Source organism: Dryobates pubescens, unplaced genomic scaffold (genome assembly GCF_014839835.1).
Source record: "Dryobates pubescens isolate bDryPub1 unplaced genomic scaffold, bDryPub1.pri scaffold_61_arrow_ctg1, whole genome shotgun sequence".
Classification (NCBI taxonomy): Eukaryota; Metazoa; Chordata; class Aves; order Piciformes; family Picidae; genus Dryobates; species Dryobates pubescens.
The window spans coordinates 36,108-172,291 of NW_026530780.1; the positions used below are offsets into that span (position 1 = coordinate 36,108).

A 136,184-nucleotide genomic window follows, 5' to 3' on the forward strand; every position below is an offset into this window, starting at 1 on the left:
TGTTGTTGGGGTGAGGCATTGTTTGCATAGGCAGTGCATGGTGTGATAAAGGGCAGCAAAGTTGTTGGAAGGATCTACAGAACAGTGAGGAGCAGGTGAGGGACCTGGGGGTGTTTAGTGTGGAGAAGAGGAGGCTGAAAGGAAACCTCATTGCTCTCTGCAGCTCCCTGAAAGGAGGTTGGTGGGGGTGGGGGTTGTCTCTTCTCCCTAGTCTCAGGTGATAGAATGAGAGGAAATGGCCTGAAATTGTGCCAGGGAAGGGTTAGGGTGGAAGAAAAATTTCTTTGCTGCAGGAGTGGAACAGACTGCCCAGGAAGGTGGTGGAGTCCCTGGTGGTGTTCAAGAAACACATGGCCATGGCACTTTGGGATATGGTTTAATGGCCTTGGTGGTATTGGGTCATGGTGGGACTTAGTGATCTGGAACAATTTGTACCAGGGCAGAAGGGACAGATGAGCAAAGAGATGATTTTCTTCTCCATTGTTGGAGAGGACTGAGCTTTCACCAGAGGTTTGAGAGAGTAATTCTAGGAAACCACATCTGCTCATTTTTTCTTGTATTGCCACTTCAATTTATAGGGTTTCAAGGGCAGATATTAGGCTGGTGTCCTCCTTACCGCTTCCTCTGAATCTTAAGTACCATTGACATTGTTCATTGTGGGTTTTGTGTCCTTGGAGGCTGTGGTGGGTAGCAGACCACCATGTTGTGTTCTAGCACAGCTGGAGTCTCAAACCCTACATATCTACTCATCACCCTTGCAAGCAGAAAATGTGCTTAGTCTCTTCTGAATGTGGAAAATGTTTTGAGAGGACTTGTTTCCTTTATTAGTTTAGGGATAGGTGTGTAGTGGTTTGAGCCTTAACTGGAGTTTAAGAGCTCAGATGGTAGCAAGAAATCAAGAAAACTCCTCCTCCCACCCCCAAAGAGACTGGAGGTGAATCTGCCAAAGAACAACCTGGAGTCGGTGTGGAAGTAGGAGAAGGCAATTTGTTATCAATATATAGAGAGAGCAGTACCAGGGAGGGGTTCCAGGGGTGAGGATGAATAGGAGAATACACAAAAGCAAATGTGGATGGCCTTGTACCTCCCTCGGTGTGTGTGGATTTCAGTCCTTTAGGGAAGCCTGGGTGCAGCAGGGAGAAGCCCAGGCCTGGCCACATGGCAGAGCCGGGAGGCCAGCAGTGACTGCTGGTCCTTTCCAACAGCAAGGCAGGAGCCAAGAGGCAGATGGCCACCATGGCCTCCCCTTTATAGTCTTGCTGGACAGGAAGGGGGAGAGGAACAGAGCAACTCAGACCTGGAGGACCCCTCCTTCTGGGGCGAGGAAGCCAAGTCCAGCTGGATCAGGTTTCTTTTGTCCCCGGGGGGAAGCAGGGCTCTCACAACCCTCCCCCCCAGATGGGTGTAGCCCAGCACAAGGTGACAAGCCCTGAAGTGTCCCCAGCATAAGAAGGACAGGGAACTGTGGGATCGAATCCAGAGGAGGCCACGAAGATGATCCAAGGGCTGGAGCAGCTCTGCTGTGAGCACAGGCTGAGGGAGCTGGGGCTGTGCAGCCTGGAGAAGACTCTGGGGGGATCTTAGAGCTGCCTGCCAGGACCTGAAGGGATCCTGCAGGAAGGCTGCAGAGGGACTTTTCCTGAGGGTGTCTGGAGACAGGACAAGGGAGAATGGTTTGAAGGTGAGGCAGAGCAGGGTTAGACTGGAGCTGAGGAAGAAGTTCTTCAGTAAGAGGGTGGTGAGACTCTGGAACAGGCTGCCCAGAGGTAGGTTGCCCAGAGGGGGTGTTCAAGGCCAGGCTGGATGAGGCCTTGAGCAGCTGAGTCTACTTGAGAGGTGTCCCTGCCCATGGTAGGGAGGTTGGAGCAGATAAGCTCTGAGGTCCCTTCCAACCTGAGCTACTCTAAGTGTCCAGTAGCTATGAGCTGCACAAGACTTTCAAGGAGGAACAAAAATACACATACCTGTGCTGAGTGGTGGAGAGCAAAGGTGGGAATGGGCTGTACTGAAGTGGATTCACTTTCTTGTTCTAGGTAAAATTGTCGATGGGCTGTTGGTCATGAGAAAAATTGAAGTAAGTTGAATTTGCCTCTTTGTCTGTGAATGTCCATGTCAGAAAGTTGTGTAGAGGATTAACCTGAGTTGTTCTGTTCTTTTCCACTGTCTGGTTCCAGGATACCAGGGAATAGCAGTGTTGATAACTTCTTAAGGGTTGTCCTCATTCTAGACTAGCAGGCAATCTGTGGAGGCCAAGGCTGTCAGACTGATCCAGCAGTGCTGCACTCTGGTGGTTGCTGGTTAGTCTCTGAGTGGGGATTGTGGGTTTTTGGCTTTACTTGTAATGCTTTGCATTTGTTCAGGGAGCTGAATTGAAAAAACTGTTCCATCAGCAACTTAGACCAGAGTGTGAAGCAGATCACTTCTGTGCCACTCCCTGGGATTTTGCAGCTAATGCTAAATCATCAGTTCTGTGATCAGCATGTTCAACAAGAAAAAGTAACCTCATCTTCTGATGGCCTTCCAGAAGCTAAAGAAAACCATGCTCAGGAGTGGTGTGTGGTACCACCATTGAGAGTGGGTGTCACAGCAGGATAATGAGTAGATTTAGCAGGTAACAGTGAGTTCTAGACAGACAAGATGGGCAGCACAAGACCCTCTGAATCTAGATAGTGGGGCAAACACAGAGCCTACAACTGTGAGGTTGAAAAAACTTCCCCCACAAGGAACTGTACAGCATGGTACAACCCATGTGGTGGTAGCCCTCTTGGCCAGAAGCACTGGTGGAAGGGTTGTGGTGCACCTGCTTTGTGCATCACTGCAGAAAAGGGCCAGTTAAAGGAAACCAGAGGCTCAGGAGAAAGGAACCTAGGGCAGCAGAATGAGATTCAGAAGGAGGGTTGCTCTATGACTGCCCTGTTTGCAGATTCCCCTTTGGGCAGGGGCTGATATGAAAAATGGGGACAGTCTCTTGAGCAGAGCTTGCTGTGACAGGACAAGGGGTGATGACTTGATACTAAAAGAGGCAGATTCAGACTGGAGAGAAGGGAGACATTTGGTATACTGAGGGTGGTGAGATGCTGACACAGGTTGCCCAGAGAGGTGGGAGATGCCCCATCCCTAGAACTATTCCTGGTCTAGTTGGACAGGGCTCTGAGCAGCCTGCGTTGGTTGAAAATGTCCTCTGAGTGTGCACTGCAGTGGGGTTGGATTAGATGACCTTTAAATGTCCTTTCCAACCAAAACCATTCTGTGATTCTATCATTCTGTACAAATGCAAGTTTGCTTTGCATGTGGAGCTGTGATTGTTAGCTTTAAAGATTTAAGCCAGAGCAGCCTCAAGTGGTGTGATGCCTGTGCTCTATCTTGAGGAGCTCTCCAGTTTTTGTTCTGTTCCTTCCCTTCCATCCAAAGGATTAGAATCTGGTCTGTATCCCAAACCTCTGCACACAGACACTTCTCTGCCAAAAGTGTGACAGTGCTTCTGTGCTACTCAGCTGTGTCAGGGTTTCCCTGTTGCTGCTGTTGCACAGACACCTCTTCTCCAGCCTGCAAGCACCTGTCACTCCCAGGATTTGCTGTGGTTTTTTATAAGGTTTACCATTAGATATTTGTTTGTCTCCAGAATGTGCCTACAGGTCCAAATAACAAACCCAAGCTGCCAGTTGTGATCTCTCAGTGTGGGGAAATGTAAAGCAGAGATTGGTAAGTCTTAGTCTTCACAAGCACCCAGTGCCATCTCCTTACTTCTCTCTTGACTCATTTTCACATTCACTTGAGCCTGCAGAGAGCTGACTCAGCTCAGTGAGACACCAGAACGTGCTTCTGTAACAGCATTAGGATTTTGCCACCTCACATCCCTGAACTGGCTTCCCTCTGAGCTGCAGAAACATGAAAGGCAGTGCTTGAGGGGTCAGATTTTGCAGGTGCAGGCAAGGGGAAGGTGGGGTTGTGGGAGCTGTGCCTTGAGTGGGGCTAGGCTGCCAGGGAGGTGCAGCAGGGATCCAGCTGGTGTTGCCGAGGCAGTCTGGGGGGTGGGAAGCTTCGCTTTGCCCTGTTGGTTGGTGAGCTCTGGTCAGTACAGAAAGCAGAGCATCTGTGTGTGAGGCAGGTAGAGATCAAGAAGGGACAAGGAGGGAGGGAGGACTTGAGCTTGCTTGCTTAGTACAGCTGCAGGACTGCCACCACTGAAGGGCCAAGAAGCTGCCATGTTACGTGGTCTGAGACAACAAGCACTGTGCTCATCTGAAGGAGGAGGTTTCCAGAGCTTGCTGTTGTTCAGGCTCTATTTTGGTTAAAGCAATGGTCTCAGGGCAGAGCTCAGGCTAACATGCAGTGTTCCCTCTCCATTTGCCTGCCCACTTCACTGTAAAAATACAAACATTTAAACAAATCTGTTGAGATTTCAGTGTGTCAGACTGCAGCCTGTCAGAAGTCTGCTGTATTGGCCTTTTTGGGTGCAGGCACAAAACCAATTCCCCACAGCTTTTGATCTTTCATTAAATAGTGTCCAAAGACATCTGGAATTGCCCACAAAGCTGTCTTCCCCACTTCCATAAGAAAGTCTTTCATATCTGCAGTGCAAACTCCTGTCTGATGAAGTGACAACAGGAAACTGAATCATTGCTTGATTTCCCTGGTGCTTCTGGTAGCATTTATAAGCTTTTGAAGGTAGGGTCAACTTTTTGAACAGGCTTTCTTGCACATGGGCTGTGCTGATGGGTCAGGTTGTGCTCAGGCCTAGACTTGATATTTGGAAAACACAAGTCTGGCCAACATCTAACTTGAGACTGGAAGCTTTTCATTGCTAGTTACAAGGCGAGTGCCACCTTGCTTACTTCCCAGGCAGGTCTGAGGAGCTGCCTTTCTGCACTCTTCTGGCGAGATCCTTTGAAGCCAGCCAGGAGAAACAGGCACTCTTGGTTTGACCTTTGTAGGTAGATGCATCCTGTCATGGAGACCCAGGAGGGCTCCTAAGTTCTGCTCAGAATGAAGGTGAGCATGCAGCAATCACACTGCCTTGAACCACGCTGTAGCAGCACCCAGGTCACTGCAGAGCCTTGCTGTTGTATGATGAGTTGCAAATGTCTGTTCAGCACTTTGGACCTCTTTCTTCTCTGTTTCAGTGTTCCTTCACCAGTGGTTAGGCCTCTGCTGGCCCCATGCAGTTCCAGCTCCAGCCAGTTCTCCCACTGTCCCAGTCCTCCCTGCAGGCCACATCTCCACTCTTGACATTCTCCTGAAATGATTTAATAGCTGACATTTGTCTTTTGGGGTCTCTGGTTTTAAATGTAAATAAAGAGTTTTGTTACATCTGTGTGCAGCATGCATCAGGTCCTGTGCTTGGGAGCAGGTTGCTCTTCAGGTGAGGATGGCTGGAGCATTCCCAGCAAGGTGCATCAGCCCCAGCTGGTTCTATAGGGAACATTTTCTGAGCTTAGTGTTGAGGGGTACTGCTGCTAGGCCTTTGCAGAATGGGAAAGAAGGGGTGAAGGGAGCATGGCAGGGCTGTGTTCCATCAGCTCTTTTACTCAAGGCTGTCTGACAGGTTCCTGGCATCTCATAAGCTTAGGAAGTGTGGTTTAGATGAGTGGACAGTGAGGTGGAATGAGAACTGGCTCACCATCAGAGCTCAGAGAGCTGTCACCAGCAGTGCAGTTTAGTTGGAGGCCTGTAGCTCATGGTTTTCTCCAAGGGTCAGTCAGTACAGGGTCCAGTCTTGTTCATTATATTCATCAGTGACCTGGATGAAGGAACAGAGTACATGCTCAGCCAGTTTGCTGATGAGACAGAACTGGGAGGGGTGGCACCCCTCAGGCTGTGCTGCCATCCAGTGAGGCCTGGACAGGCTGAAGAGCTGGGCAGAGGAACCTCATGGAGTTCAACAAGGGCCAGTGCAGGATCCTGCACCTGGGGAGGAACAAACCCTGCACCAGTACAGGTGAGGAGGGACCTGCTGAGAAGGAGCTCCAAAGAGAAGGGCCTGGGACTGCTGGTGGACAAGTTCACCATGAGCCAGCAATGTGCCCTCATGCCTCAAGAAGGCCTATGGCATCCTGGGGTACATTCAGAAGAGTGTGGCCAGCAGGTCAAGGGAGGTTCTCCATCCCCTCTCCTCTGCCCTGGTGAGGCCACAGCTGAAGACCTGGGTCCAGTTCTGGGCTCCCCAGTTGAAGATAGAAAAAATTATTGGAAGAGAGTCTAGTGGAGTCTATGAAGATGCTGAGTGGCCTGGAGCATCTCTATGAGGAGGAAAGGCTGAGGGACCTGAGACTGCTGAGCAGTCCTGAGACTGCTGCAGGTTCTGCAGTGACTGCAGAAGAGCAGCCCCAGAGGGGATCTGATCAATACTTGCCAATATCTAAAGGGCAGGTGTCAAGAGAATGGGGCCAGACTTGAGTGGTGCAAAGGTCAAAAAACCCAGGAGGTTCCATCAGACCCAGAGGAAGAACACCTTTGCTGTGAGGGTGCCAGTGCCCTGGAGCAGGCTGCCCAGAGAGGCTGTGGAGTCTCCTTCTCTGGAGAGATTCTAAACCCTCCTGGATGTGATCCTGGGCAGCCTGCTGTGGGTGACCCTGCTTTAGCAGGTGGTTGGGCTGGATGATCCCCAGAGGTCCCTTCCAACCATGGTGGTTTTGTGACCTTGGGAGTCTCCAGAACCTTTCTGTAGTCAGCCTTAGAGAATCACAAGAAATCAGCATGGCACAGACTTCCATCCCCATAAGTCTGCTGGACTCTGAAGTGAGTTAGTTGTAAACAAGCATTTGTAAAACCCTCCCTAGCACATCCTGGCACGAGGCTGTTACAGGAATTTACCTGGGGGTCAGGGATGTGAGCTAGGCTTTGGGCTGGGAAGCAGAGAATAGCTGTGCTGTAGGTGAATTCAGGGCTCCTCATTCTGCATGATTACAAAGAACACAGCCAAGGCTGCAGGCTGGTGGAAAAACTCCTCTCCCAGAACTGAGTTACAAGCTCAGCTGCCTGCTGGGGACAAGACAGCCCCCTCCTAGGGGCTGGGCTACAGTGTGGGGTTTCTCATTTGGCAGATTAAGCATAAAGGAGTTGGGACAAATTCTGTTGTGTCACCTGCATGCCTTTCCATCACTTACATTCCATCACTGCTTGGGCATCAGGAGTGCCTTGTGTGGGGCTGTCTCCAGGAAGTGAAGTCCATGCACTTAATTTGTGCTTTACCCAGTGCTGGGCAGCAAGCACTGATGTGCTGGAGGACCAGCCCCACAGGCATGCTTTGGTGTGCTTGTTTATCTCATGTGACCAAAGTCCTTGAAGTCTGGTCTCCATTCCTGGGATTGTAGAGCTGTTGAGGACACTCATGCTCACTTCTCTCCGGCCCAAGGCATCTCACCTTGTACCTGCAGAACACCAAATGATGAAAGACACACAAAGCACACACCACCAGCCCTTTCCTTTCCAGCCCCAGAAAGACTTTGCAGAAGGCTCTTCCCTGTGAGATGAAGGTTGAAGATTCCCAATAGAGAGCTAAAAACTGGACTCGGATGGCTGCTGTCAGAGATGACCAAAACCAGAGAAACTCAGATGCTGGTCCTGCTCAGGAAGTGTGCCGAGATGATCCTTCCTGTGGAGTATAGGCAGGAGCTTGGCTCTGTGCAGCTCACATTGCTGTGCCTGCTGGCTGCAGAGCTGGGCTTTAGAGTTCTGGCTGTGGGTACCCAAATTCACCACCTGTCTTCAACAGGGAATCCAGCTCCTCTCTGGGTCCAGGCTCAGCAGTACTTCCTCAGCCTGATGTACTCACGTTCCTGCAACCAGCTTGTCACCCTGCCTGCAAAGCAGGGGTCACAGAGCTTCCCCAAATTAATTAACAGCAGCCAATCCCTTACAGCCTTCCTGAAAGTTGTTCCCATGGTTAATTATATCTGGCTATGTTGCTCTTTGATGCTGAGTGTGCACAGTTTCAGCTTTCCAGCTGCACCCTTCAGTTATGCTGTCTGTAACAAGTCCTCTTAATTCATTTGAGGATGAGATTAGCTTCTGTGCCCTGCAGTGTTGTGTCATCATCTTCCCCCTCCAAACAACTGCCATGGTGAGTAGGCATCAGGGGGCCCACATTTTCTTCTGTAGGTGCATGGCCCTGACATCCTCAAAGGCTTCACCATTGAGATTTGAAGTTTTCTGCCCATCTTTCTCCCTCTAGGGTCCCTCGTGGTAGATTCCCTATTTGCCACTATAGTTTAACATCACCTTTTCAATGGACATGCTAAGCATTATGCAGTTTTGCTATCATTGTAGTTTCAAGGTCACAGTGCTATTGTGGATCCCTTGTGGAATTGTGTTACTGTTTTAAAGCTCTCTCCTTCATTAGCCAAGTTGCAGATCTCAAGGAGGAGTTACCAAGAGAGAGTGGCAAGGCCTGTGTCCATAACCCGAATTGTGGTCAGCTGACCCTGGCCCCATCCAGGACTTTCACCTGGCTGTGGTATAAGGGGGGAGACCAGGTTCCTGCCTTTTGTCTTTCACACTAACATAGGGTAGGGCTAGTACCAAGGGGATATGCTACCCCAAAGAGGGTGGAGTGATGGGTCAGCTACCAGAGACCTTGGTGGTTGTTGGTGACCTTTCCTTCCTCTTATGTAGGAGGAATGACCTAGCTGAGGGTAGGGCTCCATACTTTTTAAGTGCCCAAGAGAAATAACATGGTGGACATGAACACTGGATTTCCCTTGGCCCTTCTGTCTGGGGAATCCAGCAGAGATCATTTGGATTGATGGAAGACATGGAGGTAAAGAGTAGGCGAAAGGTCATCATTAGAAAAGACTTCCCTCAAGATGAAGAACAGAGCAGTGACACTTTCCTGACTGCCTGGGGTTGCGGGGGGGAGCAGGGCTCAGGGAGTTGCCTCACACTCTCTCCATCCTTCTGGCAGAGAAGCTATGCTGAGAAGGAAAGATGGCAAGGCAAGAAGGCTAATTAAAGACAAGACTTTGAAGAGACCTCACACCCAGGTCTGCAGCCTGCATTGCCCATGCAGTGCACCTGCACCATGGAAGCCCGTCATCGTGTCGCAGTTGTGTAGGTGCAGCCCAGACCTCTTTCCCCTCCTCACCAGGAGGCACAGGGCTCAGGACCTCTGCCTACCCTGGGCTGGGAGTAAGACGAGGCTGAGCTGCTCCCCAGGAGGGGTCAGACTGGGCCACCGGCAGCCGCGGAGGGAGTTAGGCCAGCTCCCCAGGAAGTTCAAGGCAGTGTTTTAATTGCTGGTTATGGCGTTGGAACCGAGTCCTCCGAGTCTCCAGCTCCGTCATTCCCCACCCTTCATTAACGCTTCGTGAAGCGCTTGAGCTGCCCCCCTCCCCTCTCCCCGTGTTTTTAAAGGGAGGGGGAAAGCTGGCGGGGCGGTCGTTGTGTCGACTGCCGGTAACGACAGGTAACGGAGCAGCCGCTGCCACATGGCCCCGCGCATTTCCCCGGCCAGGCCCGTTGGGGGTGGGAACGGCGGCGGCGGCCAACCAGAGCGTGGGGGCGGAGACTTCGGAGAGACCGGTGAGAAAAGCGAGCCTGGCAGCGGCGGCCGGAGTAGCCAATGGGCGCGCGTGACTGCGGAGAGACAGGTGCCACCACCAATAGAAGCCCGATAGGGGGCGGTGGCCGCGCGGTGAAAAGCCAATGGGCTCTCCAGGCGTTTAACGGGCGGTTCGGGAGGCGAATAGCGTAGCTCGCGGGCGGGGCGCGCGGGGTGGCTAGCCGGTGCGGGCCGCCATTGTGGCCAGTTCGATCGGTATCAGGAGCGGAGAGCGGAGCTCAGCGAGCCCGGAACAGGGAGCAGCCCCCCCACGGCCGGCCTCAGTCACCATCACACCGCGGGAGGCGGCGCAAACAGCCAGTCACCACCACCGTCCGCACCGAACAGCCGCCGCCATGAGCAGCGAGGCCGAGACCCAGCCGCCCGCCGCCCCCGTCCCCGCGGCGGCCCCCGCCGCCCCCGCCGACTCTAAGCCTAACGGCGGCACCGGGAACGGGAGCAGCGGCTTGGCCTCGGCGGCGCCTCCCGCCGGCGGGGACAAGAAGGTCATCGGTGAGGGGAAGGGCGGGGGCCGGGCTGCGGGAATCGGGGCGGGGGGGAACGTCCGTGGCGGTTGGGAGGCCTCGGCGGCGGTGCGAGACCCCCCACCTCCTCCAAGCGCCATCGCGGAGGGGCGGCGCGAGCTCCCCCTCACTGAGGGGCGGCGCGCGCTACCTCCCGCCGGCGCGCGCCCCCTCGCTCGCGGCCATTGGGCGCTCTCCGCCGCCTCTTCCTCCTCCCGCGCGCGCCGCCGGGCCCCGCGTGTCGGCGGATGGGGGCGGGGCGGCTCAAAATGTCCGCCACGCGGGGCCTTTGTGTGCGCCGCCCCGCCACGTGCCGCACTGACGCCGCCGCCTCTCGCCCCTCTCCTCAGCAACGAAGGTTTTGGGAACAGTGAAATGGTTCAACGTGAGGAACGGTTACGGCTTCATCAACAGGTGAGGGCCCAGGGGGCGCCGGGGAGCGGGCGCAGGGGGAAGACGTTTGCTCGGGCCCTGCAGGCCTGGGGCCCGACGCAGAGCACGCTGCTGGGTGACGCGGGCTGCTGCGGGGCTTGAGGGCAGCAGGGACTTGGTGACACTTGGCAGGATATGCCGGTGTGTCCTGCCTCTGTCTCAGGAGGTCTCTTCCCGTTGTTTTGTTATTTGGTTGTCTTTTAGTGCTTGAGTCTTGGCGAAAGCCCTGCTCGCCTGATGGCTCTTTTGCGATGCCATACTTGCTACGTGATTTTTTTTTTTATGATGGCTTGAGTTTTGGGGTTGGATCGGTTGTTTGGTGTTTTTTTTTTTTAATCTCTTAAGGTTGTAAAAGTCTGCTGGCTGTTAGTGCACAAAGTATTTGTTTAAACTCCTGCGTGACGTTCAGTCACATCAGTGCAAGCAAAAATGGCTGTGAGCACTTGGTAATTACAAGCACACTCTCCTGAGGAAGCCCTGAAGGTATGGGGAACAGAGCAAAATTCACGTTTATACAGCGCACATTGAGTGTACAAAGGAGTCTCGAGAAGTACGTGCCTAAAAGATTCTTTTTATGGCAGTATTTCAAGGGAGAAAACACTTAAATGTTTGTGGAAACATCTTAAAGTTGGCCTATCAGTAAAGCTGTCCAGAGGTGGACAAGTCCTGGAGTTGTGCTGCAAACCAGTCTGGCAAAATGGATCATTGGGGTGCTTGTTAGTTCTGGAGGGCCTCTCCACAGGTTGCTTTGCAGAGGCCATAATCCAAAGCACTTTGCTCTTTACCTGCCTTGTACCTCACCCACAGTTTTCGAATTTGACTGATGAACCTCTCTTAAGGGAAGCAAGTGTAGACACTGGTGCTTCTAGTGGGGTTTTTATTTCATTTTAAATACTACTGCTTGTTAAAGACCATGTTACCTTAAAACCCAATGTTAAGGGTATGCCAAGCTTCTTAATTGGTTTTGTGCCAGCAGCTTTTAAGAACTTGACTCTGAGTCTGCAGTTTGCATTCTTTGTGCAGAATTGAGTGTTCAGTGTTGTGTAGTTGAGGTATGCTGTTAAGCTTTAGCTTTGCTGACTTTTGTAAAGGCATATAAAATCATGGGCCAGGAACTCTGCCTCCAGGGAAGGCTTTTTTTCCCCACTTCCTTTGCTAGTGGAAGTGCTCACTAGTGTGAGTCAAGGGAGGAAGCGACAGCAGCTAGTTAAGACATCCAATGGCTTTCCCAGCCATTCATTTGGCAGCTGCTTAATCCCTGAGGTTGCCATTTTTAATGAGAAACCCAGGATGATCTCGTCTTATCAGGAGATTAGAGCCACAGCCTGAGAGCCAAACTGGAGGACATTTCCTGAACTCTGGAATTGCTCTGGCTTGCTGTGAGGGAGACTTCACTGGAGCTCCTGCCCTTGGTTGTCTTTGCTTCAGCCAGGACTGTCTACAGCTAAAAATAGTTTGGGAATGAAAATGTAGTTTTGGTGTAGTTGCATGTTAACTTCAAGTGTTTCCTGTGGATTTTTAATGTTTGAAGGGCATTTCTGGTCTGAAATGCTGGATTGGAATTTGAGTGTCTGTCAGCTGTGTTTTGGAGTTATCAAAACAACAAATGAATGTGCAGGCTGATGACTTAGTCCTTGCCATAACTGCAGCCACACATTGATACCTGGCTTTGCCTTTAGTGCCCTGCTGGGCTGAACACTGGTGTTTCCTTAGTGTGTGCTTGTCTTCCTAGTAGTTTGTATTTTTATGATTTAGGTAGCTGAGGGGACAGATTTAGTGCACAAATGAGCTAAATGGCTTGTTAGGCCTTCAGAGCAGGGCTTTCTTTTGTAGCATTTCAAGTTTTCTTTGAGAAAATCATCACTTCCTGTTACTCTATCCAAGTGGCTGCACTCTTGATGCTTCTAGCTGTGCTTTTGCTGGAAAGCAGTGTCCAGACCATGTGGCAGGTGCTGAGGTTTAAAATCAACTAATGTATTTTTTTAATGAACTGTGTGTACCCCTTGAGCTCTGTGACAGTCAGTTGTTGATCTGAAACCCCATTGTCCTCTTCAATGGAAACCACATTTTCAGAAGGACTTTAGAACCAAGCATCTGATGATGTGAAGATGTTGGGCAGGAGTGCAGAGCATCTACACTTGCCACACATAGGCATTGTCCCTTCCTATCGCCATTTGTCAGAGTGAAGGAAGGTGCTGAGCACCTGTACCGAAACCTGTTAGTGCTAAGAGAGAGCCAAGAAGAATATTTTGGCTGAAGCTGTGCAGGGGCTTCTGGGTGCCTCACTGCGGAGCTTTGGAGGTAAGCAGCCTGGCGCTGATCAGCGTCGTTCTGCTTTGTGCTCTTTTGACTGCCTTTCTCCAGTAACCTCAGAGGCCTGTAGGCCTCAATTCCGTGAGGAAACGAGGTGCCTTGTTTCCACTGGTGCTGCCCCACAGAATCGCCATGGCTTGGATTAAGCTTTTGGCAAAGTCTTAGTTATTCTCGTGTTTTAAAGCCAGTGGTAAGGAAAACCTGGCTTTGTCTTCAAAGGAAAAAGTAGTTCTTTATTGTGTTACACATAGCTTTAAGTGTTCAAGTTCTGAGCCCATTTTCACACAGCCTTCCTTTGCAGTGTTTTTTAACCAGCCATTCTAAGAAATAAAAGTCACTTTATTACTGTTCAGAGTAAGGAAGCACTGCAGCAAGAATCACTGGACCTAGTGCAAGCTTCAAGGGATGACTTTGTTGTGAGTGGACAGCTTGGACACAGTTTCAGCTGTACCTTGTAATTGCAGAACAGAAACTTTGCTGACTTAAGTTGGTGCCGTATTGTGGCTGCAGCATGGTGTTGTGGAAGCTATATCATGTGGAGGGATGCTTTTGGATCTCTGTAGGTACAGGCCTGAGCTGTTTTATGTTTGTTGTGAGGAGGTAGACCCAAATCCTTTACAGTATCACTAAGGTTGGAAGAGACCTCAAAGATCGAGTCCAAGCTGTCACCACAGACCGCATGACTAGACCATGGCACCAGGTGCCACGTCCAATCCCCTCTTGAACACCTCCAGGGATGGTGACTCCACCACCTCCCTGAGCAGCACATTCCAATGACAAATGACTCTCTTGGTGAAGAACTTTCTCCTCACCTCGAGCCTAAACTTCCCCTGGCACAGCTTGTGCTGTACTCAAAATTACAGCGTGACTAAGCTGCCTTCAGTGGTCAGCTGGTGGTGTTGCTCCCTAAATGAAGACAACATCAAGGGTGAGAAGGTGTCTCTCTGGAGAGGTCACACAAGTGCCTGTTTTAGAGGTTTCCATAGCTGGTCTCCCACAGGAAATGCTACTAGGAATGATTGACTAGGCACTATCAGGTGTTTGATCTTCAAATGTAGATGTGAAAGAGAGGAGTGTGTGAGCAGCTGTTGCATGAAACTTCTGGACTCCTCTGTGCTCTGAACCTTGTGAGTGCTAACTCCTTACTTAAATAGTTAAGTCAGGGACTAGCTGAGAGTGGGTTGAGGGGGCTGATGCTTAGAGCTTGACAGATCTATGTTTTGACCCCACTCCAAAGAACTGATTTTATTAATTTACTGTGAATTTCACACATGAATTTAAATTTTCCATTGTCTTGCAGGAATGATACCAAGGAAGATGTGTTTGTCCATCAGGTAAGATTTCCCTGAAACTGAAGGTTAACACCTCTGAAACTTAATGTGCACGACCTGTGTAATGAGGATTGAAGCTGTGGAAGAGCCTTGTGTTCTCTAGAGCTGTTACTTGGACACAAACAACTGTTTCTCTCTACTGAGTTGCAACCTGCTTGTGGTGAGGGGTTGTATATCCTGGGGTATCTGTGAGGACATAGATATGATGAGTTGGGTGGGCTGGTGCTGATGTCTGCACGTATGCTCAGCTGGCTTGGAGATGCCTGCTGGAAGTCCAATTAAGCTGCTTGGTGGATTTGTGTAGTTGTTAAATGGAAATAAAGTGAAATGAGAAGCTTGCAGCAGGGGGAGAAATTACTTCTAACAGGGATGCAATGTCAGTGAAGGTTTTTTAGGCAAAACCTACATAATCTGTTGCTTAAGGCTTTCAGTGACAGTCTGCAAACACTTGAATAGGCATCTTGTCCATGTAACAGGTATGTGGACCTAGCTGTCAGGGACAATGGCATGGCTCTGGGAGCCAGCCCAGGGTGAGGCTGGGCCCTATTTCATGGGGCAGGTTGGCCTTAGCCCACACCTTTGACTTGCCAGCCTGTGGTCAGCAGCTTCCATGTCTCCTGTTGTGAAGCAACCCGCAAGGGGCTGCTTCACATTTTGGAGCCAATGCATTGTTTTGTTTCAAGTGAGGAGTATTCTGCTGGAAAAAATAACCCCTGGAAAGTGCTTTGACTTGAGTTTGACTTTGCCAGCTCTGTTCCTTGCTTGTGCCACGTCTGAGTTACCTGTAGGAGCACTTGTTTAGAAAAGGTTGTTAGTGATGGGCAGTGGAGAAAGGCCAAGTGACTCCACTGTGTGTGTCTGAGGCAATAATACATGACCTGAGCTAATGGTCAGACTGGACAGGTAAACGCTGTCTGTGTTTCTAACAGCAGAGTTTGGCAGTGATTTGTTTAATAGTTTTCACAATAAAACCAGTTTTAGGAGTCTAATCTGAAAGAAATCAGCTTGCTTTAGGAGTTACAGCTGTGTGTACTTTTTGCCATCCTCAACATCAAGCTCTCAGGAAGAGCTGTTGGACTCAGCTGCTGTTGTACAGGCTGAGATTCAGCTGAGATTTTGTTCAATTCAGATTCTGTTACTGGTATTCTATAAAATTGTTACACTTGCTTTACTGTTCAGTTGCAGTGTTTGGTAAGCAGAAAGTGGCTGAGTAGGAATTCAGCTCTCAAAAATACGGTCCACTGCTGAAGAGCAGAGAACATGCACTGCTTTCTGGTGATGTCCTTTTAACATGCAGATACAGAGGCTTGTCTGGTGCTGACACCCTGGGAGGTGATCTTTTGGTGTACAGTACACAGCTGAAGTGTGTCTGTGGTTCATTGGTCAATACTGTGGCCAAAGTGGTGGTGTTGGAAGCCTCAGAGGCAGAAATGTTAAATTTATTGCCCTGGCTGTATCTGTGTAGCTTGGGCTGTATCGGGTATGCTGGGTGTGTGGTTGGAAAGAGGGTTCTGTATCAGCACTTCAGAGGAACAGACAACTGCTGTGGGGGTGTTCAGTGCCAAATTGGTCGGCCGTGCTGTGGCCAGGCTGCGTGGCAGGGGTAGGTTGGTGGGTTGTGCCCAAACTACTTTATCAGCTTGCAAACAGTGTTCACAGATGTTTCCACTCAAAGCTGGTGCACATTTCAGATGGGCCAGGACTCCAGTAAGCAGGTACATTTTATGGCTTCCTGGCTTTTCACAGAGGTTTAATTGCTTTTTCAGGAGTCTAGGTCTTCCTCCTCGTAAGATAATAAATACTCAAGTTCCTTAATGCTTTTTAAAAGAAAAAGTCTTCAGTTATGCTAGGTGGTATTCTCATGCTGTGCCTGGAACTAATTCTGCAATTCTCTGTTGTTAGACTGCCATAAAGAAGAACAACCCCAGGAAGTACCTCCGCAGTGTAGGAGATGGCGAGACGGTGGAGTTTGATGTGGTTGAGGGAGAAAAGGTGAGGATGTCTCTGGGGGGCTGGGCTGTGCACGGAGCTGGGGCTGCAGGGTCTGCTGCCATGCCTGTGGTTTGAGTTGATGCCTACTGACAGCTATGGGGATGAATGGTTCTCCATTGCTTTGCAGTGTGCATGTACATGGTGACTGGGTGTTCGGCCCTGTTCTGCTGTAACTGTTTGGTGCTGTGCAGGGCGCGGAGGCAGCCAACGTTACAGGTCCTGGTGGAGTCCCAGTGCAAGGCAGCAAATACGCAGCAGACCGTAACCATTACAGACGATACCCGCGTCGCAGGGGTCCTCCACGCAACTACCAGCAGAACTATCAGAACAGTGAGAGTGGGGAAAAGAACGAAGGAGCAGAGAACATACCAGAAGGCCAAGCCCAGCAACGCCGTCCCTACCGCAGGCGGCGGTACCCACCTTACTATATGCGTAGGCCCTACGGGCGTCGACCACAATATTCCAACCCTCCCGTACAGGGAGAGATAGTGGAGGTAAGGTCTGCTTCAGCTGGCTGGCTGAGGAGCAGGGTGATGGGATGCAAGTTTTTGTAGCTACTTGGGATGGTTTAGGTAAGGTTTTACAGTAGGACAAAACAGCAGAGTGGATGTTGATAAACTGAAGGTCTTAATGTTACAGCTTTGAAAAAGGGAAAATGTTTGAATTTGTGTTGACTTCTCTGTGATTAACTGGCAAAACACATTGTGCCTTGTGTGTACCTGCTTCTGTGCACTGAGAGCACTGCCCACCTTCTACACCTGGAACTTCACCCACCCACCCCCATGTTCCTCCCAACTTGATGAGGTGTGTGGGGCATTTGTGGGCTTCTGCATGTGGTAGAGATAGTTTGTTGCCTTGTGTCTTCCAGGGTGCTGACAACCAGGGTGCAGGAGAACAAGGCAGACCAGTCAGGCAGAACATGTATCGAGGTTATAGACCACGGTTTCGCAGGTATGCTGCAGATCAGCTCTGTCTTTGTAAAACCTTGCCTTGTAGCAGCAGAGACAGAACATGGCGCTGGTCAGATGCTGCACTGTTAAAGCCTAGTTTGACTTTCAGGGGTCCTCCTCGTCAGAGACAGCCTAGGGAGGATGGGAACGAAGAAGATAAAGAGAATCAAGGGGATGAGACCCAAAGTCAGCAGCCACCTCAACGTCGGTACCGCCGTAACTTCAACTACCGACGCAGACGCCCAGAGAACCCTAAACCACAAGATGGCAAAGAGACGAAGGCAGCCGAACCAGCAGCTGAGAACACGTCCGCTCCCGAGGCCGAGCAGGGCGGGGCTGAGTAAACGCCGGCTTTACCATCGACCATCCTCCGGGTGCGTGCCCCGCCTGGCTGCTCCCTGTCCTGCACACGCTGGGGGCGCTCCTCGCTCCTGTGCTCACAGCACCGGTGGCACTCAGGGGCAGGCCTGTGCAGCTGAGCTGTGCAGGTGCTGATGGATTGGGACTGCAGGCTTTCTTGTTGCTGATGGAGTCTCTGTGTAGAGCACTGCTCATCTGAAAAGCAGTCAAGGCTCACAGCAGTCTGTGTTTACCCAGAAACGGTCGTTCCAGTGGTGCTGGTGTGGTGACGAGAGCAGCCAGGAGAAACAGGTCCTGTGGTTGTAGTTGGCTCTGTGAGCACCTGAGCTTTGAGTGCTCGGTCCTGAAGAGAAAGTGAGCAGCATTGAGACCTTTGGTGTTCACCCCTAGAAAGCTGATACAGAATTTGCAGGAGCCTATCAGTTTTTATCTAGCAAGTTTTTATTTAAACAAAGTACTGGAAGCAGTGGCAGAGATGGTTCTTTGCATGCAGTATCTTGGGTACCAGGGGCTGGAGTGTTGTGGTGCTGGTTGTAGCTGCCGCTTAGGGGGATGGTGTGAAGGGCAGTGTGAAAACCCTGCTTTTGTTGGGGGGTGGACTGGCTGTGACACAGCCTGTGTCTGGTGCTGTCTTCTGATGGCTAGTTTTGATCATCTGGGAGTGTTTTCACTGCCAGGACTCACTTGTTCTGCACTTTTCCTGGCCACCCCCCTTTTCTGTCCTTCCTCTCTCTGTGTCTCCACAACAGCATTCCTATACCATTCCTTGTGTCCTACTCATCCCTCATTGCCTGGAGGGCAGGCATACAGAAGGAAGCCATTAGGCTGTGGTGGTGATGTTAATGGAATGAGCAGGGAGCTGGGCATGGAGAGTTATCTTGGTGTGGGCAGTGGCCACAGACCTCCCCAAGCTGTGAGGATTCAATTCTTGGCTTGGGTGCTGCTGGATTTCTGGTGCAGGTGAATTACTTGATACCTCTCCAGGCTGCAGTGTCTTCTGTGTGCTGGATGCCAACCTTAGGTGTATCCTTAGTGGTTCACAACCACTGGGTGAATTGCTAATGCCATGGGCTTGAGGATGGCACTGTGTTGTCACTTGGTTGCTCTGTCTTGTCTGTTGATGGTATTGGAGAGGGATAAATTGTAGTTTCTGTGGTCTGGGCAGTGATGTTCCAAGGGCACACTGTGCTAGGCACAGGTAGAAATCTGCTCTGCAGCTGCCTTCTCAAGGTCTTCAGTTCTTGTGCCCAGCCAGGGCTGGCCTGGAATTCCCCTCTGCATCTGCAGAGCTTTGTGTACCCACAGAGCCTGTCAGAGCAGCACATCACATCACAGGCATCAGGGTTTGGAGGTGGGGGGGCTTGTGTTGAATTCGATGTCTTCTCTTTCTGGATGACTTTGCACTTCTGTGTTGATGGTGGCAGTTCTGGTCACAGATGGTAGGAGTCTGGTGGGCCGATTCGAGGTTGGTGTCAATCCAAGGTTGGTGTTCCTGGGTGTGTAGGAGAGGCAGAATTCCCCAGTGGGAAGTGGTGACTGCAGACAGTCAGGTTCCCCTCTCACACCTGCCTGATCATCCTTTGTTTTTTCCTTTTTTCAGTTTAGTCATCAAAGAAAAGACATAAGAAATGAAGAAGAAAACGAAATTCCAGCAATAAGAAATGAACAAAAGAATTGGAACTGAAGACCTTAAGTGCTTGCTTTTTGCTGTTGACCAGATTACTAGAACTCTCTGCATTGTCTATGCAGCATGGGGTTTTTATTATTTTTACCTAAAGAAGTCTCCTTTTGGAAACGATAAACACGTTTTTTAAAAGTCTGTTTTTTCTCAATATACCTTTAAAGGTTTTTAAATTGTTTCATATCTGGTCAAGTTGAGATTTTTAAGAACCTCATTTTTAATTTGTATGAAATATACACCTGATTTTTTCAAGTCAAACTGCAAGCATCTCTTATTAAAGGTCTTAAGGAGTTAACTTTGTGTGCTTGGTTGTTTTGAACCCACTTGTGTGTGGAAGGGGTTAATTCTAAAGGGCAGTGGCTGCTGTATTTCTGGCTGCAGGCTGTTGGGGGACTGACTGCAGCTGGGGTCAGTCTGGGCTCTCACAGGGGGAAGAGGGGGAGGTGCTGTTGTCCATCCAGTGCCTTCCCAAGAGCTCTGCTCAAACGTGTCCCCACAGGGATAGGGCCTCACAAACCTGAATGATGTGAGTGGGCTTGGGAAAAAAACAACCAGACCACATCCAACTCCCAGCCTGGCCACTGGCAGTGTGCTGAGATGCTTGGAACACAGCTGCAATGTCTTAGCAAGGGAGTGGCTGCAGAACTTCCTGGGGGTGTTGCTCCTGATGTGTGGGAAGGGGAGCTAGGGGTTGGGGGGAGCAGAAACCCTGGGAAATGCAGGTTCCCACCTGGGCTTGAACATGAGAGCAGCCTGGTGGCAGCCTTGGTTGTGCACAGGACTGGTTCAACCACCTCTGCAGGGCCACTCTGCTTCCAGACAGGTGTGGGAGAACCTGGAGCCTTCATGTGGTGAGAGGCTCCTTGTGTTCCTGCAGTGACCAGCCACAGCGCCTGCTGTCACACTAGGGGTGAAGGAACACAGAGCTGCACCTCACAGCAAAGCCAGTGAGAGCCAGTGGAGCTGCTCCACCAGCATCTGAGCTGTTTCCTCACCCCTGCTGGCACAGCCAGCAGCCCCCCAGTCTGTTGTGCTATGCTCTCCCAGCACCATTTACCAGTAAGAAGAGCACAGGTGAGTGGGACATGGTTTGGCAGCTTGTGAGAGCTTTCCTGCATGCAAGCTTTCTGTGCTTGTGTGGTGCAAATGCTACTTCTGTTCTGCCTTGTGCTCCAGTGGCAGCCTAGCAGCCACTGGACACACTGTGGGCTGGGGTTTGCTCACTGAAAACCTTGCATACTCCTGTCTGCCCATCCTCCAGGTGGCTCCATCCTTTGGACCACTGACAGCAAACCTCTGGTCCTGCAGCTTTAGTGATCAGAGTTCTTCATTATTTGGGTCCCTGGGGAAAAGTACTGGCCTTCCACACTTGGTAGTAATTTACTAAATGAGCCAGTGCTGATGACAGTGACAGGCTTGCTCCTGTGCTTCAGGACAGAGCAGCTGGCCAGGGCTGTTTCTGTATCGCACCCAAAGCAGGGAGCTGAGATTCGCTTCCATTCAGCTTCACTACAAATGATGCTCCTAGCCTTGCTTGGGGATGGATGGCTTGGGAGGACCCTACAGCTCCTCTGCTGTGTGTAGGTGTCTTGGATCCTGCCTAGGCTACCAAAGTGTTGCCCTGAGTCTCCTGCACCTTTTGTAGGATTGCACAATATTAGAGGTTGGAAGGGAAATGAAATCCAACCCCTCTGCCACAGCAGATTCACCTGGGGCAGGCCATACAGAAACACATCCAGGTGGGCTTTGAAAGTCCCCAGAGAAAGAGACTTGCTTCCAGGATCTGCTTGGGCCAGGGGCTTTGTCTGCTGCCTTTTGGTGCCACAAACCTCATTTTGGGGAGCTTCCCTGCAGGGGTGTGGTTTCTGCCTTTGGGTGAGAAGCAAGAGGTGAGTACAAGCAGTATGCAGTCGGTGCCTGCCGGCGGTGAGCCTGGACCCTGCTTTGTTTTCCTAATGGTTTGCAAGGTGAAAAATAATTCCCTTGGAAAACAGAGCTCCTGGGCTGTGTAGGCTGAAAACCCCAGCTTTGCAGGCAGAGCATCTCCATGCCTCACCTCCATGTGCTCAACCTACGTTGCTGCAGCGTTCTTCTGCCGATGCCTCCATGAGGCCATTAGTGAGTGTTGCAGGTTTCCCAGGCCCGCCTCCTGCTGCCGGGCTGCTGAGCTGGGGGGGGGTTCCGGCCGGGCCGCTGTGTGTGGCCAGGGCTGCCGGGCACGTGGAGTCAGTGTTGCTCCAGAAATCCTTTCTGTGAAACCCCTCCCATGTCAGAGACACTCCTTTGTCCTCAGTGTCCCAACAGCTTCCCCAGGGCACTTGGGGTGTCTTCAAGCAACACTTTTTCTGAAACCTGGCTCTAAGTGGGGGAAAAACACCCTCTGTGGGTGACTTCTGCAGCCCCTTAGCTTTTCTGCAGCCACTGATACTACAGCTGACACAGATCCCAGTTCAGGTAGTAGTGCTTTAATGGGGCCAGGCAGGGTGGAGAGAGTATCCAGCAGCAGGGCTGACTGTGGGGGGTGCTGCTGCCCGTCACACACGCGAGTCCATGGCGTACATCTGGCTGGTGGCTGTTCGGCCCTGGGGCTGTGCAAGCCTCTGGGGTTGCCATTGGCTGCTGGGATCTGCCAGAAAAGAGTTGGGGGTGTGCTGTGCCTGGCAGAGCAGGGGGGTTTGGGGGGTGCCACAGCAAGGGAACTCTGCAGGAGAGATGAACTCAGCCAGCCAGCACTATGGGGTTGACTTCCACCAGTGGGATCGGGCATCAGGGGTGGAGATGATGTCTGGTGAGGCATCACCTGCCCTGTGTCCCTGATGGTGGGGCCAGATTTTCACCAGTGTATTGTTAACAGCCACTGGCTCAGGCTTTGGCTGGTCACAGTGATACAGCTCCAACATGGCTACTGCTCTGAGTAGATATCAACGCTACTTCCAGGACCTCAGGGTCCCAAATTTCTATGCCACCTCCATGCCCTTAAAGGCCTTAGGGAGACATTACTCAGCCCAGTCCTGCCTAGTATGACCCAGCCTTCCCTGCCAAGGAGCAGAGGCCAGACACACAGGAGTTTCCTTGATCAAGCTGGACCCTCTGAGCTGGTTCTTCACCCCATGTACATTCTTGCAGGGCAAAAGTCTACTTAAGGTGGGATGGGGTGGGACAGGACAGACTGACCTGTACAGGAATGGAGGCAGCAAGTGAGCAGGATGGAAGCCACAAAGCAGCCTGTCGAGCCAGCCATCCCCAGCCAGCACGACCACCCAAAGTCATAATGGACGCCCAGGAATATGTTGCGTGACACCAGCATGGCCCTCTCCACATAGACATCTACTGCGTACCACACAGAGCCCACAAGACCCAGGACACCTAAGGAGGAATGAGGCTGGTTAAGAAAGAGCCACACAAGCCCTCCCAAGCTCCCCAAGATCCATCTGGGGATGCCCCTAGCTGCTGGCATTCCCCCCAGTCCCTATCAAACATGAACTCCCCCAGCCACGCACTGCCAAAGCCAAGGATGACACCAGCCCCATAGCACATCTTCAGTTTGAAACAAGGATCTTCCTTGAGGAACTTGATGCAGTCAAGCCCAAGAAGCAAGGTGACCAAAGCCAGGCCAGCCAGGAGGTCAGCTGTGATCAGCAAGGTCCGTGTCACCACAATCTTCACTAGGCAGAGAGGGGGGAAAAAAACAACAGGCTGAGGAATGGTCAGAGGAACTGGTCTCCCTGCTTCAGACTGCTGCTTGTGTGCTTGCTCACCATGGCTGCAGGAGATACCTACATTGAGACCCACCAACTCCATGCTTGCCACATGCCATATGCAAAGTGCTCCAGGACTTCACAAGCCTGCTTTTAGCCCACCTCAAGAAACCAAGCAGCTTAAGGTGCAGAAGTCAGCACACGTGGCATAGTCAGACCTTGCACAGACTGAGCAGAAGATGCTGCTGTCCATACTGGTTTTTTTTCTTCCAAGTTGTGCTGCTGGTGCTTTGAACAGCATGGAAAATCAGAGAGCTGGTGTGGGTCACACTACCTTGGAAAGCCTTTTCCCCAAAGCAGTCCCACTGAATGCACACTGGCACTTGGTTCCTTTCTCCCCAGCCCAAATCTGGCTTGTCCCATGTCATCACCTTATACAAGAGTTCTGTGCAGTGCCTGATGTGCCCTGTGCAGACCAGGACAAATATCTATGCCATGCTGTGACTCTGTAGGCTGAGGACTCAAGTCCTTGGCTGGTGGGAATGGTCCTCACCCCTGCATGCAGCATTGGTGGGGTTGCAAATCCCACCATGCAATGGGAGACAGAAGCTGCACCTGGGCACAGCTTCATGGTCTGTCTCCTGCTTGGCAGAGAAGGCTGAGCCATGGGTTGTTGAGCCATGCCAATGGGGGCAGGAGACCAAGAGAAGCCTGACCTGCATTGCTAACTACTGTGATGAGGATCATCTTGAAAAGCAAAGAGGGAAATTCAGCTATGAACTTCAAGAAATGCCTCTAGGCCATGCCAGCTCACCTGGATGGTCAGCCAGGATGGAGTCATACTGGTCACAGGTCCTTACCCCATCTTGCATGTTGGTGACACACTCCCTCCAAAGCCCCCGGCATTTGTGACTTACCTGGAAGCAGGAGAAAGGCAGGCAGGCAAAAAGCACCAAACCCCACCCCAGTTCCCCAGGAATACCCCAGCAGAGCAAATCTTCAGACTCTCCTCACTGCAGCTGGACATGTCCCTATGACTCTCTGCCCCAATTACATGAAGGATCTGGAGGTACTGGAAGGTGTCCAGAGAAGGGCCATGAGGATGAGCAGAGGGCTGGAGCTGCTCTGCTGTGAGGACAGACTGAGAGTTGGGGTTGTGCAGGCTGGAGAGAAGGCTCCCAGGAGACCTTCTTGTGGCCTTCCAGGTTCTGCAGGGGGCTCCAGGAAAGCTGGGGAGGGACTTTTGAGGGTGTCAGGGAGGGATAGGACTGGGGGGGGATGGAGCAGAACTAGAAATGAGTAGATTCAGATTGGATGTGAGGAAGAAGTTCTTCACCATGAGGGTGGTGAGACTGGCACAGGTTGCCCAGGGAGGTGGTGGAAGCCTCATCCCTGGAGGTGTTTAAGGCCAGGCTGGATGTGGCTGTGAGCAGCCTGCTTTGGTGTGAGGTGTCCCTGCCCATGGCAGGGGGGTTGGAACTGGAGGAACCAATTGAGGTCTGTTCTAACCCTGACAATTCTACTCACACCTTGCTCTCTGTCTCCTTCTGCTTCAGCACTTCTCACTCTTCCTAATCCTCCAGCTCAGGTAGAAAGCAGTGGATTTGTCCCATCATGTTCCCTTTCCAAGCCCATGGAGACATGGTGCAACCCCACGGATGTTGAGGCACACACCTCGCTCCCAGCTCCTAACCTTGAAGTTGCTCTGCTCACCTCCAAGCTGTCATCAGCGTTCACCATCCAGCAGTCGGTGCATGTGGCAAGGAGCAGGAAGAGGGCTGAGAGGAGAGCAAGACTGAAAGCCATCATCTGCAAGGCTGCACTCATGGGGTAACCTGCAAGGGCACAGAGACATCCTCCCACCTCAGCTCTGGCCACTTCCCAGATCCCTGACTCACAATGGACAAAGTGCAACCTTGGCCAGAGTGTCCCCTGGATCACTGTGAGTCATCTGGGCTCCATCTCATGGTCCTTATGCTGCCCAAATGCTCTGATACCCTTAGGCAAGGTTGGTGCACCAGGTTTGCCTGCAGACAAAGCCTATAGAATTCTTTGAGTAGAGGTGTGGGGCTCCTCTCTCACAAACAGACCATTGCTGTTGTTGAGCCAGTTACCATCCCACCTCAGAGCAGTGGACATCCTATCTCCGAAACCTGGACATGAAGGTCTCTTTGCTGTGGTTTCCAACCCAAGATGCTAAATATTTTACCAACTGCTGTGACAGCCCTCAGGGCAGAGGGGGTTTCCATAGTGGGTTAATTGATGGGACTGGGTGGGTCTCTGAGGTGCAGGGGTTAATTATTGTAGGGTCCTGACTCTTCACCATCACTGTGTTTGTGACCTTGAGCCAGATGCTTCCTGACATATGGCATGACACAGACTTCCCTGTGGGGTTGTGGTCCCCATATTCAGTGTGCAGCACCTCCCACCACATACCCTCTAGGGATGTTGCTGGGAGCAGAGCTACCACTCACCCCACTTCTGAGCATTTCCATCAGCTTTACTCATCACAGAATCCTGGAGTGGCTCAGGTTGGATAAGACCTCAGAGCTCATCTGCTCCGTCCTCCCCACCATGCACAAGGACACCTCTCAACCAGACTCAGCTGCTCAAGGCCTCACCCAATCTGGCCTTGAACGCCCCCACAGAGGAGGCAGTCACAGCCTCCCTGAGCAGAGTCTCACCACCTTCCTACTTACTTAAGAACTCAGCTCCAGTCTAAACCTGCTCTCCCTCAGCTTCAAACCATTCCCCCTAGTCCTCTCACACACCCACATGCAAAGTCCCTCTGCAGCCTGTAGGATCCCTTCAGGTATTGGCAGGCAGCTCTGAGGTCCCCCTGGAGCCTTTTCTTCTCCAGGCTGAACACCCCCAGCTGCCTCAGCCTGTCCCCATAGCAGAGCTGCTCCAGTGTACTCAGGGCAGCTTACTAGCAGCACAGTATTGCAGTATATTAGAGGTTGGAAGGGACCTCAGGTCCCTCAGGTCCAACTCCCCTGCCAAAGCAGGATCACTTAGGGTAGTCCACACAGGAATGCATCCTGGTAGGTTTTGAAAGGCTCTATAGAAGGAGACTCCACAGCCTCTTTGGGCAGCCTGCTCCAGGGCTCCAGCACCCTCACTGTAAAGAAGTTTCTCCTCATGTTGAGGTGAAATCTTCTATGTTAAAGTTTGAACCTATTGTTATTTGTCTTACTACTGTGCACCACTGAGAAGAGCTTGGCCCCCTCCACTTGACACCCACCCCTTAGATATTTATACACATTGATGGGATCTCCTCTCAGTCTTCTCTTCTCCAGACTAAACAGCCCCAGGGCTCTCAGTCTCTGCTCACAGGGGAGATGCTCAAGTCCCCTAATCATCCTCATGGCTCCTTGTTGGATTCTCTCCAGCAGTTCTCTGTCTGTCTTGAACTGGGGAGCCCAAAACTGGACACTATTCCAGGTGTGGTCTCACCAGTGCAAAGTAGAGAGGTAGAAGAACTTCCCTGGACCTGCTGGAGACACCCTTCTTGCTGCACCCCAGGATCCCATTGGCTCTCTTGGCCCCCAGGGCACATTGCTGTCCCATGCAGAACTTACTGCCCACCAGCACTTCAAGGTCTTTCTCTGTGGAGCTGCTTTCCAGCAGGGCAGCCTCTAACCTGTCCTGGTGCCTGCTGTTATTCCTCCCCAGATGCAGGACCCTGCACTTGTCCTTATTAAGTGTCATGAGGATTGCCTGCACCCAGGTCTCAGCCTGTCCAGGTCTGGTTGGGTGGCAGCACAGCCTGAGGGGTTTCAGCCACCCTCCAGTTTTGTATCTTCAGCCAACTTGCTGAGGGTGCTCTCTATCCCCTTGGCCAGGTCATTGATAAAGATACTGAGCAAAACTGGACCCAGTACTGACCCCTGGGGAACACCACTGGCCACAGCCCTCCAAGTTGATTCTGGCCCACTGATGATGACCCTTTGAACTCTCTTGTTGAGCCACCTCACTGACCAGCTGCCCGTGCCACATCTCCTGAGCTTTCCAGCAGCCTCTTCAACCCAACTTACAACCTTTGTGAATCTCCTGAGCTAACTCTCCATAACTTTGGAGCACTAGCCCGTGGCTGTTTTGGAGCCTTTGAAGAAAATCTCTTTGGGCATTTGAGTTACATGAGAAGGAACAAAACCCAACCAACCAACCAACCAAAAAAAGCCATAAAGAAAGCAGCCCTCAGCCCCCATTCAAAGCAGATCTGGATCCCACCAGGGATCAAAAGGGGCTTGGGGGGGGAGGCAGAATTACCTTCACCACAGACTCATCCTTGCTGGGCTGGGAAGATGGCAAAAGTCTTTGTCACCAGTGACTGGAGCTGGAGATATGGCTCTTGAAGACTTTCAAATACTGATGGGATTTGATCCTGACCCACCCGATGGAGCTGGGGAATGCAACACCAGCCAGGGCCTGTGCTGGGGTATTTAAGGTTTTTCCAAGGCATGTCAGATGGGCTTTGTTCTCCACAGCCTGATGGGCATCCCTGTGGTTACAACGGTAATGCGCTGGAAATGGAGCCTCTCCAAAAACACCACGTGGGGAAAGCTGTGGGAGCCTGCTGGGAACGCTCCCCAGCTGGGCGACTCTGCGTCCTGGGGAAATATCCCAGCTTGTTTCATTAGACCTTTTAATTGCTGCCTAGGAGTGAGTGGCATAAGATATGTCGGGTCCCCATATAACTGAGTCAGAAGGGTGGAAGTGGCTAGAGAAAGAAGTTAAAATGAGAGGAGCATCCTTAAAACCCTTTGGCCAGGCAGCCAATAATTAACACTTTTTTTATTGCCATGATGTGGAAAACAAGAGATAATGATTGCAGTGCTTCAGATAACCTGTCAGCCTCTGAGGGCATTTTTGTGACCCTGGAACCTGGTATGCCATCTGCCTAGCACTTGGTGCTGCCCTAAAAACTTCAGGTTTGTTGCCTGATCCCCTACTGTTTAGGAAAAAAAACTACTTTTGCTCTCTCTGTCTCACAGACCCTGCTGTCCGTGCACCCTGTGAGCATCCCCAGCACCAGCCGGGCCCCATCCTCTCCTGGAACCACAGAATCATCAATCAATCAAAGGGGTTGCAGGGGACCTTTAAAGGTCCCTAGCTGTCTAGTCCAACTCCCCTGCAGCTAGCAGGGACATCTGCCACTAGAGCAGATTGCTCAGAGCCCCAGACAAACTCACCTGCAGTGGTTCCAGGGGTAGGGCATCTCCCACCTCTTTGGGCAGCCTGGGCCAGGCTCTCACCTGTGTCAAACATTTCTCGCTTCTCTCCAGTCTGAATCTCCCTCTTTTAGTTCCCTTGTTGTCCTGTCACAACAGGCCCTGCTGAAAAGTCTGTCCCCAGTTTTCTACACAGCCCCTTGAAGCACTGAAAGGCCACCAGAAGGTCTCCCTGGAGCCTTCTCTCCAGGCTGACCAAGCCCAACTCTCCCAGCCTGGCCTCACAGCAGAGGGCTTCAGCCCTGCCAGCATTGCTGTGGCCTTCTCTAACCTGCTCCACCAGGTCCCTGTCTGTGCTGAGGACTCCAGAGCTGCCCCAGCACTACAGGGTGGGGTGTCTCAGCAGAGTGCATCAGAGGCAGAATCCCCTCCCTGCCCCTGCTGACCACAATTCCCATGGATTTCCATTCCATTAATTATATTTCAGAGATACACTTGGGGGTGGGAGGTGGGGGGGAGGGGTGGTGGTGTGTTCAGGTTTGTTTTGGTTGAGTTCTTTCCTTGATAATCCTGCACAGCACTGAGCTGTGGGGGTTCTTGGCAGTGCACTGAGCGCTTGGCAAATCCTTAAGGTTCAACGCCACGCGGGGCCATGGGTGCCTGATGGGTGCAGTTGCTGCAGCATGAGTTTGGGTTATCTCCTTTTCACAGATTCACAGATTAAGAGTGTGCCAGACTGGAAGGGACCCTCCAAGGTCATCTTGTCCAACCCCCTGCAGTCAGCAGGGGCATCTCCAGCTAGAGCAGGCTGCCCAGGGCCACATCAAGTCTGACCTCAAATGTCTCCAGGGATAGGGCCTCAGCCACATCTCTGGACAACCTGGTCCGGTATTTCACCACCCTCATGGTGCAGAACTCCCTCCTGATGTCCAACTTAAACCTGCCCTGCTCCAGTTTCAAGCCATTGCCCCTTGGCCTATCCCCACCAGCCCTTCTGAACAGTCCCTCCCCAGCCTTCCTGAAGCCCCCTTCAGATACTGAAATACAGCAGGCTACAGCCTTCTCGCCTCCAGGCTGAACAGCTCCAAATCCCTCAGCCTGTCCCCATAGCAGAGGTTCTCCAGCCCTCTTTGTGGCAGATCATCTTTGTGGCCCCAGCCAGACCCTCTCCATCAGGTCCATGTTCTTGTGTTGGGGATCCCGTGGCTGGACACAGCACTGCAGGTGAGGTGGAGAGGACTCTGGATGCTGGTGAAGCAGGGTAACAAACAAGAATGAAGATAAATGAATAAACCATCGAAATCCTGGGGCTCAGTGCTGGGGCCAGACCTGTTTAACACCTTTATCAGTGACCTGGACAAGGGAACTGAGTGCACCCCTAGTAAGTTTGCAGACAACACAGGGCTTGGTGGGATGTTGATCTGCTAGAGGGCTGGAGGCTCTACAGAGTGATCTGGCCAGGCTGGATTGATGCACCAGGGCCAATTGTATGACATTTGGTAAGGCCAAGTGGTGGCATTTCACCCTTGGGAAGAGCCCTGTGAAGGGATCAAGTGGTAGCTGCAAGCAGGAGATGTTGGGTCCAACCCTGCTGCATGGGACACCCAAGCTTTTCCAGGGGTTTCACCTTAAACTGAGGGATTTTTAAGGCTGCATCCACTCTTTTGAGAGTGACACATGAGATGAGACTCAAGACATTGATCTCACACCTGCCCAGAGGTAGCTCAGCAAGGGTGAGAAACTCCTGTGGGCACCAGCTGCCGGAAGTGCTGAGACCCAGCAAAGGAGCAGTTTGTGGGTACTGGAAGGGGGAGAACAAAGAGATGGTTTTGGAGCAATGCCAACGATTGGAAATATTTTAATCCCACTGAGTCACAATTTTTAGTACAAATAACTGACCCAAAAATGCATTTAGCCTCCCCCAGACCCATTCTCCTGCCCATGCCCATAGAAAAGTTAATGTCATTTCCTATTATATGCCTTCTGGGCAGTGCCGTGGTGTGAAACGCCTTGGGGCTGATTTTTTTGCTGTTACAGAGCAGGAGTTTCCTTCCCAATCCTCACTGCAGCAGCTTTGGGGGTGTTTGGGGAGGGGAACCCCATCAGCTGGGTGCAGGCACCCGAGCACCCAATGGGCTAGGAGCTCGGCTCTCCCCTGACAGCTGAAGACAGTTTGAGAGGGGGTCTGCGATTTAAAAGAGAAAGAGGCTGTTAGTGCCCCCGGGCAGAGAGACATCAACCCCCGGCTGGAAGTGCCCCCGCCAGCACAACAGGGCCCACGGCAGCGCTGTGGGCATGAAATAGCACAGAGGAAAACAAAGGAAACTAGAGAAAAATAAAGCAAAATAAAATAGCAGAAAGTAAAACAGAGGTGGAAAAAACCCAAAATAGAGAGGGGGAACCAAATAAAATAGAGGAAGATAAGTAAAGTAAAATAAAATATAGTAAAATAAAGGAAAACAGGAATAGCAGAGCAATTTGAAATCAAATTGAGTGAAATCAAATTGCAAAAGTCAGCTCCTGCAGCTAACAGGAATTTGGAAACAACAACAACAGCAAACAACAACCAACATTAAAACCCCCACGAGCAGTTTGCCTTGTTCCCATGCTTGGGGCAGGTTAGGCAGGGCAGATGGAGGTCCGGGGGGCTCATGGGCTTGGGGGATTTGCAGCTGGAAGCAGAGCTCCGGCCCGAGCAGAGCCGGCAGTGGCGGTGCAGGCGAGGTACGAGGAGGTGGAGGCAATGAGCATGTCCACAGCTGCAGTCTCCAGTGCCTGCTCCTGGCAGTTTGGACGCGGCAGGGATGCAGCAGAGCTCACGGGTCAGTCCCTCTGTACCCGAACAAACTATGCTGGGCAGCAGAACCAAAACAACCCCTGCTCTGCGTGCACAGCCCTGTTTTTCCTGCTTTAATTTGACCGCTTTCTTTTGCAGCTTAACGAGGCCACAAACTTGTGCCAGGTGAGAACTAAGCCCAGGGCAGGTTTTAGCTCAGCTGGAGCGACCAGGCTTAAATAAAGAATTAAAAACAATGTTTAAAATAAAGAGGGATTTGAAAAACACCTGGCTTTTGGCAAGCACTGAGGCAGGGCCCAAAGAAACCTCCCTCTGCCCAAACCAGGGCACGGGGACACTCAAGTTGGGCTGGGTCAGGTGGAGGTGGGCAGCAGCTTCATCCCAGGCAAACCGAGTGCTGGCTTGGCACCCCAAAACGGGGGGTGGGGAGGGGGTGTCCCAGTACAAAGCGCTGCTGTGAGGCACCCCCCTGCAGGACCAGCAGCGTGGGCAGTGGCAGCACCAGGTTGCTCTGCTGGTGGACATGGTCCAGCCACCCACGCCCTGGACATCCCAGGGGAGGCCAGCATGCCCTGCTAGAGGCAGCATGGCAGAGATGTATATGGGAGCTGTGACCCCCAAAACCCCCTCCCTGTTTTGGATGGTGCTGCATAGGGTGCTGAAATATGGAAGATGAGGAGAAGGACAAGAAAGGTATCATGGACCATCTAGGGACCAGGCAGGGTGGGAGTGCCAGGGTCTTGCCTGGTTTTGAGAGGGGAGGGAGGCACTTGCTGGCAGGAGAGAGGGGTTGGGGATTAGACGTACTCCCGAGCCGTGGAAGGCTGCGACTGCCGATAGTACTGCTGGCCTTGGCGGGCCTTGGCGGGACAGGAGCAGCACAGGAGAGACCCCCCGAGCATGGTGAGGCTGGCAGCACCCCAGCCAATGAAGAGAGCTGAGCCAAACTCATACCTAAGGCAAGAGAGAGAAGGGAGCATCAGGATGAGGGTGCAGAAAAGACAGAAGACCAAAGAATGCTTCAAGACTTCAATAATGCCACAAGTTGGATGTTGTCTCCTTTTCTCTCCAGCCATCCTCACCTTTCACATTGGTTAGAGCCAGCTACTATGGTTCACAGAATCCTATCAGGGTGAGGGTTGGAAGGGAGCTCTGGAGATCAGTCAGTCCAACCACCTGCTAAAGCAGTGGCATGCACAGCATATTGCTCAGGATCACATCCAGGTGGATTTGGAATCTCTCCAGACAAGGAGACTCCACAACCTCTCTGGGCAGCCTGCTCCAGCACCCTCACACCAAAGAAATTCCACCTCATCTTCAGATGGAACCTTCTGGGTTCCAGTTTGTGCCTGTTGCCTTTTGTCCTGTCACTGGGCACCAGTGAAAAGAGTCTGGCCCCATCCTCTTGCCTCCCACAGGTCCTTTAGCACTTGCTGAGCATTGAACAGATCCCCTCTGGGGCTGCTCTTCTGCAGGGCTAACAGCCCCAGGGCTCTCAGCCTTTCCTCCCCATAGAGATGCTCCAGGCCTCTCAGCAGCTTTGCAGCCTCTGCTGGATTCTCTCCAACAGTTCCCTATCACCCTTTAGAGAAGGAACCCATACTGGACCTGGGATTCCATATGTGGCTTCACCAGGGGAGAGAGGAAGGAGAACCTCCCAAACCTGCTGGTCACACTCTTCTTAATGCACCCCAGGAGAACATTTGCCTTTTTGGCCATGGGGTCACATTGCTGGCTCATGCTGAACTTCTTGTCATCCCAGATCCTTCCAGAGCTGCTTCCCAGCAGATCACCCCTTACCTGTGCTGGCAGAGGGTGGTTGTCCCTTCCCATGTGCAGAACCCTACAGTTGCCCTTGGTGAACCTCATAAGGCTTCCTCTGCCCACCTCTCTCCAGTTTTTCTGTGTTTTAATCCTCCCTTGGGCTGAAATTCTGTATGAGTGCTCTTACTCTGACCCTCTGTAAAGTCAGGGTGGCACCAACTACAGCTTTACCACCAGGGACATGGCATGTGTGAGGCTGAAGAGATCCCACCCCATGTGGCACATCTGCCTAAGACCCCACATTGCCAAAACCTGCAAGGGACAAGATGAGGTTTGGACAAAGAGCATCGCATGAGCTGGGCTCTCACCTGGCGTTGATGGGGACGCTGCTCTCTCTGAAGAACTCGTAGGTCACCTGTGTTGCATACAAGGACACTGCAGCCAGCGTGCACAGACCTGCTCACAGAATCACAGAAGAGGATAGGTTGGAAGGGACCCTTAAAGGTCGTCTAAGCCAACCTCCTTGCAGTAAGCAGGGACATCCTCAGCTAAACATCAAATGCTGAACATGACCACCACCAGCCATCACCAAAGCTCTCCCCTTGCTCCATCAAACAGCTTTTAGAAGGCATTTGAGATTTTACACATCAGAGAGACACCTGGAGCTGCCTTACCAGAGAGAACAAAGAGGACACCTCCAGCAACAGCAATGCGGCTCTTGGTAACAGGATCCTCTTCACCTACTTTGGTGCATTTCATGCCCACCACGCTCACGATGATGCCAAAGAAGCCCAGCAGGAGAGAAATCACCATGAGAGCCCGGGAAGTCTGGATGTGAACTGCAAGGGGTGGGGAGAAAAGCTGCTCACCAGCTTGTGCCAGTCTCTGAAAACAAGGTCACCTCGTCCCACGCTGGGGACCAACCTGTCCTTAACCCTGTCCTTACTGCACAGCTCCTGTGTCACCCCTTCCCCATATGGTGGAGACACCTCCATTCCAGGCATTACCCCAAGGCCTTCCCTGACCTTTCTCTCTGCCACACTCATCCTCACACTGATTTCCTGGGCTGGGAAACACCTCACCCACAAGGTCCTCAAAAGCCACAAGAGTGATGCAGAGTCTGGTGCTTGTGATGGCCTCATGGAACAGTCAGTCCCCAAACCTGGAGCTTGAAACCCCAGGGGTAGGAGCAATGGGGCTCAAACCCATGAGGAAAAGAGGGGCTCAGACACAGAGTGGGATAGGGGCCAAGGGGCGGCTCAGAGCTACGGGGTGGAGGGGGAAGCCTTGTACCCACAATTATGGCTTAGATCAGTGGAGGGGAAAAGGGGGCTTAGACCCTTTTGAGGGGGTTCAAGCACATTAGATTGGCTCAGACCCATGGCTGAGGGGGGTCTCTGACCTGCTGGGGGCTCAGACTACTGAAGGGCAGGGAGGTTCAGACCCATGGGGGCATTCAGACGTGTGGAGTACACAGGCCTGTTGTGGGGGATTCAGAACCTGTTGCAAGGCTCAGAACCACAGGAGTGGGGGGTCAAATTCATAGAGCAGCTCATACACATATGAAGGGGGGGTGAAAACCATAGGAGGGGCTCAGACCCATGGGGAGTGTTCAGACTCTTATGAAGGGACAGTCAAACCCATATAGAGGGGCTCCAAGCAATATGGAGGGGTGTGTTTCATCCCCACAGAGGGGCTTAGACCTCCAGGGACTCAGACCCACAGGAGGGGCTCAGCCCCATAGCATAGATTTTCAAACCCTGGGAGAAACTCAAATCTAAGCAGGGGCGATCAAACCCGTAAGAGGAGCTCAGCCCCTTACGGGGTGTGGGGGGCTGTCAAACCCGCAGTGGGGCTCTGCCCTGCCGGGGCAAAGGGCAGCTCGGACGCCCCGGGGAGCCCGGACGCCAGCCGGGGCAGCGCTGACCCGCGGGAGCAGCGGGACCCCGTCCGTACCCACCGTCGAGAGAGAGAAGCGAGTCGTGCAGGCGGCACTGGACCTGCCCGGTGCTCTGCGCGGCGCAGCTCATCCACAGCCCCTCGTGCAGCCCCACGGCCGTGATGATCGCGTCCCCCGCGTACGAGCTCTGCCGCCACTGCGGCAAGGCGGCCGCCGCCAGCGCCGCCACCCAGCCGCCCAGCGCCGCCAGGTACCCGGCCAGCTCCCGTGCCCCGCCGCCCATAGCCGCCGCCGCCGCCCGGAGCCCGCCGGCGCCCGCTGCGGCCCCGGCTCCACCCCGGCCACGCCCCGGCAGGACTGGAGGGGCTGGGGGAAGGAAGAGGCGAGGAGCAGCTGCAGGAGGGGTCGGGGGATTGGGTATGGGAGGGGCAGATCGGGGGCCAGGGCGGGGAGATTTGGGGCCGGTGGAGGGGGAAGGTTTGGGTCCTGGGGACTGCCCTGTAGGGCACGGGGCGGGTTGGGGCCCCAGCAGGGAGATTCGGGTCTTGAGGGAGATAGGGACCACCCCCCCAAGCAACACTGGAGGGAGATAGGAAAATGGGGGACCCCATGGGAGGCAGGGAAGAAGAGCTGGGGGAGGTGAGCCCCAACCACACCCGTGCTGCCCTGCACCCCTGGACCCCACCTCCAGAGCTGCAGAGCCCCGGGGGTGGCTCCAGGAATTCAATATGAGCGTGGGGAAGGGGATCATGCCCTCTGCACGGCCGGGCCTGGCCCTCCAGGCACAATACCCATGGCTCAACAAGAGCCTTCATTGATGGCAGGATCCCCCCTGCAGAAGGGGAACACAGGGTGTGGGGGGACACGTGCCACCACCCTGGTGACACCAACCAAGCAGCAGCCCCAGGACCTGGCAATCGTTAACCGCCCCGGCCTCATCAGCAGTCTGCTCACGCACAGGGCCGGCCAGGGTTGGACAGCACAGCGGTGGGCAACCACCACTGGGACCATCCATTTGTCTGGGAGGAACCATCCACCAGCACCCTCCTCTCTCACCCCCATGCTGAGCCTGCCCTACAGTCTCTCCAAATATTCTGGGGGTGCAGAGCCCTACAGTGTGGGGCAGGATTTATTTACTCACATTCCCTGGATGGTTATGGTAATGGCCAGGGCTGGACAGAAGTGGGAACAATCTGATGGCCTGTTCCAGGGTGCCACCATGCTCAATGTCCTTCTTGTTCAAGGACAGCTCCCTCCTGCCTGAAGTCATGGGTCCCTTCCCACGCTGCAGGAGTGGGGTCCAGGGGATGCTGTAGGGTTCGTGTAAGTGCAGTACCCACAGAACCTGCTTGCCCTTCAAAAAGTCCCACTTGTCCCCCCATAAAATCATAGAATCATGGAATGTTTGGGATAGGAAGGGATCTTTAAAGGTCATCCAGTCCAAGCCCTGCCAGCCAGCAGGGACATCTGCAACTAGACTTCACCTGGAATGGTTCCAGGGCTGGGACATCTCCCACCTCTCTGGCCAACCTGGGCCAGGCTCTCACTACCCTCAAACATTTCTCCCTTCTCCCCAGTTTGAATCCCCATCTGTGAGTCTAAACCATCACCCCTTGTCCTGTCACAACAGGCCCTGCTCAAAAGTCTGTCCCCAGCTTTCTGCTTGGCCTCTTGAAGCACTGAAAGGCCACCAGGTGTCCCTGGAGCCTTCCAGCCCAACTCTCCCAGCCTGGCCTCACAGCAGAGGGCTTCAGCCCTGCCAGCATTGCTGCAGCCTCCTCTGGCCATGTCTCTCCTACGCTGAGGACTCCAGAACTTTCATGGGATTGCAGGGATGCAAAGCCCTCAAGTTTGCAAGGTGAGAAGGATGCAGCCCAACACTGGACAAGAGCCAATGGTGGTGGGAGGACAGCAGACTCCAGTTCCCATTCAGCAGGCGACAGCTTAGAAAAAAACCTCTTTATTCACCCATTTTCTGCAGAAGGCACTTAAATAGCTGCAGGTTCACCTCAGCAGATAGGCACATGCCTGCTACTCAGCATTGGATCTTCACCCCTAAGAGCATCCCTCCCTTGTCCCCCATGTGACTCCACCCACAGTCTCCGTGATAGCCCCAGGTCACCTCTGCAGGGGGGATGTTGAGTGCTGCTGGAGTAGAGCAGGACATCCCCCAACTCCCCATCCCATATTGTCTGGGGGCATAGGGGGGATCCCTGCTGGCATGCCCATGGCTGAGCAGTCCGGATCTGTAATGCTGGTGTCACTGTCCATTGCTGTGTCCCCATGAGATGTCACAGCTCATCCTTCCCCACAGTGGCTGGCAGCTCCTGCTCTGGCTCCTGCAGCAGATCCCCCTCTTCTGTGCTGAAAAGCATCTTCACCAGGTCAGCCGCCTGCACACGCTCCTGTGGGACAGACCCATGGCAGTCAGCATGGCAACAGCACCCCGAGCCCTCCTGCTGCCGGGAAGGAGCTTACCCGCTCGCTGTGCCGAGGGTCCAGGGTGAACCAGAGGGCAATGGCACAGCGCTGGCCCTTGGTGACAGCTTTCACTCCATGAGGGTTCTCTGAGCCAGAGGAGAAGCCCACGGCACGGCCACACTGAGGCTGCACCTCTGCCTGCAATGGATGGGAGATCCGGCTCAGGATGCAGCAAGTGGGTGAGGGGACGAGTTCATGCCCCCTCAACCCAGCTTCATCCCTTGTAGTGGCACAGAAGACAGAGCCAGCAAGAGCTGGGTTGGTGCTGCACATGGATCCTCAAGGTGCTGAGCCACTTACAGTCTCAGTCTTGGCATCCAGCTCAGTGAAATAGAAAGCTCCTCCTTCAAAGTCCCCATTGAGGTAGAGGATGGCACTAAATGAAGCAGAGGACAAATGGAGGCGACAGCCATCACCACAGCTTCAGCAAGCCTGTATGTCTGAAGTTGCCCCAGCCACCGCAAGAGCCAGAGGCAGCAGAGCCCAGGTAGGCCTGTTTTCCTACCCTGCTCCTCTCAACCCAGGTGCCACCAAGTCATGGTGTCCTCAGGTGGGGAACCTCTGCCTGACAGACACCACCAGTACCTGTAATCCCGGAAGGTGTAGGCTGGGGGTTCCTTCACACACACCAGAGCCTCTGCGTTGAGTATGCAGTTGTCCACATGCACCTCGTGACTGTTGTCACTCCGGCCTTCTTGCTTCTCTAGGGTGAAACAAGACCTGGCTCATCAGGACCCCTCTGACCTTGCAGGACCAGGGTCTGTCCCCAGGCACCGTGTGTTTGGAGGTGACAATAAAATCAGTCGTAACCTAAAGCCCTCCTACTTGCTGGAGCATGGACCATGAGAGGCTATTTGAGTAGCACAAGTCTCTGTTGACTTGTCCCATGGCCTCCCCATGGTCCTCCAGCCAGCCTCTCCCAGCATCTGATCCTAAGTGCTGAAATCCAGCACAGCAAGAAGCCACTGGAGGCAACCCACAGAGCTGCTCATGATCCCAGAGTGGGCTCACAGACAAGCTCCTCCCATCTTCCTTTAGGGAAAAGGAGCAGCAAGGAGGTCTCTGTGGAAAGGTCCAAGAGCAGACCAAAGCAGCTGCTGGAGGGGACCCAGGCAGGACAAGAGGCCACAGGAGACTTGATTCTCCTTGGGTTGTGCTCCTCCAAAGCCATGCTCACCGTCGATGGCTGTGCGGCACACCAGGTGGGAGTAGGAGAAGTGGAGTGGAACCTCCAGACGGAAGTAGGACTCCATCATGTGCCGCACCTTCTCCGTCACGTTGTAGTAGAGGTAGGCGCTCAGCAGGGGCACCTTGCCCTCCTGGCCCAGCTGTGGGGGATGAAGAGGACACAGGCCTCAGCCCCAGGCAGGTTGGGCAAGCAGGGGCAGCTGCCTGCCCTCAAACCCCGCCTCGCTGTCTCCATAGCCTGCTTCCCTCTCCTCCCCACAGCCACTGTAACCTTGAGGGCCTTGAGCACGGTCACTCCATAGAAGGTCTCACTGGGGGTGTGAGGAGATGTCTTCCCACGATAGCCATCCCCAGCAGAAGCAGCTGCCTGCAAAACTCCATTGGTGTCACTGGCCTGGCTTCCAGACCACAGGATGGGGACCCTTCAACAGCCCCTGTACCATCCCATCCCCATGCTCACGTTGGTGAGGCTCTGCAGCTCCTGGCATTCCTCTGCAGAAAGAACCCCATCCACCACCACGCGCTGGGAGCCGTTCAGGGCCTTGGAGTTCATGGTCACACTGGCTCCTTTGTACATTAAGGGGCCACCTGTAGTACAGATGGGATCAGGACACAGGGATAGGTGTCAACAACCCTGGCATAGAGTGGTGGGGGAAGCTGTGATCCTGCCACCACCCATGCGGAGGGAACGTGAGTTGGTAGCAGGGCACACAGAGGTCTCCATCCCACCTTCCCTCCTGGCCCTACACACCTTCTCGGATAAACTTGCTCATGTCAGCAGACTCCTTGGACTTCTCCTCCACCAGTGTCTCAATCTCCTTCATGAGGTTGCCAATCTCTTCTGAGATGCGTGCTGCTGTCTCCCGCTCCACCCTGGGCACATGGCAGCCATCAGCTCTACTGCCCCACTGCCCCCATGTCAGGAACAAGGGGCAGCAGGACAAGCTGTCTCTAGTGGCAGTGGCAAGGCCCAAGGCTGGAGAGAGTTATCACAATCGAGCCTTCAATTCAAGCTGCTCAGAATCAACTACCCATCCCCATCACACCCAAGCACTGATCGAGAGCAAAGTTCTGCCCTCCAGCAAGCTCTCCCTGCCCCAACACCAAAAACCCTCCCTGGCAGCAGTTTCATAGTCATGGCCTTTGGTCCAAACTCTATGGAGGAACATTCTATTGTTCCCTGCTGTTGGGAAGGTTTTGCCATGAGCTTGGGGAGCACTCACTTTTGTTTCTCTTGCAGCCTTTTTGGTATTACCTCTTCAGGTGTCCATGTGTCCTGCAGCCAGAAAGAAAACATCAGCAACTGGATGAGGATCCAACTGGGAAACTAATCACTCATCCTGTTCCCTTCTGGCCACTGTGTCCAGCCTGGTCCAGCAGCACTCACCGGGTCCACGAAGGGAATGCCAAAGACATCATAGCTGAAGAACAGAAGCTCTTTCTCCATCAGGCTTCGCCGGCGGTACGCCTGGATCTCCTGTGATGGGGAGGGCAGAGGAATGGGGTGAGGGCACAGCAGGAGGGCTTTGTAAAGGCCCCACGCAAGAACAGGAGGGTGCAGGGTTTACATCACTCCTACAGTCCTTGTGCCAGTCCTGGTTTTTCAGTCCCTCAGACACCTGGAAGCAAGTGGCTTTCCCCATTCCATGTGGACAGGGAAGACAGAGGCACATGCGTGCCTCCCCTGCAGGAAGCTCTTCAGAAGTAGATTCCCTTCCCCACCCCAGCTGATGCAGGCAGAGACCTCCATCTCCATCTACCATTTCCCAGGAAGCACCTGAGCATCTGTATCCAGCTATTATGAAGCCAAATCCTCTGATTTTTAAGTAATTCACTTCAGCTGCAGAAGCCTGGCAGAGGTGGGCTCAGACTTTCCTAAAAAGCCTGTCTGCCTCTGGCAGATCTCTCCCACAAGAGCTGGTCCATTTGTGCAAGCCATCAGGCCTTCCCAGAATCACAGAACATTAGGGGTTGGAAGGGACCTTGAAATATCATCCAGTCCAACCCCCCTGCCAGAGCAGGATCACCTAGAGCACATCACACAGGAACACGTCCAAGTGGGTACAGTGAAAACATGTTTCCTCCTGTTTCCATGGAACTTCCTCTGCCTCAGCTTCCACCACTGCCCCTTGTGCTGGCATTTGGCATCACCCAGCAGATGGTGAGCTCTAGCCTCTTGGCACTCACCCTGCACATCTTTATCAACATGAATGAGGTCAGACCTTAGTCTCTTCTGCTCCAAGCTAAAGAGACTCAGCTCCTTCAGGCTCTCCTCATAAGGAAGATGTTCCACTCCCTTCATCACTTTTGTGGCTCTGAGCTAGACTCTTTCAAACGGTACCCTGAGGTACTTCTTGAACTGGCCCAGAACTGGATACAATATTCCAGATGTGGCCTCACCAGGGTAGAGTAGAGGGGCATGAGAACCTCTCTGGACCTACTAACTACAGCCCTTCTAACCCACCCCAGAATGGTGTTGGCCTTCTTGGCCACAAGAGCACATTGCTGGCTCAACCACTAGGACCCCCAGGTCCTTTTCCCCTTCACTGCTCACCAACAGGTCAGTCCCCAACCTATACTGGTCCATGGGGTTGTGCTTTCCCAGGTGCAAGACTCTACACTTGCCTTTGTTGCACTTCATTAAATTTCTTCCCTTAGCCAAAGATACTTTGCCAGTGGTGCTTTTGAGTTTCTTAGCTGTTTTCCAGCTTGTTTGATCCTGCATCCATCCATTCCTCTCCACTTTGCCACCATAGGGTGGCTGGACCACAGCAAACACAGCCACAATAGACCCCAAGACCTCTGCAAAGGGCCCCAAGGAGGGGAGATGTCACTGCAAAGGTTCATCCCAGCAGGTGGCTCACCTCTCGGGGCTGGATGAGATCTGCCAGGTTTTGACCCAGGACAGCAGTGTAATAGGCCAAATTCTGGCTCATCACCTCGTCACTTGGGAAGAAGAGCAGGTAGGTTTTTGCACATTCAATGGCTTTATCGTAATTCCCATCTGCAAAGAGAAATGGGCTGGTGAGGAGACATCCCAGAGCATCAGAGCAAACATGGATAGGAAGGAGAAATGAGACAAAGTCCTTGCTGCTGTCCAAACAGTGCCCCAAGTGGGACAGATAGCCTGGAGCGCAGGGAGCTCCTGCTACCAAGGCAAAACGCAGAGTTTGAGGCACTCTTCTGCCTCCAGAAGCCCCCTCACCAGAAATCAGGGCCACTGCTTGGGTGGTTTCCTCACTTGGAAAACATCTTGGAGCCTATTTTCAGGCAGCAAAACCCAACCATTTGCAGGATAACCTGCAATTTTCAGCCACTTGAGTGCCCTGACCCACTTTAATCTACAGGACTGCAGCTTTTCAATCTTAGATTTCATTTTGGGTTTCTTTCCTGCTTTTGGAGAAATTTGCACAGAAACAGTTTTTATTTTTCTAAGAAGGTGAATAGAAAATAAAATTTAGTACATTTACAAGAGGTAGATGGCTGGCAGGAGCACAAACATCCTTCTCTAGGCTGTTACTTCATGTGGAGAGGGAAGATGTCCAGGAACAGAGCATCTAGACTGACATGGAGGGTTCTTGCAATCAGGAACAGCAAGACCCAGATCAACATTTCGGGCTGGGTGCACCTCATGAAGTTCAGCAAGGTGAAGTGAAGAGTCCTCCTGAGGTATCACTAAAGACTGGGGAATGGATGGGTTTAGAGCTGCACTTGTGGAGAAGGACTTGGAGATCCTGCTGGAGGAGAGATTGGACGCGAGCTGGCAATGTGCACTCGCTGCCAGAAAGGGAACTGTATCCTGGGCTGCATCCAGCTCTGGGGTACACAGCATAACAAGAGCATGGACTTGTTAAGAGTGTGTCAAGAGATAAAAAAGTGGTCAGAGGCTTCAGGGAGACCTTACTGCAGCCTTCCAGTACTGAAACAGGACTTAAAGATAGGGATGACTTTTACCAGGGATAGCAGTGAGAGGACAAGAGGCGGTGGTTCTAAACTGTCTCTAATGCAGCTGGTGAGGCACTGGACCAGTTGTGGATGCCCCATTGCTGAAGGCCAGGCTGGACAGGGCTCTAAGCGATCTGATCTAGTGCGAGCTGTCCCTGCACCTCGGGTTGGACTAGATGGTCTTTGAAGCTCTCTAAACTAATCTCTGAGTCTGTTGAGTTCTGCCTGTCTGTGCAGAGCGTGCTGTCCAGCACCAACAGCCAGCAGAACGTGGGGCAACAAGGTGCTTACTGTTGTAGTAGGCAAACTGCAAGTAGTTGAAGTGTGAGGGCAGGAAATCCTCCAAAGGCTTCTCCCGGCCAGGCTGTGAGGCCAGCTCCGTAACACAGCCCTGCTTGCAGCTCAGCACCTGCATGTAGTGATCTGGGGGAAAGAAAACCCAGGTCACTACTTGCGACCACCCAAAGGCTTGTGGACAGGACCTTGATGGGTCTCCTCTCCAGCCTCCTGCTCACAGTGGGACTGTTGCCAGCTTTTCAGTGGTAGAAACTCTCAAGGATGATGGCTGCCTGCCTCTGTGAGACCAGTGGTGGGCTGTACCACACTCTGGAGATGCAGTGGCCATCCTCCTCCCACCCTTTCGTCCTGGCACCCCTCTGCTGGCCCTCTCTGTTGCTTCATATCCTCCTGGAATTTGAGGATTCCTGGGCATTACCCCCAGTGCTGGGAACAGGCAAACACCTCCTGCCGCTTACTGGCCATACTCCTCTAGATGAAACTTAGGATAGACAAGATTTGCTCTCTTCGGGGACCCACCTTCCCCCAGGGCCTTTGGGTACCTCTTTGAGGGCCACCACACCCCAGCACTGTCCCCTTCTCTTGAAAGAACAGAGCATGCATGGCTCCCACCTGTGATGGCCTGGAAAAGGTCTGCATTGTACTCCAGGTAGTTGTAGCCCTCATAATCGTAGGGCCCCTCACAGAGCACGCGGCACTCGGCATCTGCCACGAAATACTCCTGCAGTGCCTTCTCCAGGTGTAGGATGGCAGCAGCAGGCTGCTCCTCGGTGTAAAATCGGACACCCAGCTGAAACTCACTCTGCAGAGGAAGGAGAAATGATGGGGGGAGCTCAGTGCTGCATTCCCTGTGATACAGCACCTGGGGTGCCACGGGATAGGGATGGACCTCCTGCACTAAGGTGAGCTTGAGGACCCCACAGCTGTGGTATGACCACCCCAGGTCCAGCAGCAGAGAGATGTTTGGGAAGGGTTGCCCAAGGCAGGGGAGGGTGTCTCACCATGTGGGGTTTGGCCTCCAGGTCAGTGAAGTCCTCCGTGCGGACGCCTGCCATGGCTTGGTAGTACTCCAGGTTCTGCCTCATCTCCTGGTGTCCGGGGTTGGCTATGAAGAAGGTGTGTGCCGCTGATGCCGCCTTTGCCGGACGGTTCATCTGGGCAGGATGGGAGGCAGGGAAGGGGTGAGACAGCTCCTACTCCATGGCACGGCACGGCACGGCGGGGGGATTCCTGCTCCTGGGGCATCACAGCCAGGGGGTCCCGCAGCCAGGATGGGGCAGTGACGGGGCGGCTCCGGCAGGCTCCGACGTGGCACTGCGGCGGCGTGTGGGAGGCGAGGGGAAGGACGGGCAGGACCCGGGGCCGCCGTCCAAACTCCCCCATCCCGCTGGGGAGGATTCCGGACCCTTCCTAGCTTTCAGGACCCTTGTCCCCACCAGGAACCTCCCGCACCGGGATCGCCCCCGCCCAGGTCTCTCAAGTCTCATCCGACGCCTCGCTCCCCGAGTCCCGAGATCCCTCCGGGCGGGATCCGCCCGCACTGGGGATACCGCCTGCACTGGGATACCTCATGCCTTCCCTCCCCGGGATCGCTGCCGGTCCTGTCGCCCTCGGAGTGCCCTCAGCCCCTTCCCCAGTTCCGTCGCCGGTCGCGTACCTTGAAGTAGGCGACCTGGAGGTAGTTGTAGGGGCTGCGCTTGCTGAACTCCCGGTCCAGCTCGTCGCCCAGCCGGTACCGGGAGGGCGCCGGGGGCCCGCAGCCCCGTAAGCAGGCAGCGCGGCGCAATAGCCCCCGGAAGAAAAGCAGGTCGCTAATCACCGATCCGGGATGGCTCTCGATTCCCTCCGCCGGTCCCGCCGTGGCGTTGGCGCAGTGCAGGCGGCACCGCACCAACCGGGCGCGCAGGGCCGCGCGGGCCCGCAGTGCCCGCTCCATCTGCAGCACCACGGCGGGCCAGTCGCCCCGGGAGTACGCCTCGGCGCCGGCGGCAAACAGAGCGTCTGGGGGCTGGGCCGGCAGCGGGAGATCGGCCGGTCCCGGCATCGGTCCCGGCTCCAGTGGCGTCGCCGCCCGCGCCAGCAGCAGCAGCGACGATGGCAACAGCAGCAGCGGCAGCACGGGCACCGCCATCGCCGAGCCCCGGGGCCGCGCCCGCGAACGCTCCACCCCCGAACCGGGCCCCGGAGTCCGCCCCGCACGCCGGGCAGCGCACGCCGCGGCTCCGCCCCGCTGGCGGAAAGGGCGGGGCTCGGCGGCCGGTGATGGCGGCGGAGGGCGGTGCGGGCGGCGCCGGCCTGGGCCTGGCTCTGGTTCAGGGTAAAGCAGGCCGCGCCGCCCGCGTCGGGGACCCTGGGGACCTGGTGGCTCTAGCCCGGCAGGTTCAGCAGGTGAGGGCTGGGCCTCGGTAGCGGGACGGTGAGGGCAGGGCCGGGGCCGTGCGGGTGCCCGGGGTCCCGCTCCCTCCCAACCGTCTCCAGGGGCCTCATCAGCTGGCGGCGGCCCTGATGCTTCCCAGCACGTCCCGCTGCTCTCCGTGGTCCTCGGCGTCCTCCCGGTGTGTCCCGTGGTCCGCAGTGCCTCCCAGTGCATCGCACTCTCCCCTCGCAGTATGCCCCATTGCCTCCCCGTACTTCCTTGCAGTCCCCAGTGACCCATACAGCCCATGCCTCCAGAACCTCCCATGGTACTTCTGTGCCTCCTGCTGTGTCTTGCTGCCCCCCTAGAAACTCCTGGAACATCCCACTAAGCTCCCAATCCATCCCAGTTTGCCCTGCTGCCTCCTGTATGTTCTGCTGCATTTAGTGTTTCCAGGAGTGTCCTACTGCCCTCTGTCCCTGTCCATCCCAGTACTACCTGATAAATCTATTCCATTTCAGTGATTCCCAGTCCACCCCAGTTCCTCCTGATAAGTCCTGCACCTCCCAGTGCCTCCCAGTATGTTCTGCTAGTGCCTTCTGTATTCCAGCAACGTCCTCCTCTAGTGTGTCCCCCACCTTCTCATGCCACCTAAATGCTTCTCTTTAAGCCCTGCTGCCTCCTCCCAGTCTATCCTGCTACCTCTCGGTCCACCCCAATTCTTCCCACTATGTCCTCCTTTCCATTGCCACCCAAGGTGCAGGCTGCTCACAGTGCCTGGCCCTTGCTCCATGGCTGTCACCCCGGAGCCCAGCACTCCATGGCTCTCCACAGCCACTCGTGAGGCAGCTGCTGCCCCACCCACAGCCCTGTTCAGGCCTGGAGTGGGGCCATGGCTGCTGCTTCTCCAGCACAGGCTCAGCGTGGCAGGGTCTGAAGGGCCACAATTCTTGCCAGTCCTGCCCAGAGCTCGCTGTTCCTCACAGGCGGAGGAGTTCATCCGAGCCAACGCCTGCAGCAAGCTGACTGTCATCGCCGAGCAGATCCGGTCCCTGCAAGAGCAGGCACGGAAGGTGAGGATGTGTCTGTGGCCTTGTCCTTAGAGTCACAAAGTCACTGATTGCTCTGGAGGGCAAGGGACCTTTAAAATGGAGTCCAATCCCCTGCAGCCAGCAGGGACATCTGCAACTAGACCTCACCTGGAATGGCTCCAGGGCTGGGACATCTCCCACCTCTCTGGCCAACCTGGGCCAGGCTCTCACCACCCTCAGTGTCAAACATTTCTCCCTTCTCCCCAGTTTGAATCCCCATCTGTGAGTTCAAACCATCACCCCTTGTCCTGTCACAACAGGCCCTGCTCAAAAGTCTGTCCCCAGCTTTCTGCTTGGCCTCTTGAAGCACTGAAAGGCCACCAGGTGTCCCTGGAGCCTTCTCTCCAGGCTGGCCAAGCCCAGCTCTCCCAGCCTGGCCTCACAGCAGAGGGCTTCAGCCCTGCCAGCATTGCTGTGGCCTCCCCTGGCCCTGCTCCAACAGGTCCCTGTCTGTGCTGATGACACCAGAGCTGCACCAGCACTGTGGGGAGGGGGGCTGAACAGAGCACAACAGAGGGGTAGAATCCCCTCCCTGCCCCTGCTGCCCACGCTGCTGGGGATCAGCCCAGGTCAGCCCAGGGTTGGGCTGGCAGCACTTGGTGCCAGCTCCTGTCCAGCTTTTCACCCGTCAGCAGCCCCAAGTCCTGCTCCACAGGGCTGCTCTCCAGCCCTTTTCCCCAGCCTGGATTAATACCAGGGTTTCCCTGATGCTGGTGCAGGGCATTTTACTTATCCTGGCTGAACCTCCTGAGGTTCACCTAGGCTTACTTCCCAAGCTTGTCCAGGTCTGTCTGGATGGATTCTGTCTCTCAGGTGTGCCAACCACACCACTCAGCTTGGTGTCACTGCATACTTGCTGCAGGTGTACTCAATTCCACTGTGCCTCACTGATAAAGATACTGAATGGCACTGGTCCTGAGGGTCATCTGGACCCTCCATCTGGACATCAAACCATTAAGCACTACCCTCTGGATGTGACCATCCAGCCAATTCCTTTCCCACATCTCTCAGCTAGAGAGGATGTCGTGGGGAATGGTGTCAAAAGTCTGCTTGTGAGCAGAGGGAGGTTGGACATGATGATCTTGAAGGTCTCTTCCAACCTGGTCTAGTCTATTCTAGTCTAGTCTAGTCTATTCTATGTGCCTTAACTGCCAGAGGTTTGGGAAAAGCTGGAGTCTGGATGTGACTGATGGCCAGGAGAAGAGAAGGTTCAGTGGAAAATAGGAGTTCATTGTCTGGTATCAGCTGAGGACAGGGGGTTTGGTTTTGATGCTTTCTTCAAGCCCTTGATATCTCAGGAAGGCATCTGTTGAGGGGAAGAGCAGGGGTGGCTCAGGTGTCAGGAAGGACAGAAGTGGCTCAGCTTTTGGGAGAGGTGACAGCTATCACTGCAGGGTGTGCTATGCTCCCAGCAGGGCTCGGCACAGTGGGGTGCCAGTGTGGCTCTGAGCCCCTGGGAGGGGTGAGCTGTTGCCTCCCAGTGGGCTTGGCTTTTGTCCTGGCTCCTTTGCTGGAACAGGTGGACCCAGCAGCAAGCCCAGCAGTGCTTGGCTGCCCTCTTCAACTCAGCCTTCACCCTTGGGGGTGAAATCTCAGAGCCAGAGTGGGAAAGGACCTGCCAGTCACTGTCGCTGGCCTGCTGCCATCAAGGCCACTGCGTCATGGAATTGTTAACTGGTGGAGATGGAGCTGGGGAACAGTCAGCTGGTGGACCTGGGGAGAAGAATTCTCCTTTGTTCCTTGTTGCCTTCCCTCGGGGACCACAGCAGGGAAGCCCTGAGGGTCTGGCAGCTGCATATGGAAATGAGGAATGAGTCCAGCACATGGTGGGGTCAGGCGCAGAAGTAAACCTGGGGCTGTGGTGATGAGGTTCTTGATGCTTGGAGGGGCTCAGGGGCTCTGAGGTCCAGATGGCAGGGGAAACTTGGAGAAAACTTCTGTCTCTTTGGAAGCCTCTCCTTCTGGGGCAAGTAAAGATATGCCACTTGAGAGCCAGATGCGCGCTGGGGAGGACAAGGCCATGCAAGCAGCAGGTCAAGTGACATCTCCTGGGCTCCTGAGAGGCAACAGCTTGTTCTCATTTTATTTCAAGCATGGAAATGTTTCATTTGGTTTTGTAGGTTTTGGATGAAGCTAACAGAGATGCTGATCTGCACCACGTGGCCTGCAACCTCGTGAAGAAGCCAGGAAACATTTACTACATGTACAGGCGGGAGAGCGGCCAGCGGTACTTCTCCATCTTGTCTCCTGAGGTGGGTGGTTACAGCCCCTGAGGAAGCAGAGAGGGGGAAAACCCCCACATTGCTGGTGCTTGGACACTTCTGAACCTCAGACAAAAGCACCAGCTTGATGGGGGCACTTGGCTCTTGCTCAGTTGGTATCTGCTGCTTAAGAGAGATACTATGAAGCTCTCTTCGCTCCTGGTGGGCGGTGGGCAAGAAGACCTTTGGTGCCTGGACCTGAACTCTGGTTTTGGATCCCTGCGGTTCTTTCCCTGAAGAGCTGCAAATGGGCTCTGAGCCTTCCCTGTCTGGTATGGCTGTCTGGCAGGATGGTCTCCTCCTCCTCAGCCCAGGGAGTGAGTTTGCAGCTTGGTAGGAGTGCTCTTGGAGGTATCCTTCTTCCAGCCTACCCATTTTCTTATGTGCAGGGTGATGGGTTCAGAGCAAAGCACTGACCACATAGAGGAGCCCCTCAGTTCAAGAAGGACCTCAGGGAACTGCCTGAAAGAGTGCAGCCACAGAGCTGCTGCAGGCAGCAGAACATCTCCTGTGAGGACAGCTGAGGGAGCTGGGGCTTGGAGCTGGGAGCAGAGGAGCCTGAGGGCTGCCCTCAGTGCTGGGGATAAAGATGTGCAGGGCTCCAGCTCAGGGATGGCCAAGGGCAGCACAAGGGGCACTGGGGGCAGCTGGAGCAGAGGAGGAGCCACAGGAACAGGAGGGAAAAGTTTGTCCCTGTGAGGGTGACAGAGCCTGGAGCAGGCTGCCCAGAGAGGCTGTGGAGTCTCCTGCTCTGGAGAGCTTCCAACCCCTCCTGGATGTGTTCCTGTGCCCTGCCCTGGCAGGGGGGTTGGACTCAATGCATTGTTTTGTGGTCCCTTCCAGCTCCTAACAATCTGTGATTCTGTGAGCTCTCTGCAGGTGAGGGAGATCTTAGCACAGCTTAGCCCCAAGGGAAGCTGAGAAGTGCTGTGAATCTCTCCTTTCTCCAGGAATGGGGGACCAGTCCTCACGAATTTCTTGGTGCCTATAAGCTCCAGCATGATATGTCCTGGACTCCGTTTGAGGACATCGAGAGACGCGATGCTGAACTTGACGTCTTGGACAAGCTGCTGAGCCGGCAGGCAGCACTGCCCCCGTGTGTGGAGCCCAACTTCCAGGGCCTGACCCAGTGACATCAGTGTCCACACGGGGACCTCCCGAGCAGAGTCCCTGTGTGAGTACACACAGTGCCTGCATGCTGCCCAAGGCGGGGCAAGGAAGGAGACCAAGAAAACAAAAAGCTGTTGCCACCAGTACTTGCTCTGTGCTTTAATGAGACCAGTTCTGCAGTCTGGATTTTCTAGGGGCTTTGAGTAATTTATTTCTTTGACTTAAGCAAAGCTGGAGCAAGAGGCAGATAATAGCAGGTGGAGTCAAATCCAGGAGGGCTTGGGGCAAAAATGCTTGGGGCAGATGCAGTAATGCTATAAAATATGTCCTGCTTGGCTGATGTATCTCCTTATGGCTGCCTGTGGTAGATGATGATGTCAGGGCTGGATTTTGCCCCTCATTAAAATGTCCATATTTAGGAAGCTCTGGGGCTTGGCAAGAGGGGTCAAAGCCCCACACAGAAAGGTCTGTTGTGACCCAAGTCTGTTGGTCTCTGTTCCAGCTGGCCTGAACCCTTAAATCAAGCATATGTGACCTGGAGCTCTCTTCTCTGGGAACAGTGTCCTCAAAAGTGCCAGGCAGACCTCAGGTGCTCTTCAGAAAGTGCACATTTCACACTCCTTGTGCATTCCCCTTGACTTTGTGTGGTTGAGATGTGAGGGTGCAGGGACACTGAATGCCTCTGTGCCAGAGCAGCAGAGAAAATATATCAGTTTTGGTCTCAGATGTAACTCTGAGACAGCCCCTGTGTCCTTGTCTGCATGGCAAGCATCCCTATGGCTTTACCACAGAGCCTGGGTGGTCTGTGGGGCTGGATGGATAGCTCCAACCTCACAATTTCCACTAAGAAATGGGGAGAGGCAAATATCAGAGCTCTGCCCAGCTGCACATCTTCTCTGTGAGGAGCCAAATTGGGATTGTACTGATGGAGAAGATATCCAGGCTGCATTCTGGCATGTAATGTCAGGTCTGGTCAGATTCTCCCATGGCTTATTCACCTTCCTGGGATGACCTTACATGCTGTTCTGGGCAATACAGATGCATAGTGGCCATAGCCTCCTACTCCCAGGTCCCTCTTGACTCATGCCTTTCCATCTCAATGTCTGAACCTACTGCTGGTGCTGCAGTGACTCTTTGGTCAGAGTCCTGCACCTGGGAAGGAAGAATCAACTGCTGCAGGTGAGGTGATCTGCGAAGGTGATCTGCTGAAGTGCAGCCCTGGGGAGAAGGACCTGGGAGTGGTGGGCAGCAAGTTCTGCATGGGACAGCAATGTGTCCTGGAGGCCAAGAGAGGGCCAATGGGGTCCTGGGGTGCATTCAGAGGAGTGTGTCCAGCAGAGCCAGGGAGGTTCTCCTCCTCCTCTACTCAGTCCTGGTGAGACCTCACCTGGAATATTGCAACCAGTTCTGAGCTCCCCAGTTCCAGAGGGACAAGGATCTATCTGCTGGAGAGAGTCCAAGGGAGGACTACAAGGATGCTGAAGGGCCTGGAGCACTGCCTGGTGAGGAGAGGCTGAGAGCCCTGGGGCTGTTTATTCTGGAGAGGAGAAGGTTGAGAGAGATTTGATGTTTATCAATAGCTGAGGGCTGGGAGTCAGGAGGGAGGGGTCAGGGACAGCCTCTGCTCACTGTGCCCTGGGATAGGACAAGGGCCAATGGATATAAACTCCAGCACAGGAGGTTCCACCTCAACATGAGAAACTTCTTCACTGTGAGGGTCACAGAGCCCTGGAGCAGGCTGCCCAGAGAGGTTGTGGAGTCTCCTTCTCTGGAGCCTTTCCAATCCCTGTCTGGATGTATTTCTGTGTGACCTGTGCTGGATTCTATGGTCCTGCTTGGCAAGGGGTTGGCCTCGAGGCTCTCCAGAGGTCCTTTCCAACCCCTAACATCTTCTGATCCTGTGGATTCCCAAGAGACCCTTGGGGAGCAGCACCAGCACTAGGTCTTGCCATTGCTGCAGTTTGTTCCCCATTCAGCAGGGCACAGCCTCTTTTGCTATCTCTGATCTCCCTCTACCTGCTGGAACACCCTGGCAGGTGCCTTTAAAGATGCTCAAGGCTGCTGGCAGCACCAATTCCCTGTGGATAGAGCCCTTCTCTGCTTGGATCACAGAAGGATGGGAGGCTTGGAATAGCTCCCCAGCAGCCCCGGGGATTCTTTTTTCCTCGGATTTTCTTCTCCCAGCTCTCCCAGGTGCAGTAGCTCATCCCAGCCACGGTGTGGTTTAGCCTCTGGTTGGCAGAAACCTCGTCCTTGGAGTCAACATGGGACATTTCAATCACCTTTTCCCAGCTCACCCTCCCTCACTTGGAGCACAAGGGCAGGTTAAAAGCAAAGTGTTATTTTTATATGAATTGACTTGGGCATCAATTCCTTATCACAAATGTCTAATTTGATGGGATTTTTCCCCTGCTTCTTTCATCACCCCAGCTCTTATTGCGTGTTATTAAATGCTTCCTTGGAAGGGAGAAAGTTAATTACTGCATGGGCTTTGCCATGGTACTAATTACAGCAACACTGGAGATCTTCCTGTGTTGATTTATGCTCCTCTGGGAAGAGGAGATTCTTGCCCCAGTTCTTGTCATTAAAATCTGTACAATGCCACGTGCAAGAGGATTGAGGGGACGTCTGCAGCCCTCAGCAGCTGGTGAATTCTTGTGCCCTGGTGGCATCTCACGGGTGCTTTCCTACATCTCCAACACCCCATAGCTCCCGGGTGTCCTGCAGTTCTCTTGTGTGTTGGCAAAACCACTCTTGCTGTGTAGTTGTCTGGAAACACACAGAAAGTATGAGGAGGCCATGGATATGGTCTGCTTGTGCTGGGTCCTCTGCACTCTGGGAAATGAGGATGTGGCTGCTGAATGGTCCCACTGCAGATCAGGGTGGCGATGCTGCAAAGGAGGAACTGTTCCCCTGGGACAACTTGCCCAGCATTGCCATCTCAGCTCATTTTTGATCTAATTGAACTCAAAAAGCTGAGGCATTGTCAGAAGTGCTTGGAAGGTGCTGCTGTGGAGCTGGGCATCCTGTGGAAAATGGGAAAGGATGGAGCTTGTGGCAAAGAGATGAGCTAGAGCCTTCTGGAATCCTTGCAGTGAGGATCAGCTTCTGGAGAACTGAGGAAGTAGTGCTCAGTTCTGGACTCCTTAAGTCTCTCCAGGTTCATGATCTTGCCTCAGCTTCTACTGAGATACTGCTTTTATGGGTTGTTGGCTTGACAGGGCAGGGATTTCATCCAAAAGTCAGCTGGGAAGTCAGCAGGACATGGTGCTGGAGGGCAGAGGTTGTCCACAGAGGGCTATGAGCTGTGTTTTGCTCCAATGTGTTTTTCAAGCCTTTCATTTCGGCGAGCGTGTGCTGTCTGCATGGAGAAACAACCATGTGGGTAAGGCAAGACCAAGGCAGAGCCAGAGGCTGCAGGGTAATGCATTGCCTGAGTAACAACCTTAAAAATCAGCAGTCACCTGCAGGACTTTGTTTGCATTCATGGATTCATCTGGAAGATGAGTTTTGAAGCTACTCTTCTCCCTTTGGTGTTCCATGAGTGCTTGGGGCAGCAGTGTACGTCTGAAGGCAATGGGTTGCTCCAAATCCCCAGGGCAAGACAATCTTTGCAGGACAAGACAGATGGGCCTCTGACACTGCTGATGTTCAGCAGAGCAGTTTTTGCTGCTGGATAGGCCAGGGAAAAGGACTAGCAGAAAAGGTGCTTTGGTGCTCTTGACATCCGATCTTGGGTGACTCCTAGGACTGTGGCCCCAAGACTGGCAGCTCCTCCTGGATTCTAGCAACCAAATAACTCTGAACAGGTTTGCTGTTTCAGCCCAGAGTTTGGTTCCTGCTTTTTGATTGGCAGCACCCAGAGATTTTCTTCCTGTGTTCTTGATCCCAAAGGGTGTTTATTTTAGGTGAGAGGTTTAAGGGGATTTGGTTTTAACATTCGATGTACTGTGGGCTTGTCTCCCAGACAGGAAGCTTCTCTCCACAAGAGGAGTTGGGGCTCTCTGGCCTTTTTTGTTTCAACTTCAGGCAAGAAAAAAACAGAACAAAAACTGGAGGGAATTTGGGGAGGGTGATGCAGGGTTGGATCTTGTATGGGAGGCTCTGGGTCCTTCCGTGTGCTTCTGCAGCCCTGAAGTCTAGGCACATGGGCGCTGGTGCGACGTGAGGGTTCCCTCAGAGCCCGGGGTGTGTGCATAGGATGCGGCTACGGGCACGGCCCGGGGGTCTCTCTGCTGCCGGCCAGGTACCCATCAGCCCGCGGCGCCCTCCCGCGCCCCGCCCGCTCCCGCATGCCGCGGGCGGGGCCGTGCCGGCCGGGCAGCGCCCCCTGCCGGCCGCGCTCCGCTTCTCCCCACCCTCGCCTACTGGCCGCCGCCCCGCCCGGCGTCCTTTGCGTGGTGACGTCACGAGCGTCGTGCCCCTGTGCCTGAGTCGAGGAGACCCCGCAGCGAGCTGCCAACGCCCGGCGGAGACTCCGAGGTGAGTGGCCGCTGTGTGCCGGGTACGGCACCGCCGCGACCCCTCCCCCCCCCCATCTCTTCCCCCTTCTCCCGCTCAGCATCGCTGGTCTATGCCCCCGCCGTGCGGGAGGCCTCCTCCTGGGCCCGAGGGGTGTGTACGGGGCCTCCCCGGGCATCCGCTGGTGGGGGGATGGCCTTCCCGGGGCCGCGGGCGGGGGGGTGCGGGCTCGGCGGGGCTCTCCCCGTGGCTCTCCCCGTGGCTCTCCCCGTGGCTCTCCCCGTGGCTGTTGCTTGGGGGGCTTGGCGTCTGCGGGATCGGTCGTCTTGGGGAAGGCTGTGGCGGGCCGCTACCTCCTTCTCCCCTCCCCCGCTTCCTGGCGCGGCGGGTGGGGTCCCGACCCTCGGCGCGGGGAAGCTGCGGCAGGAAGCCCTCCTGTGGCATCGGCCGGGGCCCGGGCCTGGCTCCTGGTGGCGACTGCCCTGCCCGCGGGGGTCTGTGGGAAGAAGCCTCGAGGGTCGGCTTGTGCGGGAGGATGGGGGCGGGCTGCAGATGAGGCTCCCTGGCCTCTTTCAGGCGAACAGTGCCGGACGCCGTGGTAGGGCTGAGCCGGGGTGGGGGCCCAGCTCAAGCTGTGTGCACTGCAAAAAGTCGGTTCCTACATAAAAAAAGAGTTGGGAGGCGCTTCGTGGCTTTTGCCTGCTTAGGTGTGAGCTTACCCGAGAATCATAGAATCAACCAGGTTGGAAGAGACCTCAGAGATCATCAAGTCCAACCTATAAGTATCATACAGGGCTGGTGGTGTCCCTGGTTTCAGCCAGGGTAAGAGCCGGTGCAGCTTCGAGGGTTGGTGTTGCCGTATGTTTCTCGTTTGAAGTCTCAGCAGGATGTACATTCTACAGCAGCACCTGACCTGGCTGTGTTTTTAGGGTTTGTTCCAGTGTCCTGGACTTGCTCAAGTTTGACCCATATGTGGGTAGGACTGGCACAGCTGGTGGCAACAGTGGGAGCCACTGGTGCAGCTGGGTAGCTGTGAAGAAAGCAACCAGTGCTGTGAAGCCTGTGCTTAATGAAGAATTGCAAAATGGACAGAATTCTTGTTGCCCTCTCTGGGTACCTCAACCGGTGGAGCCAGAGCAGCTTTGCTATCCTCGTTTTACAAAAGCAGGAGGAGGACAAGGCCTTAATGAGGAGGCCATGTTGGATGACAAGTGGGTAGTCAGAAGTAGTTTGGTCTGGCCATCTGTGATTGTCTGATGTCTGTGTTTCTCCTCTCCTAGCAAAGGAGGTGCTAGCTATCTGCATTCAAAGTGTTAAATAACAGTGCTTCAAATATCCTTTTTTTTGGAAGGGTATTTAAAGCCTGGATCAAACTCCTCCCTTTCCTAATTGCAATAACTCAGTAAAGCACTTAAAGCTTCTCCCTTTCAGTTAGCAAAAGGCTCTTATGCAAACCCGACTTTAGATAGAAAGCCTTTGTATTCAGCTAGTTATGTGTGGGAAACATTCTGCTTTGTAAACTGTTCCTTCTTGTTAGTTGGGTTGTGAGAAAGGCAGGATAGGCAAATGTGTATTTGAGGCAAGTCTTGAGGATGCAGGTAAGACCTGATTCTGTGTGTTAATAATTGCAGAAGTGACTTTCTGTTTGAACTGTTCACTTGTGTGTTTTGGTAACAATGAGGAAAAGAATTTTTAAGTCCTGGCAAGGAATAAAAACTGCTGTGATGGCAAGATAAAACACGTTTGCAGTTTGCTAATGTTCTAGGCAGAAATTTTAATCATTAGGTTTGCATACTTTGAACTTGGTTATTCATGACCTGCAACTGATGCTCTTAATTCATTATCTGCTCCGCTGTGGAATGGGTTGTTTGCCTGAAACTGATGACCGGTTAGGGAGGTTCCTGATGTTTTCACTGTTTAATAGAAATGTTCAGGAAGTCCTAGAGTGTCTAGGGTGTCTGAAATGGAGACTGTAGATCTTCTGCTAAAAGAACAATAGTAAACAGAAACGGAGCCCATCTGAAGCTGATGAGCATCCAGCTGCACTTACTTTACTGTAGAGCATGTGAAAGGCTGATCTTGATGTGAAAGCTCCTTCTGGATGAAATGCAGCTGTAGTACTAAAATGAGTTTTCAAGTCTTGTGAGCATAGACAGACAGGCATCTTAATTGAAATATTTTTGACAGCGCTCTGTTACCCTGCAAGCTTCAAAGTGAGTGCAGCTGGTCCCAGTCCTGCTTCTGGCTCCTGAGAGCTCATCCAGCACATCAGTGTGCATTGCTGCTGTTGAGGTGTGAAGTGTTTGCCGAGACCCGTGCTCACAGCTTGTGTTGCCTTCTGTGTCCCAGCCCTTGCTTTCCTCTGCATGCCTTTTGTGGTCAGCTGAGCTTCCATGCTTTCATTGGACTCAAGTCTTACGAATTGCAGTGGTCTGAGCTTGTGTAGTAGCAGCTTGCAAGGAGAAATTGTAGGGAATTCGTTCTTCAGAGAAGAACTGCAGTTTGATGTTGTAGAAGATGAAGGTGCTGTCAAATTAAATGTGAGTGAAATTGGTTTCTGATACTCCAGGTAGCTGGCAGCTCTCTTTAATTGCGTAGCTTACTGTAGACTTCTGCCTTGGCTTGACTTCATAATGCTTAGTGCAAGTGCTAAACCCCTTCTCTTTTTAGTATTTAATATGTGACAAATAAACCAGCTTCCTGACCAGGTAATCTTTTTATGCTAAGTTTTAAAAGGCATTTAAAGCATCTTTACACTTCTGCAGCCTGAATTAGGTGTCTTCCCTCAAGCCCTGTTTAGAAGAGCTTACACCAAGGGCTTCAATCGGAAAGGATTGCCCCTAGAAACCCTTTCACCACATCATCTCCCTGGCACAGTTATCCTTCCAGAGTATATCTGCTGTTCAGCTGCCTCTAGGAGCCCTTTCTGCATCTTTATGATGGTGTACAGGTGAACGTCTGAGAGAAGTGACAGAAATGGCATTGCAAGGTATTCCCAGCTTCTGGTGGGGATCCTTCAGGTTGTTGATGGTGGAACAGCTGCATCTGTGTACCCAGCCCTGGGTGTGCAGCAATCTTAAAACAGTACAAGAAGCAGAATTTCAATGGCGGTGGTGTTGTGTAATTAATGTTTGGAATCTTCCCTTCAAGTTTCAGATAATGATTTCAATGTTAAAGAGTTTTAAAACTTAAAAATACTGTTTGGCCTGCTCTAAGTGGAGCAGCTGTCCTCTTCTTGGTGTATTGACTCTTCTTCTAACAAGTGGCATTTTATAAAGAGAAACAAAGAGTTAGTTTAGCAAAAGCTTTTGAAAGCCATTGTTCAGTTTTAAGTGTTTGTGCTGGTAATTCCTCCATTGCTTCTGACTGTTGTGGTGGAATTCCTAGCAGGAGAGTTGATCTGAGCACTCTTCTTCTGTCCAGTGGAAAATCAACCCCAAACTTTTATTCAAAAAGTAATGTGAGGGGCTCCTCTGAGCCCCCTGCCTGGAGGCAGTGTGCGGATGTGAGCTCCTCTGTGCCGGGAGCTCTGTGCGGGGTCAGGTGGCCGGGTATGGGTGCATGTTTTCTGAGAGCAGACTGGGGCAGAGTGAAGGCTTTTTATCAAGCTGGTAGGGCAAAGTTTAAATTGCAGAGTAAAGTGGGTCCAGTCAAGACCCAGAGGCAGACTGCTGGGTATGTCTGGAGGAGCTTGCTGTCAACTTGTGCCAGACTACCTAAGGCTGCTAGAATTGTCTTGGTTTGTAACAAGCTGGTTTGAATTGCTTAGCTCTTCTCAAGCTGGAAGATGCTTTCCCGTGTGTTTGGCCAATGATCAGCATTCTGGTTTTGGGGGGAGCAGGTGAAAAATGCTCTTGCAGCTTTGGATTCAAGGCATCTACTGCTTCACCAACTGGTGTGGCTGTTTGTGTTTGGCTGCCTTTGAGTGGTAAACAACTGCTGCAAAAGGGCCTGTGGGAGGGCGGTGCTGGGTTTGGATTTGACAGCAATCCTGGCCCTGGTTGTGGTTCACCTTGGTGCACTTGAGCAGTGGCCTCCAGCTGAGTGACTTTTGGTTCTTGTCAAATGTTGCTGAGCTAAAAGCTTAGTTCCTCTCAGAAGGATCCTCCTCTTCCATGTCCTGCAGTGGGAGTTGTACTTCTTTTTGACCATCTTCTGGATTTACCTACTGCTGAGAACTGCCAGTTGCCTGCTTGGCTGCAGTCCTGGTGCTGTGGTTGTCTTGCTTTCTGCTGTGCTGGGAAGGGTGCTCCCAGCTGCCCAGGTTTCTTCCACTGGCTAGGTGAGTGCTGGGCAACCTCTCCTGCCTCAGTTCTGGTGTTAGCAAGTTACTGGGTTAGTCTTGATAGAAACATCAAGGTAGCTAAGTGTTTGGGAGAGGTTGCTTTTGCAGTATCTTTTTAACAGAGCTTTCTGTCTTGTGCTTAGCCCTTAACATGCTGCATCCTCAAAAAGCCCTTGGAGCTGTGTGCATGGAGCACCCAAAACTGTCTCCTCTCTGAAGCATACTGGGAATGAGGAGTGATCTGTGCTTGCAGGGTTCTTATTGTGCAAAAATATGCCTCAAAATAGAGGAGCTTCTGCCAGTGCCTATCACTGTTAAATGCAGTTGACCATGGGTTTGGAGAGAGAAAGAGTGCACACTGTGGTTTGGAGGGGTGTGCAGATGGGAGCAGAGTACAGCTCCTGTTTTTAAATATTAACAGCCTAAAACTAAGCTAAGAGAGACAGGGGGTTCAAAATGTGATATTAAAGTACTGAACAGGATTTTGTTACATGGCAGAGTAGAACAATTTGCTGCAGAGTGTGAAAGTGAGGGCAGTAATGCAAGATTCAAAAGCCTCTGTCGGAGAGGGACTTGATGGAAGCCCACACGCTTGCCAGTGTTTAATCTGGGGCAGGTTTTCCCAGTGCTGATAGCTGGTTTTGACAGTGTAACCTTAAAGAGAGTGAGAACAGAAGGGCTGATAACGTTCTTTTCTACATGGTTGGACCATGGTGTAACTGCTGGGGCAGCAAAGAGCCCACTGAGTCATGTCCTGCCTGACCAGCCTGCATGGGGGTCTGTCTTGGCTTGAATTCAGGACTAAAAGGGGACAATGTGGCTTTCCTTTTCTGTTCTTTGAAGTTAGAGAACTTGGTACTTGAGGTGCAGGCTTCTGAAATTCCCCTGCCCGTCTTTGTGTCTGATCTTGTGTGTGTCTCTGCTTTACCAGCTGTGAGGAGCCTTCACAGAAAGAGGTGCAAAGCAGCTCTCAGTTTTCACAGAAGTGCATTACCTATGGAAGGTAACAGCTGATCTCACAGTTAGGTGCTAAGGAGAGATCTTGCTTCTTCCTTGGGATTTTGTAGTAACTTGTCCTGAAATGAATGCTGCAGAGTCACAGAGGTGTTTGGATATATGCAAGCTCTGTTGAGTGGCAGGCTTAAGGATGCTCCAAGATCCCAGGCATATTCTTTATCTCAAACAAGGATTCCCCTGCTGTTGTGGGTTTCAAGAGCCAGCATCAGCCGGAGAGCTCATTGAAGCCTGCGATGGTGCTGGTTCATCTGCACTGGGGACAGTGACCCCATCAGCACATTTCTGTGGGCTGCCTCAGTGTTTCCTATCCCTGAGACTGTGGGAGTGGGCAGGCACACAAGACCCAACCTACCAGTCCTACCAGTGTGCTTTGCTGCAGATGGAGACCTGCTGGCTGCAGATCAGGATCTTGACTCGAATTCTTGTCTTGACACCAACTTGTAGCACAACTGAGCTTTCTTTGCTGCATGTTTCACAAGCAGCAGTGCTGGTTTGTGGAGATGGTTCTCCCCTGTGGAGTGCAAGTTCTGAGATATTTAAGGAATTGTCTGACTTAGACAAATATAGAACTGTCTCTGTTGGAAAAAAACCTCTAAGATGGGGTCCAACCCTGAGCCCAGCAACACCATGCCCAATGAATCATGTTCCCAAGTGCCATCCACACATTTCTTGAACACCTCCAGGGCTGGGGACTCCACCACCTTCCTGGGCAGCCTGTGCCAGTCCCTGACCACTCTTGCAGCAAAGAAATTGTTCCTCATCTTCAACCTAACCCTCCCCTGGCACAATTTCAGGCCATTTCCTCTCATTCTATCACCTGATACTTGTTAGTGACATCTTATTAGTAAGGATATCTCTCTAAAGATCGGTAGCTGATGTTTCTTCTTCCTTTGCTTTTTGCCTTGGATTCATGATTTGCCTTGTTATAAGGGAGTGCAGCTCCTGTGCTGATGTGTAATTCGACAGCCTCTTTAAGCTCTGTTTAGAAAAAAACAAGTGCCCAGGCATTCAGCTCAGCTTGGGAGCTTTGGGAGTAAACATACTTGTGTGTGGAGCTTGTGTGCCTACAGCAGCCCAGGCTGGGAAGAAGGGCAGGTGATCCTGGACACCAGCTGCTTTAGAGTATGCTTTTAAATTTCATTTCCCACAGTACTAGCATGGAAGTGACTGATGTGTTTAGTTCTGGGGTGAGGTCTCCATGAGAAAGATGGTCTGAGCAGGCAGAAAGGTTGCCTTTGGGCTGGGAGATCCAGGTCGTGTCTGTAAATGGTAGCTGTCCACCTGCAGAGGAGCATACTGGTCATGGGAATGCTGCTTTTGTAACTGCTCTTGCTTTCTGTGCCAGAGTGTGTTTTGGGGGTTCAGCTCTTAATCAGAGCCTGGCTTCTGCTCATGCAGCCCAGCAGGTGAATCATAACCTAGGCTGCATCCAGAGGAGTGTGGACAGCAGGGCAAGAGAGGGTATTCTGCACCTTGACTCTACTCAGCTGAGACCCTGCCTCCATGTCTGGTGCCCCCAGCATAAGAAGGACACAAAGCTGTTGGAGTGGCTCCAGAGGAGGCTGCAAAGATGATCCAAGGGCTGGAGCACATCTGCTGTGAGGACAGGCTGAGGGAGCTGGGGGTGTTCAGAGACCTTAGAGCTTCTGTCCAGTACCTGAAGGGATCCTACAGGAAGGCTGCAGAGGGACTTACCATGAGGGTGTCTAGAGACAGGTCAAGGGGAAATGGTTTGAAGCTGAGAGCATGGGTAGACTGGTTCTGAGGAAGAAGTTCTTCAGTAGGAGGGTGGTGAGACTCTGGAACAGACTGCCCAGGGAGGCTGTGGCTGCCTTCTCCCTGGGGGTATTCAAGGCCAGGTTGTATGAGGCCTTGAGCAGCTGAGTCTAGCTGGGAGGTTGTAATGGGTTGGGGCAGATCCCCTCCCCACCACAGGCAGAAATAAGGGCTCAGACAAACGGATTGCAAAAGTGACGGAAAGTTTAAATAGGAAAACAATAAAAAACAACAATGAAAGTTTTACAGAGACCCACAGGCACCATGACAAAGAGAGAGATCCCAGAACATACCCAAGAACATCCCATCCCCACCTGGGGGTACACCCACCCCCACAGGGCTCTTTCCTCCCCCCCAAAACCCAGCCTTGGGCCTGGGCAGGCCCAAGGGAGGCAGCTCAGCCATTGTACCTAGGCAGCAGCAGGGGACGAAAGAGGAAGTGAAGACCCCGCATGGACTTTTTATAGGGGAGCAGGGCATTATGGGAATGGAATACCTGGTCCCTGTGACCACCCCCTGGGCTGGGCACACCCCTTGGGACCTCCCAGGTGTGGCCTGCGCAGTGGCATCTGGGCCAGCACCCAGCCTAAACCACCACAGAGGTGTCCCTGCCTGTGTGGGGAGGTTGGAGTAGAGGCCTCTTCTAACCTGAGCCATTCTTGGATTCTCTGATTCTGTTGCTGTTTTGCATCATGGATTTGTGACAGTTGCCAGTGTACCAAGAGGAGGCCCAAGGTCTTTAAGGCTGACAGCTGAACTACTGTGGTCTCTTGGTTAGTGGTTTGTGATCTTTGCAGAGAGCTGTAGCCTTGGTGTGCAGTGATCTTTGTGCTCAGGTGTTTGCTGTGCCAGGGGGTGATACTGGCATGCACTTAGATGCTGCTTCCTAAATGCTGGTCGGCAACTGTGGTGGGGAGACAGGAGAGCTGGAACAGTGGTAGCTCGTTGCCCCTGGTGCCCCTGATGTGGGAGACTTGGGACTTCGGAAAGCAAAAGTGTTTGTTTCTAGTAGGGATAGAGGAGATGGCAAGGGCCTTGAAAAAGCAGAGCCTTGAAATGGATGTGATGAATCTGGGAACACATGCTCAAATACAGCAAATGCATTGCTTAGAAATGGGGGGGCTATTTTTTATGTAAGATAAATGGCAGCGGTGTGGAAGAGTAGAAGGGGTTAGCAGAGACCTTGAGTCAGACCGTGTGGAAGCTGTTACTTTCATTGTGGGCTCCTGAGTGCTTTGGCCCCCAGGAGCGAGGTGAATCACCTGCTTACTGTGAAATGACATTGGGGTGGGGCAAAGGGCTGCTGCTTAGTCTTCAGAACCGGCTGCTTGTTTTCTCGCTGCGGGGAGCAGGTTCTCCAGCGGTGTTTGTGCCAGGCTGGTTCAGCTGTGCTGCCACAGTAAATGGTGTTGAGCATCCTGAAAGGGCTCTTGGTGATCAGCTGGCAGCCAGGCGGCAGGCTGCCTTCAGCCGGTACCTGTGATGCAACGGCAGCGGTTTCAGTCCTGTCTGAAAGGGGAAGTCGTGGTGCTGCTGAGGCTCGGCAGGAAACTGGTGCAGGATGTGCAGATTTGACAGCTTGGTTTTCTATTGGCTAGGAGAATCATTTTAACCTGAGGATAGACTGCAGCACCTTAAAAATTAGAGGCATCTAAACTAGCTTGAAGGTTTATGGGTTCTACTTCCAACTGCACATACAGCAAGAGTTAAGGCAAGAGCCTCTTGGTTTAGGAGGGAAGACAGGTTTGTGTGCAGAGACCCACAAAATGTTACCTCATTCTTCATTCCGGAGCAGGCTGCCCAGATTGGCTGTGGAGTCTCTTTGGGTGACTTAAAAAACCTGTGCTGCATGACCTGCCCTGGGTGATTCTGCTTTGGCAGCGGGCTTGGACTCAAATGATCTCCAGAGGTCCCTTCCAACCCCTGACATTCTGTGTTGCAGTGATAGAGCTGCTAGAGTATCTTGCAGCTCCTCTGCATTCCATGCAGACCACAGACCTCAGGAGCTCCCACGGTAACTCCACCTTTGGTCTGCTTGCTTTTAAAATGAAAACTTCAGCTTCTGCAAGAGACCTTGTGGTGTTGGGGTGCCTTTGGCATAGCATTTCATGCAATCTGTGCTTGGTAAGTGGGGACCTGCCATAGTTATCATAGATTTCTTCAGAGTTTGGTGCTCTCTTCATGCATGCACAGACCTGTGTGAAAAAGGTGAATGATTTCTCTTTTCTCTGGGAAGGAGCTACCCAGCATCCCACCAGTGATTCCAGTTACCTCTTCATTGCTTACATCTCTCTTACTGCTGGAGACTGGAGAGGGACTTTTCATAAGGGTGTCTAGAGACAGGACAAGGGGAATGGTTTGAAGCTGAGGGAGAGCAGGGTAAGACTGGAACTGAGGAAAAAGCTCTTCAGTAGGAGGTTGCTGAGACTTTGGAACAGGTTGCCCAGGGAGGCTGTAGCTGCCTCTTCCCTGGGAGTGTTTGAGGCCAGGCTGTGTGAGGCCTTGAGCAGCTGAGTCTAGTTGAGAGGTGTCCCTGTGAAAGGCAGGGGGGTTGGAGTAGATGATCTCTGAGGTCCCTTTCAGCCTGAGCCATTCTAGGATTCTCTGACTCTGCTGTTGGGGATCAATCCTAAATGCAGATCATCTCTTTCACAAAAGTGGAACTGAACTCTGAAGCAACATTCTGTAACCTTGGCCAGTTCAGTGTGCAGTGGGGCCAGACAGAAGTTACCAGGCTTTGTAATCCCCAGTTCTCCAGGATGCTGCTGAGTTCTGTGAGATCCTGCTGGTGTGGTCATATACCAGACAGCTTAAATAAATATATTTATATATTTATTTATATATATACTCCTAATAAATATTATCACTTAGCAGGTACTTTACTGAAGTATTTGCTTACAACACAGAGAGGTTTGCAGAGTTAAATCAGTTCATTGCTGTGCTTGGGTTTTTTTAATGAAGTCTTTAGCTCTTGTTGAACAGAACTGAGTTCTGGCGACTTTAGACTGGATGTCAGGAACAAGTTCTTTAGAATGAGGGTGATTGAGCACTGGAACAGGTTGCCCGGGGAAGTGGTTGGGGCCCCGTCCCTAGAGCTATTCAAGGTGAGGCTTTACAGGGCTGTGGGCAACCTGATGTAGTGGAGGATGTCCCTGCTCACTGGAGGGGGGGTTGGAGGTCCCTTCCAACCCAGGTGATTCTATGACTTGCATTACATTCCCAGTCTCTATCACCTCTAGAAAAGTCAGTAAAAACACCTCATAAAATCTCCAAGCAGTGTATTAGAGTCTTAATTCTCCACGTGGAATGGGCTTGACCAGATGTCTCCACATCCACTCACTGCACTCAGATAAGGGTGGCTGCCACAGCCTAAGTGTGTGGTAGTTTTGACTGTCTCACTTCAGTATCAAAAGGTAAAATAGATGTCTATTAAAATAGGGTGAGGGGAGCCCTTTAGCTGAGGGGGTGCTCAGATGGATTTTGGTCCTTTAACGATGTGGTGCTGAAGTGTGGGGCTGAGGGGGAATTCAGTGTGGGAGATGTGGTAGTTGCTGCAAAGGGAACTTCTGGTGTTAGTTCAGTGATTTTGATGGTAAATATTGTCAGTTTCTTCTTAGAGCAAGACCTGGGCCTTTCCAGGTCCTGTTGTGCAGTTCAGCTTCTGTTTTATGCTCCGAAATGAGGGCTTGGTTTGTTTGTGCTCTGTTTTGTTTCCTCTGCCAGAAAGCTTCAAGGGCTGGTGGGAGGAGGTGCTGTGAGGTGTGAGTTCAGAGCCTTTGCCCGCACTCCGCTGCAGGGTGGTGCGTGCTGGGGTCAGTGATGTGCACCAGGCTAACCCTGGGGGAGCAAATTGGAGGTGGCAGGGAGCAGTACTTCTGCAGGAAATGCTCTCCAGCCGCTGGTGTGCCCTGCTCAGCACAGAGCTGCTGGCTCTCTGCAGCAGTCAGAACTGACTGCATGGCAGTGATCTGCCTGCCAGGCACCTGTGTTCAACCTGTGCATTGTCTGAGCTGGAGTCTCTGGCCTGAGCCCCTGCCAGAGGACCACAGCTTCTGTCCCAGAGGCCCTGTGGGGATGTGGCTGTGTCAAAGGACAGGAAAAAGGCGGAGGTTTGCTGTCTGCTCGTGATCTGCTTTCTGACACTGTGGTCTCCTTGGGTTGATTGCTTGGTGCTCTCTGGAGGAATGAAGTTTAAAGAGTAAAACTAAACACTGCCCTTTCCCTTTTTTTTTTCCACTAAACCATTTGTGAGCTCTCTTTGTACAAGTGCATATTCAGAGTGCAAAGATTTATAGCTGAGCATGGTTTGCTTTGCTGGAGTGAGCATTGGAAGAGCTTTGGAGTCTCTATTTTCCCCTGGTGTGCTTCCCACATTCTGGAAGGGTTGTCTCAAAGGTGTGTGACCTGCAAATGGACTGAAAAAAGAAACACAAATCGTTGTACCAGGAGGGGAGAAAAGGAGGTAGAGCAGGAAAGGAGGGGAGAGATTCTGAACGGAGGAGGAGGTGTCTGCCACAGGAGGGCAGGCTGGAAAGTGAGGTTGGATTTCTCTAGAGGGCTTAACTTGGAGCTGGATGGGATCCTCTTCTTGCTATAGCACTTGGGGTGAGCAAGGACTGCTGGGGCATGGATTCTCTGAGCCTGGATGGGCAGCAGAATGAATTCCAGCTGAAACTGAAGTGAGTGCAGGGTTTTGTGTTTCATTAGTAACTGCGAGGGGTTAATGAGGGCTGCTACCTGTGCTGTGGGGTGACACAGCTGAATGGCTGTGTCTGGGCAAATCCCCCCAAAAGAAGGCAGGGAGGGTGCCTTGTGGCATGGATAAGGCTGGGAAGCTGGTGAGACATGCTGGTAATTGAGGCTGACTTGAGCTGGTTAGCTGGGGCTTGCTGCCTGTGTGGATGGGTGACTGAGCCCCTTCCCAACTTTGTTTTGAGCATGAAGCTTTTCTTGATTTGTGTCTCAGCTGCTCTGTTCCCTCAGCTGCTTGCTTCCTGCTGAGGGTTTTAATTTTTATTTGTTATAAAAAAAAATGTGCTCTCTGTGATCAGTGGCAGCAGGGTGGCAAGGCAGGGCTGTGTGAGCACCTTCCTGGTGGAGACAATAGTGACCAATACCACGTTGATATAAACATCTGCACACAGAAGCTGTCTTTTGGAATGGAAACAATTGCTTTGTCCATCAGAGTAAATGTGTGTTTGTTCCAGGGCCAAATTGCAGAGCTTGTGGTGTTAATGTTACATGGCTTTGCTGTGCTGAACATCCTCTGTGAAACTGAGATTTCTGGTGGAAATCAACAAATTCTGTTGCTTTGGTAATTCTGAAATATGGCAGAGAGCTGGTGACAGTGCCTGATGGCTCTGCAAATCTGCATCTCTGTATGTTGGAAAAGGATCTATAATAGTGGTGGTATAGAGATGGTGGTAAACCAGACCTTAGGATCATGGAATCATCAAGGCTGGATCATTGAATCCAGTCATAACCTGGACACAATGGCCACTAAACCATGGCCTGAAGCACCACATCTGCAGCTTCTTGAACCCCTCCAGGGATGGTGACTCCAACACCTCCTTGGGCAGCTTGTTCCAGCCCCTCACCATTCACTCACTAAAGAATGTTTTCCTCATGTCCAATCCAAACCTCCCCTGGCACAGCTTCAAGCCGTTGCCTCTCATCCTGTTGCTGTCACCTGGGAGAAGAGACCAACCCCAGCCTCACTCCAACCTCCTTGCAGGGAGGTGTAGAGAGCAGTGAGGGCTCCTGTCAGCCTCAGTCTGAACAACCCCAGCTCCCTCAGCCACTCCTTGTATGATGCCCTCCAAACCCCTCAGCAGCCTTGTTGCTCTTCTCTGGACACCCTCCAGCCCCTCAGTGTCTTCTGTCCTGTGGTGTCCGGAGCTGAAGCCAGGACTCAAGCTGTGGCCTCACCAGGGCTGAGTGCAGGGGCACCATTACTTCCTTACTCCTGCTGGCCACACTGGTTTAATCCAGGCCAGGAGGCCATGGGCCTTCTTGGCTACCTGGGCACACTGCTGGCTCATGTTCAGGTGTCCACCAGCACCCCCAGATCCTTTCCCACCCAGCTGCTTTCCAGCCAGATGCTGGTTGATGTCCTGCTCTGAGGAAAAAGCTGCCTTTTCCTGAACTGGCTTAGTGTGGATCCTGCCCTGTGGGAAGGTGTCACCTTCCATGTGCTGCTGTTAGGAACTTGGTTCTTACCAAGGTAGGTCTGTTAGGAACAATGCTTGTTAGCACTGTAGCTGGCTTTGTCAAAATCTTTGAGCATCGTTGCAGCATCTAAATGAAAGCTGCTTGTAAAAGGCTTACTCTGAATTGCTGGCACTTGCTTTTCCTTGTGAGTGTGGCAGTGTGATGTACAGGATCAAATCATCAGAGCTGGTGAAGGCTCTGGAGAGCAGGGCTGTTCAGGGAACTGGGGTGGTTTAGTCTAGGAGACTGAGCAGAGACTTCCTTGCTCTCTACAGCTCCCTGGAAGGAGTGGGAGTAAGGTGGGGGTTTGTCACTTCTGCCTAGTATCAGGTGATAGAGGGAGAGGAAATGGTCTGAAATTGTACCAGGGGAGGGTTAGCACTCAAGCTTCATCACCATTCTCGGGGTACATCTCCTGCAGCTGCTGTCTCAGCCTCTCCTGCAGCACCAGGCAGGGGAGCTCAGTTTGCAGGCCTTTGCTGTTATAAATAAACGTACTTCCAATAATACAGAAGAGTTGAAAGGCAGTGGAAGCTTTGCCACTGGGCTTGCTGGAGGCAGGATTTCATGCCTAGGTGTGAATGAGTGACCAGAGGCCTGGTACTGGCAGCTCTCATTGGCACTAGAAGCAGCTGGCTAAGGTTTGGAGCAGGCACCCACATCAGATACTGCTTTAATCCATGTGCTAATGTCTGTGCTGGGACCATGTTGCAGTAGCCAGGTGCATGAGGGTTTTGCCATGCCTGGAGAGGAATGGGATTCCTTGTGGAGCAGTGCCCCAAGCTGCTTGAAGATCATCCAGTTCCAACCCTCTGCCATGGGGAGGGACACCTCCCACCAGCCCAGGTTGCTCAAGGCCTCATCCAGCCTGGCCTCCCTCCCTAGGGAGTGAGCATCCACAGCCTCCCTGGGCAACCTGTTCCAGTGTCTCCCCCACCTTACTCTGAAGAATTTCTTCCTAATCTTCAGTCTAATTCCACCCTGCTGTAGTTTAAATCCATTGCTCCTCATTCTGTCACCACAGGCCCTTGTCAAATGTGCCTCCTCAGCTCTGGACCCCCTCTAACAGTTCCATGTCCTTATGCTGAGAGCTCCAGAACTGGTTGGAGTACTGCAGGTGGGGTCTCAGCAGAGCAGAGTAGAGGGGCATATCCCCTCCCTTGACCTGCTGGCCATACATCTTTTGGTGCAGCTCAGGTCACAGTTGGCCTTCTGGGCTGCCAGTGACCGTTGCTGATTTGTGCCCATGCATTAAAAACAGGCTGGAAAAGCCTAAGGATGTTTTTTGCACCTTTTAAGTAATGAGGCAAAATTGCACTGGAGATTGGAGCAATGGAATTTCCTCAGTCCTGTTTCCCAGGGTAGAAAAGTGATACAGGCCTGGTCATGTGTGGCAGCTGTGTGCAGTGGGAGGGGTCTGGCTGTAGGGAGGGGGTTTTGTGTATGTGAAAATGAACAGCTTCCTATGGGCTGTGTGATGGAGGGAATCCATCTACCAGCTCCTGTAGGAATGGCAGAATGGTGGGGTTGGAAGGGTCTTCCAGAGATCATCCAGTTCAACCCCCTGCCAGAGCAGAGTCACCCAGGGCAGGTCACCCAGGAATCCAGCCATGCAGGTTTTGAAAGTCTTCAGAGGAAATGCCACAACCTCTCCGGGCAGCCTGCTCCAGGGTTCCAGCAGCCTCACACCAAAGTGTCTCCTCATGTTGAGGTGGAATCTCCTGGGTTCCAGCTTGTACCTGCTGTTGCTTGTCCTATCACTGGGCACCGCTGAACAGAGCCTGGCCCCTTCCTCTTGACCCCCACCCCTCAGTTATTTATAGATCCCCTCTCAGCCTTCTCTTCTCCAGCCTAAGCTGCAGGTCTCTCAGTCTGTCTTCTCAGCAGAGATGTTCAAGTTCCCTGATCATCCTCATAGCCCCCACTGGACTCTCTCCAGCAGATCCCTGTCTCTCTTGAGCTGGGACCCCAAACCTTGCTGTCGGTGGGCTGGGCTCCGGCCAGCTGCCCAGCGCCCCGTGCCGCCGCGGAGCGAGCGCGAGAGGCCTCAGCGCATCTTCTCTTGCAGGTCGCCGTTGGAGTTGCCGTCGCGCAGGCTTCAGCGATGCAGACGATCAAGTGCGTGGTGGTCGGCGACGGCGCGGTGGGCAAGACCTGCCTGCTCATCTCCTACACCACCAACAAATTCCCCTCCGAGTACGTCCCGACGGTGAGTGTGGGGCTGGCTGCTGGGGCGGCCCGGCTCGTGCTCCCGGCTGGCCTGGGTGGCACGCGCACCCTGGGGCTCTTCTCGCTGCCTGCTTTCCTCCGGGGGGCCGGCTACAGCGTCCCACCGGGGTTTGCTGTGCTGCTGCTCCCTCCCCTTGGCGGCAGCTGCTAGTGCTGGGCTGCCTTTCCTCTGCCTGCTCAGTTCCTGCTGCTTGTGGGTGGCCTGCAGTTAGCTGTGGACAGGGCTGTTCGCAGTTGTTAGGACTGTGAAGTGGAGCTCTCTAGCTCTCTTGGTACTTGGCACATCTGTGTGTTCAGGGAGAGTGGGATTTTGTGTTGCAGGAGTGGTTGTTGACTGCAGTTCACATTTTCTGATGCCCAATTTTGGTTTGAAACCCAAAGGTTGTACGGTGAGCTTTGGAGAGGGGTGAGAAGCACAGCTAGGCATGAGAAACCTTTGGGTTTAGGCAGTGCAGGCTCATTCGTTTGTACTCCCAAGTGCTGGCTCACTTTGTCTGTACTCCTCGACTATTTTTGAGGAACCTTTTGGTGTTTTACAGGCTCAGTTTTCTGAGACACTGGGTCCCTTGACACACCTAAAGTTTGCTGATGGCCTGGGAGGCCTGTGCATTATTTCCCAATCTTAATATTGCACATGCAGGATCAGCTCCCTGACACTGAGTGGGCTACTGTTTTTTAGCGAGCTTGCTGCAAGAGTCTTAGACATCTGGATGCTTTTTAAACTAGATTTCTCTGGTTTGGGCCCAAAAAGACAGTACATGTACATGTTAAAGTTTTCCTTGGTACTTCCAATCCAGGCTGGGTGCAGGATGTGTTGAGAGCAGCCCTGAAGAAAGAGACTTGGGGGTCTTGGTTGCTGAGCAGCTCCCCAGGAGCCAGCAGTGCCCTCATGCAGCCCAGCAGGCAGCTGTGTGCTGGGCTGCAGCCAGGGCAAGAGAGGGGATCTTGTCCCTTGACTCTGCTCTGCTGAGACCCCACCTCCAATCCTTCCTCCAGTTCTGGTGTCCCCAGCAGAAGGAGGACACAGAGCTGCTGGAGAGAGTCCAGAGGAGGCCACAAAGATGATCCAAGGGCTGGAGCAGGTCTGCTGTGAGCACAGGCTGAGGGAGCTGGGGCTGTGCAGCCTGGAGAGGAGAAGACTCCAGGGGGACCTTAGAGCTGCCTGCCAGGACCTGAAGGGATCCTGCAGGAAGGCTGCAGAGGGATTTTGCATGAGGGTGTCTGGAGACAGGACAAGGGAGAATGGTTTGGAGCTGAGGGAAAGCAGGGTCAGACTGGATATGAGGAAGAAGTTGTTCAGTGGGAGGTTGGTGAGACTCTGGCACAGGCTGCCCAGGGAGGCTGTGGCTGCCTCCTCCCTGGGGGTGTTCAAAGTCAGGTTGGAGGAGGCCTTGAGCAGCTGAGTCTGGCTGGGAGGTGTCCCTGCCCATGCAGGCTGCAGCAGATGATCTCTGAAGTCCCCTCCAGCTCAAGCATTCTTGGATTCTGATTCCAAGCACATTTGAATCTGGAAATGTATTACCAAGAGGTTGAAGTGAAAGAGAGTCAGTCATCTTCTCTGCTGTTATAAAAGCAGCTTTAAAGAACAGATAGCTTCTCAGAGGTGCCAGCTAGCTCTGCCTGATGGCTCTTCCAGAATAACTGCTTCTTGTTTAAGATGTCTTCTCTTTGTGAAAAGCATTTGCAGTGAACTTGATTGCCTTTCACAGGTATTTGCTTTATAGCTACCCAGAGATCTTCAGCTTGCCTGGTTTGTTAAGAATGGGACAGAATTCCACAGGACAAGAGCTTGGGTTTAGTTGTAGGTCTGGAGCTAAAGATGAAAGGACTCCCAAACCTTGGAGTGTTCAGCTTGTGTGCTGTGGCCATTGTTAGGAAGTCTGAGGGCTGTGCTCAAGTCAAGGAGCCCTGAGTTCAGCCACTCTCATGGAGGTCCTCTGTTATGGACTGGTAGGGACGAAGTTCCCTTGGAGTCTGCTTTGCAGTTTTCCAGTTTTTGAGAGTATTCTGCAACACTCCAAAGGCAGCTGCACCCCATGCTGAACCTGTGGAAGGCTGCTTGCCCTGTTTCAGCTGTTTGTGGTCAAGACAAAGTGCAAGCGGCCAGTGAGTTCAGGCAGTGAGTGGTTCCATACTTCTTCCTATTGAAATGACCCTAAATGGTGTTGAAAAACCTGGTAATCCTAAAATGTGTTTTGAAAGCTTGCTGGCCTGCAGAAGGTGGTGCTGTCCATAAATCCCTGCTCACAAGCACTGTGGAAAAGCTACTCAAGGGAAGTTACTGAGCAGTGAAATGTTCCAAGGTGTGCTAAGGCTGAAACCAGGCAGCTTCTAAAGCTGTTCCTTGTTTCTGAAATAACACTGCATAGAAGGGCTCCAGTGGGAAGGAACCTTGAAGATAATCCAAGCCCCTGCCATGGCAGGGACACCTCCCACCAGCCCAGCCTGGCCTTCACCTCCAGGGAGGGGACATCCATAGCCTCCCTAGGTAGCCTGTGCCAGTGTCTCCCCACCCTCCCTCTGAAGAATTTCTTCCTAATCTCCAGTCTAAATCCGCCCTGTTGTAGTTTAAATCCATTGCTCCTCATCCTGTCATCACAGGCCCTCATCAAATGTCCCTCCTCAGCTCTCCTGTAGCCTTTTTCAGCTGCTCTAAGGTCTCCCTGGAGCCTTCTCGTCTTTAGGCTGAAGAGATCCAGCCTATCCTCTGGACCCTCTCCAACAGTTCCATGTCCGTATGTGGGTGCACCAGAGCTGGAGGCAGTGCTGCAGGTGGGGTCTCAGCAGAGCAGAAGCAGGGAATCCTTTGACCATGTGTGTTTTGATTCAGCCCAGGACGCAGGTGGTTGTTTGGACTTCCAGCATCTGTTGCTAGCTCATGTCGAGCTCCTCACCCAGCAGCACTCCTGAGTCCTTCCCTGCAGTGCTGCTCTCAAGCCACTTGTCACCCAGCCTGGATTTTTTTCTTGAGGTTGCCCACACACAAATTTGCCTCTGAACTCATAGTTGAGGAACTTGCTGTTATGGGGGTATCAGAGGCCTGTTACTGATCTTGGGTATGGCCTAGGGATGTACATCAGAGTCTGGAAACTACTAAGTAGCCTCTAACATTCTGGCTAATGCTTCTAGTAATAAATGAGCAAAGACCTAAAACAGAGAGCATTGTTCCCAGAATGAGAGCAAGCTGTCTGGTGTCAGCAAACTGTCATGGACCCAGAATGCTTGTGGCTGAATGAGAACCCTAGAGGAAAAAATGTTGAAGCTGGAAGAGAACCTGGAGATAAAGTTCTGGTTTTGAGAACCCAGGAAATAATGCTGGTAGTGCAAGGCTAGCATGGCAACCAACACCAGGAACCCAGCAGCAGCTGCTGCAAAGTCTTTGGAGAGGGAGGTGCCACCTTGCTTGGCCAGCAGTCCAGGGGGCAAAGCAGGTGGTGAAGTTTGGGATGCTTTAGCTGGGTCTGGCTTCACGTGGAGCTGCTGCTGTGAGCTGGCTGTGCTGTGACTCTGCAGGGCTGGACTTGTGCAGCAGTGTGGCCAAAACACCAGTGGAGGTTGTAGCAGCTCAGCTTCTTTCACTTGCCTCTGCTTTGTATCCTTTTCTCGTTTTTGAAGCTATTTCCCAGTGGGAGGTGGGTTTCATACTGGTGCTGCACATGGTTTGTTACCTGTGTGGTTTCGAGGTCCTTGGTGTGAGCTGTCCATGGACAGGCAGTGGCCCTGCTTGTGTGGGGGGCAGATCAGGGGAGTCCTGTCACACATCCCCTCTGGCTTTCACAGCCTGCCTGGCTATGGCAGGAATGGAAACCTCTCAGTGGGTTAGTTCTTGCTCTGTTTTTTAGGTTGTTTGGCATAATTGAGGATGGAATTTTCTGTAGGTGTTGCTATGAGACTGTCTGCCAGGCTTGTCTGCAGGATGGCTCTGAAACCCTGGCCTCCTGAGGGCTGAACCCTGGAGCAGCAGTGACTGTACTTTAAACATAACCAAAACCATCCCAGTTTAAAGAGTATGCTGCTTGACCTGAGGGGCAGCTTCAATGAGTACTGCTGACTTCCTGGTCAGGGAGTGAAATGAGGGGGTGTCTTTGGGGTGCCAAACCATCTTCTGACATCTGAAAGGGCAAGCACTCGGACATCGAGCATGGAGTGTGCTGGCTTCCTGTTCCATACACAGCACTAGATGAGTTCTCAGCCTGACCTGGCCTTTGGAGTCTTGGAAGTCATGGCACATTGAACATGTCCTGTGAAGTGTCATCCACTCTCCTTCAGCCTGAAGATTGTGTTTGAAGGTGGACACTCTAGGGGCTTCAGTGAGGTAGACTCATAGAATGTGTCAGCTTGGCAGGGACCTCAGAGCTCATCTGCTCCAACCTCCCCTCCATGCCCAGGGACACCTCTCAACCAGACTCAGCTGCTCAAGGCCTCATCCAGCCTGGCCTTGAACACCCCCAGGCAGGAGGCAGCCACAGCCTCCCTGGGCAGCCTGTGCCAGAGTCTCACCACCCTCCTCCTGAAGAAATCTTTCCTCAGCTCCACTCTAACCCTGCTCTGCCTCAGCTTCAAACCATTCCCCCTTGGCCTGTCTCCAGACACCCTCATGCAAAGTCCCTCTGCAGCCTTCCTGCAGGATCCCTTCAGGTACTGGAAAGCAGCTCTGAGTTCCCCCTGGAGTCTTCTCTTCTCTTCTCTTCTCCATGCTGAACAACCCCAGCTCCCTCAGCTGGTCCTCATAGCAGCCTCAGACTCAAGACAGTGCAGTGGGGACTGGATTGGCTTTAGGGCCATAGACATGAGTGGTGAAATCTCTGGCAGCACTTTGAAATCTGGAGTTCTAACCCCAAGCTACCCTTGTGCTTCCAGCTGCTGTTCCTAGGGATACCCAAATGCCTTCTCAGCTGCTTTCTCAGGTGCTGTGAGTTGTGAAAAGCTGAAAAATTCAGTGTGGTGTCAGGTAGTGCTTTAAGCAGGGCAGTCAGGTGGCAAGGAGATGGCTCTGGAATCAGTTTTGAAATGCTGTCTCCTCCCCACTCTTGTCCGGTTTGTAGTGGGAGTTTTTCAAGGACCTAAGCTACTGAAGCCCTGTTAATAGAAGCATATGACTCTTTTCCCATGTACCCTCCCTCCTCACTTCCATTGGAAGCTTTTGAGATGGGGGCTGGCCTCTTTAATGTGAAGGTTTACTTTTGGGGCTGCTTGGACTTAAGTTTTGTGGCAAAGCAGAGCTTCCCTCTTATTTGGAGATCTCAGCTTGCTCTCCCTTGCAGCTCAGTATTCAGGGACAGGTTTTTTTTTCAGTAGTGGGAAGGAGTTTTTGCCAGAGGTGCTTTCTCCAGTGCTGTCCACTGCAGTTCTGAAGGCAAAACACCTATTGAAGGGAGGATACTGACCTCAGACAGCTGGCTGTGGGTAGGTCGTCAGGAAGAGACCTTTAAGATCATCAAGGCCAGCCATAACCTGGCCACCATGGCCTGAAGCACCACATCTGCAGCTTCTTGAACCCCTCCAGGGATAGTGACTCCAACACCTCCTTGGGCAGCTTGTTCCAGCCCCTCACCATTCACTCACTAAAGAATGTTTTCCTCATGTCCAATCCAAACCTCCCCTGGCACAGCTTCAAGCCGTTGCCTCTCATCCTGTTGCTGTCACCTGGGAGAAGAGACCAACCCCAGCCTCACTCCAACCTCCTTGCAGGGAGGTGTAGAGAGCAGTGAGGGCTCCTGTCAGCCTCAATCTGAACAACCCCAGCTCCCTCAGCCACTCCTTGTATGATGCCCTCCAAACCCCTCAGCAGCCTTGTTGCTCTTCTCTGGACACCCTCCAGCCCCTCAGTGTCTTCTGTCCTGTGGTGTCCGGAGCTGAAGCCAGGACTCAAGCTGTGGCCTCACCAGGGCTGAGTGCAGGGGCACCATTACTTCCTTACTCCTGCTGGCCACACTGGTTTAATCCAGGCCAGGAGGCCATGGGCCTTCTTGGCTACCTGGGCACACTGCTGGCTCATGTTCAGGTGTCCACCAGCACCCCCAGATCCTTTCTCACCCAGCTGCTTTCCAGCCACTCTGCCTCAGGCCTTGAAGCATCGCTTGGGGTTGTGCAGGACCTGACCCTTGGTCTTGTGAAACCTCAGAAAGCTGACCTCAGGTCCTTATGCTCTGTCATGTTGTTCCTAGGCAAGGGATTTTTGGTAGTGTCAGCTTTTGATCTGTTCAGGGGTTCTGCCCTTCAGGGCACGGCTGTGGTGCCAGTTGCTGCACCGAGGCAGCATAACTTGGCTTCTGGAGATGGAATCTCCTTTGCATTGGGAGCGAATCCAACACTGATTCCTTTTGACTAATTGGATTGCTCAGTGTGGAGGACACCTTTGTGTTGACAAGTTGGAGACTCCTGAATTCTCAAGTGTTCAGAAAGATGAACTCCAGAGCACTGAGGTCCTGTGAGGCGCAGGGCCTTCACCAGGTGTCTTTGTGAGGACCTGCTTGCTGTGTCAGAGCAAGCATGAAGGCTGACCTCTCTGTGGCACCATGTGAAACCTCTTGGCAGCTGCAGGCAGGGGCAGGTGCAGTAATGGCCATGCTGTGCCTTTGCTGCACACACCTTCTGTGATACCATAACTGAATGGGGAGATGCAGGGAGACCAGGGGATGTAGTCTAGCTTGACCTTAGCAAGGCTTTTGACAGTCTCCCTTAACATCCTTGCGAGCAAGCTCAGGAGGTGTGAGACAGAAGACCAGACATAGAGATGGATGAGGAACTGGTTACAAAGCAGAGTCCAATGGTCAGTGGTGCCAAGTCCAGCTGGAGAGCTGTGACCAGTGGAGTCCCTTGGGGATCAGTGCTGGGTCCAGTCCTATTCAACATCTTCATCAGTGACACTGATGAGGGGAAAGACAGACAGACAGAGTGTGCTCAGCAAGCTTGCTGAGGATACCAAACTAGGAGGCTTAGCTGTGACACCTGAAGGCTGTGAGGCCATTCAGAAACTTGGGCAGGCTGAGAGCTGGGCAGGGAGGAACCTGATGAGGCTCAACAAGGACAAGTGCAGAGTCCTGCCCCTGAGAAGGAAGAACAAACTGCAGCAGGACAGGCTGGAGGTGATCTGCTGGAGAGCAGCCCTGGGGAGAAGGACCTGGGAGTGCTGGTGGGCAGCAAGTTCTGCATGGGACAGCAATGAGCCCTGGTGGCCAAGAAGGCCAATGGGGTCCTGGGGGCATTCAACAGAGTGTGGCTAGCAGATCCAGGGAGGTTCTCCTCCCCCTCTACTCTGTCCTGCTGAGACCTCATCTGGAATGTTGCATGCAGTTCTGGGCTCCCCAGCTCAGGAGGGACAGGGATCTGCTGGAGAGAGTCCAAGGGAGGACTGCAAGGATGCCGAAGGGCCTGGAGCACTGCCTGGGAAGGAGAGGCTGAGAGCCCTGCGGCTGTTTAGTCTGGAGAGGAGAAGGCTGAGAGGGGATCTAATAAATGCTTATAAATATCTGAGGGATGGGGGTCAGGAAGGAAGGGACAAGGACAGGCTCTGCTCAGTTGCACTCTGTGATAGGTCAAGGGCCAATGGATATAAACTCCAGCACAGGAGGTTCCACCTCAACATGAGGAAGAACTTCTTCCCTGTGAGGGTCACAGAGCCCTGGAGCAGGCTGCCCAGAGAGGTTGTGGAGTCTCCTCTGGAGCCTTCCCAGCCCTGTCTGGATGTGTTCTGTGTGACCTGTGCTGGATTCTATGGTCCTATGGTCCTGCTCTGGCAGGGGATTGGACTCAAGGATCTCCAAAGGTCCATTTCTGCTCCTAACATCCTCTGACGCTCTGCTCCTATGACCTCATGGAAACAGCTTTGGCATCCCTCTCAAACTGAACTATGGTCTTAACAGCATTGGAAGCTTCTGTTATCGTGTCCAGATGGCTCTGGAACAAATCTGAGGTGCCCTGCAAGGTGAGTAGCTGCTGTTCTGCATGGTGGCTTATTGACATCCTCTGAGATGTGCTTCTCTTCTTCCCAGGTGTTTGATAACTATGCAGTCACGGTGATGATTGGAGGAGAGCCCTACACCCTAGGCCTCTTTGATACTGCAGGTGAGACATCAAGTGCTTGTCATTTTAACTGCCCCAGGCTGTTGTTGAGCTGATGCTGAACATGAAGGCATAACACACACTTTGCTCTTTATGAAAGGGAAAAGTTTTGATTCTTCTGTCTTGACCTGTGGGGAGTTGCTAAATTGAGTTTGTGTCCAAACCCAAATCCCCTCAAACCCAAGCAACTTCCTCCCCTCCTGCAACCTCTTTTTAAAACTGTTTTATTTTGTAACACTGGAGAACAGGTTTCAAACTTCCACCTCTAAGCTAGTTTATAAGTGGAGGAGATGGGGTTTCTGTCTTTTTGATGAAACTGAGGAGAAAATTGTGCTGAGTCACAGCTGGATTGTGTATGGGCTTTGTGTGGTAACCAGCCTGGGCTTTCACCAAGTGCCAAGGCAGAATGACTTTCAGAGCATCTTAGGTGTGCAGGTGACATGTGTCTCTCAGGTGAAGTCGAGATGTGTGGAGGTTCCTAGGCCCTCTCGTTGTTTATGGCCCCTGTTGTTTATGGTTATTGGACTGGTTTCTGTCTCCTGCTCAAACAGCTGCACCCATTGCTCTGCACATGTGAAAATCTAGCAAGGGAGGATAGAAACTGGTCCAACTGCTTACCCATAATAGTACTGAAATGGTGTGGCAGCATCTGGCATTGTAATCTGTCCTCCAGAAGAGTTCCTCCTGAGAACTTGGTTGATAAACTGTTAACTAGAACTTCATCTGGCTGTTTCCAGCTGTGTTCTTCCAGAGAAATGGTCAAGTGTCTTGCTTGGCTAATAAAATGATCTCATGCTTCAAATGATGCTTTAGAGCCTCAGTTGCTTCACTTGTTCTCCCATATGTGATCTTCTGTGTTGGTTATTGCAGACTTCCCAGTTCATATGAACTAGATAAGGAATAGAGAAGAGAGGCTGCTTCCTGACACCCAGGTTGCTGCAGGGACCAGTACTTAGCTGGGTCTCAGCTATAGTATCCTGGTACCTGCACAGGTAGGAGCTGTACGAGGTCCTTCTCTGCCTGTTTTCCTGATGAGGTCAGGCCTCTGGACACTGGTGCAGGGGTAGCTGTGTGTATTCATGTCCTGTCTATCAACATGAGCCCATCTAGTGCTTCTCAGAGCTTACCAAGGGGTTGGACTGCACTTGGGAATAGAAGAGCTTTCTTTTCAGAGCTGGGGGGGGTTGCTCTTTAAAGGTCACCTGCTTTTTGCTAAGTAGCAACCAGCACAAGTTACAGAACTCAGGTGGATAAACCCCCTGTTATTGTCAAATCAGAAGTGTTTGTTTTGAGGCATTTAGAACAAGGATTTCAGATTTGCTCACTACCCTGTACAGCAACTCCTTCAGCACCAGGTTTGCTTTCTACAGTGCTTCTGAGTTGAGAGGAAGGGGAAGTTTGAGCTCAAGCTTGGTGGGGCAGTGCTAGTAGTGCCCTGCAGGGATTACCTGCTCTCTTTTGTACTGAAAAGGGAAGAGCCTGGCTATTTATGAGCATGGCCCCCACTAGGACTTGGGTGTCTGTTTAGGGGAATGCTGCTGGGGCACACTCTGACCTGGCACAGCAGCATTCTCCTCTTCCTGCTTGGAGGACTTCTCTTAGTGTTCACAAGCACAGGTCAGAATGTTCTGTGATCAGGACTGCCTTGTTTTTTTCCTTCCTCTGACTGCAGGGTTTTTGCAGGGTAATGAAATTTGGTGGCATAATACTTCTAATGAGTAGGTGCAGAAGGCCTCACCCCTAAGCAGTTCTTATCTATAACCAGATCCATTTTTTGCAGTTCCTTGGTTACAGTGGAGGAAAGCCTTCCGCAGGCCGAGGGTGCTTGGGAGCCTGCTCCTACCAGGCTTCCCAGCTCTCCTGTGGCTTTAAGCAGCTCATTGTTACATAGCAACTGAAGGAATTCTGCAGTTGAAAACTAAGCTCTGAGAATGGGTTTGGGGCATGCTGTTTGATTAAGTTAGGATTAATGACAATGATGCCATTGTGCTGGAATGTGCACCCCATCCACCTGTGAAGGGCAGGGTGTAACTGGCTGCACCTAATGCTGCGTTCATTTTTCTCCCCTTCTAGGTCAGGAAGACTATGATAGATTACGACCTCTCAGCTATCCACAGACAGATGTATTTCTGGTCTGTTTTTCTGTGGTATCTCCTTCTTCATTTGAAAATGTGAAAGAAAAGGTTGGTCAAACCCTGCCTGAAGATGGCAGAGCTGCAGTGATGACAAACACAGGAGGCGTTACCTTGGGTGGTTAGTAACAAACACTCTGTCTTCTCTTTCTTTAGTGGGTACCTGAAATTACTCACCACTGTCCAAAGACTCCTTTCCTGCTTGTTGGGACCCAAATTGATCTAAGAGATGATCCCTCAACAATTGAGAAACTTGCCAAGAACAAGCAGAAGCCCATAACTCCAGAGACGGCCGAGAAGCTGGCCCGGGACCTGAAGGCTGTCAAATATGTGGAGTGCTCTGCGCTCACGCAGGTGAGGGCTGGCCCTGCCCCAGCTGGGAGTGTTCACTTCTTATTTTGCTTTCCAGGTATGGGGAAAACCAGTTCAATATGGCTGTGAAAGCATATGAGCTGTGTTTCTGTTGGTGACACAGTAGCCTTCTCTTTGTTGGTCCGAGGCACAAGGAGTTGGCAGCAGTAGAAGGACAATGGGTGTGGTGTGAGTGAGGATTGGGCTTAGAGGGGCTGTGCTCTATGGTGGCTTTTGCATGGGAGGAAAACAGCTACTGGAACCTAGAAGGTGTGTGATGAACTTTTCCTGGGTTAGGACACAGAGTGCAACTCATTGCTGAAGCAACCAGACAAAGAAAAAACTTCTCCAAAAGTCAGTTCTGGAGCCAGTCAGGAGCCTGCAGAGCTGAGAGCTCCTTTCTGTGCAGACGATGGTGAGCTGCATCCTGCAGCTGCCTTAAGGTGGAAGTTGTGTTGAAACAGGATAACTATGAAGTAGTTCTTAAGACATAGATGTAGTGATGGTTGTGAGAACTAATTAGTGAACATAATTCTAAAGCCATCTAAAATAGCTGATTGGAGGCCAGGAAACTTGATTATGTCTTCCCTTCAAGTTATGTATATTAAGGTGGGGTGGATGGGAGGTATCGTCTGGGTAGCTGGCAGCTTGGCCTTGGCTTTGAGTGCCCTGGGAGCTTTAATCTTGTGTACCTGTTCTGCAACACTGACTGTGACTGTGTGAGACTGCAGCTTTTTAATGATTTCCTTAATGCTGCTCTATAAAAAATTGTCCCTCCCTGATGTGGATGGAAGGAGGAGTGCAGGGTGGTGGAGCCCTCTCTTTAGTTCTGTTTGTGCATTTATCTCTTGAACACAAAGCTTTATTGCCCAGACTTTTGCCCAGACTGCATGTTGATTCTTCCAGTTGGGATCCTGAGCCATTTTTGTAACAAAGCTTTGCCTGAGTATTGGTAAGAAGGAAGAGCCAGGACTCTGGCACTGGAGGTGTTGTTTTAAGGCACACTGCACTTCATCCTAGGAATCCTGGATCAAGCGGTGGCCCTGGCTGTGCTTCCCTGCTGCCCATATGCAAGCTGAGGGTTATTTGTGCTTGAGCTGTTAGATCTGTTCAGTTCCAGAATGTCATTTCAGATGGTGTCTGGCAGATCATAGAATTGTTAGGGTTGGAGGGGATCTCAAGGATCATCTAGTTCCAACCCCCATGCTGTGGGCAGGGACACCTCATGCTAGATCAGGTTGCTCAGAGCCACATCCAGCCTGGCCTTCAAAACCTCCAGGGATGAGGCTTCCAGCACCTCCCTGGGTAACCTGTGCCAGTCTCTCACCACCCTCATGGGGAACAACTTCTTCCTAACATCCAGTCTGAATCTGCCCATTTCTAGTGTTGTTCCATTCTCCCTAGTCCTATCACTCCCTGACACCCTGAAAAATCCCTCCCCAGCTTTCTTGTAGCCCCTTTCAGATACTGGAAGGCCACAATTAGGTCTCCTCAGAGCCTTCTCTTCTCCAGCCTGAACAAGCCCAGCTCTCTCAGTCTGTCCTCACAGGAGAGCAGCTCCAGCCCTCTGCTCATCCTCGTCACCCTTCTGGACACCTTCCAGCACCTCCAGATCCTTCCTGTATTCAGATCCTGAATGCTGCTGCTAACTAGGCTGCAGAAGCTGCTAGTTGGATAAATATGTACCAATACCTTTTGTCCTTTACTTGGTCACCCAGACCCTTTCATCTGTAGCCTTGTTTAGTCTGCTCAGATGGCATGGAAGCGCTTGCAGCTAGCAGAGGGCTGATGTGATTACAAATCCCAGTGTTTATCCACTCTCTTTATTTACAGACAGACTAAACTCTATCTGTTGCAGAGAACCCTTGGAAGCTCAGCCTGAATTTCTGTCAGAGTGCCAGTGCTTGTGTGCCCATTGATGGTGTTAGGAATCAAGAGTAAGTAGGGAGGAGGGTTTGGAAGCCTCATTAGAAGACTAGTTGGTGTGCATCTGCTCTGTTCATCTTCTTTCAGTTGTTGCCTTCCTTCACAAGCATCTCTCTGCTCAGTCTGTTAGCAGTGGCTGTCAAACAGAGATGTGGATGATCTGTGAGCTGGCAGCTCACTAAGCACAGACGTCAGCTGGCTTTCCTAGCCACAAGGGATGTTTTCTAACCTGCAGTTGGTTTCAACTGAAACGAGACTCAGCTGAGTAGTTCAACCTCTCTTTACCCTGACTTCCATGTACACACTTCCCCTCTCCAATCTAGGATGATTTTTTTTTCCCTTCCCAACTAATTTACAAGTGACTTTGCTACCCCAGTAGCAAGTAAGCAGTATGTCACAGAGCCAGCACATGTTCAGTTTTTATTCCTGGGAGGAAGCAATTGCTTGTCTCTGTGGAAGAGTTGATGTTGCTGGGTGAGCCATAAGTGGATGAGTTTGATTGTCTGTGAAAGCAGAATAGCTTTTCCTCCCTGAACCTGGGTGATTGCAGTGCTGAGGGGTCCCCCTTTCTCTCTGGTTGTGGAATCTCTTTTTGTGCCAGGAGCAGTGCCCAACAGCATTGTCCCAAGTAGGTGGCATTTTGCTGTTGGGGAAGGGTGATTGGCAGAGAGATTACAGATGAGTGATTGCCTCTGTTACACTCAGGAGTCAGCTTTCTGAGTGGCATTTCTGGAATTCAATGCTAGCACCTAACGTAAGAGAGACCTTTGGATTCATTTCCTTTTTTGCCCCCTGATGGAGGGCTGGCAGTGTTACACTGTCAGGTTTCCAGTGTCTCACTCTGGCTGTGAGTGAGTTGAGTGACAGGAGCTCAGCCTCTTCCTCAGAGCAGCCTAGGAGCCTTGTTGCTTTGACTGGAGGATGCAGGTCTGTGTGCCAATGCTGTCACACATGTCCCTTCCTGTGGTTGCTCTCCTATCACCAGTCCCATTTTTACAACAGTTTTGTCTCTGCCCTGTGGGGGTTTTTCCTCCTCTTCCCAACTCTTTGTTTGGTCCTTCAAAACAAACCCTAAAGTTTATTTTCTTAGGCAAACTTACTTCTCTGGTGCACCAGGAAAACAAGAGAGGAGTTCCTGAGTAGGAGCAATCAGGAAGCAAGTTTCCTTGTCATGCCTGGGTTCTTACTCTTAACACCACCTACCTGAGTTTATACTGCAGCCTTATTCTTGTAGAGAAGGACAATGCTGTTAGTGCTTAGCCTTCACATGACACATGGGCAGTGGCTTTAGAATAGAATAGACCAGATTGGAAGAGACCTTCAAGATCATCGAGTCCAACCTATCAACCAACCCAACACCACCTAAACAACTAACCCATGGCACCAAGCACCCCATCAAGTCTTCTCCTGAACACCCCCAATGATGGTGACTCCACCACCTCCCCAGGCAGCCCATTCCAATGGGCAATCTCTCTCTCTGTACAGAACTTCTTCCTAACCTCCAGCCTAAACCTCCCCTGGTGCAGCCTGAGACTGTGTCCTCTTCTGCTGGTGCTGGGTGCTTGAGAGAAGAGACCAACCTCTGCCTGTCTACAGCTTCCCTTCAGGTAGCTGTAGACAGCAAGAAGGTCACCCCTAAGTCTCCTCCAGGCCAAGCAACCCCAGCTCCCTCAGCCTCTCCTCACAGGGCTGTGTTCCAGACCCCTCACCAACTTTGTTGCCCTTCTCTGGACACCTTCCAGCAAGTCAACCTCCTTCCTAACATGATGAGCCCAGAACTGGCCACTGGACTCAAGTTGTGGCCTAAGCAGTGCAGTGTACAGGGGCAGAATGACCTCCCTGCTCCTGCTGGCCACACTGTTCCTGATGCAGGCCAGGATGCCCTTGGCCCTCCTGGCTGCGTGGGCACACTGCAGGCTCATGTTCAGCCTACCTTTGACCAGCACCCCCAGGTCCCTCTCTGCCTGGCTGCTCTCAGCCACTCTGCCCCCAGCCTGTAGCACTGCCTGGGGTTGCTGTGGCCAATGTGCAGCACCTGGCACTTGGATGTGTTCAGTCTCCTGCCCTTGGCCTCTCCCCATCTGCCCAGCCTGGCCAGGTCCCTGTGCAGAGCCTCTCTACCCTCCAGCAGATCAACTCCTGCCCCCAGCTTGGTGTCAGCTGCACATTTCCTGCTGATGGACTCAATGACCTCATCCAGATCATCAATAAAGATGTTAAAGAGCACAGGGCCCAGCACTGATCCCTGGGGCACAGCACTGGTACCTGGCTGCCAGCTGGCTGTGGCACCATTCACCACCACTCTCTGGGCTCAGCCTCCAGCCAGTTCCTAACCCAGCTCAGAGAGCTGCTGTCCCAGCCAGGGGCTGACAGCTTGGCCAGGAGTTTGCTGTGGGGGATGGTGGCAAAGGCCTTGCTGCAGCCCAGGCAGACTCCATCCCCAGCCTGCCCCACAGCCACCAGGCAGTCCCCTGGGCATGGAAGGAGCTCAGGTTGGTCAGGCAGGACCTGCCCTTCCTAAACCCATGCTGGCTGGGCCTGATCCCTTGGCCATCCTGCAAGTGCTGTGTGATTGCACTCAGGATGACCTGTGCCATAATCTTACCTGGCACTGAGGTCAGGCTGACAGGCCTGGAATTCCCTGGCTCATCCAACCTGCCCTTCTTGTGGATGGGCATCACCTTGGCAGCTTCCAGTCCTCTGGGACCTCTCCAGGGAGCAGGACTGTTGAAAAATGATGGAGAGCAGCTTGGCAGCTCATCTGCCAGCTCTCTCAGCACCCTGGGATGGATCCCATCCGGTCCCATGGACTTGTGGGGATCCAAGCAGCTGAGGAGATCTCTAATTGCCTGCTGATGGAACATAGGGAAACTCTGCAGCTCCCTGGCTCCTTCTGCCAGCTCTGCAGGCCAGCTGTCTGGAAGACATTCTGTCCTGCTAGTGAAAATGGAGGCAAAGAAGGTGTTCAGTACCTCTGCCTTTTCCTCATCCTTTGTTACAACGTTCCCCTCCGTGTCCACCAAGGAGTGGAGGATGTCCCTGCCCTCCTCTTGCTATTAGTGTATTTATAGAAGGCCTTTTTGTAGTCCTTCACAGCAGAGGCCAGTCTAAGCTCCAAATGTGCTTTTGCCTCCCTAATTTTCTTCCTACAAGACCTAGCAATATCCTTAAACATTCCATGGGCTGCCTCCCCTTTCTTCCAAAGATGATTCACCCTCTTTTGTCCCCTTAGCTCTATTAGAAGCTCATCACCCATCCAGGCCGTCTGCCCCGGGGCTCATCTCCGGCACATTGGCACAGCCTGTTCTGAGCCTTCAACAGTTCTTCCTTGAAGCAGGCCCAGCTCCCCTGAACCCCTTTGTTTTTAAGGGCTGTTTCCCAAGGAACCTTCTGAGTTAGTTCCTTGAGTAGCCTGAAGTCTGCCCTCTGGCAGTCCAGAGTGGAGGTCTTCTTGCTGCCCCTCTTAGCTTGTGAGGACTGAGAATTCAATCATCTTTGAGGCATCCTCAGCAACTCTGCCCAGATATTAAGCTGTGTGATGCACTGGACTCATGGGAGGGCAGGAATAGCAACCAGAAGGATCTTGACAGGCTTGAGAAGAGTGCCAATGCCAACTGCATGAGGTTCAACCAGTCAATGTGCAAGGTCCTACAGCTGCATCAGGCCAGTCCCAGGCACAATCCAGGCTGGGTGCAGAGTGTGAGAGCTGCCCTGAAGAAAGAGACTTGGGGGTCTTGGTTGCTGAGCAGCTCCCCAGGAGCCAGCAGTGCCCTCATGCAGCCCAGCAGGCAGCTGTGTGCTGGGCTGCAGCCAGAGCAGTGTGGGCAGCAGGGCAAGAGAGGCGATCTTGTCCCTTGACTCTGCTCTGCTGAGACCCCACCTCCAATCCTGCCTCCAGTTCTGGTGTCCCTAGCAGAAAGAGGGCACAGAGCTGCTGGAGAGAGTCCAGAGAAGGCCACAAAGATGATCCAAGGGCTGGAGCAGGTCTGCTGTGAGCACAGGCTGAGGGAGCTGGGGCTGTGCAGCCTGGAGAGGAGAAGACTCCAGGGGGACCTTAGAGCTGCCTGCCAGGACCTGAAGGGATCCTGCAGGAAGGCTGCAGAGGGATTTTGCATGAGGGTGTCTGGAGACAGGACAAGGGAGAATGGTTTGGAGCTGAGGGGTCTGGATCTGAGGAAGCTCTTCAGTGGGAGGTTGGTGAGACTCTGGCACAGGTTGCCCAGGGAGGCTGTGGCTGCCTCCTCCCTGGGGGTGTTCAAGGTCAGGTTGGATGAGGCCTTGAGCAGCTGAGTCTGCTTGAGAGGTGTCCCTGCCCATCATGAGGAGGTTGGAGCAGATGAGCTCTGAAGTCCCTTCCAACCTGAACCATTCTGTGCTTCACGTGGGCATTACTTCTCTGAAGTCTCCAGCTGTTTTGTCAGCATGGGTTGCCACTAGTTTACAAAAAACCCAAACCAACTACAGGAACTCCCCAGGCAGCCTTCCTGGGGAGGAGGCACAGAGTGCTTGGACATGGGACTTGCCTTCCATTCTTTCAAGTGCATTCTTGTATATAACATGATGGATTTAAATGCTTCCAGATGGCACTGCCTTAGAGCTCTCCCATGTATGTGCTGTGGTAAAACAAGATTAAAGGTCTTCTGAAAGGGATCTCTGCAGTGCAAGCTGTGAGGGAGAGTTTGGCGACACCGCAGCGATGTCAGCTCACAAAGCTGAGTTGTGACAGTCAGCAGCTGCTTGCAGGAAGGGCTGCAGGCTTTGCTGCTTGTCTTTGGCTGGGGGAAAGCAGTTGCTGTGCATTTAGGAAGATTGCACTCCTGACAGTAGATTTAGGCGAGTCCAGTTGGCATGAACCAAGCCAGGTTTCACCGTGGGTGCTGTGGCCCTGGCAGGGCTGTGGCAGCGGTAAGGCTGCGGCCTGCCTGATGTGCTTGTGGCAAACCCAACGCATGCTTCGTGCTGCACCGATCCCTGGAGGCTCCTGGCAGCCCTGTGACTGCTGCTGTGGTGTTGGATCTTGGCTGTTTCGGTCCCAGCACTGTTTCTGTCTCGCCCTGACTCGAGTGGTTTAATTGCTTTGGTGACTAAGCTGAATAACTGAGAGGCACTGAGAGTTGCTGTGCTGGTAAGGTACTGCATCACTTCTGAGAGACTGAGAGCCAGTGTCTGAAGATGATGATGGCTTACCAGAGGGGTAATGCTTCAGTCCCTGATCATGTCCAGCCATCTGGAGATCCTCAGTTATTCAGGAGCTGAATTCACAAAGCAGAGGGGTGGTTGGAGGCATTGCTGCACAGGTGGTTGGGAGCAGTAAGTCTGTGTGTCCAAGGGGCTTGCTTAGCCACCAGGAATAATTACCAAAGGTTTGCCTGACCTCTTGGCTCGCTGTGGCTGGTGGGACAAGCTACTCTCCACTGTGTTTATTACCCTGTAAAGTCCCCGGGTCTGTGTTCAGCAGTTAAGTGGAAACCACCCTCTCTTGTGCAGCCCCTCTCACCCCTGTGTTCTTGTCAATTGTTGCTGGCTTTGCCTCTGCCTTTCTGGGGGTTCATTTGGTCTAACCTGCTCCCTCACTGCCTCTTCCATTGACTTCTGGGTCATCTAAATGAGATTTCCTCCTGGGATCTACTTTGGTTTTTTGCAAAGTAAATCTGGTTACTGCCTCTGTGAATTCAGCCTGGTCTGTCCTCAATGCTCTTTTTATCTGCTTGTTTTTCTCTAATCCTCTAACCTGGCTGCTGTTTTCTCTCCTCCCCTCTGTCTTGTAGAGAGGTCTGAAGAATGTGTTTGATGAGGCTATCCTAGCTGCCCTCGAGCCTCCGGAAACTCAGCCCAAAAGGAAGTGCTGTATATTCTAAACTTTCTCCTTTCCCTCTTGCTGCTGCTTCCTCTGTCCCACTACTGTAGAAACCTGGTTAAAAAAAAATGAGTCAAACCACCTTGGTTGAAAGCTGTTGTGCCTGCTTACCACCTTAGAGCAACCTCGGTCTTAGCTCTTGGACTGAAATCAATTCCTAAGCTCTTAGTGAAACGTTGTGACTGTGGAACACGAACTGGACTCGCTTAACTCTCTGCTGCTGGGGTTGCCAGATGTGGGTAGCTTTATAATTCAGGCTGCTGGGGGAGAAGGATCTGGTTCCATCCTAATTTAAAGAAAGATCAAAAGAATAAGTTGTGATGTTTGATCTTCCCGAATCCAACTGGAAGAACCCCTCCTGTGTTTTCTCAGTTTCTACTTGTGACTCTTGTTAACTGTATTTGCATGACAAAAGTACATGGACTGGTGATCTGCAAGTGATGCTGTAACGTGAAAGGTTCTCTGGTTCTCCTTTGTGCAGTGAGATGTTTTTCTGTTGCCGTTGCTTTGGCTGTCTGTGCTGTAGTGGCTATTTGTCAGTCCTTGGGGGGAAGGAAATCTCAATGTACTTGCTACTGCTTTCTGAACTGTTAAAACTTGCTTTCTCTAACGTGGTAGACCTCTCCATTTCAATAATAGATTCTTAAAGCCTGTTATGTAAGATGTAAAGCTGCTTCTTACTATCATGCGCTGATTTTTATTGTTTTAAGGTGAAAACATCGATTGTAGCTTGTCTTTCAATTTTGAAATTAAAAATTGCAGTTGTTTGTATAAGTGACTGATGAAGCTTTCTTCTGTTTTGCTCTTCCTGGCTTCAGTTTCACACTTAATGCAATGTACGGGCCCTGCTTTGTACTCTCCCATCCTGACCTCTCTGATAACCATGCTCAGCTTCTGGGCTCCACCTGGCTGCTTCTCACTGTGGGGCGTGTGGGCCTGAGCGCTACCGGAGCCATTGATCCTTGCATGCTTGCCTTGTCTCTTCCCTCTTGGACGCAAGGGGCTGCTCCAGATCCAGCTCCTCTTTGGAATGCAGCCCTTTCTGCTTTGTCATTAGCATGTGAAACCTGTTAGCAGCCAACTAATCGCAAAGATTGCCTTAGGGAGATGACTGACTTGCGTGTGGCTTCTTGTGAAGTGGCCTGGTCTGGTCTGGAGGAGTCACTGACCTGGTCAGAAAATGCTCAGCACAGCTTGGGCTAGAGCCTGGCTGAGCAGAGCAGGCTCTGGCTCAGTTCATCAGTAGAGGGATTTGGGTTTGTTTCTGTGAAAACTTAAAAATGAGCCTGCCCCTCTCTCTCTTTGCCCCTTTTCAGAAAGGCCTAAAGAATGTATTTGACGAAGCGATATTGGCTGCCCTGGAGCCCCCGGAGCCGAAGAAGACTCGCAGGTGTGTGCTGCTATGAACGTCCCTCCACAGCCCCTTCTGCAAAGCTGGTGTTCAATGTCCTACTAAAAGCAATGTTTAAATCAAACTAAAGATGCAGATCTGAAAATTTGTTTTTGCAATAATGACCTGCCCTGCACTCCCATCTGCCCTGTGCTCCCTGTGTGAGGTGAGAATGTTAGTGCTCGTTCCCCAGCGCCCCTCCCCCCCGGTCAACTAGTTAATTTTGAGTAATTATATATGACCAGAAGACACTGATCAGTACTAGGGGGTTATTTTGTTTACTGTTTCTATTTTTTGTTTGTTTGTTTGTTTTGTTGTTGTTCAAAATCCAGGCATGCTTGTGATGACCTTTTCTATAACAGACTAATTCTAGGCTGTCTCACTGAAAGCCTTGTCCCCCTCCTGCTAATCTGGCAAGACTTGGTTCTGGTTTTGAAAACTTACAGGGCTGTGCTGCAGCCAGCCAGCAGCCTGGGTATGAGCAGACTTCAGTACTAAATATGAATACAGGAAAGTAAAATGTCCCAAGCTGGTGCTCCTCCAAGGAGGGGTGTAGAAAATGCATCTGCATCTCCTCTGAAGTTGCCTTGTATCTCTTCCCCTGGTTATAAATTTCTACACCATCCTCTAAGTTATGAAGCCTTAGGAACAGGAGAGTCCTTGTCTCTGGATGCACCATCAGACTTGAAACTAGCCTGCCAGTCTCTTCCTTAACCTTTGACATGATAAGCTTTTGTCATGTGATGAAGAAATAACTGCACCTTTTTAAGCTTGCCCAACTGATTCAGTTGGCTTTTAACTAGTCCACCTTCTGCCAGTCCTTAATGATTGGAGAAGCTCTCAGTGTGCCCAGCGAGCAGAGTGCTGTGTGAATGCTCTGAAGCCACCTGCTGGGTGAGGGTTTTGGAGCTGGCCCCTGTTGGTGCACCTTTGAATGGCTTTGGCATGCTTCAGGAAGGGGTGGAAAGGTAAACCTGTGCCAGCAGGAAGGAACTGCAGGGAGTGGTTTCTAGTGTTAGTGTGGCACCATATAGGGACCAGTTAAGGGAATCCCCTTGTTCGGCATTTTGCTCCTATGTAACCTTGAAGCTGTAAGAGGGGCTCCATCCTGCTGAGGATCACCTGCAGGCTCTCTCTGCAGACTGTCTGCAGTGTCCTAGGGATTTTACCCAAGAGAGATTTTTTGGCTTCCAAATTAAAAAGTATTTTAGGGAATCTTCTCCATCTTCCAAAATTCCAATTTCTTGTAGACTCATTAGTGTTAAACTGATGCTTTTTTGTGTCTAAGTTCTTTGTATATGCATTCTTTTCAGATGTATTAAACATAAAGTATCTTCACAAGCCTGCCTGAGGGTAGTTATTTCCCTTGTCTTTCTCTTGAGCCTGAAGGAGTTGTCAATATGGCTTTTATTCCTCTCCTCCTTGCAAGTCAGCTTGTGTCTTTCCTTAATCCTAGAATGGCTCAGGGTGGAAGGGATCTCAGAGATCATCTAGTCCAATCTCCCTGACATGGGTAGGGCCTCTCAGCTAGACTTGGCTGTTCAAGGCCTCATCCAATCTGGCCTTGAACACCACCAGAGAGGAGGCAGCCACAGCCTCCCTGGGCAGCCTGTTCCAGAGTTCATCACCCTCGTACTGAAGAACTTTTTCCTCATCTCCAGTCTAACCCTGCTCTCCCTCAGCCTCAAACCATTTCCCCTTGGCCTGCCTCTGGACACCCTCATGCAAAGTCCCTCTGCAGCCTTCCTGTAGGATCCCTTCAGGTATGAATCCTGTCAGCTCATCCTTCCCTCATGTCTGCTGGTGGCCTCAGTTCTGTCAAGACTGCTCTGGTCTTTGATGTCTTTACTCTCATATCCAGCTCAAGAGAGGGCCTGGTGGTGCTTGACAAAAGGACTGCTCAGTGTTGTGCACGTTCCCAAAGCCTGACAGTTGGCTGTGGCAGATGATTGGCTCTTGTAGCTCTTCTGTGAAGGAGCTGGTCTGCTCCCTGTTCAGGGGCAGATAGCAAAAGCCCTTTAGGGACAAATACTTATATCCCTCCCACAAACACAGGGAATTTGTGACACCTCGTTGCTGATTTTTCAGAGAGCCTGGTGGAAGCCTGCCACTGTTGGTGCATAACTTGTGTTAATTATTGGAACCCATTCCACGGAGCCTTGTTACAAGTCATTTTTAGTTTCAGAAGCTGACCTGTGGGTGCAGTGATCCAAAAGATTAGAATAGAAATGTGGTTTCACTTTTTTTAGTGATTAGTGCTGCTGTTGAACTTTGGAGTTTAATTGCCTTCCCCTGTGGGAAGGCTTAGCTTGAGGCTCCCAGCTGAAAGTGCTGCTGGTGCTGGTAGTGCCTTGTGGCAGCTCTGTGTCCTTAGAGCAGACTGAAACCAACTTCTGTACTTTCTAATAGCTAACCCAAATTCATGTGTCTAAAGCCAGCAGTCCACCTGCTGTCCAAGACATTCCTTGCATGAAATCAGCCAGGAAACTGCCTCTGAAGTGGAGGGAGAACCCTGTGAGACCTCTACGGGTAGCAGGGTCACCCTGTCGAGCCTTTCATGTCTCTCCCCTATCCTTGCATGGGCTGGTCCACAGCTCTCTGGCCCCTCTGCACATGTTTATGGCAGTCACCTCTGCCAGTCCTTTCATGCAGGGCTGTTGGACTGAGCAATAAAGTCTGTGCTGTTAAATTGGTGCCATGAGGTTACCCTTTGCTCTGGAGGGAATCTTGGAGGTGCTGGGTGGTAGCAAACCAACATTTTCAAAGAGCAGTGCTGCTTCCTTCCACTCTGTTACATGAGTTTTGCAGAAGTCGGTCTGATAGCTCCATGAGTCTGCTAGCACAGACCCATCCCAGTCCAGGGAGAGATTGTTTAAACAAGCTCAAAGAGCTTACTTTTCAACAGTGTCTTTTAATGTGCAGCTTAGCAGTGAGGGCTGTCTCAAGCCTGGTGTGTGCTCTGTGTGCCAGCTTAAGTGGGTTTCTGATAGGAGCTCCTTGGTGTGCACAGGCATGCCATACAGGGGCACAAGCAGGCAAAGCTACCAGCACCACCTTCTTCCCCTTCTGGGAGTCCCCTTTCAGCTGGCAGGTTTGGAAGCAAGGGTGGGAATAGCTGGCACTGCCCGTGGTGCTAGTGTGGCAGGAGGATGAGTTGGGATTGCTTTGTGCTGCTGAAGGCTCTCCTCTGAAGATGCAGTCACAGCTCTGGGCTGTGAGGGTTCTTGAGGTACCCCCACAGCTCGCTGGCACAGAGACTGCAAGAGGTCTGGGCTTGCTGCTTAACCAACTGCTGCACCTGTTGGTGGCGCTGCTTGGAACGGGACAGAATTCTCTGGTGGGAGCACCTCGTTGGAGTTGCTCCAAGGCCTGCAGGCAGCATGGGCACAGGAGAGCAGCTGCTTGCTTTAATGGCTGCCACTCACAGCAGGCTCTTCCCCTTGCTCATGTCACTGCCACTGCCTGCAGGTTGGTGGTTTCTGGGTTTCAGCTGTCTCCTCTGAACCTCCAGACCCTAATGCTAAAAGCAGGTACTGGAGCTCTTGCTTCTGTCGCTACTCTGAACAAGTGTATCTGTAGCAGCTGCTTGTTGTCTCTGGAGCAGTGATAGCCCTTTCCCTGCCTTGCTTTCACACCATCCCTCACATCAGCTCCATCAAGCTACACAGGGAGAGGATTAACCACTAATTGCACAAAAATGTAACATCTTGCAGGGCACTTTCCTGCTGACTTGGTGAACCCCACTGCCTATTTTTCATGGTCAAGCTGATGCCAAACTGACTGCAAGGGAGGAAAGCAGATCTAGTGTAGAGGCTTAGGGAGGAGGTGGGAGCATGCAGACAGGCTGAGCAGCTCAGCTGTGCCAGGTAAACACACCTGTGCTGTGCTGGCAAAAGGCATGGGTCAGTTTTTCTTGCTGTGCTGTTAATAGTTGAAAGATGGAAGTTGAGGACTTTTGGCTAGGTAGGTGAGGACCTAATGTGGGGAGAAGTCCTGCCCTATGTAAGGGACATGCATGAACAATCTGGAGCAAGAAGTTGGATTCAAAGGTTGGTTGCTGGTGGGAGGAGTGCAGGTGCTTTCCAGAGCAGGAGCTGGCTTCGGGCACACCCTTCTGCTCTGTCCCTCCCCCATGCTGTGGGAGCTGATGAACTAATCCTCTTCCTCTAGCTCCTGGTGCATGGCTGCTGGATCTCACACTGCTGTGAAGCTTGTGTTAAGCTGGTGGCTGTCTTTTCTCTTCAAGCTTCCCTGTGCTGTGCCATCAAAAACATGCTGGAGATGTGAGATTTTCTTCATGCCCTTCCTTGCCTCTTTCCCTGTGAGGAATGGAAAACTGCTGTACCTAGGCAGAAATGGTGCTGCTGAGCAACACGTGCAGCTGGGGTCTTCTGAAGTGTTTGGGAGAAGAGTGGGACAGCCCTGCAGCTTTCCCAGGAGGGAGTTTATCTACTTAACCATGTTCTTCCTTCCTCTCTTCCTTCTCCATCCCAGTCATGGGCTAGTTCCTGCTGCCACCACTGTGCATTGTACTTAGGTGTGGCCTTTACTAAAACATGGGTAGGGAGTGGTGTAAGGAAAGAGCTCTGTGGCAAGAGGTCTGAGAGAAGGACTTCTTGGAACAACTCCCATCTTCACCACACTACTGAGTCACCCAGGCTCCTTAGTTTTTATTCATGGTATTGCCTGAACTGGGGTACACCATCAGCTGCCCATTGCCTGGTGGTCCTCTTTGCTGTTCACTCTCTGCTTGGGTTCTCTCCGCTCTGCCTTTCTTAGGGCAGGCTTCCAGAAGGGAGATTTGACAAGGTGCAGCTGTTGCATTGTCGGATCAGAGTGACGTGGAAACCTCCAAGCTGCTGTACTTGATGTGTTCCATTTCATATCCCAGAGTGCTGGTGGAGTGTGCTCCTTGGATTTGTACTGGGTAAAATTTAAAGGGAACTTGTCCTGCAGCAGAGAACGGTGCCTGGGTCTTTGAGGCCCAGCTACAGCTAGTTTGAAGGGCCCCCAAGAAGCAGGCAGTGTTGCTGCTGGGTATGGTTTCACTTGGCAGATCTCTCCTTCCATCTCTGCTGTTCACTGCTATACACAGCTAAAAACAGGCTGATGATTTTGGCCTGTTCCCAAGAGGCAGCAGAGTCCTCTCTTACTTGGCCACCCTCTGGGTCTCATTTTGCAGCTGGTAGCTGCTGCCTCTTTAAAAACAGACTTTGAGTGGGATTTGTGAGAGCTGTTGTGTCAGCACTGCCCCTGACCCAGCCTTCCTGTGCCTTAACTTACAGAAACCTCTCTCACCCTGCAACTGCTTCACAGGGGGTCCTCTGCTGGGGAGGTGCCTTGCTGTGCTCTCTCTTGATGCCTATTGCTCTGCTTTCTCTGAGAAACACTCCTTGCTGTTGCTGTTCCTCACCTGAGGACTGCAGCTCACTGGGTACCCAGAGACCCTCTTGATACTGAGTAGTAGAACAGAGAAAAGCATGAAAGAGGGAAGTACTGCTTCAAAAACTGTCATGAATAAACCTAAGGTACTGAAGCTGAGGACGGATCAGCTCTAGGTGGCACGGGGAGGAGGCCCCCACTTGCAGCAGGGTTACTGCTGTTGGGTTTGTCACCTTGCTTCCAGGGGTGATGTGTCCCTTTCATGAGTTCAATCAGTTCCTGAAACCCAGCCTGGGAAAAAACAACCCCTAAATGGCTGGCTGGCTCCAGCCTTGCTGTGAACTCCTGCCCTGGATGACTTGGCCTGGATTACGCAAGAATCAGGTCCCTGGGCACAGCCTGGAGCTCCCGGGGAGGTCACCTGGCCTGGAGCTCCTGCTGCCCCGGGGAGGTCACCTGGCCTGGCATAAACACAGGGGCAAGACCACGATCCAGCTCTCTCCTCTGCTCTTGTAAGCTGGTGTCAGCTGACCAGTTTCTCATTGGAGTGAGGTGGGATAAAAATATCATTTCTTGTGGGCTTAGACCAGGATAAAATGCCTGGATAAAAAAGAAGTTTGCTTTAGCTTGGCCAGAGCAGCCTGGTTGAGGGCAGGAAAATTAAACTTCTGGCACTGCAGCAGGGTTTCTGTCAGCCTTAGAGCACTTCCTTGGCTCTGGCTTTTTTGACCTGGGCTCACGCTTGCTCTTCAGTTTCACTGGAGGTGCAGAGTAACACAAGTGGTGTATTTGCCAGACCCTCTCATGCAGTGGTCCCTGGAAACTAGCAAAGTCTTTTCCTTATCCTAAAGATGTTTTGGGCTCAACTTCTCAGGGCCATTCGAGAGCATCACTGATGAGGACTAAATCAACACAGTCCCTCTGCGCTGGGTGCTGTCACGCCCCTGGGGCCAGGGGCTTTCCCTGGGACCCTGGCACTGCACCTCGGAGCGGAAGGGCAGCGAGTGCCGGGGTGCAGCTGGGCAGGCAGCCTTCGCTGCTCGGCCATGGAGGGTGGAGGCGGCCAGGCCCGCCAGGCGCTCTGCTCCCTGCTGCCCTCTGGTGGTCGCAGACGGAAGGACCGAGAGGAGGAATCGCCGAGCTCCTGACGTCAGCCTCCGCGGCAAACCCTGCCCGGCGCTCCCGCACCGCTCCCGCACCGCTGCTGTTGCTGCGCCACGCGTGGAGCGGCAGCCGGCGGCAGGGACACGGGGGACTTGGCTCTAGCAGCTCCGGGCCTGCTGTGGGGCCTGGCGCATGCGTGGTGCTAATAAAGCTGCTGTGGGACTGAAGGAAGTGTGCTGCGAGGGTCCCACAGCTTGGTGGCTGGGGCTTCAGGGTGAGGTGCTGGGGTCCTGGAGCAGGAAAACACAGACTAAAAGCTGTACAGCAGCCGCTGGGGCTCTCTGTAACAGATGGGCTGGAGCTCTGAAGCACAATTTGAACCTGAGCCAGCAATGGGCACTTGCAGGCCCACAGCCAGTGGCAGCCTGGGCTGCAGCCAAAGCAGTGGGGCCAGAGATGGAGAGAGGGGATCTTTCCCCTCTGGCCTGCTCTGTGAGACCTCACCTGCAGTGCTGTGTCCAGCTCTGGAGCCCCAACACAGGAGAGACATGGACCTGCTCCAGCAGGTCCAGAGGAGACACAAAGATGATTAGAGGACTGGAGAACCTCTCTTGTGAAGACAAGCTGGGAGAGTTGGGGCTGTTCAGCCTTGAGAAAACTCCAGGGATACCTTTGAGCTGTATTTCACTATAGTATCATAGTATAGTATCATAGTATCATTCAGGGTTGGAAGGGACCACAAGGATCATCCAGTTCCAGCCCCCCTGCCATGGGCAGGGACACCCCACACTAGATCAGGCTGGCCAGAGCCTCATCCAGCCTGGCCTTAAACACCTGCAGGGATGGGGCCCCAGCCACCTCCCTGGACAACCCATTGCAGGGCTTCACCACTCTCATGGGGAAGAACTTCCTCCTCACCTCCAGCCTGAATCTCCCCACCCCCAGCTTCATTCCATCCCCCCCAGTCCTATCACTGCCTGAGATCCTGAGCAGTCCCTCCCCAGCCTTCTTGGAGCCCCCTTCAGATACTGGAAGGCCACAATGAGGTCACCTTGGAGCCTTCTCTTCCCCAGACTGAACAGCCCCAACTCCTTCAGTCTGTCCTCACAGGAGAGGTGTTCCAGCCCTCTGGGGTACTCCATCCTTGTTAACCTCCTCTGGAAAACAATATTCCTTGTGCCTGACTTCCACACAGAGGCAGCACCTTTCTGGACTCCTTTCCTCACCCTCGGATTTTTCCCTTTTTGCTGTTAAGCACTGGAGAGAAACACAAGACTGGTGCAAGAAGAAATATGGGGCAGTTCAGCAGACTCCACATGCAAAATCACCACTGCCTATACATGCAGCTAGTCACTGGTTTCTAAGTTTCATATCACACCTAGTGAACATTCTGCCATTTTGTGGCCTTCTTTGGCAGCTGACATTTACCACAAGGACTGAGGCAGCATCAAGAAATGAGCTGAGCTGTGCCTGGGGCTGCAGCTGAACCTGGCTGTCCTAAGCAGGCTATAGAGAGCAAGCAGAGGAAGGCCTAGCACTAGGCACTGCCCTCTCCTCTGGCTTGAGCACTGAGTGAAATGGCTGGGAAGTCACAGGTGCTAAGTGGATGATGGGCTTTGTTTTAGAATAGAATAGAATATACCAGGTTGGAAGAGACCTTCAAGATCATCGAGTCCAACCTATCACCCAACACCACCCAACCAACTAAACCATGCAACCAAGCATCCTGTCAAGACTCCTGAACACCTCCAATGATGGTGACTCCACCACCTCCCCAGGCAGCCCATTCCAATGGGCAATCTCTCTCTGTGTAAAACTTTCTCCTCACCTCCAGCCTAAACCTCCCCTGGCACAGCCTGAGACTGTGTGCTCTTGTTCTGGTACTGGTTGTCTGAGAGAAGAGACCAACCCCCACCTGGCTACAGCCTCCCTTCAAGTAGCTGTAGACAGCAAGAAGGTCACCCCTAAGTCTCCTCTTCTCCAGGCCAAGCAACCCCAGCTCCCTCAGCCTCTCCTCACAGGGCTGTGCTCCAGACCCCTCCCCAGCTTTGTTGCCCTTCTCTGGACACCTTCCAGCAAGTCAACCTCCTTCCTAACATGATGAGCCCAGAACTGGACACAGTACTCGAGGTGTGGCCTAACCAGTGCAGTGTACAGGGGCAGAATGACCTCCCTGCTCCTGCTGGCCACACTGTTCCTGATGCAGGCCAGGATGCCATTGGCCCTCCTGGCTGCCTGGGCACACTGCAGGCTCATGTTCAGCCTACCTTCGACCAGCACCCCCAGGTCCCTCTCTGCCTGGCTGCTCTCAGCCACTCTGCCCCCAGCCTGTAGCACTGCCTGGGGTTGTTGTGGCCAATGTGCAGCCCCTGGCACTTGGATGTGTTCAGTCTCCTGCCCTTGGCCTCTGCCCATCTGCCCAGCCTGGCCAGGTCCCTCTGCAGAGCCTCTCTACCCTCCAGCAGATCAATTCCTGCCCCCAGCTTGGTGTCAGCTGCACATTTCCTGCTGATGGACTCAATGCCCTCATCCAGATCATCAATGAAGATGTTAAAGAGCACAGGGCCCAGCACTGATCCCTGGGGCACAGCACTGGTGCCTGGCTGCCAGCTGGCTGTGGCACCATTCACCACCACTCTCTGGGCTCAGCCTCCAGCCAGTTCCTAACCCAGCTCACAGAGCTGCTGTCCCAGCCAGGGGCTGACAGCTTGGCCAGGAGTTTGCTGTGGGGGATGGTGGCAAAGGCCTTGCAGCAGCCCAGGCAGACTCCATCCCCAGCCTGCCCCACAGCCACCAGGCAGTCCCCTGGGCATGGAAGGAGCTCAGGTTGGTCAGGCAGGACCTGCCCTTCCTAAACCCATGCTGGCTGGGCCTGATCCCTTGGCTATCCTGCAAGTGCTGTGTGATTGCACTCAGGATGACCTGTGCCATAATCTTACCTGGCACTGAGGTCAGGCTGACAGGCCTGGAATTCCCTGGCTCATCCAACCTGCCCTGCTTGTGGATGGGCATCACCTTGGCAGCTTCCAGTCCTCTGGGACCTCTCCAGGGAGCCAGGACTGTTGAAAAATGATGGAGAGCAGCTTGGCAGCTCATCTGCCAGCTCTCTCAGCACCCTGGGATGGATCCCATCCGGTCCCATGGACTTGTGGGGATCCAAGCAGCTGAGGAGATCTCTAATTGCCTGCTGATGGAACATAGGGAAACTCTGCAGCTCCCTGGCTCCTTCTGCCAGCTCTGCAGGCCAGCTGTCTGGAAGACATTCTGTCCTGCTAGTGAAAATGGAGGCAAAGAAGGTGTTCAGTACCTCTGCCTTTTCCTCATCCTTTGTTACAACGTTCCCCTCCGTGTCCACCAAGGAGTGGAGGATGTCCCTGCCCTCCTCTTGCTATTAGTGTATTTATAGAAGGCCTTTTTGTAGTCCTTCACAGCAGAGGCCAGTCTAAGCTCCAAATGTGCTTTTGCCTCCCTAATTTTCTTCCTACAAGACCTAGCAATATCCTTAAACATTCCATGGGCTGCCTCCCCTTTCTTCCAAAGATGATTCACCCTCTTTTGTCCCCTTAGCTCTATTAGAAGCTCATCACCCATCCAGGCCATCTGCCCCGGGGCTCATCTCCGGCACATTGGCACAGCCTGTTCTGAGCCTTCAACAGTTCTTCCTTGAAGCAGGCCCAGCTCCCCTGAACCCCTTTGTTTTTAAGGGCTATTTCCCAAGGAACCTTCTGAGTTAGTTCCTTGAGTAGCCTGAAGTCTGCCCTCTGGCAGTCCAGAGTGGAGGTCTTCTTGCTGCCCCTCTTAGCTTGGCTGAGGACTGAGAATTCAATTCTTTCCTGGTCACTGTCCCCTAAACACCCTCTGACCACCACATCCCCACCAGCCCTGCCCTGCTGGTGAAGAGGAGGTCAAGCATAGCCTTACCCCTGGTAGGCTCACGCAGCACCTGGGATAAGAAGCTGTCCTCCATGCAGTCTAAGAAGCTCCTAGACTGCCTCCTCTCTGCTGTGTTGAGATCCCAGCAGATGTCAGGCAGGTTGAAGTCGCCCATGAGAACAAGGTCAGGAGATCTTGAGACAGCCTTTAGCTGCCTATAGAATGCTTCATCAACATCTTCCTCCTGGTTGGGTGGTGTATAGCAGACTCCAACCAGGATGTCAGCCCTGTTGGCCTTCCCTCTAATTCTCACCCACAGGCACTCAACCTGATGGTCCCTGATCTCCATCTCAATGGCATCTAGAGCCTCCCTGATGTACAGGGCCACTCCTCTACCCCTTCTTCCTTGCCTGTCTCTCCTGAAGAGCCTGTAGCCATCAATTGCAGCGCTCCAGTCATGTGAGTCGTCCCACCAGGGCTCTGTGATGGCAACTACATCATAACAATCCTGCTGCAGCAAGGCTTCCAGCTCCTCTTGTTTGTTACCCAAGCTTCGTGCATTAGTGTACATGCACTGCAGCAGGGCTGCTGGTTCCACTTCTGGCTCAAGCTTGTCACCCCCAGACTCCTGCCTGGGGGGACTGGTTTCAGCCCCTTCCCCCTTTGAATCTTGTTTAAAGCCCTATCTATGAGAGCTGCCAATTCCCTTCCCAGAATCTTTTTCCCTTTGAGGGATAGGCCATTTTCATACACTCTGATCTTTCCCCTCCTCTGGGACAGATGTGCTCCAGCTGTTGCCAGCTGACCTGCTGCAGTAGAGTTTTTCAAGATCAAAAAACCCAGCCTCTAAGCCACTTGTTAACTAGAGCTGCTGTCCTGTTCCTTATGGTATTCCCTCCTGCAACTAAGGGTATTGATGAAAAAATTATTTGTGCACCTGACCCCTCAACCAGGTCTCCCAGGGCCCTGAAGTCATTTTTGATAGCCCTGGGAGTTCTGGTTGCAACATCATCATTCCCTAACTGCGTAACTATTAAGGGATAGTAGTCAGAGGGCTGCACCAAACTGGGCATCCTTCTGGTAACTTTAACCTTAGCTCCTGGGAGGCAACAAATTTCCCTGTGAGTATGGTCTGGCTGACATATGGGGCCTTCTGTTCCCCTCAGGAGGGAATCACCAATGACAATTACCCTCCTCTTTTTTTTAAGGGAGCAAGTCCTGATGCTGTTTAACCTTAGGCTGTATCTCAAGGAGACCTACAGGAAGACTGAAGGGGGACTGTTTAGAAGGATGGTAGAATGAGGGCAATGGTTTGAAATTGGAGCAGGGCAGGTTTAGGTTGGACATCAGGAGGAAGTTCTGCACCACGAGGGTGGTGAAATACTGGAGCAGGTTGCCTTGGGATGTGGCTGAGGCCCTATCCCTGGAGTCATTCAAGGTCAGACTTGCTGTGTTCCTGGGCAGCCTGCTCTAGCTGGAGGTATCCCTGCTGACTGCAGGGGAATTGGACAAGATGACCTTTGAGGGTCACTTCCAGCCCTATGCAATCTGTCAGTCTGTGACTATCACCTTTCATCCCTTGCCATCAGCATTTGTGCTGGGACAAGCTCCATACATACAGCATTGAACTGGGCACTTACCGAAGCTCCTGACATTGAGACTGGCAGATGTATGAACATACTTCTGAATTCCCAGCTTCTCCTTGCTTTTTGAGAAATGAGGATGCAGCTGAGGGCTGTGTGGTGCAGCCTGTGGGGGCTGCCTGCACAAATGGCAGCTGTGTGCGCATCTCCTGCCAGGCCTCTGCTGGCTGCTCCAGACATGCTCATGTGAAAAGCCCTCTGAGCCCACAGCCCAGCAGTGTGCTGGCCCTGTCTGTGCTGTGACTTGCAGACCCTGGCTGGAGCTGGATGCACACTGCAGGTGAGTGTGGCTCCCCCCTGCCAGGCTGCCCCTGGGCTGCATGTGCCCCATGAGTGGATGCTTCCCTTGCAGCACCTAGAGTGGGAATGAAAACATGGGATGTGTGCAGGCACCCTGCTGACCCCTCAGCAAATGCTGCTGCTGGGAAGTCCAGCTCCTCTTTCCTGACTGGAAGTGGTTTCTGCACAGGAGGTCTGGGACGGTGATGACTTGCCAGTGAGGAACATCAGCTCCTCGTGTTCTGGGGTGGTTTCTTCCCAAAGCATGGGGAGAGGAGAGGGTTTGTCACATTCATGGAGAGGGGAACACTTAGTTTCTCCAACACCTCCCTTGAATTTATCATGGGATCTAGGCGCTGGGGTGCTAGCTCTCACAGAGGCAGGACCTCCCTGTGCTTTGAGTGCCTTGGTTTCAGGTAGAGGGAGTTTACCCAAGAGAAACTCTTAGCTCTTGACCCTTTCTGAAGGTTTTGGGATCATCAGAGAAGTGGGGAGGGAGGTACCCTTGGCATGAGCTGTGGCAGCAGTGAAGCAGGTAGGTATTGTGCCCCCTCCTTCATGATACTCTGCCAGTTTGAAGGTGTTTCTCTTCCTCATCAGTTGAGAGCCTTCAAAACATCCTGCACCCCTGCTTGGTGGCTAGTCCTGCTCTGGGGCATTTGCTTCCTGGATCTTTTCCCTGTCACAATTTGGTAGCCAAGGGGAACTGGAGATGCCAACATTTCCCACACCTCCCAGCACAGAGGTTTCTTAGTTGTCTGTTGGCTTTCACCTGCCTGCCCCAGTTCTGGGCTGCGTACCTCAGAACCACAGGAACATTTTGGTGGAAAAAGACCTTTAGGATCACTTAAGTCCAACTGGTAACCCAGCACTGCCAGGTGCTAAACCATGTCCCTCAGCACCACATCTAAACAGCTTGAATCCCCTCCAGGGATGGGGACTCCACCACTGCCTTGGGCAGCCTGTTCCAGGCATTGGCCACCCTTTTGGGAAAGACAGGAAGGCAAGCAAGGTGGTCTGCTGAAGTGGCTCTGGAGAGCAACTGGAGTGTATCAAGCTCTGTCTAGGTGGGAGGAAGAGGAATCTGTTAAAAGCTTGTGGGTAAGAAGGGACAGGCTGAGAGGAGTGACACTGCAGTTGGTGTAGCCACCTGGTCAGGAAATCAAGGAGGCCTTCTACAGACAGCTTAAATCAGCCCCACAGTCACCTGTCCTGATGCTCATGGGGGCACAGAGGGCACTGCCAGCCAGTATGCTGATAACACCAAACTGGGAGCAGTGGCTGACACCCCCACAGGCTGTGCTGCCACTCTGGGAGCTGGATGGGGAGAAATGGAATGAAATCCAACAAGGACAAGGATATAGTCTGGCACCTGGGAAAGAACAGTCCCAGGGACCAGGATAGGTTGGGGACTGAGCTGTTGGGAGAGCACTGAAGGGGCTTGTGGTGCACAGAAGGATGCCCCTGAGCCAGCAATGTGTCCTGGTGGCCAAGAAGGCCAAGGGCATCCTGGCCTGGATTAGAAGGGCTGTGCTGAGTAGGGTCAGAGAGGTTCTCCTGCCCCTCTGCTATGCCCTGGTGAGGTGTGGTAGTGTGAAGGTTTGATCCTCCCACCACATAAAGCACAGCTAGACTCAGAGAAGTGAATGGAAAGCTGTGTGTTACAAGCAGAATGAAATGCAATGAATATATACAAAATACACAGGATTTACAGTAGATACAAAAATATGCAGGAAAGAAGGTAACACAGAAACAGCCTCCCCAGGAGAATCCCCCCGGGTTCCCCCAAGCCCCTCTCTCCCCTTTCTTGTCCAAGGCTAATTGGAGGGAAAAAGGATTAAGAGGGAAATGGATTTTAAGGGCAATTTTGTTAGTGCAAAGCTTTGTTAGAGAAGTTAGGTTCTTATCTCATCAGTCCAAGGTCAGCAGCATGTACCCAGCCAGGAACAGAAGAGAAAAGCAGAACAGACTGAACTCAGACTAAGTTCTTCAAGTTACAATTCTACTGATCTGCCAATGAAATTCGTTTAGAATTATCTTTGTTTTTCCTTTTTACACCAAAACATTCAGCTGGAGTAGTCTGTAGCTGTCCTTTTCTTAAAGGCACAGCCTAAAACTGACACACAAGACCACATCTGGAGTATTGTGTCCAGTTCTGGGCCCTCAGCTCAAGAAGGACCTCAGGGAACTGCTTGGGAGAGTCCAGCACAGAGCCACAGAGCTGCTGCAGGCTGTGGAACATCTCCTGTGAGGCTGAGAGCTGGGGCTGGGAGCAGAGCAGCCTGAGGGCTGCCCTCAGTGCTGGGGATAAAGATGTGCAGGGCTGCAGCCAGGCTCTGCCCAGGGATGGCCAAGGGCAGCACAAGGGACACTGGGGGCAGCTGGAGCAGAGGAGGAGCCACAGCAACAGGAGGGAAAAGTTTGTCCCTGTGAGGGTGACAGAGCCTGGAGCAGGCTGCCCAGAGAGGCTGTGGAGTCTCCTGCTCTGGAGAGCTTCCAACCCCTCCTGGATGTGTTCTGTGCCCTGCCCTGGGTGCTCTGCCCTCTCAGGAGGGTTGGACTGGATGATCTCTGGAGGTCCCTTCTAACCCCTAACATTCTGTGATTCTGTGACTTCAAGCATTCTGATGTTTGCTGTAAAGGCCTCAGAGCAAGGCACAGGCAGTCCAGGAGGCTCCTGCAGTGCATTAAAGATCAGTTTCTGACACAGACAGTAGAGAGTTGTGCTCCTGGACCTTGCTGCTACAAACAAAGCAGGTCTGGTTGGGGATGTTAAAGCTGGAGGCAGCCTTGGCTGTAGTGACCATGAGGTGGTGGAGTTCAGGATCATGAGAGGAAGTGGCAGGGTAGTCAATAGGATTGCAACCCTGAACTTTTGGAGAGCCAAATGTGACCACTTCTGACACCTACTCGGAGGAATCCTGGGGGTTAGGACTCTGGCAGGCAGGGGAGTCGAGGAGAGCTGGTCGATGCTCGAGCACCACTTCCTCCAAGCTCAAGATGAGTGCATCCCTATGAGTCAGAAATCAAGCAAAGGAGACAGGAGACCTGCATGGAGCACAGAGCTTCTGGGAAAAACCTCAGCTGTAGTTCCTACTGTGTGGAAAAGGGGACTGGCACTTGGCAGGAACAGAAGAACTGCCAGAATATGTAGGGATGCAACGAGGAATGCTGAGGCCCTCTTGGAGTTAGATCTGGCAAAGGGTGTAAAAGACATCAAGAAGGGCTTCTTCAGGTACACCAGCAGGAAAAGGAGGCCTATGGAAAATGTGGGCCCACTGCTGCATGAAGTGGGTGGCCTGGTGATGGTGGGTGCAGAGAAGGCAGAGTTACTGAATGTCTTTTTGCCTCAGTCTTTACTGCTTGACCAGTCCTCAGGAATCCCTGTCTCTAGGAGAGACAGGGTAAGAGAGAAAGCGGTAAGAGAGAAAGCCTGGAGGAAGGAAGACTCTTTTGGTTAAGGAGGACTGGGTTTGAGATCACCTAGACAAGCTGGAGACCCCCCCATGGGCCCTGATGGGATACAGCCACAAGTGCTGAAGGACCTGCCTGATGTTGTTGGTAAGCTGCTCTCCATCATTTTAGAAAGGTGGTGGGGAAGAGAAGTGCCTGAGGACTGGCACACCCCTGCTTTGTTCCATTGCTGACTTGCAGTGAGGGGAAGGTTGACCTCTTCTGGTGCTTTCCCTGTGCTCATCAAGGCAGCTGCACTCATGGACATTGTTCACCTCATTCATCCCTCCCTCAAAAGGGACTGGACTGAAGCTTGAGGAAAGGAGATTTAGACAGGAGATGAGGAAGAAATTCTTGAGAGTAAGGCTGGGGAGACTGGCACAGGTTGCCCAGGGAGGCTGTGGCTGCCTCCTCCCTGGAGGTGTTCAGGCTGGATGAGGCCTTGAGCAAGCTGGGCTGGGGGAGGTGTCCCTGCCCATGGCAGGGGGTTGGAACTGGATAATAGGTGACTTTAACCTGCCAGATATCTGCTGGGAACTCAATTCAGCAGAGAGAGGGCAGTCCAGAAGATTCCTGGAGCGAATGGAGGACTGCTCCCTGCTGCAGCTGTTCAGCCAGCCTAGCAGGGGCCAGGCTCTGCTTGACCTGCTGCTCTCCAATAGGGAAGGGCTGGTGGGGGATGTGACCGTGGGAGGCTGCCCAGGGTGCAGTGACCACGAGATAGTGAAGTGTTCAATCTGCAGGGAGATAGGGAGGAGCACCAACAGAACCTTCACCTTGGGCTGCAGGAGGGCAAACTGCAGCCTCTTTAAGAAGCTCATTTGCAAAGTTCCCTGGGTACCAACCCTCAAGAACTGAGGGGTCCAGGAGGGTTGGAACTGGCAGTGCCCATGGGCTGAAAGGTGAGCCCAGGGGAAGGCTCTGGGCCTGGATGAGCAAGCAGCTCCTGGAGGATTGAAGGGGATAAAAGAGGCTGTGTCACCTCTGGAAGGAGGGGAAGGCTTCTCCAGGTGTGTTCAAGGAAGTGGTTAGATCATGTAGGAAACAAATGAGAGAGGCAAAGGCCCAGCTGGAACTGAAGCTGAACACCTCTGTGAGAGACAGCAAAAAGCATTGTTACAAATGCATTAACACTGAAATAGGGCAAGAGGAACCTGCACTCCTTGTTGGGCCTGGAGGGGAACTCTGTGACTGAAGGGGAGGCAAAGGCTGAGGTCCTGAACACCTTCTCTGCCTCAGTGTTTAACAGCAGGGCAGGAGCTCAGCACCAGAGGCCTCCTGAGCTGGGGATGGGGTCAGGGAGCAGTGTGATGCCCTGGAAATCCATGAGGAATTAGTTGGGGACCTGCTGAGCCACTTGGACACTCACAAGTCCATAGGACCGGATGGGATCCATCCCAGGGTGCTGAGAGCTGGCAGATGAGCTGCCAAGTGCTCTCCATCATTGTCCTCCAGTCCTGGCTCCCTGGAGAGGTCCCAGGTGACTGAAACCGGCCAAGGTGGTCCCCAGCCACAAGCAGGGTTGGATGGAGGAACCTGGAAGCTCCAGGCCTGGCAGCCTGACCTCAGTGCCAGGGAAAGTGATGGAGCAGATTATCCTGGGGGCAATAACTGCACCTGCAGGATGGCCAAGGGCTCAGGCCCAGCCAGCATGGGTTTAGGAAGGGCAGGTCCTGCCTGACCAACCTGAGCTCCTTCCATGCCCAGGGGACTGCCTGGTGGCTGTGGGGCAGGCTGGGGATGGAGTCTGCCTGGGCTGCAGCAAGGCCTTTGCCACCATCCCCCACAGCAAACTCCTGGCCAAGCTGTCAGCCCCTGGCTGGGACAGCAGCTCTCTGAGCTGGGTTAGGAACTGGCTGGAGGCTGAGCCCAGAGAGTGGTGGTGAATGGTGCCACAGCCAGCTGGCAGCCAGGCACCAGTGGTGTGCCCCAGGGAGCAGTGCTGGGCCCTGTGCTCTTTAACATCTTTATTGATGATCTGGATGAGGGCATTGAGTCCATCAGCAGGAAATGTGCAGCTGACACCAAGCTGGGGGCAGGACTTGATCTGTTGGAGGGCAGGAGAGCTCTGCAGAGAGACCTTGCCAGGCTGGGCAGATGGGCAGAGGCCAACAGGATGGCATTGAACAAATCCAAGTGCCAGGGGCTGCACTTTGGCCACAGCAACCCCAGGCAGAGCTACAGGCTGGGGGCAGAGTGGCTGAGAGCTGCCAAACAGAGAGGGACCTGGGGGTGCTGATTGACAGCTGCCCGAACATGAGCCAGCAGTGTGCCCAGGCAGCCAAGAAGGCCAAGGGCATCCTGGCCTGCATCAGGAACAGTGTGGCCAGCAGGAGCAGGGAGCTCATCCTGCCCTGTGCTCAGCACTGCTCAGGCCACACCTGGAGTCCTGTGTCCAGTTCTGGGCTCCTCAGGTTAGGAAGGAGGTTGACTTGCTGGAAGGTGTCCAGAGAAGGGCAACAGAGCTGGGGAGGGGTCTGGAGCACAGCCCTGGGAGGAGAGGCTGAGGGAGCTGGGGTTGCTTAGCCTGGAGGAGGCTCAGGGGAGACCTCATTGCTGTCTACAACTACCTGAAGGGAAGTTGTAGCCAGGTGGGGGTTGGTCTCTTCTCTCAAGCAACCAGCACCAGAACAAGAGGACACAGTCTCAAGCTGTGCCAGGGGAGGTTTGGGCTGGAGGTGAGGAGAAAGTTCGTCACTGAGAGAGTTGTTACCCTTTGGAATGTGCTGCCCAGGGAGGTGGTGGAGTCCCCATCCCTGGAGGGGTTCAAGAGGGGATTGGATGTGGCACTTGGTGCCATGGTCTGGTCATGAGGTCTGCGGTGACAGCTTGGACTTGGTGATCTTTGAGGTCTCTTCCTACCTTGGTGATGCTGTGATACTGTGTGATCTCTGAGGTCCCTTCCAACCCAACCCATTCTGTGATTCTGTGCCTGGAGGAAAGCCAATGTGACCTCTCTGGAGATGTTCACAACCTGCCTGGAAGAGTTCCTGTGTGACCTACTCTAGATGATCCTGCTCTGGCAGGAGGGTTGGGCTGGATGATCTTCTGAGGTCCTTTCCAACCCCTAACATTCTGTGATTCTGTGACTCCAGTCTTCAAAAGGACAAGGAGTAGGGCACTGGACACAGCAGGGCAGTCATCCTTGCCTCAAGTTCCTGGAGAAGTGCTGGAATAGCTTATTCTGGAGGTCATCTCTAGGCATACAGAGGTAAAGATTATCAGTAGTCAGCATAGATTCATGAACTGGTCATGATTGACCAATGTGATAGCCTTCTGTGATGGGGTGACCAGGTGGGTGGGTAGGGGACAGCAGTGGGTGTTGTCCATCTTGACTCCCATAACATCCTCGTAGGTAAGCTTAGGAAGTGTGGATTGGAAGAGTGGACAATGAAGTGGATTGAGAACAGCAGAGCTTGGAGCACTGTGAGCAGCGCAGTGAGCGACAGAGTGCTAGTCAGGGCTCCCAACTTGCTGCCTGAAGACACTGGAACAGGTTGCCCAAAGAGGTGGTGAAAGCCCCATGCCTGGAGGGTTTTAAGGCCAGGCTGGATGTGGCTCTTGGCAACCTGATCTAGTGTGAGGTGTCCCTGCCCATGGCAGGGTGGTTGATCCTTGAGGCCCCTTCCAACCCTGATTGAGAGAGCTGGGGCTATTTACCCTGGAGAAGAGAAAACTGAGGAAGGACCTTGTCAGTAATTGCCTAAAGGATGGGTGTCAGGAGGATAGGGACAGGCTCTTTTCAGTGGTGCCCAGTGTCAGGGCAGCAGGTACAAACTGGAACCCAGTTCCACTTTAACAGAAGAGAAAACTCCTTTCCTTTGAGGGTGACACAGCACTAGTGTCCAAGCTAAACCTCCTCAGGCACAACCCAAAGATGTTTTCTCTTGTCCTGTTGCTTGTTCCTTGGAAGAAGCATCTGATCCCTACCTAAGTGCCACCTCCTTTCAGATAGCTGTAGGGAGCCCTCAGCTTCCTCTTCTCCAGGCTGAACAAGCCCAGCTCTCTCAGCTGCTCCCCACCAGATCTGTGCTCTAGACCCCTCCCATCTGAGTGCTGGTGCAGGGTGGGCAGCAGCTCCTCCATGAGCTGTGCACAGAGCGCGGCCAGAGCGGCACAGTCAGGGACCTCAGCCAAAGGGAGGTGAGCACCTGCATGCATGGCTTGGGAGCTGCTGCCTGCCAAGAAAGGTAAGGGACTGCTTGGGCCCTCAAGGAGCATTTCAGCCTTCTCACCAGCCTGCCTTCATGCCCTGCGTGGGCCGTGGTGGGTGGAGAGAGGATGCTTGGACATCTGCAGGACCTCACAGTGTGTGAAAGGCTTCTCCTGTAAACATGGTCTGGCTTCTGATGTTCTGCTGGGGAGTGTCTGACTCAGGCACTGCTTTTAGAAACTGCTGAGGCATCACCCTGGCAGCCAAGAGGCTGTTGGTGGTGTCCTGGAGACACAAGGGAGGGACCTCTGGTGTGCTGCTGCACAGATGGGGAGATTGGGCCTGAACAGCGCAGCTGTGGAGGAAAAGCCGAAGCGGGAGGAGGCAGGAGGTCCCCAGATGGCAGGGGTGTGGGTGGCTGTGATGTGGTTGCATGGCCACTGCTGGCTGCTCTCACCCAGAGTCTGATTTTAAGAGCTGTTGGCTGGCTTGCCCTGGAGCACAGCATCCCTGGCCTCATCACAAGTGGTGGCAATGCTGGGATGTGCAGGTGGCTGCTGAGGTCACTACTGACAGCCGGGATACTTGGCAACCCAGGAGGTAGTTATGGCCAGTCCCTGGAGGGGTTCAGCCCTGTTTAGGGTTGGAGCCTCCTGTGCCAGCAAAGGGTGAGTTCATTCAACTATGAGCTTGTCCTGGCCTGGGGTCAGATCGTGGCAGAGGATGGGTTCTGCTGAGCTCTCCAGGCACAGTGCATTGCCCTGTCACAGGAACTCTCTAAACTGGAGGTGCCGTGGGTGTGACTGGTGTGGCACTGCAGCCTTCAGAGCTCTGGAGCTTGTCTTGTGGTGAGCCTGAGCATGCAGCAGCAACTACAGCTCTCCAGCTCTGGAGCACAGGAAGAAGCCTTTTCTGTGATGCTGTCTTTCTCTGCTCATGTTCCACACGAGGCCCAGGGCTCTGGAGATAAATCAGGCAGGGACTGCAGTGCTGTAGGCACAGGACTGGGAGCACTTCTGGTGTTTTTGGATTTGGGGGCAAAGAAATGAGCCCCCCAGCTCTCCTGGGGATGGACAGCTGCGTGTATATCTCAGATAAATCTGGGCTGCTGTCAGTACCTGAGCTCCAGGAATGCTGGGAGGACACCTGACACTGCTGGGACACCAGCAGCTGTGAAGGCTGACAGGAGTCTCCACCCTGCCTGTTGTGTAGAGCACCTACAGTGCCTGGTGGTGCAGGGTAGGGCCAGCCCCAGTACAGCAGGGAGTTAGCCTCTGCTGCCTGTGCTGGGCTCATGTGGGGGCAAGGCAAGAACGAGCTGTGGCTGAGTCCCTGCAGAGCAGGGGTCTGTCCTCTGCTGGGGCAGGTCCTTGGTGCTCCCTGGAGGCTGCAGACCTTTTTTTCCCCCCTCTCCTTTGAATTAATGAAAAGAAAAAGGAATGGGGAGAGGGGAAAAATAAAAAAGGAAGCAAAAGAAGTCAGTGATAGGCAGCAGGAGGTGCTTGGAAACCTGGCTCTGAGTGGTGGTTGAAGCCCTGTTAAAGGCTGAGCTGCTCTGCACAAGGGATTTCTCTTCCCTTCTTTGGCACATGCTGGTCACCTGCTCTGGTGTGTGCTGCCATAGCAAGAGGTGGTCATTTGTCACCTCTGTGCACTGGGAGAGCACATGGGGATGGAGTCAGCTGCAAGAAATCATCTGGAATTTCTCCCTTCTGCTCAGCACCTGTCTCTGTATGGCCCCTGTCAGCCAGGCAGCCTTCCCCTTCCTCTGCTCATGGGGACTTCCCCTGCAGGCAAGTCCAGCATCTCTCCACAACATCCAGAGATGGGACAAGAGGCAATCACAGGATCAGAGGATGTTAGGAGCTGTGGAAGGGACCTCTGGAGATCCTTGAGTCCAACCCCCTGCCAGAGCAGGACCATAGAATCCAGCACAGGTCACACATCCAGACAGGGCTGGAAAGGCTCCAGAGAAGGAGACTCCACAACCTCCAGTCCTATTCAACATCTTCATCAGTGACATTGATGAGGGGAAAGACAGACAGACAGAGTGTGCTCAGCAAGCTTGCTGAGGATACCAAACTAGGAGGCTTAGCTGTGACACCTGAAGGCTGTGAGGCCATTCAGAAACTTGGGCAGGCTGAGAGCTGGGCAGGGAGGAACCTGATGAGGCTCAACAAGGACAAGTGCAGAGTCCTGCCCCTGAGAAGGAAGAACAAACTGCAGCAGGACAGGCTGGAGGTGATCTGCTGGAGAGCAGCCCTGGGGAGAAGGACCTGGGAGTGCTGGTGGGCAGCAAGTTCTGCATGGGACAGCAATGAGCCCTGGTGGCCAAGAAGGCCAGTGGGGTCCTGGGGGCATTCAACAGAGTGTGGCTAGCAGATCCAGGGAGGTTCTCCTCCCCCTCTACTCTGTCCTGCTGAGACCTCATCTGGAATGTTGCATGCAGTTCTGGGCTCCCCAGCTCAGGAGGGACAGGGATCTGCTGGAGAGAGTCCAAGGGAGGACTGCAAGGATGCTGCAGGGCCTGGAGCACTGCCTGGGGAGGGGAGGCTGAGAGCCCTGGGGCTGTTTAGTCTGGAGAGGAGAAGGCTGAGAGGGATCTGATCAATGTCTAGAAATATGAGGGATGGGGGTCAGGAAGGAAGGGACAAGGACAGGCTCTGCTCACTGTGCCCTGGGATAGGACAAGGGCCAATGGATGGAAACTACATCACCTCAACATGAGGAAGAACTTCTTCCCTGTGAGGGTCACAGAGCCCTGGAGCAGGCTGCCCAACCTCTCTGTTGTGGAGTCTTCTGGAGACATTGAAAACCCACCTGGATGTGTTTCTGTTTGACCTGCCCCAGGTGATCTGCATTGGCAAGAGGGTTGGGCTCCAAGATCTTTCAAGGTCTGTTTCTCTCCCTACCATTCTGTGATCTGGGACAGAGTTCTTCTGTTTTCCTGCTGCATGCAGGGTGGCTGTGGCACTGGCACTGTGGTGCTGGCACTGTGGCACTGTCAGTAGAGCTGTGGATGAAGCTGGAAAGGACTCAGGGCACCAACTTCTGAGGGAAGTGGTGCAGACCTGGCCTCAGATGGAAGCAGATGCTGCAGGGATAAAGCACAGGGCTGTTAGATCTGGGTTAGTGACAGAGCTGCAGGGGTGGGTAGGGTGCCCCCTCTGCTCTGGGCATTCATGGCCTGCTCCTTGGGGGCTAGCTGGCAAATATTTGGTGACTTGAAAGGATCAGTTTAGGACCAGCCTGGTGTTTCCAAAGGAGGTGTCCCTGTTCCAGTTAATCCTAAGTGAGCCCTGCACAGCAACAAACTGTCCCTGAGAGGCTGGAAGAGAGCAGGGGAAAACTTCTGATGAGTTCCCTTGGCCCTTCCTTTTCCCACTGGCAGGCTTCTTCACTGTCTTGGTTTCCCACATATCTTTCCAGTATCCTCTCACCCTGTTCCTCTTCTCCATGGTACCTCTGTCCCCTCCCATCTGTCTCCTATCCTCTGCAATTGCTCCCTTCCCATCTATCCCTCCCTCCTCAGCTTCCTTCTCTTCTTCCCCTTGCTCCCATTTTCCCTTCTGTCCTTTGAGCTGCCTTTTCTTAGGTCTCCTCTTCCCCAGAGTGGGGACCTATTTATGGAGCAGTGTGGAGAGATGCTGGTGAGTGCTGGCAGGAGATGGGGCCAGGCAGCAGATCCCATCTGTTCCAGCCTCCGTGCAGACATCTCAGTGTGCCACAGACTCTGCCAGCAGCTCTCACAATCACAGAATGTTGGGAGCTGGAAGGGACCTTGAAAGATGTCCCAGTCCAACCCCCCCCTGCAGAGCAGCTCACACAGGAACACAGCCAGGAGGGGTTTGAGTATCTCCAGAGGAGACTCCACAGCCCCCCTGGGCAGCCTGCTCCAGGCTCTGTCACCCTCCCAGGGAATAAATTCTCCCTTCTGTTTCCATGGCACTTCCTCTGCCTCAGCTTCCACCACTGCCCCTTGGCTGGCATTGGGCATCCCCCAGCTCCAGCCTCTGGGCATCACGCTGCACATCTTTATCAACAGCAATGAGGTCGCCCTCAGGCTCCTGCTCTCCAAGCTGCAGAGCCCTCAGCTCCCTCAGGCTCTCCTCATGAAGATGTTCCACAGCCTGCAGCAGCTCTGTGGCTCTGTGCTGGACTCTCCCAAGCAGTTCCATGAGGTCCTTCCTGAACTGAGGGCCCAGAACTGGACACAATACCCCAGATGCAGCCTCACCAGGACAGAGTTGAGAGGGAGGAGAACCTCCCACAGGGTCCTCTTCTGCTGATGCCTTCTGGAGGGTGCTGCTGAAGCCAGGCTGGCCTTGCTGCAGCCTCCTGAGCAGGTGTAGGGCTTACAGCAAGACCTTGGAACTCCTCATTTGGTGGGGGTGAGGCAGCACCCAGCTCTTCAGAGACTGAGAAGGCTGAGAGGGGACTTTATGATGTCTATCAATATCTGAGGGGTGGGTGTCAGGATTGAAGGAGCCAGGCTCTGTTGGTAGTGCCCTGTGATAGGACAAGGAACAGCAGGTACAAGCTGGAACCCAGGAGGTTCCACCTCAACAGGAGGAGAAACTTCCCTGGTATGAGGGTGACAGAGCCTGGAGCAGGCTGCCCAGGGGGGTTGTGGAGTCTCCTTCTCTGGAGACATTTAAAACCCTCCTGGATGTGCTCCTGTGTGCCCTGCCCTGGGTGCTCTGCTCTGGCAGGGATTGGACTGGCTGATCTCTGGAGGTCCTTTCTAACCCCTAATGTGCTGTGATTCCCAGGGCCTCAGAGCTGGCCCTGTTGTGTTTTTCAGGTGTGACTCTTGGAGAGTCTTTACCAAGAGGCAGAGCAGAAGTGATCAGTGTTGTGTTTGCCCAACCTCAGCTACAGCTGAACAAACTTTGTTTTTCTTCCTTAAGAATTATTGAGTGACAATTAAAGCAGTTTACTTGTTGGTGCTGTTATATAGTTTCCTGTGGTTTTCTTTATGTGCCCTTTCCTTTATGAACCTAAAGATGCTCCAGTGGGCTGTGGGGCAGCAGGTCCATGTGGGTCTGGACAGCCCCACAAGTGATTTTTAGTGGAGCTGTGGCAGCCAAGCTTGCTGGGAGCGTGGTGGAAATGTTAAAGCTCTTTCCCGTGAAACCACTGATCTTAAAAATGAAAATATTATTCCTAAAAACATTACTTAGCCTCTTCTGCCAAGGGATGAAGCAGATGTAATGGAGGTGGCATCCTTGCTGTTGTGAGCTGTGCCCATCTAAGCTGTCCTGGGGTGGATTTTCAGGCTCCTACCACACAGGTACAGACCCCTTGCCCCTGATGGATGTTGTCTTATAGAATCACGGGATGGTTGGGGTTGTCCATTCCAACCCTCTGCAGTCAGCAGAGACATCACAGTATCACAGTATCACAGTAACTAAGGTTGGAAGAGACCCCAAGGATCATCAAGTCCAACCTGTTCTTGATGAATTACTGTTCTTGATGACCTCTGCAGCTAGAGCAGGTTGCTCAGAGCCCCGGACAACCTGACCTGGAATGGTTCCACGGATGGGGCATCTCCCAGCTCTCTGGGCAACCTGGGCTAGGATCTCACCACCTTCACAAAGAAGTTCTTCCTTCTGTCTGCTCCTCTTCTTGTTTCCAACCATCACCCCTCATCCTGTCATAACAGAACCCCCTAAAAAGATTGTCCCTGTCTTTATTTTGCCCTGCCAGTTGTGGAAGGGCTTGTCCCAAGCGATGTTCTCTGCGGAGCGGGGGTCCGCCGTCCTGCCTTGCCTCCGCCACACAGCCTCAGTGTGCGCCCAGCCCTGCGCAGCGCGGCCAGCCCCGCTTGCTGCGGCAGCCCCGGGTCCCTGCGGGGCTCTGCGCTGCAGCCTGTCCCCAGCCCGCTAGATGGCAAACAAGGGACAGCTTCGCTGCTGCGCTGCGGGCCGCCGGGGCCGGGGCCCGGCGCTGAGCTGCGCAGACTGCTTTCCCCCTTGCTGGGGGCCGTCTGCAGCAGCAGCCACCGGCTGTGACCAGGGCAATCACTCACGTTTCCAGCTCCTCTGTATAACATCAACACGGGGGACAAGCCGCGGAGCTGTTTACAGCAGTGCCGGCAGAGCAGGGCTGGAGGAGCCGCGGCCAGCTGGGCTCCCACCGTCGGCTCTGCTGCCTTGGGGCTCCAGACGAGCCCAGCTCTGGCTTGGAGAGGACCGGGAGGAAGAGGAGAAGGACGAGGGGGTTCAGTGGGGCAGGTTGTGCCCACTGCTGTTCAACACAGCCCGGCTTTTCTAGCTCATCCTAAGTGCCCTGAAGCTGTGTCCCCAGGTGTGGGGTAGTTTCTGCACACTGACAGGACAGAGTCACCCTGTGGGGACCCTGGCCCAGGCTTTGTAGAAGCCTGTACCAGCTGTGGTGCTGCCCAGATGCCCTATCCCCCTCTCTGAATATTCACTGGGTGCTGCTCTCTGTGCCATGGTGTCATAGTTCTGGTGAACCTGAGGTGGTTTGGCCACTTTGGTGAAAGCATTTGCTAAGGGGGGTGGAATAAACCCGTCCCAGGGAGGACAGTGCTGTGAGGCTGGTGCCTTTCCCCAGGAAGATGATGCTCAGGTTTGTGAGCTGGGGCATTTGGTTGCTTGGTTGTTTTTTCTCTGGAGGGTTTGGTGGAATAGAGGAACCTCTTTTTGCCTCCTGAAAGTGAAGAAGCTTGAATCCACTGGGCTGATGAGTCTTGCAATGTGGAAAAGCTGCTACCAGTAGCCCAGAGAACCTGGGAGCACGGCTTCCAAAGGAGGCTCTTTCAAGATGCCTGAGTAATTCAGGAGATTGATGGATGCACTGAGATGCCCAGAGAGCGCTCTCTGAAAACTCCTCCAAGACTTTATCTTGAGAGGCTGAAATATATTTGAAGCTCTGGCCACAGTGCCTGGCCAGAGCTCAGGCAGCACCCCTGAGCAGTGCTGCTCTTGCTGATGGGACTGTGGTGCTCCAGGGGGCTTTTGACCCCATGGCCTGATCACACCTCTCCTGCTCCTGAGCCTTGGCTGGAGACATGGCAGGGAATGATTCACCTGAGGCTGCCTGGTTGGACTGAGGTGGCTGTTCAGATGAGTTCCTAAACCTGAGAGAAGTAAGGAAGGGTCTGGACTGTGATGTGTCTGTGATACTGCTGGCGGTGCTTGTGTGACCCTTCAGCGCTGGACATGGCTGTTAATGCAGCAGGAAAGCCTGAGTGCAGTGCTGTGGGCATTGACTTCTTGCCCTGGGTGTTCCTTGGAGCCCATCCTGCCCTGCTGTGTGGTGCAGGATTTGTTTCTGCACCTGGATTTGGATTCTTGCCGCAACCTCACACATTTTAAGTGTCTGCCCCTTCCTCTGCTCCCTTCTAGTTTCATTCTGGCTTGGCTGTAGTCTGGCTCCAGTGTGGCTTAATCTGTCAAACTTTTAACAAACCCACCCAGACAAGGAAAGCTCTCTGATTTCTGCTTCCTCTCCCTTTCTGTCACTGATCACAATTTGAGTTTGAAAACAATGCTCCTGGTCTAGGAGACCTGATTTCATTTTCTGGGCAGGCTGCAGGTTTGGTTGCTGAAGATAACTAAATTTACCTGCTGGGCAGAACGTTCACTCTGCTGCTGGGATGTTTGCAGTGCACAGTGGGTGTGCTGCTCCCTCCAGCTGCTGCCTGTGCCCCATGTGGGGACAGCCTGCAAGAGGGAGCAGGGCATCTGCTGTGAGACATGCCTGCCATGTGGTGTTGGGGGTTAGCCCATCCTGAAGTGCAAAGCATCAGGGCACTGCCTCAAGCACTGCTCTAAGGTGATGGCAGACTCTGAAGTTGCTTCAAGCCACTCAGCAGAGCCATGGCTGTGGCTGGGAGGTGATGCTCAGCAGCCTTGCCAGCTCTCCATCTGTGCAAGGACTGTGCCCATGGAAGGGTGCTGCCAGTGCAGTGCTGCTCAGGGCAGCTGTTTGCCATCCTGGGGTGTAACAAGGAAAATGTCCAGCAGGTCTAGGGATGTTCTCCTCCTGCTCTGCTCTGTTGAGACCACACCTGGAATATTGTGTCCAGTTTGGGGCTCCCCAGTTCAAGAGACAGGGATCTGCTGGAAAGAGTCCATTGGAGGCTATGAGGATGATGAAGAGACTTGAACATCTCTGCTGTGAAGAAAGACTTGAGAGCCCGAGGGGTGTTTAGTCTGGAGAGGAAAAGGCTGAGAAGGATCTGATCAATGTCTATCAATAGCTGAGGGGTGGGTGTCAGGATGGTGTGCCAGGCTCTGTTTGGTGGTGGACAAGCAACAACAGGTACAAGCTGGAACCCAGGAGGTTCCACCTCAACAGGAGGAGAAACTTCTCTCTTGTGAGGGTGACAGAGCCTGGAACAGGCTGCCCAGAGAGGCTGTGGAGTCTCCTTGTCTGGAGACATTCAGAACCCTCCTGGATGTGTTCCTGTGTGACCTGCTCTGGGTGATCCTGCTCTGGCAGAGGGGCTGGATAATCTCTGGAGGTCCCTTCCAATCCCTACTGTTCTGTGACTGGCTGCTGGAGGTGCAGGTGAGTCTGGCTCTTACCTTGCTTTCCCTGGCAGGAAACCCCACACCTGGGATTGCTCCAGGCTTGCTCTGTGCAGGCATCACAAATGAAGCCAGGTTTCCAGTCCCTTCCTCACCTGTCCCCTGCCTTCAAGGAGGGTGATAGCAAAGCCTGAGTGCCACAGCCTCCATTTCTACACCATATGTGTTTTATTATTGCCTTGGGTGGAGTGAGCCAAGTGTCAGGCTGGAGGGAGCAGGGTGCACCCTGCAGGTCCTGTCAGGACTGGAGTAATAGGGGGGGGGCTCCATGCTTTGGGTGTTCATTGCCAGGCTTCTTCTCTCTTAGTGCCTTCCCCTCGAGGCACACCAAGAAAGCTAAAGGGGACCAAGGCTCCTTCCTGAGTTCCCAAGCAATCTTGCAGCTTTCCATGGGTAATGTCTTGGAAAGTGAGGACAATTAAGGGGGAAGATGAAAACAAACTGCACTGGAGGAGCTTCTGCTAGCTCTCATGACCCATCCTCAGAGGTCCCTTCCAGCCCCTACCATTCTATGATTTTCTGATTCTGTGGTAATGCCCTGGGCCCAAGGTGCTGGCTCAGGAAGGTCTGCTGCATTGTCATGTCTGGGCTCAGCTCAGAGAAGCATGGCTCTGCTGGGCCTGTCAGTCTTTTGGCACTGTCCTGTCCAAATAGGACCTGAACCTGCTAGCTTAGATTGCCAGCTCTGGCTCCTTGCTCCCATCCCTCCTGAAGGCTGGTTGGAAGGCACAGACATGGGGAAAGCAGCTGTTGTATCTGTTGTGGTGTCACTGCAGTGACAGAAGGGATCATTTTTGTCACTCTGGGTGTCAGAGCTTGCAGGACCAGAGACCCACCTGCCAGCCTGCAGAGGTTGAGCCCTGGCTGCTTGTGGGCTGGGTGGCTGTGTTGGCATCTCAGAAGGGCTGGCTGGGAAGGTCTCTTCCATTCTGGCAGCTGGGAAGTGAAGGCAAAATGGAAGTGTGGATTTATCCAAACTTTCCCAAGCCATGTGTTCATTCCTGCCTTTTGGAGCTTTGCTCTCTCATGACCTTGGCTCCTTACTGAAGACCTTGTGTGGGTTGAGTGGAGGTCTGATGGGTCCTGAGTTTTCTTGCCTCCATGACATTCCCAAGATGCAGTAGTGTGGCAGCCACACATCCTGTCTCAGGGCATGTTTCACATTTGGTGGCTTCTTTCCTCCTCCTGCCCACCCTGCTGAGGATAAGATCCTGGTCAAGCCACTGTCCATCATATTTGAAAGGTCATGGCAGTCTGCTGAAGTCCCTGCTGACTGGAAAAGGGGAAACCTCACCCCCACCTGCAACAGGGGATAAAAGAAAGGCCCTGGCAGCTCTAGGCCAGCCAGCATGGCAAGGTCCTGGAACAGATCCTCCTGAAGGCATTGCTAAGGCTTATAGGAAATGAAGCAGAGGTGACTGGTGGTAACCAACATGGCTTCACCAAGGGCAAACCCTGCCTGATGAGCTTTGTGGCTTTCTGTGATGGAGTCACAGCATCAGTGGGTAAGGGAAGAGCAACTGATGGCATCCACCTGGGGTTGTGGAAAGTGTGTAACACTGTCCTACATGACATCCTGGACACCACATGCACTCAAGGTGCAGCCACTGGCTGGATAAGGAACTGGCTGGAGGGCTGCACCCAGAGAGTTGCAGTCAACAGCTCAGTGTCCAAATGGGGACCAGGGACAAGGGGAGTCCCTCGGGGTCAGTACTGGGTGACTGGTGTTGGTGACATGGGCAGTGGGACTGAGGCTCCATCAGCAGGGCTGCAGATGACACCAAGCTGTGTGGCCTGGCTGGCAGCTGCAGGGAAGGATTCATGCAGCAAGAGCTGCACAGGCTGCAGAGCTGGGCCCAGGACCACCGCGGGAAGTTCAACGAGGCCAAGGGCAAGGTCCTGCAGCTGGCTGAGGGCAATCCCAAGCACACATCCAGGCTGGGCAAGCAGTGGCTTGAGAGCAGCCTTGGGGAGAAGGCCTTGGGGGGGTCAGTTGGTGACAAACTCCCCAGGAGCCAGCAATGGTCCCTGGCAGCCCAGAGCCAGCCCTGTGATGGGCTGCATCCAGAGCAGGGAGAGCAGCAGCACAGGGAGGGGACTCTGCCCCTCTGCTCTGCTCTGCTCGGAGCCCACCTGCAGCACTGCCTCCAGCCCTGGGGCCCCCAGCACAAGAAGGACCTGGAGCTGTTGGAGAGGGTCCGGGGGAGGCTACAAAGATGATCAGAGGCTGGAGAGAACCTCCTCTAAAGGGACAGGCTGGGAGAGCTGGGGCTGTTCAGCCTGGAGAAGAGAAGGCTCCAGGGAGACCTCAGAGCAGCCTTCCAGTACCTGAAGGGCTCCAGGAGAGCTGGGGAGGGACTCTGGACGAGGGCTGGGAGTGCCAGGATGAGGAACAATGGCTCTGAGCTGGGAGAGAGGAGACTGAGAGTGGAGATGAGGAAGAAATTGTTGAGAGTGAGGCTGGGGAGACTCTGGCACAGGCTGCCCAGGGAGGCTGTGGCTGTCCCCTGCCTGGAGGTGTTCAAGGTGAGGCTGAATAAGGCCTTGAGCAGCCTGGGCTGGTGGGAGGTGTCCTAGCCCATGGCAGGGGGTTGGGACTGGAATCTTTGAGATCCCTTCCAACCCAAACCATTCTGTGATTCTATGATCCTGAGGATGTGCAGTACCAGAATCCCAGCCACTGGATACACCAGCTGGAATACCCTGGGGAGACTGAGCAGTGGGCCAAGCCCTTCTGCCTGGGATGAGCACTCAAGAACAGCCTGGTCCTGCCAGCTATGACTGACTGGCTCCCACAGATGCCAAACTCTGCATCAATCCACCCCATCCACCCACCAGCCTCTGCCCTGGCCCACTCTTGTTTTCCAGTCCTGAGGCTCAGTGGATGCATTCACAGGCTGGAAGCTGCTGGGCACACACAGGCACTGTGGAAAGGAGCCCAAAGGCCAGGCAGAGGTGCAAAAGGGACTACTTTGTGTTGTGGAGCCTTCCCAGCCTGCTGGCAGCCCCCCAAATCCTCCATCTCCTGCTGCTCCCCTGTCTAGTCCTGGTACCCCCAGTCCTTGGCTCCTCAGGCCACTCGCACCAGGCAGTGTTTGCTTAACAGCCCTGTCCTCCTCACCCCGGGCTCCACACAGGGCTGCCTGGCAGAGAGCACAGCACAGCTTAAGGCTTTGGCCAGATAGGAGGCTTAGAAGCTTGGCCCCAGGACCTCTCCACAGCCTGCTCAGGGCAGCAGCTTTGATTTTGCAGCGCATGTTGTAATGAGTCCTGAGCCAGGTGTTCCTGCAATGGATCCCTGGCCGTGCAACAGGTGCTGTGCAGAGGAGTGGCTGGAGAGACCTCTCTGCTTGCAACAGAACTGAGCATCTGTGGGCCAGAGGCTGGTGTGTGCACTGTGGCTCATGGAGTTGTTGGTGCCCCTGTCTAGACAGTCTGTGCAAGCCTGGCTTCTGCAAGGGAGATGTAGTCCCCTCTCTGCTGGATCATGGGGCTGGCTAAGGCAGCATGGGCAGGATGGGCAATCAAGTCCCTGCCTGTCCAAGTGCACTTGAAGAGACCCTGCCAAGGCAGGAGTTTGTTCCCGGCCATGCATGGGAGATGTGGATTTGGGGTAGATCCTTGCAGCTCTCCTCTTCTCCGTGGGTGCCCCCAGCATGATCCTGGCACGGATGATGAGTGGGATAAATATGGCCCCAGCTGCGGGAGCAGTGAAAAGGGAGGAGGAGCTGGCACACTGGGGTTACAGCCTCTCTGATGGCATCCCCAGTGCATGCTGAGCCCAGGCGAGGCAGTGCCCAGGGCTGCTGCCACCCTGCTGGCTGCTCTCCCGCGCCGCTCCTGACACTCCCTGTGTGCTGGCTCCAGCAGGCACTCCTCTGCTGCCCGGGGGCTGTCTTGGTGTGCTTGGACGAGGCAGGCACCCCTGTATGGGTGGCACGGTGCCCTGTGCCAAAGGGCTTCAAGCAGAGCTGGCCTGATGTGGGCTGCTATGCCAAGAAGCAGGAATTGCAGTCAGCTCCTCTCCTGTCTTCAGCCACCAGTGGGTTTGTCTCCTGGAGAGCAGCCTGGGTGGGTCCCTTCGTTGTCACAACTTGTGTCCTGCATTTGCCGTGGAGACACTGGGCCCGATTAGAACTTTGCAGACCTGTTGCTCCCCAAATCACAGCGTGCCTCAGCAAAGCCTGGCACCCCTACTTGCTCTGCAGCATCATGAGTTTCAAACAGGAACAAGAGACAGCCCTTGGATGAGTCCCAAAGCCCTGCCGTGGGATGTCACCGCGCCCAGGAACATCCCTAGCTGCAGCAGGGCTGTGGGGTCCCCGTGGTGATCCAGCACCCTGCAGCCCAGCAGTGCCCGAGCCGAGCAGCAGGAACCAGCGCTGGAGTGAGGGGGCCCAGCAACCTTCCCCCACCCCCTCCCCACGCCTTCCCCAAGTTGTTATTTCAGCTGCTGGAGCCTCGACAGGGCTGACAAACACCCCGCAGGTGCTGTTTGCAAGAACCTTCTCCCCTCTGCCCAAAGCCCCCGGCTCGGGGCTCCCTCGCCGCCAGCCCCCAGCCCTCACACCTCTGCTGCTCCGGCCCCCCGGGTACGTGGCACATACACGGAGCCTTGTTGCCTGCCTCCGGCCTGACCCGGGCTGCGAACAGAGGCGGCTTTGCTGCTGCTGCATTGCCGGCGGCAGCCTGCGCAGCCGCGGCCACCGCGCTCCAGCCCTCCAGGGCTGCCTCTTAACCCGGAGAGGCGGCGGGGTCCCGGTGTTGCTCTTGGCAGGGCCGCCGCGGCCCTGGGAACAGAGGTGAATGTGCGCGGAGGTGTGGGGCGCAGGCCAGGCCGGCTGTTTGTGTTGGACCTGCCGCGCAGGGAATTAGTGCAGCTCGGCTGCTAATTGCTTCTGAAGTGCGGGGCTCCGGCAGGCGGACGCGGGAGAGGGACAGGGCGCAGCTGGGGGGAAGAGCTGGCTCCGCTGCTCAGGGTTCCCCAGACCTCGACATCTCGCCTCTCCTGCCTGTGTCAGCCCCATTCGGGCTGCAGGGACAGGAGGTTTTTCAGCCCTGGCCCAGCTGCGCAGGAGCCCCGGGACTGAGCTCTGATGTTCTGCTTTTGACGAGCAAGAGCAGTCCCTTCCCTGCCCTGCATCATCTCTGCTGGAGGGGAGGAATTGGCAGGGAAGACGCTTTCCCAGTCTCAAGTCCCTGTGCTGAGCCTTCCTGGCTCTTCCTTGCCCTGTCTCAGCCCAGGTTTGCTCTCGTGCTTGTTTGCAAGTCTCTCTCTGCTCTGGTGGGAGTGGTGGCTGGGAAGGACGAGCAGTGGGAAAGGAGGATTCTGCCCCACAGAAGGATTTCCTTTCACTCCACCTGGTCCTGCCATAGCTTTGGGGCTGGTAGTGGTGCAAGGGGGTGTAGTTCCCTCACCTCAGTGGGAAGCAAAGAGAAGCCTTGAAAATATCTCCCCACATGTTGCACAGAGTTTTTTCTGGGCCCTCCAGACATGCCAGCACCAAAGCCCTGCATGCACTTTATAGGGTGCTGAGCATTTCCCTTGGCAGGCTGGGCACAACATCACTCCCCTTCAAAGGAGGCCAAACTCACCACAGCATCAGCCATCCATCCATGGTAGGAAAGAATGTCTTTTCCCAGAAGTAGATCTGATCCAGGGCAGGAGAAGGACCTGCCACATGCTCCTTTGGCCTTGGGAAGGAGCCATCAGCCCTACCAGTGCTGTTCCTGCACCTGTGGTCATGCTGTTGATCCATGGCAGCCCACCAGGACAGTGTGTAGGAAGCAGACTTTAGGCAAGGTCAAGGGCAGAAAGCCCCAGGCAGGCTAAGGTTCCTGGGGTGGACATACTCCTTATGAGGACTGGTCTCATCCCTCTCAGATTTAGCATTGGCTGTTGCTTTGAACCTTTGTGCCTCAACCAGAGTGCCTGCCCAGAGCCTGCCTCCCTGCTGGGTGCTAGGCACTGCCCATCTTGCTGTGCCTCTGATCTTCATCCTGTGGTCCTGCCTGTGCCCTCTCCCACCCCTCTCTGCCTCCCTTCCCTCCTCCTGCTTTCATTTAGTAATTGTCCTCTAACAGCCCGAACACCCATTGTCCAAAGGAGGATTAAGCACCATCTGTGCAAACTTTGAGGCAATGTTTGGTGACTGGGAGGAAGCAGATGACTCAGAGAGACACAGCTCGGCTATGACCCCGGGCTAAGTGGGTGGATCTCTGTGGAGCAGCCCTGTTAACCCAGGCACCTCCCAGCAGCCTTCCCAGGCTCATAGCAAGGGAGCCAGTAGCAGTTTGTGGAGGGCTGTGGGTTCCCTCCTGAACTATGAGGTGTCCCAGCTCTCCCTCATGTCAGAGCTTTAGTTCATCTGGTCCCACTGATGGCTCCTGAGTTCCGGTTTTGACGGGGAAGAGGTTTCTGGCTCCATGGTGGAGCACTGAGGCCAGCAGATAGGCCAGCATAGGACTCCCCCAAAGTTGTGGCTCATTTCCCTCGAAGTGATGGTGAAGGTGGTCCTGGAGGAAGGTGCCAGTAAGCACTGGGTCCACTGGTGAATACCAGGAGATGCTTTCACGTGGCCAGCAAGAAAGCTGTGTTCCAAGTAGCTTCTCTCCATGACCACCTCACCTGCTCCATTCATGACATGTTCCCATGGCCCATCTAGAGTGGGATGGCAGCCAAGCTAAGGACACAGTGGTAGTGAGGTGTGTGGGAAGCAGAGGACCATGCTGCTGGCAGTGGTGGCCCAGCAGTGAGGAGCGTTTGGCCAAGGCAGCATTTTCAGCAAGACTCAGTGTGGGTCCAACTGTTGCAAGGTGAAGTGAGGGATGTTCAACGCTGGTATCATTGTAGCACACCAAAAGGGCTGCTGTTGGCTCTGCCCCATGCAGGGACTCCATGCAAAGTGGTTGACTTCTCTGCAAAATCCTTGTCTTGACAAATTCCAACCAAAACCCTTTTTGGTTCAGTGTCCTGAAGGAAGAAGTTTGGGGAAGGATAACAGAGTTTTAGGGAGTTAATGCTGGGAAGACTGAGGGGATCAGATGCTTTGAAGGCTGGTCATGTAGCTGATCCCATGATTAGAGGAGGTGGATCTGGGTCCTGAGGAGGGCAGGCACAGCTGAGCCTGGGGGGCTGCCCAGGCATCCCTGGTGGATGTGAGAATGGTGAGTGAAGCTCTCCTAATTTTTGTTTTTAGGGGAAGAAGGGATCTCTGGCTTACAACTTTTCCCTTTGCCCCATGCTTTTGTTGTTCCCTAGCTCCACTATGACTTGCTTCTGGCTTGCCAGGAAACTGCTGATGTGTAAGAGGTGACACTGGAACAACTCTGAGCTCAGATGCAGCAGCAAGGATGAGGCAGGGCTAAACTTGGAAGGCTGGCAGTGATATGGAAGGAGCACAAGGGAAATGCTCCTCATTTGGGAGCGCTTTGCCCAGCTGCTGTCCACACCCATTGCATTGGGGTGGGAGATGTCTCAGCTCCCTGCTTTGCCCGGGTGTGCCTGTGTATAAATCTGGTATCCTGTGCACAGCTCAGGGTCTTCAAACCCTGAGAAGTGGTAGTTGGGGCAGGAAATAAGTAGCCCTCAACAAGGAGTTGTGATTAAGACAGCTTTACATCACAACTCCAGCCTGAACAGACACAATCACCCCAGAAGGTGGTGACATTAGTGGGTGGAGCCTATGTGAAATGATCTGAAGACAATACTAAGGCAGATGACATTTTGCTTGGCTTAATGCAGAGAAGAAAAGGAGAAGAATTTCCCCCATGAAAGTCTTGGCTGGTTCAATTTCCAGTGACAGTCAAAGAGTTAAAGTGAGCTGTGAGTGTTTATCTAAAAGAAAAGTGGCAGGTGAAAGGGATAAAATAACACAGTTTGTAAAGCAGTGCAATATGTTTGAATTATCTGAGGATCAGAGCTGGAATTTGGAAGGTAATATTGGATAGAAGGAAATGGGAGATGGAGACAGAAATAGGATGTGGAACAAACAGCTTGAGTTGGCTTCCCCACTGGTGGCTGCAAAGGACCAAAGCAAGCGTTGGCAGGAGTGGGGCCATTGTGAATGTGTGTTTCAAAGGGGATTTTATTCTCTTTGCAGAATTAAGCTCAGGGCCTCTGCAATGTTAGGATGCAGAACAGACCCTCCCAAGCTGGCTTTGGTTATGTGCAGAGGATCATCCCTGGAGATGGCTGCAGTGAGAAATGATGACCTGAGAAATGCCTGGTGCCATGCCTGGCCAAGTGCTAGGATCCTTCCCTTCCTCCTCTGCTGGGCTGGGCTGTGGCAGAAATGGCTTCTCTGATCTTTGATGAGCTTTCTCCAGCAGCACCACAACTGCTCCCCAGCTACCTAACCAAGCATCTACTTCTGCTCTTGCCTCCCTAGCACTGGGGAAGCATTGAGTAGGTGAGCCCTGGCACCATGAGAAGATGCAAGGGATACAGCACTTGGGAAACTGCTCAGCTGGGAGAGCTTTGGCCCTTCCAAAGGGCTGCTCCTAAAACTGTGGCAGAGCCATGAAGGAAGATTTCAAACAGGTTTGTCTCACTGCCCTCACTTCTAACTGGCTTTTATGGCCTCAACGTCATCTGCTCTCCAGGCATCATCCTCAGTAGTTCAGAGCTCAGCTTCTTCTGGGCTGTTTGCCCAATTCTGGGAGATCTCCAGCTCATACTGGCTGAGAGACTCAGAGAGGCTTTGGGGAAGTTGCAGCACCTCTACTGCTGCCTCTGCCCTGAGCTTACTGCCTGGACAGGCTCCCCAGCCCCAAAATCTCCATTTGGCTCCTCAGCAACAGCTTTGTCCTGAGCTCTGCTCCTGCAGTTGATGTGCTGTCATCTCCAGCCTCTTCACCTGCTAAAGCCTTTAGCTCGGCAGCTCTCTCACAGCCGTGGCATTGGAAGATCCCTTTCACTGCGTGGCTGCCCTCTCTTGTCAGGGCTTTGACACACACCAAGGAGACCAGGATCGTGTTCACATCTCCATGTGGTCTGCAGGTACAGCAGTATGCACCAACCTTCTCTAACCAAGAGAGGGTAAAGGGAAGAAGCCCAAGAGCAAACTGCAGCTGGTGCCTTGATTTGCTGAACCTGCAGGCAGCCTGGAACAGGGAGTCTGGTGCTTGCTGTCATGCCATCCAGCTTCTTCAGCAGCCTGCTGCAGCACATGGAAAATTGAGATGGCAAAGTGACTTTATTGAGGAAAAAAGGACACAAAGGGCTGATTTATTTTGCATCTAATTCAGCTCTGAGGCCCTCCCAGATGTTCTGGGTTTCTTGGTGGAAATGAAGTGGCTGCAGATTTTCCAGCTGGCTACAGAAAGCAGAGAACTTGCACCAGACCAAATCCCAAATGAGCTATCTGCAGGGCTTCCAGTGCTGCTGTTTCACTCCAACTGTTCTGTCTTTCCCCATGTTCATCTCAAAGTCTGTTTTAGTTAATAGCACCCTGGGGGCCTGTCTTTCCCACTCTCCCCACTGTGGTCCACTCGAGACCATGCATCTTCTTGCTGTGCTGTGGGCTCTGTGTTCTTGTCCTCCTTTTGCCCCACTGGTAGCTTGTTCCTCCTGCTTGTCAGACCAGCAGACTTCCCTCAGCTTTGATGAAAAACCAAGATGTGGAATCCCCACACCAGCTGCCCTCTATGCCAGAGGCAGTTGCAAGATTCCTTCCATGCTCTTTCCCCACTTATCTTTTTATTTACCACAGATCTAGTGAGGTCTGCTGATGGGCTTGGAATGAGCTTGCCTTCTGCTGCAAAGCAAAGGACAGCAGGTGGTGTGGCTCACTGTGGTGAAGCAAGAGATGAAGTGCTTCAGGTCTCCTGCCTCTGACTTTGCAGAGACTTTAGAACAGAAAGCTGCCCCATGAATGCCTTCTGTGGGCGTTCCCTGTAGCCCCCCACGAGCTTTGACCATGCAGAATAAATAATCATGCTGCAGGTAGAGACCCCAGAACCTGTTCCAGTGTCCCTCCACCCTCACTCTAAAGAATGTCTTCCTAATCTCCAGTCTAAATCTCTCCTCCTCAAGCTTCAAAGTTTCAATCCATTCCCTCATCCTGTCACTACAAGCTTTTGTAGGAAGTCCCTTCCTGTCTTCTCTTGTCAGAGAAGCCCTGGGAGGAATCTCACCTGCAGAGCAAATGTTTCTGTCCTGCCTGTGGTTGGTGTAAGGATGGGGCTGGTTTGCTGCTGCTATTGAGCACATGTTACCTCTGACTCGGGGACGTCAAGCTGTGCTGCCTCTGGCTGCTGCACAGGCTGTGGATGTCCCCTCCCTGGAAGTGTTCAAGGCCAGGCTAGATGAGGCCTTGAGCAGCTGAGTCTAGTTGAGAGGTGTCCCTGCCCATGGTGGGGAGGATGGAGCAGATGATCTCTGAGGTCCCTTCCAATTTTCATGGTGTCCTTGGAAGAGGCTGCAAGCTGATGGTCACCCTGTGGCTGGCCCCAGAGCTTGTCTGTGCAAGGTCTCTTACCCTTGGTGGGTTATGAACATGAATATTGATGCCTTTTTTTTGCAGAATTCCAGAGGTTTTTTCACTCTTCCATCTGAGCTGCATACAAACTGCAGTGCCTTGACCCCCAGCACTGCTCCCAATATGTTCTATACTTCTGTGGTCTTTCTTGGACATCTTGTTTTATAGCCCAGTATCAAGTTTGCAGGCATCTATAATCCTGTCACTTTTAGTTTTCTGCACAACTTAGTGCCTGGGCAGTAGCTCAGCAGTTTTTCTGCAGTACAACAGAGTGCCTCAACTGTCTCTGAGAAGGAGCCTGAAAATTCCCTTTTTAATTTTGAATTATCATAGAATCTTAGAATGGTTCAGGTTGGAAAGGACCTCAGAGTTCATCTGCTCCATCCTCCCCACCATGGGCAGGGACACCTCTCAACCAGCCTCAGCTGCTCAAGGCCTCATCCAGCCTGGCCTTGAACAACCCCAAGGAGGAGGCAGCCACAGCCTCCCTGGGCAGCCTGTGCCAGAGTCTCACCACCCTCCTGCTGAAGGACTTCTTCCTTAGATCCAGCCTGACCCTGCTTTGCCTTCTCTGGAAAGTCCCTCTGCAGCCTTCCTGTAGGATCCCTTCAGGTACTGGAAGGCAGCTTTAAGGTCCCCCTGGATTCTTCGCTTCCCAGGCTGAACACCCCCAGCTCCCTCAGCCTGTCCTCACAGCAGAGGTGGATCATCTTTGTGGCCTCCTCTGGCCTCTCTCCAACACCTCTGTGTCCTCCTTCTGCTTGGGACACCAGACCTGGGGCAGGATTTGAGGTGGAGTCTCACAGGAGCTGATGACTTCTCATGTTATGGTGTGAGAAAGAACTCACAGCTCTGTTAAGGTTTTGCTTGGCCATCAGTGGTCCTGTTCTGGCTAAGTGTGCATGCCCCTCTATGAGACCACCTTCTGGGTGGTCTCTCACCTGGGGATGATAATGCAGGTGAGAGAGGTGATCAGCCATCATAGTTTTGGTTCCTGATCTGTACACCAGTAATGACTTAGCAAGGGATGTTTCCTAACTTGTGGCTGCAGTCCTGCTTTGGTAGCCTTTTGGACAGGGCTGAAGGCAGTGGTGAGATCTTCTTGTAGACTGAGTTTATCTACTACCCAGCCCAGGGAGGCTGCACATCTGAACAGACAGGCCATTGCATTTCCCAGCCCCTTCTTATGCCTTGCTGTGGTAGCTCTGCCTGGTGGTGAGCAGGTGGAGGAGCTCAGGTGTGATCCCTGCACTGTGCTGCCTTTGCTGTGTGTGGCTGCGGTGACAGGAGCGGAGCTGCAGCAGTGCAGGATGTCCTAGGTCAGAGCCTGCAGGGAGATGTGGGCTCAGAGGTGCTGAGGGGTTTGAGGTGAGTGTTATAATGCACTGCTGAGCAACCAGTTCTTGCAATCCATACTTTCACTTGTGATGGAGATCTGGAAGGAGAGGACTCCTGCTTTGGACCAAGCATCTAACACTGAGGCGCTGCCCAGGGCAGTGCAGTGGTCTGGAGACTCCCCCAGCCGACACCTTGCTCATGTGCTTGAGGAGATAGTAATGGTCACCTTTGGGATGGAGGGAGAGTAAAGCCTTGCCAGGCCAGGAGGCTAGCTTAGGGGACCTCGTGGCTCCTGAGGTCTGAGCACAGGCACAAGGACATGGATTGTGTGTAGCCATGTCCCTGGGACCCCTGAAGAGGGGCTGTGCAGCTGCAGAACCATCCTGGGCATCGCTGCGGGGGATAGCGAGGTGTAGGTGCTGCGCCAGTGCCAGGTGTTAGCATGGTCCAGTCTCAACACTGAGATGTGGAGCCTGATCCCCAGGCCAGTTTTTGCCCCTTCCTCTGTCTTTGCCAGTTGCAAGCAGGTTGCACAATTTATTTTCCTGTACTTGGAGCACGATTTTGGCAGTCAGGGTTGGGAGGCCTCTCTGAGGAGCGCTGGCTGGGAGCCCTCCTGCTGTCACGGCATCCTGCTGCTGTCGAAGGCTCTCTCTGCTGGGTGTCCTTCAGCATGGCCTTCTGCTGCAGCTTGAAGGAGCACCTCAACAGCCAAGACCCTGCTGACATCTTCAGCAAGTGTAGGTGGGAGCTGAGCACTGCTCTTATGCCATACTGGGGAAGACCCAGTTCCAGTTCTCATACACAGCACCTATAAGGAGGACTGGTCCTCTTCTGCCCCTGCAGGGAGACAACATCCCAGCCCTGGAGCATCTTTCTGTTCTTAGTAGTCCCAGGCTCTTGTTTTCTGCTTCCCTACAGCCAGCTGGTCCATTTGTGCAGCCAAAGGGAAAGCAGGAGATACAGGAAAGTGATTGTGGTCCCTGGTGGTGTGAGGGAGGGAAAGGATGCAGAGGTAGATGCAAGCGGTGCTCTGCATGGGCACTACTGAGGTCACTTATGGTGACTGAATTGCTTTGCAAGGAGAGTGGTGCATGAGTGATGCTGAGCATGCCATGGGAAGAAGGATGAGACAGATAGGAGAGATCAAAGTGTTTGTGGCCAACAGAGATCATGAGAATGGTGTGACCAAAACATCTGGGGAGAAACATCAGGTCTGCCTGTGTGATTGGCTGTGTTGTGCTGAGACCAGAGTGGAGAGCTGGCACAGGTGAAGCCCCAAGCATGGAGTAGCTGAGGCTGAGGGTAGCTGAGGCTGAAGGTACATGACACATGGGGGTGGGTTTTCCAGGATAAAATGGGAAGAAAAAAGAAGGAGTAGAAGATGGTGGTGAAGCTGAGAGTTTGGGGAATGGGGAAGCAAGGAGTTACCAATCTGCTGGAGCAGGGTGGGGAGGACTTGGTTTTGCCATGATGATCTCGAGTCAGCAGTGGAGCACTCAGGAGTGTTTGTGAGTGGGAAGGGCTGGATGGAGACATTAGCCTCTGAGCCCTTGGTGGAGGGATGAGCTCACCAAGCAGAAGATGTCAGGGGGACTGAGGATGAGGACCATGTGCCAAGCCTGTGAGAGTGGGATGGGGGCAAGCACATGGACGGGTGCAGTGGTGGGGAGAAGCTTAGCAGGATGTTCTGGGATGTATGTAGGGGATAGGCTGAGTGTGTGGACATGAACGCTGTGCTCCATCCGTGGCTGCAGAGAAGCTGGCATCTCCCTGCACCTTTTGCAGCGCAAGGGTGGAGCATGTTCTGTTTCACCACTGTGGTGGAAGGTGATCAGGGCAACTCTTGATATCAGTCCAGGCTGGGGGATGATGAAATTGAGAGAAGCCCTGCAGGGAAGGACTTGGGGTTGCTAGATGAGAAGATGGGCAGGAACCAGCAGTGGTCACTGGCAGGCCAGAAGGCCAAGGGCAGCCTGGGCTGCATCAGAAGTAGTATGGCAGCATGGCCAGAGAAGGAGAGGGGATTCTACCTCACCTGGAGTCCTGTGTCCAGCTCGGGGCCCTTGACACAGGAAGGACATGGACCTGCAGGAGGATCCAGAGGAGACCACAAAGATGATCAGATGACCCTCTGTTGTGAGGACAGGCTGAGAGAGTTGGGGCTGTTCAGCCAGGGGAAGGCTGTAGGCCACCTGAAGGGGACCTAGAGGAAGGCTGGGGAGGGACTGTTCATAAGGGTCTGTGGGGATAGGACCAGGGGCAATGGTTTGAAACTGGAGCAGGGGAGATTTAGGCTGGACATCATGAGGAAGTTCTGCACCATGAGGGTGGTGAAATACTGGACCAGGTTGCCCAGGGAGGTGGTTGTGGTCCCATCCCTGGAGACATTCAAGATCAGACCATGTGGCCCTGGGCAGCCTGCTCCAGCTGGAGGTGTCCCTGCTGCCTGCAGTGGGTTGGACAAGATGACCATGGAGGGTCACTTCCAACCCGATGCAATCTGTGAATCTGTGATGTCAGGGAGTGGAGACAGTCCCTCACCTTGGGCTGAAGCTGAAGTGGGGAGAGGAAGAGATGGAACTGGGAGTTTGTGGGGTGTTATCTACCAGGGAAAGAGAGAAGCTGTTTGGAGGAAGAGTTTTTGGGAGGTTGGGGGCTTATTTTCTCCCCTCCTACCATCCTATTTCGGCAACAATGGTTGGACTTCAAAAATAGCCCTCAACCCCTGGCACCCAGGAAGGTCAAAGAGGACCCAGCAGCCCATACTGAAGTGAGAAGCTCCAGACCATTGGGAATGGCATGGAAAGGCTGCAGCTGAGTGCCCCTGGCTCGTGGAAGGGCAAACAACAACTGAGAGCAGATAGAGCATGCTGGGCATCTGGTCCCACATCCCTTCCACATCCAGCATTTTGCAGCACAGTGATGGAGGCAAGAGGTGGTGGGTCCTTGACTCTGCATCTACAGTCCAAACACACCTTGAGACTGTTGCTAAGATGGCTTCAGCAGCACCCATAGCAGTTGTGGCTCCTTGGCTGTGGGCAGGAGAGCACTGCATGGAGCAGATGAGTGTCAGTACCCTCTTGACAGCAGGAAGCCACAGACTTACTGAGATCTGAGTGGCATCGTGAGCCAGCAGCCTCAAGTGCAGAGGATTAGTGAGCAGGTTCTTCTTCAAGGGGTGAGGAAATGTGGATGCAGTCTGTGATCCAAAACCCATCACCTCCTGAAGAGAGACAGCAGGAGGGATGAGGACAGCCCTAGTGTCTCATTTGCACTGTCAAGGGGCACCATGCGGGCACCTCACTAAGGGCTCTCAGAGGAGACCAACAGCAATGAGGTGTTTGCAGCATGTGCTGGTTTGTGCTGCCCAGTGGAGCCTGATTGCCAGCAGAAACCCCTGTGCCTCATTCAGCACAAACTCATTTTTTAATAGACAAAGTAAATCTGAAACAAAGGCATTTCCCACTGCCCCACCCCGCTGCTGCAGGGAGCAGTTGTGTGCAGAGCCAGCGCTGCGGAGCCAGGGTACCTCTGGGTGACATTTACAAGGCTCAGCTTTCATCACAGCTTGAAAAAATCCCTTGTGAAGAGATTATCTCCACACTGATCTGGATTGTCTTGTTCAGCTTTGGCCTTCATCCTAGATGGACAATGAGCAGAAAACTTGGCCAATGGCCTGAGGTCTGTGACCTCCTCTGCATGAGCTGGGAAGAGGAGGGACAGTCTCCAAGGTACTTGAGAACTTTCAACCTTGGGGGGCTAAATAGCTAGAGACAGTGGGGCGCTGAAGCTTAGAACCCTCCTGAGGATTTAATTCTGCACCCCTAACCAACCCACAGGCACTGGGAAAGGCAATCCCAACTCTGGTGAGGAGAGCTCTGGTTGGCATTGGAGTGAATCAACTCATGGTGGCTCTGCCCTGGGGTGTCCCCGGGGTGTCAGCTCCTCTGCCACCTGGCACCCTTTGCTCAAGGGTTTTTGGAGAGGGTAGGGGGGCGGTAGCCGAGGTGCAGCACGGGGATCCTCAGTGCAAACCTCCCTGGCCCTGCGCTGCTTCCAGCCAGCTGTCAGCAGCCTCCAGCCGGACGATGTCTGGAGACCTTCCAGCGACCACAGCCTCTCCCCCAGCCCGTCACAGACAGGACTGAACGCATGTCTGTGCCTTCCCCCAACCTTTCCCCTCTCAAGATAAAGCAAGGAAGAAAAACAAGCCCGAAGGCTTGCAAGGACCCCTGCAGCAGCCCAGGGAGCGCTGGGCAGGGTGCGGGCGCTCGCAGCTCGCACAGGACGGCTCAGCACCGCCACCCCATGCCGGCTCCCGCTCACCGAGGGCAGGTCCTTCCCGCGGTCCTCAGGTGCAGTCCCGAGCTTTTGCTTCACTCTCTTTTTGCCTCTCGACTCTCAGAAAAAGTTGATGAGGAGGAGAGGAACGGGTTTGCTTTCCACCTCCCCTCGCAGTGCCCCTCTGCTTATTCTCCAAATATTTTGTCCTGCAGCCCAGCAGAGAGGGCTCGGCGCTCGCCCGCTCCCAGGCAAGGGGCAGCCGGACAGCGTCTTGTCCTCATGGCACTGCTCCAGGCCAGCCTGCGGGGAGGGGGACAGGGCAGCTGGGGGCTCTGCCACACCAAATGCTGCTGGTGGGGGCACACATGGCACATCCCTCCGGCTCAGCCCTTCTCTCACCCTCCCACAGGGCATGACAGCCAGAGTGGCAGAGCAGGAGAATTGCCTTTCTCCCCAGCATCATCTTTCCCACTCTTCCCCCAACAATTACTCCACTTACACCTTTGCTTTTTTTCAGCAGCCAAGGGGATGGGGGCTGTCCACAGAGCCCTGAGCAGTTGTGGAGAACAGACACATGGAAGAAGAAGTGGAGACCTGTTGGTGGGATGTGGGTTGAGGAAGGATGCTGGTGAGCATAATTGCTGGGGGCAATTATGGGACAGAGGAGGAGAAATCCCCTGGGATTTCCTCCCACCAGCTCCATTAAAAGATCAGATCACAGCTACCATGGCCTCTCTGGACCCTCTTCACAGTCTCCAGTAGAACAAGATGCTGGAGAAGTGAGGGGTGAAGAGGCCTTGCAAGGGGAAGGGGGACATGCTGGGAACATTGTGTCCTCCAACAGTCCTGGGCAGCCTCTGAGGAACTTCTGTACATCAGAGTGGCCACTGGAGTGTCTCCAAAATCTATCTAAAGTCTAGGAGGCCATCAAGGGGCCTCAAAGCAAGGGTGTCCCACATCCCTCTCCACCCTGGCTGTGCTCTCCCCCCATTGAAATGAACTTTCAGGAGCAGTGCCACCCCATCACCATCTGCCCATCCTCTGCCATGCAACTGGCTGCACATGTTGGCTGCACTCCATCCCCTCCTGAGGATCAGCCAAGCCAGCAGTGCTCTGGGATGCTCAGTGCATGCCTTAAACAAAAATAACTGTGACAGAGGATACCCAGAGCCTCACGCCAGCCTCAGCTCAGGCACCTCCCATCTGCAATGCTCCAGAGTCAGCAGGAGCCCATCCGAGGAGGGCAGGCACCGCGCAGAGCCCCGGCCAGCTGCAGAGAGCAGACCCAGCCCTGCTGGCACAGGGCAGGGAGGGGCTCTGGCTCTGGCAGTGAATAAAGGAAGCAAAGAAACAAAACAAAAAAAGCCAACAATTGTGGTGAGTTTTTTTTTTATCTTTAAATATTTTTTTTCTTTAAAATCTGTTTTCCTCTGGGGTTCTGTCTCTGTAAGGAGCTCCCTGCAGCATCTGGGCGACTTCTTCAGTCCTGGCCCCAGGGCAAGGGAGTAGCAGGGTCAGTTAGAGAGGGGGGACAGAGGGGTGCTCCCCTCTGCGCATCACCGGCACGTGTGGATTTCCACCACCCGATGGCAGGGTTTGCACTTGACAGAGCAGCACCAATGGAACTTGCAGCTACACCTTTCCACAACCTCCACTTCGTCCGTGTGAAAGCCGCGGCCGCAGCACATCAGCTCGCAGCCGTCGATGGCCTTGGAGGTCTTGTTGCACTGCCGGCCGCTGGTGCCCAGCACCCCGTTCTTGAGGTCGTGGTCACAGAAGTCAGGGCTGGAGTCCAGGTAGACGAGATCCTCGTCCGTGTGCGGCTTGAACTGCGAGTTTTTGGGCACCAGCACTTTGGTGGATCCCACCTCGCTCTGCTCCACCTCTGTGGCGCCGTCGAACTTCTCCTTGAGGACGTTGCCCACTTTGCGGAAGGGGGGCATGGCCTTCCAGCACGTCTTGAACTCGCAGGAGCCTGACACGCCGTGGCACTTGCACTCCACCCGCATGTTGTTCAGGATTGCCTGGAGCGAGACACAAGACGCGAGCGGGACAGTCAGCTCAGCTTGGACACAGCAAGCAGGGTGTGCTGTGGGGGGGGTGTGGAAAGGCTGTGCAGAAAGCCATAATGCTGTGTGTGAGCTGATGGGATGAAATGAAACCAGACTGGCCCAAGCAATGGCTGCAGAGCCACAGTGGCTGTCCAGGTTTCTTCCTCACCATTACCTTCCTCCCTGCCTCGTTGTTGTGGAGGTTCATTAATGCTCTATTGGAAGAAGCCCCTTTGCTCCTCTCGCGGACGTCAACGAAGGACTGTGAGAAGGCCACGCCGTAGGCAATATTATCGGAGCAGCCTGACCACTGGAAGCCTAAGGCAGAGAGCACAGGTGAAAGATGCAGCCAGCCTGCACTGCTCCTCCTCTAGCCCTTCTGAAATACATCTGACCTGCCCCCAGCTGCTGTACCTCTACCCTCTGCTTAGGGAACTGGGATAGCTGGAGAGTATGGCCATGGGTGAGGGACATGGACAAGATGCTTTTTCTGCCCCATCATTTGCAGAGCCCTGGAACAGAGAGGTTGTGGAGTCCTCTTTCTCTGGAGAGGTTCCAAACCCACTTGGACATTGGGATCCTGGGCAAGCTGCTGTGGGTGACCTTGCTTTAGCAGAGAGGTTGGACTGGATGACCCCCAGAGGTCCCTTCCACCTCCCACCATGCTGAGATTCTGTGGTGGGCAATGCTGCCAGATG

General features: G+C 53.2%; 8 protein-coding genes across 12 annotated transcripts in view; 4 read left to right on the forward strand and 4 right to left on the reverse strand.

Moving 5' to 3' along the window:
• Positions 1-5,529, forward strand: part of PPIH (peptidylprolyl isomerase H) — a 15,394-nt gene extending 9,865 nt beyond the window's left edge. Inside the window, exons 8-10 of one of the 2 annotated variants that reach the window (XM_009906330.2) lie at positions 2,034-2,074; positions 3,623-3,702; positions 5,124-5,522. In XM_009906330.2, coding sequence (XP_009904632.1) covers positions 2,034-2,074; positions 3,623-3,691 — 110 coding nt within the window. In that variant the 3' untranslated portion in view covers positions 3,692-3,702; positions 5,124-5,522. Of the gene's footprint in view, positions 1-2,033; positions 2,075-3,622; positions 3,703-5,123 lie in introns of both variants that reach the window. The other variant, XM_054179462.1, reaches the window with a different exon arrangement.
• A 4,201-nt stretch (positions 5,530-9,730) lies between these two features.
• YBX1 (Y-box binding protein 1) lies at positions 9,731-19,410 on the forward strand. 2 transcript variants are annotated; one of them, XM_054179459.1, is made up of 8 exons: positions 9,731-10,051; positions 10,413-10,476; positions 14,108-14,141; positions 16,041-16,130; positions 16,322-16,624; positions 16,999-17,081; positions 17,178-17,454; positions 19,041-19,410. In XM_054179459.1, the coding sequence occupies exons 1-7, from the start codon at positions 9,895-9,897 to the stop codon at positions 17,422-17,424; spliced, it is 978 nt and encodes a 325-aa protein (XP_054035434.1). In that variant the 5' UTR covers positions 9,731-9,894; the 3' UTR covers positions 17,425-17,454; positions 19,041-19,410. The 2 variants fall into 2 exon arrangements, with proteins under 2 accessions (XP_054035434.1, XP_054035435.1); XM_054179460.1 differs by having other exon boundaries at positions 9,732-10,051; positions 17,190-17,454.
• Positions 19,411-21,655: 2,245 nt separating this feature from the next.
• Positions 21,656-24,646, reverse strand: LOC104305523 (claudin-16). The gene is made up of 5 exons (XM_054179464.1): positions 24,461-24,646; positions 23,634-23,736; positions 22,622-22,786; positions 22,296-22,487; positions 21,656-21,747 (listed from the first exon to the last, which is right to left on the reverse strand). The coding sequence occupies exons 1-5, from the start codon at positions 24,644-24,646 to the stop codon at positions 21,656-21,658; spliced, it is 738 nt and encodes a 245-aa protein (XP_054035439.1).
• A 6,896-nt stretch (positions 24,647-31,542) lies between these two features.
• CLDN19 (claudin 19) lies at positions 31,543-34,799 on the reverse strand. Its single transcript, XM_054179463.1, has 4 exons — positions 34,515-34,799; positions 33,229-33,393; positions 32,923-33,010; positions 31,543-31,744 (listed from the first exon to the last, which is right to left on the reverse strand). Exons 1-4 carry the CDS (start codon positions 34,735-34,737, stop codon positions 31,588-31,590), a joined length of 633 nt encoding a protein of 210 aa, XP_054035438.1. The 5' UTR covers positions 34,738-34,799; the 3' UTR covers positions 31,543-31,587.
• Positions 34,800-36,415: 1,616 nt separating this feature from the next.
• P3H1 (prolyl 3-hydroxylase 1) lies at positions 36,416-44,583 on the reverse strand. Its single transcript, XM_009906405.2, has 15 exons — positions 44,023-44,583; positions 43,367-43,519; positions 42,978-43,167; positions 42,360-42,491; positions 40,988-41,127; positions 39,511-39,600; positions 39,347-39,399; positions 38,875-38,996; positions 38,584-38,711; positions 38,395-38,490; positions 38,113-38,263; positions 37,521-37,638; positions 37,236-37,311; positions 36,933-37,073; positions 36,416-36,859 (listed from the first exon to the last, which is right to left on the reverse strand). The coding sequence occupies exons 1-15, from the start codon at positions 44,494-44,496 to the stop codon at positions 36,746-36,748; spliced, it is 2,178 nt and encodes a 725-aa protein (XP_009904707.2). The 5' UTR covers positions 44,497-44,583; the 3' UTR covers positions 36,416-36,745.
• Positions 44,584-44,612: 29 nt separating this feature from the next.
• CUNH1orf50 (chromosome unknown C1orf50 homolog) lies at positions 44,613-50,064 on the forward strand. The gene is made up of 4 exons (XM_054179461.1): positions 44,613-44,753; positions 45,708-45,794; positions 47,933-48,064; positions 49,024-50,064. The coding sequence occupies exons 1-4, from the start codon at positions 44,628-44,630 to the stop codon at positions 49,204-49,206; spliced, it is 528 nt and encodes a 175-aa protein (XP_054035436.1). The 5' UTR covers positions 44,613-44,627; the 3' UTR covers positions 49,207-50,064.
• A 3,492-nt stretch (positions 50,065-53,556) lies between these two features.
• Positions 53,557-90,236, forward strand: CDC42 (cell division cycle 42). 3 transcript variants are annotated; one of them, XM_054179456.1, is made up of 6 exons: positions 53,557-53,665; positions 69,001-69,141; positions 77,156-77,228; positions 79,299-79,408; positions 79,514-79,711; positions 88,808-90,236. In XM_054179456.1, the coding sequence occupies exons 2-6, from the start codon at positions 69,037-69,039 to the stop codon at positions 88,895-88,897; spliced, it is 576 nt and encodes a 191-aa protein (XP_054035431.1). In that variant the 5' UTR covers positions 53,557-53,665; positions 69,001-69,036; the 3' UTR covers positions 88,898-90,236. The 3 variants fall into 3 exon arrangements, with proteins under 3 accessions (XP_054035431.1, XP_054035432.1, XP_054035433.1); XM_054179457.1 differs by lacking the exon at positions 88,808-90,236 and adding an exon at positions 87,403-88,265; XM_054179458.1 differs by having other exon boundaries at positions 53,615-53,687.
• Positions 90,237-134,825: 44,589 nt separating this feature from the next.
• WNT4 (Wnt family member 4) overlaps positions 134,826-136,184 on the reverse strand; it is a 3,993-nt gene continuing 2,634 nt past the window's right edge. The window contains exons 3-4 of the mRNA XM_009906359.2: positions 135,662-135,804; positions 134,826-135,459 (exon numbers count right to left, since the gene is read on the reverse strand). Coding sequence (XP_009904661.1) covers positions 134,992-135,459; positions 135,662-135,804 — 611 coding nt within the window. The 3' untranslated portion in view covers positions 134,826-134,991. The remainder of the gene's footprint in view (positions 135,460-135,661; positions 135,805-136,184) is intronic.

Coding starts and splice junctions, on each gene's coding strand:
- LOC104305523 (XM_054179464.1), bottom strand. CDS start 24,646: ATGAGTGCAGCCTTGCAGATGATGGCTTTCAGTCTTGCTCTCCTCTCA. Junction 23,737..24,460: donor CATCCGTGGGGTTGCACCAT/GTCTCCATGGGC, acceptor TCCTGCTTCCAG/GTAAGTCACAAATGCCGGGG. Junction 21,748..22,295: donor CTGCCTCCATTCCTGTACAG/GTCAGTCTGTCC, acceptor CTTTTCTGGCAG/ATCCCAGCAGCCAATGGCAA.
- CLDN19 (XM_054179463.1), bottom strand. CDS start 34,737: ATGGGCGGCGGGGCACGGGAGCTGGCCGGGTACCTGGCGGCGCTGGGC. Junction 33,011..33,228: donor TGTCCTCTTTGTTCTCTCTG/GTAAGGCAGCTC, acceptor TTCTGTGAGCAG/GTCTGTGCACGCTGGCTGCA. Junction 31,745..32,922: donor AGCGTCCCCATCAACGCCAG/GTGAGAGCCCAG, acceptor CTCTTGCCTTAG/GTATGAGTTTGGCTCAGCTC.
- P3H1 (XM_009906405.2), bottom strand. CDS start 44,496: ATGGCGGTGCCCGTGCTGCCGCTGCTGCTGTTGCCATCGTCGCTGCTG. Junction 43,520..44,022: donor TCCAGGTCGCCTACTTCAAG/GTACGCGACCGG, acceptor CATCCTGCCCAG/ATGAACCGTCCGGCAAAGGC. Junction 38,712..38,874: donor GAGCAAGTTTATCCGAGAAG/GTGTGTAGGGCC, acceptor TCTGTACTACAG/GTGGCCCCTTAATGTACAAA.
- CUNH1orf50 (XM_054179461.1), top strand. CDS start 44,628: ATGGCGGCGGAGGGCGGTGCGGGCGGCGCCGGCCTGGGCCTGGCTCTG. Junction 44,754..45,707: donor TAGCCCGGCAGGTTCAGCAG/GTGAGGGCTGGG, acceptor TGTTCCTCACAG/GCGGAGGAGTTCATCCGAGC. Junction 48,065..49,023: donor TCTCCATCTTGTCTCCTGAG/GTGGGTGGTTAC, acceptor TCCTTTCTCCAG/GAATGGGGGACCAGTCCTCA.
- CDC42 (XM_054179456.1), top strand. CDS start 69,037: ATGCAGACGATCAAGTGCGTGGTGGTCGGCGACGGCGCGGTGGGCAAG. Junction 69,142..77,155: donor CCTCCGAGTACGTCCCGACG/GTGAGTGTGGGG, acceptor TCTTCTTCCCAG/GTGTTTGATAACTATGCAGT. Junction 79,409..79,513: donor TTGAAAATGTGAAAGAAAAG/GTTGGTCAAACC, acceptor CTCTTTCTTTAG/TGGGTACCTGAAATTACTCA.
- YBX1 (XM_054179459.1), top strand. CDS start 9,895: ATGAGCAGCGAGGCCGAGACCCAGCCGCCCGCCGCCCCCGTCCCCGCG. Junction 14,142..16,040: donor AAGATGTGTTTGTCCATCAG/GTAAGATTTCCC, acceptor CTCTGTTGTTAG/ACTGCCATAAAGAAGAACAA. Junction 16,131..16,321: donor ATGTGGTTGAGGGAGAAAAG/GTGAGGATGTCT, acceptor GGTGCTGTGCAG/GGCGCGGAGGCAGCCAACGT.